This window comes from Microcebus murinus, chromosome 23 (assembly GCF_040939455.1).
Source record: "Microcebus murinus isolate Inina chromosome 23, M.murinus_Inina_mat1.0, whole genome shotgun sequence".
NCBI lineage: Eukaryota > Metazoa > Chordata > Mammalia > Primates > Cheirogaleidae > Microcebus > Microcebus murinus.
In genome coordinates this window covers 3,621,480-3,765,658 of record NC_134126.1, presented here as the reverse complement: position 1 = coordinate 3,765,658, position 144,179 = coordinate 3,621,480, and the positions used below count along the sequence as shown (strand labels likewise).

Genomic DNA, 144,179 nt, shown 5'->3' with positions numbered 1-144,179 from the left:
AAACCCCACATTCTAAAAGAGTGCTAAAAATATGGTAAGATTCTAGGCCGGGCGCTGTGGCTCACGCCTGTAATCCTAGCTCTTGGGAGGCCGAGGCGGGCGGATTGCTCAAAGGTCAGGAGTTCAAAACCAGCCTGAGCAAGAGCGAGACCCCGTCTCTACTATAAATAGAAAGAAATTAATTGGCCAACTGATATATATATAAAAAAAAAATTAGCCGGGCATGGTGGCACATGCCTGTAGTCCCAGCTACGTGGGAGGCTGAGGCAGGAGGATTGCTTGAGCCAGGAGTTTGAGGTTGCTGTGAGCTAGGCTGACGCCATGGCACTCACTCTAGCCTGGATAACAAAGCGAGACTCTGTCTCAAAAAAAAAAAAAAAAAAAAAAATATGGTAAGATTCTAAATAATATTTTCAAATGAATAATTAGTTATTTTCTATATCTTGATTCTAGGCAATTTTATTAGTTGATTCTATTTGCCTGAGTAATCCTTGTTAGAAATTTTAATTGGTACTATGTAAGGAATAGCAATTACTGGACATATTTACAAAAGTGAATTGAACAAAATGACATATTTATTTTAAATATTGTTTTGTTTTGTTTTCAAGTATTATTAATTATTCCTCATATTTAATTGTGTGCTCTCTTGGATTGTATCAAGAAATTTTGTGTTTTTAGCCCAACCCTGAAGAAATATAAAATTATACTTTCATAGTATAATGCTATTTTATTACTTCACCTTTATTTGCTTTTTGTTTATTGTTTCTGTTAAAGACAATTCTTTGTGTAATAGTATTCCTTATCTTGATAGATGTTTAATAACTTAATTATTTATGTAAATATATTTGGCTATCTTTAGATAGATGTTATGTAACTATATAGATACATAGGTATGCAAATCTTCCTTCTATAATATTAATATATTCTCAGTCTTGCAATGTATACAACTCTATGTCTCATTCAATTTATATTTTTTATGATTAGCAAGATTCAATTTTCTGCTAAGTGAATAAATAAATGGCACATTAAAAATTCTGACATACAGATAAAGAATGATATCACATCAAAGCTTTTCTTTGTTATTAATACATATTATTAACCCTATTCTAATATTCTGTAGTCCTATAGAATATTGGGAGTTATAATAGCTAATAATACTGGTCTAAAGATCTTAACTATATTTTGTGAAGTAAATTCAAAAAATAAAAAAAAAATCTTTATATAGCACACAACTGTTTTTCAACAACCAGGAGTTAACGTTTTATGTTTATTCACTTATTTTCTTTCCATGGATTAAAATGTTATTCATTGATATAAAACAGTCTCAGCTCCATTATCAAAGTTATAAATAATGCAGTGATTATAAACTATTTCATTATCTAAATTATTTTGTTTTGATATAAAGATCTGGTTAAATCATGAAAAGCACAATTTTTTTCTCTAATCACAGACTTGTAAACATTCATATTTCACAAAAGAATACTATTTGTCACGAAAGGAATTGGATGTATGAATTAAGATTGCTCATGGCAAAACTTTAACTTTTATTGACAGAACAACTAAATGCACTTGCACAATTGATGGCCAGTTAATAGTGCCATCTTTATGTATAAAGGACAACCTATACAATATGGGTTGAATAGATATAACACAAATAAATATACTTATTTTCCTCACAGACTAGGACTGGCACAGATTTTAATATTAAAATATATGTGTATATTATATCTGTAGAACACATCATTAAAATGGAAATCAGATTTTTATTGAGAGTAGAAAAACTTAACAGTTTCATAAAAATTCATTGTTGGATATATCTATGACATGTGTTTGCTGTATAATTTTAGCTACATAATTGGTTTTCTTGCAAAAGTAAAAGGCTCCAATTTTATTTCAGTATAGGCAAAAAGTACACATATATTATTGAGAATTGCATGTGAAAAATAAATGACAGAATTTTGATTAGAATGTTTAATTTACAATATTAGCTACTGCTAAAAATGAATAACATATTTAAATTCAAGCACTATAATATGATTTTATATTTGGAGGTAAATAATAAACACATCTGTCTTGGCAGTATCATTCTAGATAATTATAAATATTTTATAGTACTTTTTTGACAATTAACTATTTTTACTTTTTGATCTATTTTATTAAACTACCATAGTAATAAGTCTCATGTTACCATGGTCAGGAAAAAAAAGAAAACTATCTTTATACTTTTATGCTCATTGTTAGCCACAACTAGCATATAGCATGTGGTTAATCCTGCAATATATACTTTATACAAATTTCTGTCAATGAAATTCATGATATTATAAGGCAGGATTTATTTCCTCAATTTTATAGATTAAAAATACAAGCAAAAGATAAATTTAGAAAATAAATGGGTTTTTTTCTAGTAAATTCTGCTATCTGAGACTCAAAGTATTTACTGGAGATTGAAACATACTCCAATATCCTGATGCTCTTTCCTAGTACAAATAAGATCTTAATATTCTCTGTACTTCTGGCAAAGGTCTAAAATATAATTAAATTGCATCAGCAATATGCATTATCAGACCATTAGAAAAAGCTTTAAATCAGTAATTCTTATTTTTCTCTCTTTTTTTGATAATGTAATTTGTTTACTTCTCAGCAGGTAAAACATAGCCAAGCATCAAACTTCAAAATTTCTACAGGTTATACAGTGAAAGTGAGTCTTCCTTATGTCCCTGCTACTCACCACACTGTTTTTCCTTTCCCAGTGCCACCGACTGTTACCAGTTATTTCTACGTGTAACCAGAGATAGTTTATTTATATAAAACACACAATTACATAATTAAACACATAACATGATACATCAGACAATAATGCTCATTTGGTCTACTTCAAAATTTTAACTAATTTTATTCTGATGTATTTTAGTCTTATTGCATGGCCAAACACTAAGCTAAATAATGGAGATACTAAATATTTGGATCATCCTTTGTAGTATGCTGATTATGAACATATTCTGTGAAGTGGAAACCAGGTCTGTCATTGTTTTAGCATTCTAAGTCTCGGGTGCATGATCTGTAAAATCTGAAAAAGTCTCTCAAGATTTCTTACAGAATTGAAAGAGGCAACACATCTGAAAAACATTAATAATAATGTATCTAATTATCAATAAATAATACCTGTTATAAATATTAATAATGCTATTTTTTTCATTGTTTATAAAGTGTACTCTTGACCTTATCTTTGATAAAAATGTTTCTTGTACCTCATCATAAAGTATAAACCTATTTGTTCATTGAAGATTGAAAATAATTTTTAAATAGGTAAAGAATGCATTATTTGCCTTTAAGTAATTTTTTCTTTAACTACTATGTATTTTTCATTTTTATATTGATTTAGATAATGATTTTAGGTCTCCTTTCATCTATTTTAAATGAATGATATTATATTTCTAATATTACAACCTTTTAATGCAGCTCACCCGGTCATGGCTATTAGATTATTACCATAATTAGCCAGTATTACCCAACATTTTGTTAGAGACTCGTGCAGCCGGAGATGGCCAAATTCAATAGCGGTTGGTACAAACCAGGCAAAATGATTATTCATGCAGGGCTATATCCGTAAAAAGGTATCACTGGGTAACCTTTTTAGTTTAGGGGCTGAGAAAAGACATTCTACCCTCAGCATTTAGCAAAGTGACCAGAATATAGAAATGCTCAATAAATATTCCTTGAATATATGAATGCATAAACAAATGAGATGCATATAATTTCAGGTTCTGGAACATTGACCATGTCCTGCTCCATTTTTATGAGGAGAAAATCTCTAGGTTGCAAGTCAGAAGAAAGATTGCACACTAATAGTTATCTGGCATTTCTAGACTAAAAAATCTTTTAAATAAAACTTTGAGAATAGGTTGAAAGCATGGGGAAATTTTGCTTTAAAACAAAAATATTAAAAATATATACATCAATTTTTTTTTTCCTTTATGATCTCCCCCATGGGAAACTGGTCATTTGCTCAGGCAACTATAACCCAGGACAAGAAAAAAAAAAATTGATAAAATCTTTGGCCTCATTTCAATACTGGCTATTAATTAGCCTTATTCTTGGGACTATAGAAGGCAGTCAGGTCTGATAAGCCTGCGGAGCAAGTGGTTTCCTGGGTGAGACCTCAAAATCGCTCTGCTACTATTTCTCCAATTTCAAGTATGAACATTATATGGCTAGTCTAAACAAAGAACTAATTTTTTTGTTTTCCTTGTTTTTTATTAAATTATAAATGAATTAGAGGAATGATAAACACAGTGACAAATATGGTTGACAGCAAAGCATTCAAACACCAAAATAGATCCATCCCATTTAGTTGCATGGGATTAATGATCAAATTTTTAGTATAGAGAAGAATGAAAACAAACATGAATAATCAGAACGTAGAAAATTGAAAAATTAATATTATCCAATTCAGCTAAGGATGACTATGAAGCTGAGGAAAGGGCTGGGATTCCAGTTACAGGGAAAGAGAGTTTTTGTGTGTTTCTTTTTATTTGTTATATATATAATATATATTATATTTTGAAATAGAATATATATATAGAATATATATATACTTGGAAGTAGACCAGAAGATATATATAGTATATTTTATATATATACATATATAATTTCTTTTTAAGTGAGAAAGATTTTAGACTTTTAAAACCCCGCCGTAAAGCATGCGCGGTGGAGGAGGACAGGCCTGTCGGGCTGTGAGGGCGGGAGCTGCAGGCGGCCTACAGGGGAGGTCGAGTCTCTGGCTGGAGCGGGACTGGCGGCGGACGGACGGTGTGGGTTAGCGAAGCCTTTCTGAATATTTATTTATTCCACGCTTCAAATCACGAGCGCATAGCTTCACTGCACACACTCACCCGCCTGGCCTGGAGCTGCTCGCTCGGCAGTGCGGGGCGCGGCGGTGCGGGGGCGCGGCGGTGCAGCGGTGCGGGGCGGGCGGGTCGGCGCAGGGACAGCAGTGCGGGGCGCGGGGACGGCAGTGCGGGGCGCGGCGGTGCGGCGGGGCGCGGGGGGGCGGGGCGGCGGTGCGGGGCGGGCGGGTTGGCGCAGGGACGGCAGTGCGGGGCGCGGCGGTGCGGGGCGCGGTGGTGCGGCAGTGCGAGGCGCGGCGGTGCGGTGCGGGGCCGGCGGTGCGGGGCGGGCTGGGCGCGGCGGTGCGGGGCGGGCGGGGCGGGGCGCGGCGGTGCGGGGCGGGCGGGGCGCAGGGGCGCGGCGGTGCGGGGCGCGGGGGCGCGGGGGCACGGCGCCAGGACGGCGGGGCGGGGCGCGGGGGCGCGGCGGGGCTGAGCGCGTCTTCCCTGGCACAGCGCGACCCGCGCGAGGCCCTGCGAGCCGAGAGCGCATTTCAGGCGTTCTTACCACAAGCGCAGAAAAGGAGCTCTGTGAGGAGACGGACATGTTAATTTGCTTGACTATGGGAATCTTTCGCTATGCATATGGATATCAAAACATCATGTCGTATGTGTGAAATATAATAATAGAGAAGGATTTACCTTCAGCAGCAGGCGGCTAGGCAGGGAATTGAGGGGCTGAGAGTGCAGGCCCGCGCGCCCCGCAGGCAGAAGCGGAGGTCGAGACCTGGGGAGCAGCGCGGACAGGGGGCGGGCTGCGGGACGGCGCGGCGTGTGGCTGTTATGAGAGGGATGAGGATCGTCTAAAAGTGATAATATCGAATAGTTTTCAGTGTCCATAATATGCCGTGTTTCCTTAGCAAGACGAACAATTAAGAGAGCGGTTTAAAGGTTGTTGGGAAAAAACGATGAAAAAAAGGGATTTTAAAGCAAGTACAGTGACGTGCTTGGATGTGTGCATTCACAGACTCACAACAGTGAACTGATGGTAGTGTGGGAAGTGGGACACACAAGAATAGAAAACAAAACCTAATGGTAGATGATATTACAGAAATTTTGGCATAAAATTTGAGCCTTTATAATAGCATTAGCATTTGACATGGAAAGTAGAAGTGTTGAAAGAAAATATGAAATTAAAAACGATAACAGTGGTGGTGATTAGAAAGACGAAGTGAGAGCGCTGTGTAAACAGCGTGTGCTTTTTAAAAATCTCAGCATATTATGGGGGTACAAATATTTAGGTTACCTGTGTTGTCCTTACCCCCTTGCCCTGTTCCCCCCTAGTCAGAGCTTCAAGTGTGTCCATCCCCCAGATGGAGTGCATGGCACTCAGTATGCATGTGTGTACCCATCCCCTCCCCCTCCCATATCTGCCCCACGCCCAATAAAATGTTATTCCTATATGTCCACTTAGGTGCTGATCGGTAAAACTAATTTGCTGGTGAGTACATGTGGTGCTTGCTTTTCCATTCTTCAGATGCTGTACTTACTAGAATGGATGGCAGCTCTATCCAGGAAAATACAAGGGATGCTATATCACCATTGTTTTTTATAGCTGAATAGTACTCCATGGTATACATATACCACATTTTATTAATCCACTAATATAATGATGAGCACTTGGGTTGTTTCCACATCTTTGCAATTGTGAATTGTGCTGCTATAAACATTCGAGTGCAGGTGTCTTTTTACTTTGGGTATATGCCCAGTAATAGGATTGCTGAATCAAACGGTAGCTCTACTTGTATCTCCTTAAGGTATCTCCATATTGCTTTCCACAGAGGTTGAACCAGTTTGCAGTCCCACCAGCAGTGTAGGAGTGTTCCTATCTCTCCACTTCCATGCCAACAGTTATTGTTTTGGGACTTTTTGATAAAGGCCATTCTCTCTGGAGTTAAGTGATATCTCATTGAGGTTTTGATTTGCATTTCCCTGATGATTAGAGATATTGAGCATGTTTTCATATGTTTCTTGCCTAGTATTCTGTCTTCTTTTGAGAAGTTTCTGTTCATGTCCTTTGCACATTTTTTGATAGAGTTGTTTGATTTTCTCTTGCTGATTTTCGTGAGTTCTAAATAGATTCTAGTTATCAGCCCTTTATCAGATGTGTAGCTTGCAAAAATTGTCTCCCATTCTGTGGGTTGTATGTTTGCTCTCGTGACAGTTTCTTTGGCTGTGTAGAGAGCTTTTTAATTTGATCAGGTCCCATTTGTTTATTTTTGTAGTTGCTGTGATTGCCTTTGGGGTCTTCATAAATTCTTTGCCTAGGCCAATGTCTAGAAGAGTTTTTCCAACATTTTCCTCTAGAATTCTAATAGTTTCACACCTAAGGTTTAAGTCTGTTACCCAGCTTGAGTTGATTTTTGATGAGAGGTGAAAGGTGTGGACCCTTTTTTAGTGTTCTACATGTGGCTATCCAGTTTTCCAAGCACCATTCATTGAATGAGGATTCTTTTACTCTGTGTATGTTTTTGTCTGCTTTGTCAAAGATTAGATGGCTCTATGAGGATGGTTTTATATCTGGGTTCTCAGTTCTGTTCCACTGGTCAATGTCCCTGTTTTTGTAACAGTTCCAAGCAGTTTTAATTACTCTAGCCTTGTAGTGTAGTTTGAAGTCTGGTAAATCGACTCCCATTTTGTTTTTATTGCCTAAGGTTGCTTTTGGTACCCGGGGTCTTCTCTGGTTCCATACAAAGGGTAAAATTATTTTTCTATATCTGTGAAAAATGATGTTGGTATTTTAATAGGGATTGCTGAATCTGTAGATCACTTTGGGTAGTATAGACATTTTAACTATATTGATTCTGCCAACCACGAGCATGGCATGGTTTTGCACCTGTTATGTTCTCTGGAAATAGCAGACAGCATGTGCTTTTAACTGATATTCTGCCACATGCTGTTCTGGTGAGAGAGCAGACCACTCTAGTTTATCCCATGATAACAGAATGGGGAGGAGTTTGTCTTGGGGAACTGGTATGTACTCTAATTTGCTTTAGTAGACCCAGTTTGCTCAGTTATTTTTTTACAAAACAGCTATTATTATTTTTTAACTTAGAGATAAATACCTAATAGGTAGATTTGTGAAACAGGGCAGAAAGTAGTGAGAGGTTGACTATTCCATACAGTGTACTGTCTTCTGACTACTGGAGTCCTCCATTTAAATCCTTGGTCTCATTCTACCATACACTGTGTCACACATTTCCAAGACATAAGCCTCTCCTGGATTCTGGGGCCCAACTAGATTTTCCTTTGTGACCCAAGCTCTTAAAACACTCTTAGCTGAACTTTTTCCACTCTACTCTACAACTTTCACATCACTATCTGCTTCTGTCTTCACAAGTGTGGTGGGGAGACTTTTAGTTGCTTATCAAACATCTATTCTCCTCTTTTTATTGTGGCCCAGTTAGAAGACAGCATTTTCCATCTTCTTTTGCAGCTAGTTATGTCTACTTGACCAATTTCTGGCCAACAAGATTTACAAAGAAGTTTTATGTGAAGTTTATAGGGAGAGCACTTAAAAAGAATGGGGCTTATTCTCTTCTTTTTCTATCTTGCCATTTGTATATTTTTAAATTCATTTTTATTTAAAAATTATATGCCACAAATTATTTTCTTTATTTAAACCTTGTAGTACCTTTGAGTACATCCATTATCACCATTTTATGGATGAGGAAATAAAACAGAATAGGTAAGTACCCAACTTTATGCTTAATAAAGGTTTGAGATGTGGATATTTGGCTGGAGCCACCCTTAGGTAGAGCCACCAAATTGGATCATGAGTATAAAGGCCAAAGCTGAGGAAAAGCAGAGCAGTAAGAAAAAAGGGTCCCCATTCCAAGGTGATTTCACCATGCTTCGCAACAGCCACTGTCTAAAATCTGACAGTGAGAAATAGTCCTGCACCTTCTTCAAGTTACTCACGATTTATAATGAATGGTAACCCAAACAATCATGTTTATTATAATTTCATGACTTCTTAAGGACCTTCTTTAATAAAGAGGACAGATGCCTCTTATTCACTGATAGTAATTTAACCAGATCCAGGAATAAACAGAATATTAAACATATGTGCACAACTCACAATTTTGAAGTGAGATTTCCACCCTTTTTTTCACTTAAAGTAAACTTTTTCACAGATCTAAAACACATACAAAAACCACAGACATTGGCCTAGGCAAAGAATTTATGAAGAGGACCCCAAAGGCAATCACAGCAACTACAAAAATAAATAAGTGGGACCTGATCAAACTAAAAAGTTTCTGCACAGCCAAAGAAACAGTCGTAAGAGCAAACAGACAACCTGCAGAATGGGAGAAAATGTTCGCATGCTACACAGCTGATAAAGGGCTGCTAACTAGCATCTATATAGAACTCAGGAAAATCAGCAAGAGAAAAACAAACAACCCTATCAAAAAGTGGGCAAAGGACATGAACAGAAACTTTTCCAAAGAAGATAGACTAATGACCAACAAACATATGAAAAAATACTCAATATCTCTAATCATCAGGGAAATGCAAATCAAAACCACAATGAGATGCCACTTCTGCCCAGTGAGAATGGCCTTTTTCAAAAAGTCCCAAAACAATAAATGTTGGTGTAGATGTGGAGAGATAGGAACACTCATACACTGCTTGTGGGACTGCAAACTAGTTCAAGCTCTGTGGAAAGCAATATGGAGATACTTAAAGAGATACAAGTAGATCTACCATTAGATCCATTACTGGGCATCTACCCAAAAGAACAAAGGACATTCTATAAAAAAGACATCTGCACTAGAATGTTTATAGCAGCACAATTCACAATTGCAAAGATGTGGAAACAACCCAAGTCCCATCAATACATGAGTTGATTAATAAAATGTGGTATATGTATACCATGGATTTCTACTCAGCCACAAAAAAAAACAACAATGGTGATATACCACTTCTTGTATTATCCTGGATTGAGCTGGAACCCATTGTACTATGTGAAGTATTCCAAGAGTGAAACAACAAATAGCACCACATGCACTCACCATCAAATTCATATTCACTGATCAACGCTTAAGTGCACATATAGTAATACCATTCATTTAGTGCTGGGCACATGGGAGGGGGAGGGGGAGATGGGTATATACACACCTAATGGGTGCAGTGAACATTGTCTAGGGGATAGACATGCCTGAAGCTCTGATTCAGGTGGGGCAAGGGCAATATACATAGCCTAAACATTTGTACCCCCATAATATGCTGAAATAAAATAAAATATTTTTAAAAATTAGAAAAATCAAACTCAATAAATTTTCACAAAATAAAAATACACATGTGACCACAAGCTAAAACGAGAAATACAATATTTTATTAACCACCTAGAAACCTGTGATACCTACTTTTAATTACAACATCCTATGTTCTCCATGAAGATAGTAGTTATCCTGAAGTCTAACACCATATGGAATTATACCTACTTTTGAAGTTTATATAAATGGATTTATGTATTTGTTAGATTCAACCATGTAATTGTGTTCTTTATTTTAATTATTGTATGGGATTCTATAAAATACAATATAACTTTTGATAACTGGCATGTGAAAAGAAAATTATGAAACCATTTAGAACATAAGAAAATATCTTCACTGCCTTGGTATAGGGAAAGAATTCCTTTTACAAAAAGGCACTAAAGATAAATAAATGACATTACATGGAAAAGCATAGGGCCAGGCCCAGTGGCTCATGTCTGTAATCCTAGCACTTTGGGAGGCCTAGGCAGGAGGATTGCTTGAGCTTAGGAATTCAAAACCAGCATGAGCAAGAGCGAGAGCCCTTCTCACCTAAAAATAGAAAAATTAGCTAGGCAACATAGCATGTGCCTGTGGTCCCTGTTATTTGGGAGGCAGAGGCAGGAGGATCACTTGAGTCCAGGAGTTTGAGGCTGCATCTAGCTATGATGATCCCACTGCACTGTAGCTGGGTGAATTTGTCTCAAAAATAAATAAATAATTAAATAGTGTAAAAAGTTTGAGATTATCATTCATAACATGGTATGAATTGAGATTATATTAAGTATCACACACACATGTTTACACAAATTTACAAACACACTAACAATTAACTAGAGTCCATGTTCCTTTGTACTCTTGCCAACACTTATTTTTAGTATTTGTTCCTTCTCCTATTGATCATCATTCTATCATGTTTGTTTTAGCCTTTCAGAATGATATCTAATTTTATGTTATTTTGACCTTAATTCACATTTTGCTCAGAACTAATGATTAGTAGCCTGTTTTCATAAACTGACCATTTAAGCCATTTCCCCTGTCATTCTGCCATCTTTGTTATAACTTGAGTATTTATATGCATGTAGGTCTGTTTCTGAACTCTTTATTGTGTATCATATTATTCTATTTGCCCAGCCTTGCCAAAACAAATAAAAGAAAACAATAGCCAGAAAAATATTATCTTAATTACTGTAGATTTTCTATAAGCTTTGTTATATGGTAGTTTTATTCTCCAGGGTTTTTTTTTTTTTTCATATTTTCTTGGTTATTTTTGCAATTGCTCATTTTCATTTACATCTTATAATCTGTTTGACAGTTCTCCAATAACTACCGTAATTTTGGTGTGATTATACTCAAATTATTTACTTATTTGGAAAAAACTAGTGACTTTACAACATTGAGTCTTTTAACTATAACATGGTAAATTAGTCCATTTATTAAGGTTTTCTTTAATTTATTACAAACATATATACATTTTATTATTATGTAGGCTTTTATGGCATATCTTCCTGGTTAATTTGAAATGTTTAATTCTATTGGATATATTTTTAAAATTTTTCTTTTATAAAGGTGTTTTTATGATACATAGAAATGTAAGTGTTGTATGTTGAACTTGGAGGCAGCAAACATGTTTAAATCATGTGTTGATCCTAATAAATTATGTATGTAATATTTCAGGCTTCCAATAGAAAAATGCATATCATTTGCAGTAAAATTAGGTTTACTGTAATCCAATGTATCTGGCAGTTTTTATTCTTAGGTCTGTTATATATAATTTTGTATACTGGGATTTCACAAAAACATTCCATGATATTGCCCTCTAGGAGTGTTGTTCCTTCTAATCCCTATAAGCTACTATAATAATAACTGTTATATTTACAATTATGATATATAATTATAGTTATAATTATAATTACCATCACTATTTTACTATTTTGCATTATTTTGTAGGATACAACCCCCAATACAATATTAAAGAAAACTATTGGTATATTTATTGGTATTGGTATATTTATTTTAGTACCCTTAGCTGTGGGAAATATTTTAAAATATAGCCATTAAGCATAATGTTTTATTTTATTATTTTTTTCTGTAGAGTATTTTTGTAGATCTCTTTAATCAGGTTAACTATTTTCACATCTATTTCCAGTTTTCTAAGGAATTTTTGTTTCTTATTAAATATATGTAGGTAGTACATTTTATCAAATACTTTTTCTTCATATTTTGTTATTATTATATGATTTTTCTATCTTTTGCTCTGTTAATTTAGTGAATAACATTGATTAAATTTTGATTATTGTATCTACCATGCAATCCAGGAATATATCAAATATGGTTGTAATATATTATCCTTCTCATATGTTGCTTAATTTGCTTTATGTTATGGTCTGAATGTTATTGTCCTCCCAAAATTGATGTGTTATTATCATAACATCAAAGGTGATATTAGTAGTGGGGCCTCTCCAGAGTGATTAGATCCTAAATGTGGAACCCTCATGAACAAGATCAGTGCCCTCATAAAAGATGCAACACAGCCAGAAGGTATTGCCCACAAACCAGAACATTTGCTATAACTAGGCCCTGAATCTACAGGTGCCTTTATCTTCCCAGCCTCCAGAACTGTGAGAAATAAATTTGTTTTTTATGAAACACTAAATTTATGACATTTTTATATCAGCCCAAACATACCAAGGCATTTCACTTACTATATACTTAGAATGTTTGTATTAATGTTTGTGAAAGGTTGTTTTAAGAATTACTATTCTTCTTATTATTATTTTAATTTTGAGATCACAGTTATGTTGACTTAATAAAAGGTAATTTAGATTTCTTCTCTCTTTTTCTCTTCTACAGAAAATTAAGAATGAGATTAGGTATTTTCCCTAAATATCTCAAATAATTCAATGATGAAATTATCTGAGTCTGTACTTTTCTAAGTGGGAAATATTTTTATTGCATTTAATTTAATGTACAACTACTATGAGTGTATTTCTTGTGTTTCTTGTATCAGTTTTAATATATTTTGCAATCAATATTTTCAAATTAATATACATAACTTATTTATAATAGAATTTTGTTATTTTATTGGCTGGAAGATCTATAACAATATCACATTTCATTTTTTATGTTCAGAGTTATTTATGCTTAAATTTTTTCCTTATCTTTCCATGAACTTAACATTTCATAATCTTCACAAAAAATTATCTTTGATCCTCTAGTTTATAGTTTTTGTATTTCATTAATTTTCTTTTTTTTTTTTTTTTTTTGAGACAGAGTCTCGCTTTGTTGTCCAGGCTAGAGTGAGTGCCGTGGCGTCAGCCTAGCTCACAGCAACCTCAAACTCCTGGGCTCCAGTGATCCTTCTGCCTCAGCCTCCCGAGTAGCTGGGACTACAGGCATGCACCACTATGCCCGGCTAATTTTTTTTTTTATATATATATATCAGTTGGCCAATTAATTTCTTTCTATTTATAGTAGAGACGGGGTCTCGCTCTTTCTCAGGCTGGTTTTGAACTCCTGACCTTGAGCAATCCGCCCGCCTCGGCCTCCCAAGAGCTAGGATTACAGGCGTGAGCCACAGCGCCCGGCCTTCATTAATTTTTATTTTTGTAAAACCATCTCAATTCTTTCACATCTGAGGGATAAGTCTTGATTCCTCTTCTTACTACTTGGTATGAAAGCTTAGATCAGAGGTATTGGCTTTTTTTCCTATTCTATAACATTAATATGTTACAAGATTTTGATTTTTATCCAGCTATGCTTTTTGCTATATTTCCAAATGTTTAATTTGCTGTTCTTTAATTAAAATTTATCCTGAATTATTTTATCACCCCTCTGTTATTTTCAGGATATTACTGTTTTTCTATTTAAGATTTTGCTTACTTTCTTTTAAAATTAATTTCTAGTTTGATTTCACTGCTTAAAGAACTTACTCTACATAATCTCAGTTCTTTAAAATGTATTGAGGCTCATCCTATGACAGATAATTTGCTTAATTGTAGTAAATATTGTCTAATACATGAAAATCTTGTTCAGTCTATGATTGTTTGGTGTAGAGTTCTCTATATGTAATTTAGGTGAAATTACTAATGTTTTTCTAATCTCCAAAAACCTTTTGGTTACTTTCTGATTTGTTCTATCAGTATGCTTTTTTCTATATTTTCAGGGTTTTTTCAATATATACATGACTATCAAGATTTTTTATCTCATTTATCTTCCAGTTTATTAAATTTCTCTACAGGCATGTTGAATAGGCTATTATATCAATCTACTGGGTTTCTAACTAGTTATTGTATTTGATTATTTTGCATAACTTCCATATTTCTTTCTACGTTCTCACTTTTATTCTCTATTTTATTAAACAGTTTAATCACAATTTTTTAATCACTGAGTATAACTCAAATATCTAAATCTCATGTGGATCTACATTATCTGTTTTTCTATTTTTTATCAATTCATGCATATTTAAAAGTCTGATTATTTTTGATTAGATGTAGGATGAAACATGATTGCTATCATGTATAAAATCTGTAGAGATGACTTTAGGTAGAGATAATCTCAGGATTAGTTATTTTCTTCCAGGTCAGATTTTCCTCTGATTTTAGGAAACTATTAGGGTAGAGACAGGTTATACTTAATTGGATATCTAAGTGAATTAATACAAAATGTGGTTTTAGTTTTAGGGTTAGTTGGTCTATGTTTCTTTGTCCTTTAAGATCAAACTAATAATCTATGGTATTTACTAGACCCCTTGTTCCTAACTTGGTCCTGAACTCCTGTTTTATCTCTATGAACCTATAGAACTGTCAAAAACTTTGCCCAACTTTTTAGACTCTCCTCAGTCATTGTACATTCATAAATACTTAGAGGGTAAAATGTAACCAAATATTTTCTCATATCAATATATTTCCTTTCTCTTCAGGATTTCGCTCCCTGAATTACTTCTCATGCTGGTAGTTTTCTGACAATTTAAAACAACAGTGTTCTTAATATTTTTTAGTCTTTCTAATTTTAATAGTGCACAGGCTAGTGAGATGCAATGTTGTACATTTTACACAGTTTAAAGTCTTCTCTACTACTATGACCTTTATAAAGTCTAGGCCATTATGTTATAGGTATCTCTATTATCTCTATTACTGAAACGATAGACCTTTGTTTTTAAATTTACTCCAATTAATATTATTTATTTTAGGAGCAAAATGGCGGATTGGAGGTGCCCTCCGGGCTCTCTGCTCTCAGACTGGGACGGGAAGAAGGCGGACAGCCACACGCGAGGGCACCGCACGTCCCCAGGATCAGCTTCGCAACCCCGCAGAGAAGCAGGGAGGGACAAAACCGGTGGTGAGAAACGAAGGTGAAGCGGCGCCGCCCCCGACCTGGAGAGCCGTCGCCGGCCAGCGGGCCTGCCTCTCCTCACGGAGCCGCCTCCCTCACGGGCTCCGCGCGGCGGGGAGCGCCCGCGTGGCGGGAGTGGCAGCGCGGGGACGCCGCCGTAGTCTGGGGCCGGGACATCTGGACTCTCCTGGGCGCGCTGCAGAGCCGGTTTCAGGTGGCGGCGCGGAGCCCAGCGGCCGCTTCCCCGCACCGCGGCACAGGGCGGAACCGCATCCCACCTCGGGCGCCTCCGGGACCAGGAGGGGGCGCTGCATACCTGAAAGGAGGCGCTGCCCTTGGAAATGGCTGAGGTTTGGCTGGTGCCGAGTGGACAGACAGCGGGTCTCTGCACCCGCACAGCTGTGACTCAGCCAGCCGGGAAGCAGCGTGCTCCGCGGGCGGTTGGAGGCAGCCCGCCAAACCCGGCCCAGCTTTCCGCCCTGCTGGCGCCTTCTGCGCTGGCGCTGGGAGGGGGCCAGCACTCCGTAGCTTGGAAATGCTGCGGAGGGTTGCTCTGGAAGCCGTCTCACACCTCCCACCTGCCCTAGCCTGGCTGAACAGGTCAGGCCTCTGGAAGAGGGAAATAGGAGAGAATGTGCTCCTCCCACTCTGCCCTGGCCATCCCATGCGGCGGCTTGCACTCTGCGGTTAAAGGAGCGGAAGGGGGAGTGTGGTTGCTTGCGTGGCTGTCTCACCAGATTGTACTTGGCCGGTGTCCTGCCCCACCCAGCCACCTGCACTCTGTGCCTAAAGGGCAGTGGCTATCTTGGCAAGACAGAGTGGTGAAGGAGGCTGCTTTTCCAGGTGTGACCTGGAGAGACATTACCACCCACACTCTCCTGTGACTTGGGCCCAGGTGCTTCACGTCAAAGGGACTGACTCCACCCCTGGGCAGAGTTGAGATAGAGGCTGTTCAACCCAAAACCCATGTCACCAGACTGTTACCTCCACTTCACTTCCACCTCCCCATTGGCAGCTGAAAGGCAGTACTACCAGCTAACCAGGACAACCTTTCAAGCTGAGACCTGTGTTCACCTCTTTACTGTGGCCTCATAGCTGGTGCCTCCAGCCAAAGGGGAAGCTCTATTCCCGGGATTTGTGCAGGGGTGAGGGAGTCCACTGTCTGGGCTGAGATCTGCCAGGGTTAAAGACGGCTTTTGGCAGCGACCAGACCACTGGGGTTTCATGCAGAAGGGACTGACATCACCCATGCAGGGACCGAGCGGCAAGGCAGGTCTCTTTCTGGTCTGGGTCCCTCAGTGGCCTCAGGCAGGGCTTCTCCAGCAGCCCTGAGGTTTAGGCTACATAACAACTAGACAAACCCCGTCCTTGAGTAACCACTTCCTGGGCTGAGATGTCAGGTAGCCCTAGGAAGTGCCTTCCCGCATGGCCAGTGGGTTATCTTCACCTCTGACAGGGCAGACTCCACCCTTGGGGGAGGGGAAAAAACAAGAAAAGACATTTCCTAGTCTGGGCCTTGTGGCATTCTCATCCATGGCCTCCCCACCAGCCCACCAAAACAGATTCAGCCATGGAATGTCAGGAGAAAGGAGAAAAGTTGCTTTCCCTGTATGACTAGCTTGAATATGTGGGACCTTGGGATTAAGCAAAAGGGGTCAGAATGATGTCTACATATGCCTGGTTGGTTTTGATCATCTGATGCTATCAGATCACAAGGGCTTGCCCTTGGCACCCAGATTGTTGCCAATGTACGGGCCTGTGGTTTGGGAAGGCAAATCTTAACAATAGTCCTTAGCAATTATACCAATTGAGTCCCCCCACCAGGAGGTCCTCTGCAAGAGTGACAAAAGATGCCTGAATAACATATTAACAGCTCTCCCCTAGCTATAGTTCAAGCAACCTCTGAAGTATTCTCTCTTAGGATCACTGACAACTGATGTTCCTCTCACCGCACCTAAAGTAGTAACAGGATTCTAGGAACCTTTGGGAGTAGCAGGATGTTCCCTTAAGACTGAAATACCTGTATATCTTATATGGAGACTTAGAGCGCAATATGAAGGATTTGAAATACCTTGATAACTGACTCCTTCTCACAAACCACAAGTAACAAAAGAGAGAGTAAATTCAGAGCCTAACAGTGCCTCCCACCTCAACCTACTGATTGATAGCAGATTCAAACTCACAAGGGTGATCTAACCACTGGGTGTCTAAGCAAGGGGCCCAAACTCACTAAACTCTGTAAGTAGAAGGTGAAGACATCAGGTCAAAGGTAACGCAATAGGCTCAAACTCCTTTAAGACAATACAGGACCAAAGCACATCTCCCCAGCTCTGCCAAGGATCATTCCTTTGGAATCCCAGAATTTAGTTCATAATCCAGTCCCAGCACCTCCTGTCTTTGACAAAGCACCCAGATGAGAAAGAACCAGTGAAAGATCACAGGAAACATGAAGGATCAGAGAGAAAAGACACCTCCAAAAGAAAATACTCAATCTCCACCTGGTCCAACTGACACCAACTTACATGATATGATTAAACTGATGGAGGAAGAATTCCAAATATGGATTGTTAGCAAACTCAATGGAATTGAAGAGAAAACAGAATCCCAACATAGAGAAACCACAAGAACAATTCAGGAAATGAATGAAAAATTCTCCAAAGAAATTGTAATAATACAGAAAAACCAAACAAAAATCCTAGAAATGAAGGAAACATTCAAGGAATTCCATAATATAGTGGGAAGCCTCAAGAACAGGATGGGTCATGCAGAGGAAAGAATGTCAGAGCATGAAGATTATGCCTATGCACTAAACAAATCGGAGGAAGAAAGGGAACACAGAAACAAGAGGCAAGACCAACACTTACAAGAAGTGTGGGATTATGTAAAAACAAACAAACAAACAAAAAACCGAATCTCAGATTGATTAGGATTTCGGAAAGGAAAGGTGAAAATTCACAAGGGCTGTAAAACTTATTTCATGAAATACTGCAGGAAAATATGTTGGTCCTGGCCAGGAATGTTGATATCCAGATACAAGAAGCACACAGAACTCCTGGGAGAAACACCATGAAAATGCAATCATCTCATCACGTGATTATTAGGCTGACCAAAGTAAATCCGAAAAAAGCAATCATCTGTACAGCAAGATGAAAACAACAAATAACCTACAAAGGAAAACCTACCAGACTAACAGCAGACTTCTCAACTGAAACTTTACAAGGCAGGAGGGATTCCGTACCTATCCTTAATCTTCTAAAACAGAATAAAGCCCAACCTAGAATTCTTTATCTGACAAAATTAAGTTTCACCTATGTGGGAGAAATAAAGTCCTTCTCAGACAAGCAATCACTGAAGGAATTTGCAAATATCAAACCAGCCCTACAGGAAGTACTCAGGCCTTCCTTACACAACCAAAGAGGGCAATAGACTCTGCTCAAAGTAAAGTCTTTAAAGAGTTAAAGGCTACAGCTTGAACTGCATGATGGCTCAAGGAGGAAGAGAAAGCCACAAGACTTACCCAACTATACGAATGGAAATTCTCCTCCAATTTCAACCCTCTCAATAAATGTAAATGGCTTAAACTGTCCTCTGAAGAGACATAGACTGGCAGAGTGTATAAAAATACACAAGCCTGGTATCTTGATCTCTACAGGAAACACATTTAACCCACAAAGATGCCTTCCAGCTAAAGGTCAAAGAATGAAAAAATTTCATCCAGGCAAATGGAAGTCAAAAGAAAGAAGGGGTAGCTATACTATTTGCAGATAACATAAGCTTTAAAATAGCAAAAGTGAAATAAATAGATAAATAAAGATGGCCACTTTATAATGGTGAAAGGGAAGATCCAACAAGAAGATTTAACATTTCTTAACATTTATGCACCCAATGAAGGAGCACCCAATTACATAAAGCAAACCTAGTCTGATCTAAATAGCATGTTAAACAATACTGCCATAGTAGCAGGGGACTGCAGCACTCCACTGAATGAACTAGGTAGATCCTCCAAACAGAAATAAGCAAATAAGTAATGGGCTTAAACAAAGTTCTTGAACAAAAAGGTCTGATAGATCTCTACAGAACATTTCACCCAAATAAAGTTGAATTTACATTCTTCTCAGCAGCCCTTGGGACTTGCTCGAAAACTGATCACATACTAGGCCACAAATCAGATCTCAACAAATTCAAAAAAACAGAAATCATACCATGTGTTTTCTCTGAACATAGTGGTATAAAATTAGAGTTAAATTCCTATAGAAACACTAACCACTTCACAAACTCATGAAAACTAAACAATCTATTATTGAAAAATTATTGGGTCAAGGAGGAAATTCATAGGGAAATCAAGAGTTTCTTCGAACTAAATGATAATGGAGACACATGTTACCAAAACCCGTGGGACACAGCAAAAGCATACCTGAGAGGAAAACTAATAGCAATAAACATTCACATCCAAAAAACAGAAAGGTTAGATACTGACACCTAATGAATAAACTCAAGGAATTGTAAAAAAGAAGAGCAAACCAATTCAAATCTCAGTATAAGAAATGAATGAACTAAGATCAAAGCAGAACTAAATGAAATTGAGAACAAGAGAATTATATTAAAGATCAACAAAACCAGAAGCTGGTTTCTCAAAAACATAAACAAAATTGATAGCCCTCTTGCTAGATTGACAAGAACACAAAGGGAAAGGACTGTAATAAACTCAATAAGAAATGAAAAAGGAGAAGCCACAACAGATAACACATAAATACAAAACATTATTTTTGATTACTATAAAATCTACATGCCCAAAAACTACAAAAAGAAGAGAAATTGGATAAATTCCTGGCAACATACAACCTGCCTAAGTTCACCCAGGAGGTAACAAAATTTCTGAATACACCAATCTCAAGCTCAGAAATTGGAGCAGTAATTAATAACCTCCCGAAAGAGAAAAACCCTGGACCAGATGGCTACACTTCAGAGTTTTACCAAACATACAAAGATAAACTCATACCTATACTAAAGAAATTATTCCACAACATTGAGAAGTATGGTATTCCTCCTAACTCATTCTACGAAGCCAATATTACCTTGATACCAAAGCCATGAACCAATATCCCTCATGAATATAAATGCAAAAATCCTCAACAAAATTTTAGGAAATAGAATTCAGCAGAACATCAAAAAAAAAAAAAAAATACAGGCCAGGCACAGTGGCTCAAGCCTGTAATTCTAGCAATCTGGGAGGACGAGCTGGGAGGATTATTTGAGCTTAGGAGTTCAAGACCAGCCTGAACAAGAGCAAGACCCCATTTCTACCAAAAATAGAAAGAAATTAATCAGACAACTAAAAATATATAGAAAAAATTATCCGGGAATTGTGGTGCATGCCTGTAGTCCCAGCTACTTGGGAGGCTGAGGCAGGTGGATCACTTGAGTCCAGGAGTTTGAGGTTGCTGTGAGCTGGGCTAATGACACGCACTCTAGCCCGGGCAACAGTGTGAGACTCTGTCTAAAAAAAAAAAAAAAAAAAAAATTCACCATGTCCAAGTGGGCTTTATTCCAGGGATGCAAGGCTGGTTCAACATACGCATGCCTATAAATGCAATTCACCTCATAAATACAAAGAACAAAGACCATATGATACTCTCAATAGACGCAAAAAAAGCATTTGACAAAGTTCAAGACACCTTTATGATAAAAACTCTTAACAAAATAGGCATAGGTGGCTCATACCTTAAAATTATCAAATCCATTTATGACAAACCAACAGCCAATATCATACTGAATGGGAAAAATTGAAACCATTCCCACTTTGAATCGGAACTAGACAAGGATGCCCACTATCTCCTCTTCTATTCAACATAGTGCACGAAGTCCTAGCTATAGCAATCAGGCAAGACAGGAGTATTAAAGGCATCCAAGTTGGGCCAGATGAGATCAAACTCCCTCTTTTGGCCATAGATATGATATTATATGTAGAAAACCCCATGGATTCATCCAAGAGACTCCTAGATTTGACAATTGAATTTGGTAAAGTCTCAGGTTACAAAATCAATATACACATATCAAAGGTATGTGTATATACACATTTGTATAAGCCAATAACAGTCAAGCCAAAACTTAAATAAAAAATGCAGTACCTTTTACTATAGCCCAAAGAAAATTAAATATCTAGGAATATATTTAATGAAAGATATGAAAGTCTTATACAAAGAGAATTACAAAATGCTAAAAAATGAAATTATAGAAGATGTAAACAGATGGTAAAATCTACCTTGGTCATGGATTGGTGGAATTAATATTGTTAAAATATCAGTATTACCTAAAGTGATCTACAGAGTTAATAAAATCTCCATCAAAGTACCATCATCATTTTAAACAGATCTAGGGCAAATAATTCTTCACTTTGTATGGAACTAGAAAAAAACCTAATATAGCCAAAGCAATCTTAAGTAAAAATAACAAACTCAGGGGCATCAGTCTTCCTGACTTCAAGCTGTATGATAAAGCAATAATAGTTAAATCATCCTGGTACTGTAACAAGAAGAGAGGCATTGATCTTTGGAACAGGACTAAGATTCCAGAGATGAAACCATCTACATATGGTAATCTAATCTTTGATAAAGAGACAAAAATATACATTGGGGGAAAGAATCTCTTTTCAATAAATTGTGCTGGGAAAACTGGATAGCTACATGCAGAAGAATGAATCTGGACCCCTACCTCTCACCTCTCACAAAAATCCACTCAAGATGGAGAACAGACTTAAACTTAAGGCATGAAACCTTAAGAATCCTAGATAATGATGTTGGGAAGACCCATTCAGACATTGGCAAAGAATTCTTGAAGAAGACCCACAAAGCAATCACCGCAGCAACAAAAATAAGCAAATGGGATCTGATCAAATTAAAAGGCTTCTGCACAGCCAAGGAAACTATCATTAGAGCAAATAGACAACCTACAGAATGGGGGAAAATATTTGCTCTCTATACTTCCGATAAAGGTCTGATAACAAGAATCTATCTAGAACTCAAAAGAATTAACGAGAAAAAATCAAACAACCCCATCAAGAAATGGGCAATGGAAATGAACAGAAACTTTTCCAAAGAAGACAGAATAGTGGCCAGCAAACATATAAAAAATGCTCAACATCTCTAATCATCAGGGAAATGCAAATCAAAACCACAATGAGATACCACCTAACCCCAGTGAGAATGGCCTCTATCAAGAAATCCCAAAACAACAAATGTTGGCGAGCATGTGGAGAGACAGGAACACTCTTACACTGCTGGTGGGACTACAAATTAGTGCAACCTTTGTGGAAAAGAATTTGGAGATATCTCAAAAAGAGCTAAAAATAGAAATACCATTTGACCCAGCAATAGCACTATTATACGTCTACCTCAAAGAGCATAAGACATTGAATTATAAAGACACCTGCATCCAAATGTTTATGGCACCACAATTAACTATTGCAAGGATGTGGAAATGACCCTCATGCCCATCAATTCATGAGTGGATTATTAAAATTTGATATAAGTTTACAGTGGAATATTACTCAATTCTAAGAAATGACAGTGAGCTAGTACCACTTTATTATCCTAGATTGAGGTTAAGCCCATTATCCAAAGTGAGGTGACACAAGAGCGGAAGAATGGGCTCCACATGTACTCGCCATCAAATTGGTACTGACTGATTAACACTATGGTGCTCAAAGGGTGGTGGTGCTCACCAGGGATTCAGGTACTCACCAGGGTGTAGACCCATATCTGAGGGATGTGGTGAGCATTGTGGAGGGGAAGGGCATACCTCTAACCCTTGCGAGGGAGAGGCAAAGATATAAAATGCAATCAAAATGTTTGTACTCTCATATTTTCTTGAAATAAGTAAAAAAAATTATTTATTTTAATAAGAAATTTATATCCATTTTAATCTGTAGGCACATCATGTTATTTGCATGCCCAATGTTTTTTTTGTGCATTTCTATGCTTTTGTTTTCTATTTTGTTTTGTTCTTTTATATCATATGTTCAATAATCAATGTAATTTTTTATTCTAATAATTTGGGAGGTATTCATCTTGTTTATAGTTTTATTTTATTTACAATTAATTGCAATAAAGATTAAAAGCACACTTGAAATTCATTATCAATGCCAGAAAAGAACCATAAACAGATTGTCAAAACAAAATATTTCAAGTTTTCTTTAAAAAATTATTTTGTATTATTCTTCAGTCATTTGGGAATTGTATTTTTTTACATCATTTTTGTCTGCAATATGTTTAGTTTGAAGTACTCAAGTAAAACTCTGGTGATGGTCTCACTTGCAGAATGTGGATTTTAAGCAAACATCAGGTACGTACATAAATCTTTCTTGGTCACCAACATTCTGTAATTAGACATAAACTTGAGTTTACTCAGATTGGTAAAACTTGAGAAGCTGGGAAAGGAAACCACCTTAGGGAACATGAACATTTCTGGAGGGCTCAAAGATATAGGTCGCAGGGAAAGTGATTGAAAAGGAGAGTAGGAGAAGCCAGGAGAAGCTAGTAGGAGAGCTTGTCTATAATGCCAAGGCATTACGAAAGCCAAAAGAAGACCTTTCTTAGGAGGGAAATATGGATTAAGAACCAGAAGGACCTATTTACTTGGATGTAGTAGGTTACTGAGGACTTTAGCAATTGGAAATCATATTTTCTACATTTCAAATAGTAGATTTGAAATATAAATTATTGTCCTTTTATTTACATAATTTTCTAATAGCAGAGAAAATTGGCATTCACACATGTATTTTCAAAACATTTATGTTCTTTATTTCCTATGCCCTTCTAAAACTCTATTATTTATTGACAATATATAAATATTTTAATATTAAAATTATATTTGGTTTCATATATTTTTATTTAAAAATAGTATATGCCTTTTCTATTTTGTTTTGTTTCCACATTAATAAACATGTATTCATATAAACTACAATGTTTACTTTCTTTCAATGTTTATTGTATGTCCTTTCAAACTATAATTTTTCCATTCTATAATTCTTTAATATTGCCTATTTTTACAAAAAGTGGATTAAATATTTTTATTTCTGGAAATGTACATGGACACTGTGTTTCCTGATTATTGCATATATGGTCATATATTTCTGTTGTTTCACATATGAATGACAAATGGCTGAGTTTAAATGCAGTTTGCTACAAATCTTTTTTTCCAATCACTACACAATTATTTTCTGGTGTTTGATATTTGAAGGTAAGGTATGAACATTCTCATTTTTAAAGTTTTAATTTTTTTTCTTTGCAAGGATGCTTGAATGATTTTGTTCTGTCTGTTTTAATTTCAATACTTTTAATCTCTAATTAGTAGAATCAGTTTTGTCAGATATAAATGTGAAAATTACAGCAATTAATTTGATAGCTATTCTCTAGAGAGTCAGATGTGTTCTTTATTTTTACAGCATCTTTTGTAAATATATTTGAAATAATGATAGACTTAGCTTGAGAAATTCAAAAAGCAGTATTAAATTCTGAATATAAAGTTATCTCTTAACAAAAGACAGTGAGAATCCCATTGAATCTCTTTCTTCATGATGAATTCTTACCTTGAATGGGTTTCATCCTAAAAGTCAAGGTCAAATTCTAGTGCTAATCTTTGCTGTTGTTGCTGTTGTTACAAATTATTAGGGCCTGTGAGTACCTAAATCTTTCTTCAGTGAATTTCATGTAGGCCTTGGGTCTTATGCAAGTACATTAGATAAGTACCTTATCTTACTATTGTGAATTCTTAAAGCAGCAATCTCCTTTTCTTATGCTGTGATCCTAACTTCAGGTATTTTGCTAGCATTCGATATATTCTCTAATTCGATGTGTAAAATATTATAAAATGTAAGATATTTTAAAATAAAGTTAGAATGCTATGTGTGTATATGTACATGTGCGGTTTTATTTTTAAAACACCTTCGTATCCTTTATGTTGCTAAAGTAGTGATTGGATATATACATGGACTCTGATGTTTGTGGCAAATGCTAAGTTTGCCCCAGTGGTCTTCTGCTGGGATCCTTATTATCCCCATTGCCCTTAGTGTGGACCTGACTCACCGATCCACTTCTAACAAATAAAGTATGACAGAACCTAAGGGATGTGACTCTGAAATCAGGTTAGGAAAAGACAGCAGCTTCTGTCTTGGGTTTTCTCTCTTCTCTGCCTTGCATTGCCTGTCCAGGAGGACACACTTCCCTGTCATTAGGCAACCCCTGGAGATGCCCACGTGAGAGATATCTGGGCCTGCCAAAAGCACATGCATGAGCCAGGGTAAAGATTCAAACTATCAGTCAAATCTTCAGGTAAGGCCAAAGCCTTGCTGAGAATTTGCCTGCAACTTCATAAGAAAACTTTAGCCAAAGACATATGGGTAAGATGTGTCTGATTTCCTCTTCCACAAAAATGGTGAACAAAAGATGTTGGTTGTTTTGACCTTCTAAGTATTGGAATAATTTGTTTCATAACACTAGATAAAAAAATACATTATTTCCCTAATTATATTGTTCTTCTTTCCAACTTAATAATAGACATAGTCCCACATGTTGAGTTGAGAGACCTGTTAGAATATACAATTACTCATTTAATCATCAATAAAGAATCCTGCAGATAAATTGCAAGCTTTACCTCAACAGAATGCACAATTTCAGGAGTGAGTTCAACAGAAGAATAAAGGCAAAAATGATACTTTTTAAAGTCAAAGTAATTATCCAAATTAGCTATGTCAATATATGATGTAAGACATCGTCCCCATGACAACCTTGATTCTCATCACTTTAATGAAATTGCTTTGTTTCTTCTTGATTTTCTGTGGTTCTTCTTTACCATTTTAAATTCACTGTTATTTTTGGTTTTGTCATTGTTGTATTTTTCTTCCACTTTATAGAATTCAACAAGAACTAGGCTTTATTAACAAGAACTAAATTTGGGGTAGTTACAGTATTCTTAATTTCTCTTTATTGCTAGTTTTTAAAAACAATAAAATATTGTTACACATACATTTTAGGATGCAATTTCTTTGCTCATTGTCAATAATAAAAGTAAAAAGACATAATTTGTGAAGATTTTAGATGTCATGGGGGGGGGTTATTCCACACACAGTGACTAAACCAATCTCCTTGGAAGCTACTAACACTTCAAAGTCTTTAGGAAGAATATTCCATAATGCCAAAGTAACAAACAAACAAACAATCTATTTGTGACTTAGGATGATTCTGTGTTTCCAAATTTATTTTCTCAAGTATTCCTCCTTTCTATATTACCGTTGAGAGACATATTTTTCAAGTGTTTACTATGGCACTTTCAGGCAACTCAGAAGGCTGCCATGATAGCAGCTTTCAAAATGTCATAAAATGTTAAAGCAACATGTCAAGTAGGAAGCTCATGAAGTCAAAAGATCGGGATTCTAAAAACTGTCATACTATATGTGTTATAATATCAAGTGAAAATAATTCTTGCAGCTTTCTATATTGACTTAAAAATACTTACATAGGTTATTAATTCTCAATTACATTTAAACTAGAGCAAGTTTAACTCCACTAAACAAATCACATTTCTAACCACAAAATTTTATAAAGAAAGCAGATCTTCATTTATCTGTAATCTCAAACTTCTAAGGTCTGTTGTATTCTTTTAAAAATACTTAGGAAAGTTTTAGGTCACAAAACAAGTAGTCTTTACATTAATATCTTGGTAAAAATCATAGTATTCTGATGTGGGGCGCGGTGTCAACGCCATTACAAGATGGCGCCTGTTTCCGGCTTTGCCTAGAGCAGTAAACAAGTTCAGCGCACGCGCAATTGTCGGTTACCCTGTGGCGCAAGCATGCAAATGAAGGATCCTACTATGGACCAATGCTTTGGTGGCTCGACAGCTGAGCGGCCTATCCCAGCTTAGGGGTTGTGCTTCTGGGGTATATAGCAGCCTGCGTGCTGCCAGGCTGGGTCTTCCTCATCATGTAAGTCTAAAGGGAACCCCATTAAAGCACTGTCAGAAGAACTCCGGTTGCCGCGTCTTCCTTGCTGGCGAGGCGGGCACGACATTCTGACTTACCCAGTTGTAGATCATGTTGCACAACAGACTAATGTTTTCAAGTGCAACACTGAAACATAACACATGCCAGTACTAAATATCTCCAAGGATCTCTCTCTTCGTTGCTCACTAAAATTGTTTGGTTAACGGCATCCTCTTCCTGGCTGGCATGGGCCTCCTCGTTGTCAATGGTTTCTGTGTCAGAACTGCTGCTAGCAATGTCTTCAGGAATCCCCAAATTGGGGGCCCTGCCCCCAACGTCAAAGCCACAGCTGTTATGCCAGATGGTTAGTCCAAGGATATCAGCCTATCTGACTACAAAAGAAAACATGTTGTGCTCCTCTTTTACCCCCTTGACTTCACCTTTGTCTGCCCCAGGTAGATCATTGCTTTCAGTGGTAGGGCAGAAGAATTTAAGAAACTCAACTGTCAAGTGACTGGTGCTTTTGCGGATTCTCACTTCTGTCACCCCGCGTGGCTCAACACACCTAAGAAACAAGGAGGATGGGGCCCATCGACATTCCTGCGGTATCAGACCCCAAGTGCACCACCGCTCAGCATCTTAAGGGCTGATGAAGGCATCTTGTTCAGGGGCCTCTTTATTGCTGACGAAAAGGGTGCCCTTCGGCAGGTCACCGCGGAGGACGTCGCCTTGGTCCTTCTGTGGAGGAGACTCTGGCACCAGTCCAGGCCTTCCAGTTCACTGGCAAACGCGGAATCTGCCTGGCTGGCGGGAAGCCTGGCAGCCACCGTCCTGCCCGACACCCGAAGAGCAAAGAGCATTTCTCCAAGCAGAAGGAGCGCCCGCCGGCCACCTCAGCGCCGGGCTGCAGAGGGAGCCCTGAGAACAAAACCTCTTTTGTATTTTTTTTCCCAAGCGTAGAACACAGGACGCCAGGCTTTAGGTTCAGCTGAGACATGGTGTGTTTCAGGACAGGCCTTCCTGCAGGGGCTGTGGAGGCCAGACTTGGTCCCCGTGTGGGGACGGCGATGTGGGGTGTGGGACGGCGGTGTGGGGTGTGGGACGGCGGTGTGGGGTGTGGGGATGGCGGTGTGGGGTGTGGGACGGCGGTGTGGGGTGTGGGGATGGCGGTGTGGGGTGTGGGGTGTGGGGACGGCGGTGTGGGGTGTGGGCTGTGGGGACGGTGGTGTGGGGTGTGGGACGGCGGTGTGGGGTGTGGGGTGTGGGGACGGCGGTGTGGGGTGTGGGACGGCGGTGTGGGGTGTGGGACGGCGGTGTGGGGTGTGGGACGGCGGTGTGGGGTGTGGGACGGCGGTGTGGGGTGTGGGACGGCGGTGTGGGGTGTGGGACGGCGGTGTGGGGTGTGGGGTGTGGGGACGGCGGTGTGGGGTGTGGGGACGGCGGTGTGGGGTGTGGGGACGGCGGTGTGGGGTGTGGGGTGTGGGGACGGCGGTGTGGGGTGTGGGGTGTGGGGACGGCAGTGTGGGGTGTGGGGACGGCGGTGTGGGGTGTGGGGACGGCGGTGTGGGGTGTGGGGATGGCGGTGTGGGGTGTGGGCTGTGGGGACAGCGGTGTGGGGTGTGGGGACGGAGGTGTGGGGTGTGGGGACAGCGGTGTGGGGTGTGGGGACGGCAGTGTGGGGTGTGGGGTGTGGGGACAGCGGTGTGGGGTGTGGGACGGCGGTGTGGGCTGTGGGGACAGCGGTGTGGGGTGTGGGGACGGCGGTGTGGGGTGTGGGGTGTGGGGACGGCAGTGTGGGGTGTGGGGACGGCGGTGTGGGGTGTGGGGACGGCGGTGTGGGGTGTGGGGATGGCGGTGTGGGGTGTGGGCTGTGGGGACAGCGGTGTGGGGTGTGGGGACGGAGGTGTGGGGTGTGGGGACAGCGGTGTGGGGTGTGGGGACGGCAGTGTGGGGTGTGGGGTGTGGGGACAGCGGTGTGGGGTGTGGGACGGCGGTGTGGGCTGTGGGGACAGCGGTGTGGGGTGTGGGGACGGAGGTGTGGGGTGTGGGGACGGCGGTGTGGGGTGTGGGGACGGCAGTGTGGGGTGTGGGACGGCGGTGTGGGGTGTGGGGACGGCGGTGTGGGGTGTGGGGACGGAGGTGTGGGGTGTGGGGACAGCGGTGTGGGGTGTGGGGACGGAGGTGTGGGGTGTGGGGACGGCGGTGTGGGGTGTGGGGACAGCGGTGTGGGGTGTGGGGACGGAGGTGTGGGGTGTGGGGACGGCAGTGTGGGGTGTGGGGACGGCGGTGTGGGGTGTGGGGACGGCGGTGTGGGGTGTGGGGACGGCGGTGTGGGGTGTGGGGACGGCGGTGTGGGGTGTGGGGACGGCAGTGTGGGGTGTGGGGTGTGGGGACGGCGGTGTGGGGTGTGGGGACGGCGGTGTGGGGTGTGGGACGGCGGTGTGGGCTGTGGGGACAGCGGTGTGGGGTGTGGGGTGTGGGGACGGCGGTGTGGGGTGTGGGGACGGCGGTGTGGGGTGTGGGGACGGCAGTGTGGGGTGTGGGGTGTGGGGACGGCGGTGTGGGGTGTGGGGACGGCGGTGTGGGGTGTGGGGACGGCGGTGTGGGGTGTGGGACGGCGGTGTGGGGTGTGGGGTGTGGGGACGGCGGTGTGGGGTGTGGGGTGTGGGGACGGCGGTGTGGGGTGTGGGGTGTGGGGACAGCGGTGTGGGGTGTGGGACGGCGGTGTGGGGTGTGGGGACGGCGGTGTGGGGTGTGGGGTGTGGGGACAGCGGTGTGGGGTGTGGGACGGCGGTGTGGGCTGTGGGGACCGCGGTGTGGGGTGTGGGGACGGCGGTGTGGGGTGTGGGACGGCGGTGTGGGGTGTGGGACGGCGGTGTGGGGTGTGGGACGGCGGTGTGGGGTGTGGGACGGCGGTGTGGGGTGTGGGACGGGGGTGTGGGCTGTGGGGACGGCGGTGTGGGGTGTGGGATGGCGGTGTGGGGTGTGGGACGGGGGTGTGGGGTGTGGGACGGCGGTGTGGGGTGTGGGACGGCGGTGTGGGGTGTGGGGACGGCGGTGTGGGGTGTGGGACGGCGGTGTGGGGTGTGGGACGGGGGTGTGGGCTGTGGGGACAGCGGTGTGGGGTGTGGGACGGCGGTGTGGGGTGTGGGACGGGGGTGTGGGGTGTGGGACGGCGGTGTGGGGTGTGGGACGGCGGTGTGTCGTGGGCAGGCATCTGGTCTGTGTGACGTGCCAGCAGCAGGAACCAGCCCACTGGCCTTTTGTAGGTTCTCTCAAACTTGAACTGAGAAAATAAAATGTTTGGTTAATATTGACCTTTGAGAACTTACATAAAGTGACCAACACAGTCAGTTTTGGGTAGAAAGGTACAAAGAGTGAAAATTAATACAATTAGGTATTCCTCAACAGTATTTCCCACTTTTGTCAGTCAAGTATGGAATTTAAATTGTATTCAAAACTCTTTGAAAAATGTTCGAAACCACAAAAGTGAAGATATTATCAATGTAGGATCAGTCCATTGTTAAAACATTCTCATAACAGAGAAAAAATGTTTTCTCTTCTTTTTTTTTTCATCTCAGAATATTATGGGGACACAAACATTTTTAAGTTAGTTTTGGAAGAGGCTTGAGAAAGTGTCGGTATTCTGCAAGCAAGATAATTTCCCTCTTGATTTGGTATTGTGTTTAGAATAATGTTCCTACTAGTTTGCTAGAGATGCCATAACAACAAAATACCACAATTGGGTGGGTTCAACAAGAAAAGCTTATTGCCTCACAGTTTTGAAGGCCAGAAGTCCAAGACCAAGGTGTCAGCAGGGTCGGTCCCCTGTGTCGGGAGGGAGGGTCATTCCGGGCCTGCTCCCCGCAGTCTTCAGGTCCTGATTTCCGCCTTCGCCGCTCAGGCCGTCTCTGACGCGAGCCTGCGCCCGCGCTCCCGCCGCGTGAAGGCGCCGGTCCTGTCGGATTAGGGCCACCCTGCTGCAGTGTGGCCTCTTGTTAACTGCTGAAACCTGCATCGCCCCGACTTCCAGCTCTGAGGTGTTTGGCTGTCAGGACTTTTCCATATTACCCTTAGGGTTGCATAGCCCGAATAAATGGAAAATAATACATTTTCACAAACCCAAGTCATAAATGAGAGTTTTAGGTTGTCCATGGGCATAGGATGGTGAGGAACCACATAGAAGGACAATAAGGTGCTATGTCATTTTAATTTTATCTTTTAATGTTGGACAAGGAATATTTTTCTTGTTATTTAAGCATCAATCCTCTCCAATTTTTACTTTTTAGTATGAGTATTCCACATTAATTCTCCTTGAGCTAAATAATACTATAGTATTATTTTTGAGAATAGGAAAATAAATAAATGAATAAACATAAACTATGAAACAAAAGTAAAACTTAAATTCTACAAATTCTTATGGAGATCTTTTTGTACTACACTTTGGTGAACATTGAATCTTCATTACACTGAATCTTTTGTTTCCTGGAGACTTTAGTACGTTGTATGACCTTTTCCTTATTTTGGTCTAGATAGAGGTTAGGAGATATAAAATACTGACTTTGGAGTATCAGTGAGAGAGCAGAATATGGTGAAAATGTGGAGAAAACACATAGACTATGTCATGGACTAAATGTGTCTCCCAAAGTCCACATGTTGAAGCACTAACATGTAATGGTATTAGGAGGTTAAGCTTTGGGGAGGTAATTAGGGTTAGATAGAGTTATGAGGGCAGGGTCCCCATGATTGGATTAGTGTCCTCAGTAAGAAGACAAAGAGACCCAGAGCTTTCTCTCTGCACTATGTGAGGATCCAGTAAGAAGGCAATACACAGTCTACAAGCCACGAACAGGGACCTCTTCGAGCTTAACTACACTGGAACCCTCAGATTGTGAGAAATAAACGTCTGTTGTTTAAGCCACTCAGTCTAAGATATTTTGTCGTATCATCCTGTCAGCAAAGAGTCACAGGGTTCATAAATTTAGAGAGGAGAACTTTATTTCTCACAGAGGGGCGTGCCCTGCAGGCTGGGCCACCCAGCCCCTGGCAGGAACCAAACACAAGTGTTCCAAGGGAGGGCAGGTGGGACAGGGACTCCTGCCAAATGTGCTGACTGGGTACACATGTGATACAGGTACAGGAGGAGCTATGAATATTCATGAAGGAGGAGGAGCTATGAATATTCATGAAGGGGTGGCAGGCAAACACACGTCGCATATGTCCCATGTTCACTATGGAGTGGAGACTAAACATTTACATGCTTACAATTAGGCTACATACCCCACAAAGGGAAAGGGAGGGCTCAGAGGTATCCTGTGCTTAGCCTCTGTGCACTGGACAAGACTAGCCCATGGTCAGCGGCCTCTCATCAGAAAGGAACTGTGGTCAGGTCAGTCGTGTGAAAACCACAAAAAGGGCGGGCAGGCAACTGGTTAAAGTCAGCAGTGATTGGTTTTCCTTTGACTCTAAGGAAAGAAAGTCTAACGGCTGTTAGGGAGGGAGGGAGTGTAACAAGGGGTGTCTGATTTCTGAGCTTAAGGGATCATGGTGACTCTGGAGTCTTATGTTGGGGATAATGACATCAGAGCACAGTGTCAACCTGAAGAAACACACTGAGAACATCATCTCTAAATGTGTTGAGTTTACTCAGGAATGGGAATGAGGACTATAGTCTGGAATGCATGAAATAAGCCACTAGTGCAGTCAGTGACGAAAGGGTAAAGAGGAGACTTGATTAGCAAAAAGAGGAGATTTATATAAGCTGCTTAGAGTTATTGGTTCCAGAGGTTGAAAGCCAGAGTTGTCAGTTCATTGACATCATGGAGATGTCACCACTAAGCAAGAATTCTTCCTAGACCATCTTATCTGAATTACTGCAGCCCTAAAGACTGTCCACTGATAAACCTCATCAAAACAGGACATGTGTGAAGGATGCAAAATGGTTCTTAGAAAGTCCTTGGAAACAGATTTTACCTCAGATATGTAAACATGAGCCTTTTCTCCTTTGAGGCTTCCTGGCCCTATTTCGTCTGTGTCTGACAAAAGCGATTTCATCCCGGTATCTGCAGCTTTCACAGCAGCATAATAAACATTTCCTTCAAAGACACACACCTAGAATTGTTGAAATTATGGCCATTGTTTTATCTTGTTCATTTATCTATAGTAATGTCTCATTTTATGTCCTATGAATATGATTTCTTATGTAATTATTTTAAGTTTCAAAACAGATGAATTATGTTTCCAGTTATGATGAAAGAAGGCTGGATTAACAAATACAAACCTGACTAACCAAGTGCAAGTAACATTTGAACAATTACTTCTGAAATTAAAATAGTTATTAAATAATTGTCAGGGTTTGGGGTCAGTAATCTTGTCTGTTCTCGGTTCTTGGTGTGCCTTGGCCAAGGAATGACCAGACGCACCAAAAGCAAGGTAGCAGAAAAGAAGCTTTACTGAGGATAGAAAGATAGGATTACAGAGCAAGAGCAAGCTATAGGCCTACAGAGGGAGAGCAAGATACATTCACCGCAGACAAGCAATGGATCCCTTGTGACAAAAAAGCCTTCGTTGCTGTCTGGGTCTTGTTTTTATAGTGTCTGGTTTGGACCCTGTGTGAGCTCAGACATCACCGTGGAACACTCTGATGCCCAGCTGGGAGCTACAGGAGCTGAGGCTTACCATGGACCCAGATCTCCCATGAGGCCCTCCAAAAGCCTGTTGTTCTAGGTCGTTTTCCAGACTGTATGATACTGGTGCTGCTCGGTCCTTGGGCCAGAGAGCCCTCTGCATTCTTTGGCAGTTGGTGCGCTAAGTTCTGATCGGCAGATTCACAGGGTGTTCCCTCCTCCCCAGGTGTGGCAGAAGCCCACCTTGTCCTCAGGAGGGGTCAGAGGTCCCTAGCTGTCTACCTAACATAATTGTATAACTTCAAATGGGCCACACTGCATTTTATTAATCCATCAACAAATAAATGTCACAGCATCTTACAATGTATATATATAACCTGGTATATTATTTATAGACAAGTATATGGTTAGCATTTCATTTTAAGTACATCCATCATGTTTATAGAACTAGCTTTTGGTGTCAACAGATGAAATCTGTAATGAGTTATGATCAGAAAAAGGAATACAGATGTACTGTACATCAAGTTCTCCTTTCCTCATTAGTACAGCAGATGTTTGGATGACAGTTTGAAAGATGTTTTAGAGTTTATACTAGATGGCTTTTATAATTTATGGAAGTTTAGTTTAGAGCTTCCCATATTAATCTTTAGTTCACTTATCAAAAAAGCAAGATAAAATAATCTTAAACAAATTGCCTATTATATTATCAAAACATGACTCTCTGCACAAAGACCAAATATCCAAGTAGTATAAGTTATTAGATAAAAATGCATCTGAAAAAAAGACATTAAATTATATTTCGACATATAAATATATTATGAGTTTTGAAAATCTGTATGAAGACTCTTGTAACACTTCCCAGCAGACATAAAGAGGACCTATATATCTTTACAATATTTTCAGCTGTGAATTTTTAAAAAATTTTGTTTATTACCAAATAATACTTTTATATATTTATGGGGTACAATAGAATGTGTTGATAAATGTTTATAGTACAGAGTGATTGAATCAGGCTAATTAACAAATCTAACACATCACATACTTATTTTTTGTTATGAAAATGTTTAAAATATACACTTTTAACAATATAAAATATACAATGCATTATTATTTATTATAGTTGCCATTCTGTGCAATAGATCACTAAAGTTTGTTTCCCTTCTTAACAAAATGTTGTTAAGAAAGCAATATATATATATCTGTCAAGCATATTTCTGAATGGGAAGCTTAAATTATCCCCCAATCCACTTACACAATTAATATAATATATATAAAAGCCTGAGTAATTTACATTAGAGGAGAATTGAAAGTTTTTAGCATTATTCCAACCTCCCTGTGTAAGAAAACAAAATGTAATAGGAGCTTAGTGTGATTTGGATTACAGTAATAACATAATATGGAATAATGTGTTTTAAATTTCATTAACATGAAATATGAAGTTTTTGTTACTGCTACAAAAATGGGCATACATAATAACAGAAGTGAATAAACTACACAATCTCAATAATATATAAATGTAGTATGTGATATGATAGTATTTGATGAGAAAAACAATACTGCATCATATTGAATCTAAGTTAACTCCTGATGCAACAAGGAATTTTAAAAATCAATCATAAAATACTTGAAAAAAATTGGTGAACATTTATCTGGATTGGTTGGCTTAATATAAAAAATAAATCATTAGGAATATGGTACCAAGAAGATCTTACCATTTCCCTCAGCCTGACTTACCTTCTTCAGACAGGCCTCTTCATAACTCTAGGCCACTAACTTTCTTTCTTTACAACATTTTATTTAGAAAATGTATCACTGAAATGGTTTTCCCAACCTCTTCTTCTATGATTCTTAAAGTTTCATGCCTTAGGTTTAAATCTGTTATCCATCTTGAGTGGATTTTTGTAAGAGGTGAGAGGTAGGGATTCCTATTCATTTTTCTGCATGTAGCTATCCAGTTTTCCCAGCACCATTTATTGAAGAGAAATTCTTTTCCCCAATGTATATTTTTGCCTGCTTTATCAAAGAGTAGGTTACTGTATGCAGATGGTTTCATCTCTGGAATCTCAGTCCTATTCCAAATATTGATGATTCTGTTCTTGTGCCAGTTCCAGGCTGATTTAATTATTATTGCTTTGTAGTACAGTTTGAAGTCAAGAAGACTGATGATGCCTCCCAGCTTGTTCTTTTTATTTAAGATTGCTTTGGCTATACGAGGTTTTTTTCTGGTTCCATACAATATGAAGAATGATTTTTTCTAGATCTGTAAACCCTTTCAGACATTGGCCTAGGCAAAGAATTCTTGAAGAAGACCCACAAAGCAATCACCGCAGCAACAAAAATAAGCAAATGGGATCTGATCAAATTAAAAGGCTTCTGCACAGCCAAGGAAACTATCATTAGAGCAAATAGACAACCTACAGAATGGGGGAAAATATTTGCTCTCTATACTTCCGATAAAGGTCTGATAACAAGAATCTATCTAGAGCTCAAAAGAATTAACGAGAAAAAATCAAACAACCCCATCAAGAAATGGGCAATGGAAATGAACAGAAACTTTTCCAAAGAAGATAGAATAATGGCCAGCAAACATATAAAAAATGCTCAACATCTCTAATCATCAGGGAAATGCAAATCAAAACCACAATGAGATACCACCTAACCCCAGTGAGAATGGCCTCTATCAAGAAATCCCAAAACAACAAATGCTGGCGAGCATGTGGAGAGACAGGAACACTCTTACACTGCTGGTGGGACTACAAATTAGTGCAACCTTTGTGGAAAAGAATTTGGAGATATCTCAAAAAGAGCTAAAAATAGAAATACCATTTGACCCAGCAATAGCACTATTAGGCATCTACCTCAAAGAGCATAAGACATTGAATTATAAAGATATCTGCACCCAAATGTTTATGGCACCACAATTAACTATTGCAAGGATGTGGAAATGACCCTCATGCCCATCAATTCATGAGTAGATTATTAAAATTTGGTATATGTTTACAATGGAATATTACTCAATTCTAAGAAACGACAGTGAGCTAACACCACTTTATTATCCTGGATTGAGGTTAAGCCCATTATCCAAAGTGAGGTGACACAAGAGCGGAAGAATGGGCTCCACATGTACTCGCCATCAAATTGGTACTGACTGATTAACACTATGGTGCTCAAAGGGTGGTGGTGCTCACCAGGGATTTGGAGATTGGGGTGTAGACCCACATCTGAGGGATGTGGTGAGCATTGTGGAGGGGAAGGGCATACCTCTAACCCTTGCTAGGGAGAGGCAAAGACATAAAATGCAACCAAAATGTTTTAAAAAACCACATTTATTGGGTGCTGGGCAGGTGGGAGGGGTGGAGGGGACGGGTATATACACGCGTAATGAGTGTGACCCGCGCCGTCTGGGCGATGGACACGCTTGAAGCTCTGCCTCGAGGGGGGAGAGGAGGCAAGGGCAATGTATGTAACCTTAAAGTTTGTACCCCCATAATATGCTGAAAACCAAAATAATAATAATAATAACAACAACAACAGCAGTACTGTCTCATGACAGACTTAAAAATAAAATATAATAATAAAACTAAAAAAAGAAAATGTATCACTGTATATTCCTTCTCTGCTTCTTTAAGATGTAAATATTTTAAAAGACTCTTACCTTCTTTAATAAATTAGGAATACTATTTTTAAGGACCAGGGAGCCATCTCTTTGAGAAGGAATCATCTAGAAAGATAGGGCCCCTATCTCCCAGTCAGGATAGTAGAAACCTGACCTCAGCAAAGTTGTGGGATTCCTTGTTCCAAGAGGTAAATCTCCACTAGTAAGGATAAGAGAAAGTATAATTTTCTTTGGGTAAAGCCAATTAGCAAACACAGATTGACCAAGATCTCCTCCTCACCCCAGTTCTTAAAACCCTATCATCTTTTTCAACAGAATTAAATGTGTTTCAACAGAATTAAATGCAAAATGAGTTCTTGCTTTTATCCCCTATGGCAGTGTTTTTTGTTTGTTTGTTTGTTTGCTTGCTTGTTTTTGTTTTAATTTTCTTGTGTCAAAATGTTAAGGAGGTACACATGTGTTTGTTACATGGATACTTTGTATAATGCTTAAGTCAGGGCTTTTGGTGTGCCCTACCTTGTACCCAGTGAGGAAGGTAAAATCTGTCGCCCATGCTCCCACCCTCTCCCCTTCTTGTTTTCCAATGCCCTACATATCTCTTTGTTCCCGTGTATACCTGTCCTTTCGCTCCCACTTATTAGTAAGAACGTGTGGTGTGTGCTTTCCTATACCTCACATACTTCATTTAGCTTTATGGTCTCCAGTTCCATCCCAGTTGCTGCAAACAACATTATTTCATTCCCTTTTATGGTTGAGAAGTACTTCATGATATATTAATATATAGACATATGTATCACATTTTCTTTAAACACTCATGAATTTATGGGTGTTTAGGTTGACTCCACATCTTTGCAATCATGAATCATGCTGCGATAAACATTTGGATGCAAGTGTCTTTTTAATAACATGATTTTCTTTCCTTTGGGTTGATACTCAGTAGTAGGATTGTTAGGTAGATAGTAAAGAAAATCCTGCTCTCCTAGGGACAAAATCAGGCACCTTGCCTTGGTACTGCCTGGAGCAATTGCCACACTTGGGGGGCAGAGGAATGGCCTGCTAATCTGCAAAAGAATGCAGAGAGTTCCCCAGCCCACAGGCCAGACAGCCCAGGCCAGACTGGAAAGTGACCTAGAGTAACCTAAGGCTAATTATCATGCCATTAACCATCCACCAAAGTGGTTCAATGGTGATATTTGAACTATGAGGAGGGCCCAATCCAAATATTGTAAAACAGGACCGCAGAGCACAACCAGGGCCACTTGTTATGACAGAGGGCCCATTGTTATCTGTGCCCTTGCTCTATGCACCTATCTTGCTCTTCCTCATTAACCTTTCTTCACACTTTGCTTTCGGTGTGTCTGGTCATTCTTCAGTGAAGAGCACAGGAGAACCGAGAACAGACTGCTGACCTGACAGGACCGTTGGATCCAATGGCAGCTCTACATTTATTTCTTTGAGGAATGTCCATGCTGTTTTCCACAGAGTTTGTCCTGTTGTAGTTACACCAACAGTGATAATTGTTCCTTTCTGCATCCATGCCAGCATCTATTGTTTTTTGACATTATAATAATGGAACTTCTGCTGGGATGAGGCAGTATCTTATTGAAGTTTTAATTTTCTTTTCATTGATGATTAGTGATGCTGAGCATTTTTTTCAAATGTTTTTGGCCTTTTGTCTATATTCTTTTGAAAAAATTCTTTTCATGTCTTTTGCTCACTTTTTGATGGGGGTGTTTGTTTTGTTCTTCCTGATTTGTCTGAGTTCCTGAATATCAGTTATTTGTTGGATAAAGTTTGTGAATATTTTCTGCTATTCTGTAGGTTTTCTACTTTGTTGATTATTTCTTTTGGCGGGCAGAAGCTTTTTAATTTATTTAAGTCTTTGTTTCACGTTTCACTTTTCAAAGAATCAACTTTTTGTTTTATTGATTTTTCTTTTTTGTTTGTTTCCATTTGTTTAATTATGGGTTTTTAATTTATTTTTTTTAATTTAAGCATATTCCAGGTGTACAAATGTTTAGGTTACATATATTGCCTTTGTCCCACCCAAGTCAGAGCTTCAGGAGTGTCCAACCCCCAGGCTGTGGGCACCACACCTATTAGGTGTGAATATACCCATCCCCCTCCCCCTGCCACCTGCCCAACACTCAATGAATGTTACTACTATATGTGCACATCAGTGCTGATCAGTTAATAGCGATTTGATGGTGAGTACATGTGGTGCTTGTTTTTCCAATCTTGTGATACTTCACTTAGTAGAATGGGCTCTGTTTTGTGCTTTGTTGTTTCCTTTCTTCTGCTGACTTTGGGTTTGATTCCTTCTTCTCTTTCTAGTTCCTTGATCAGTGACATTAAATTATTAATTTGTGATTTTTCTGTCTTTTTTATTTAAGAATTTAAAGCTATGAACTTCCCCCTTAGGGCTTCTTTTCTTGTATCCCATAAATTTTGAAACCTTGTGTCTCCTTTGTCGTTCAGGTTGAGGAATCCTTTGAGTTTTATCATTATTTCATCATTGACTCAAGGATTGTTCAGCAGCAGGTTGTTTAATTTCCATAACTTTGTGTAGATTTGAGTGTTTCTCTTGGATTGATTTTTAGTCTTATTCCCCGGTGGTCTGAAAAGATATGATTTCAATTCCTTTGGGAGTAAGACATGATCAATCTTGGGAAATGCCCCATGTATTGATGAGAGGTATGTATATGTAGTGATACTTGGATAGAATATTCTATAAATGTCTGTTAGGTCAATTTGTTTTAGAGTCCAGCTTAAGTCCAGTGTTTCTTTATTAATGTTCTGTTCCATGATTTGTCCAGTTCTGTCAGTGGGATGTTGAATTTCCTGGCAATTAAGATGCTACTGTTTATTTGCTTAGTTCTCATAGTAGTTGCTTTATGAATATGGAAATTTCTGTTTTAGCTGCATGTATATTTAGGATTGTTATGTATTCTTGCTGAACATTCTTGTTACGTATTCTTGCTGAACCATTATATAAGAATCATCTTTGTCTTTTTTTTTAATCACTGTTGATTTGAAGTTTATCTGACATGAGTGTGACTACACTTACTTTCTTTTAGTTTCCATATGTGTGGAGTATTTTTTCCATATCTTTCCCTTGAGTCTACACAAGTTCTTGTGGTTTAGATGTGTTTCCTGGAGATAGCAAATCATTAGTTTGTGTTTTTAGTCCATTCAGCCAGTCTATGAAGCACTCAGATTGCTCACGTTCAGCGTTAGTATTGAGATATGGAATACTGTTCTGTTTATCATGTTTGCTGTTACCTTGTTATTGTGTTTTCTCTCTTGTGTTATTGTTTTATAAGAGTTGTGAGCTTTAACTTTTGGATGCTTTTACACTATTGGGCATCTAATTCACTGTTCCATGTATAATGCACTTTTGAGCATGTACTGTAGGGCAAGTCTAGTTGTAACAAATTCCGCTAGCGTTTGCTTGTCTGGAAAATTCTTTATTTCTCCATCATTTATGAAACTTAGTTATGCAGGATACAAGCTTCTTGGATGGCAGTTGTCCCATTTAAGAAAACTAAAAGCAGGACCCTAATCCCTCTGGCTTGTAACATCTATGCTGACAAGTCTGCTGTTAGCTTGATTAGTTTTCCTTTGTATGTTAGTTGTTGTTTTTGTCATGCATCTTGTTGAATTTTCTCCTTTATTTTGATTTTGACAAGGAAGATGACTGTCTTAGAGATGTTCTATTTGCTACATGTCTTTTCAGTGTTCAAAGACCATCTTCTATCTTGATATTAGAATATCTGGCATTACCAGGAAGTTCTCTTTAACAATTCCCTTGAATAAGTTTTTCATACTTTTTGCTTTTCCTTATCCTCTCCCTGGGATACACAAAATTTTTATATTGGATTTTTTCACATAGTCCCATATTTCTCTGGGTGTTTCTTCATTCTTTAATCCTTTTTCTGCATTTTTGACTAACTGGGTTTGTTCAGAAGCCTTGACTTTGAGCTGAAATTCTTTCTTCTTTTTGATCTAGCCTATTGTTGGAGCTTTCTACTGTATTTTGTAATTCCCTAAATGACTCTTTCATTTCGTTAGGTTCTGTTGTATCATTTTTGTGTTATCTATCTCTTTAGTAAAATGTTCGTATTTTTCATTCATGTCTTAAATTTTTTCTTGGTGTCTTTGTTTTAGTTTTCACCTTTCTCTTCAATCCAATTCATCTTATTATCTTATTTGCCATCCGTATTCTGCATTCCATTTCTGACATTTCAACAATTTGGTTTTGGATAGGGTTTGTTGCTGTGGATCTATTATGATCTTTTGGGGGTATCAAACTAGATTGCTTTTTTATGTTGCCAACATTCTTTTACTGGTTTCTTACTCTCTGAAACTTCTTCTCTCAGCTCAGGGCTGATAGGTTGGCAGCACACCCGCTCTCCTTTGCTGGGAACTCTCCTACTTGGTGAGAGAGGGACACAGGCATTTCTACCTGGATTTGTGTGCCCTACTCCAGAGGACTGAACCACCAGGAGATGGGGGGATGGACCAAAAGACTGACACAGCTGTTCTCCCATGTCACCCCATTCTCCTGTGGTTGGTTGTCGCAGTCTGAGTGTGTGCTGGAGGATATTCATACAGATTGGTGGGCCTGTCCCAGACCACTGTTGGCGCTTGAAGGAGGGTGGTGTGAACTTGGGCAGCTCCTGCGTGGGTCGCAGGACCTTGCCAGGAACCTGGACACATCACAGGACTGCAGCTGGCAGCAGGGACGTTCACGGTACCTTGGTGGTTGCCTGGAGACATTGTGAGATGGCAGCTAGTGGTTGAGCAGGTTGCAAGACTTGGTAGTTGCCTGAGTGCATGCAGCATGTTGCTCAGTGCTTTGGCATGTCATGGGACCTTGGCAGTGTGTGCGGTGCAGGATCTTGGAGGGTGCCCGGACAGGTGTGACGTTTTGGCCAGGCCTGGGCAGGTTGCAGGATCATGACCAGTTGTGGGGTGGCTGGTGGGGCTGCAGCAGCTGGACCACCCACGGCTGGCAGGACCAGGGAGATGCATGGCACCCTGCTGGCACGTTGCGGTCGCTGGGGATCTCCCTTTGCCCAGGTCCGACTGTGGCGGCTGCTGCAGTACTGCTTACATGGGCATTGATTAAACAAGTTAGGTGGAGAAAATTATTATAAAGAATATGGATTGGGTAGATAAGTCCACTACAAAAAAAATTAAAATCCTAAACAAATAAACTGTGCTCTAGTCCATATAGGTCCTAATTATGCACCAACCTTAAACATGTAACTGCAGAGTTTTTATGAGAAGTACTTTAAGTGTTCAACTACATTAGCAAATAAGACTCCATTCTTAGAAATAATAATAGTAATTCTTCAATATATTTCATTCAGAATATTTATCAAACAACATGCAATTATAAGTAGTCATGGTAGCTTATTAGAATCCTAATAAAAAATCATGGTATCTCTGTTGTTTCTTTACTAGCCACGAGGAATTCCTATGTGAATAAACACCTATGAATATACTTTGTTTATAAAGTGTTATGATTTTTTTTAATTCCTTAACTTTATGCATCTTACCCTTTGAAAACAAAGATAACATGTTTCATTAATAGTTCACATATAATGGAAGAAAATAAATTTTCTTCAACATATAAATATGATATTGAAATATTCATACAACTTAATTCATTCTGGAAAATGGTGAGTCAATGAATTCTTATCTGCCAAATTTGCTAGTCTACTATATATATATATATATATATATATATATATATATATATATATATGGCTAGAGAGAGTGTGTGTATATATAGTGTATATATATAGTGTGTATATGTAGTGTGTGTGTATATATATATACACTAGATATAGTGTGTGTATATATGTACATAAAACACACACAATTTTATGTATTAAATATACACACGATTTTATACATTAAATATATGTATATGGAAAGGGGAGAGAGGGAGAACACATCATTTAAGTTATTCTTAAATTCAAGCTATTTTAGTAATTTTTTAAAAAGACACTTGGTAAAATAAGACTTTTAAGAAAAAATATGTTTGATTATTCTTTTGAAAGAAGTAATTCATAAGAATTTGAGTAAAATTGAGAAAAGACAAAGAAGTATAGAGAAAAAGTATAATATATAATATGAGCAATTCACTGTATTACCTCTACTTTTAATTCTTATATGGCTACAGAGATAAAGATATTTACTGGTTTCTTAGTATAAAGCACTCTTATGCTTTTATTTTTATTCATATGATAAATATTTATCTTTTGATCATTAATAAATAGCAAAAAATTACATTTTGCACGTTAATTCAAAATAGGAATCTGCATGTACCCTGTATCTACATGTACCCTTTTGGCCAAAATGTCTTTAATTACCTTGCCATTGTCATATTCATTGGTTAAGTCCTTCATTTTCTTTGAAATAGGAGTTTAAGGCTTAACTTTCAATCTCAGATATTTAACTAGGTAGAGAAAATAATTTTTTTCCTTTTGTAAATATAGCATTTCAAATTTAAAACTAACAAAAGTAGTAATAAAAATTATCCAGAGCAATTTGCAGAGGTTGTTTCATTAGGCTATATATCTTCAGATGTCCACTATTTGAATTTATGTCTAGGTATTGTTTGGAAACTATAATTTAAATTACAAAATCTCTAGTATAAAGAACAGTAAAATCTATTCACAATATATGGCTATAACTACCCATTTAAAATAAAAGTGTGTTGAAGACATGTAGCAGCAGAAAAGTAAGACATTTTTAGAGTCAGTGAGAAATGTACCAATGAGGTAATAATAATTTTCACATTACTGTATTAATGCATTCTGTTTATATAAGCAATCTGCTTTTTTTAGAACAGGCACATAATCCAAAGTGTTTGTACTAGACACTAAAAATGTACAAGCATAGCTCATTTGATTCCACTTCACTTTACTGTGCTTCACAGATATTGTCTTTTTTTTTTTTTAATTGAAGGTTTGTAACAATCCTGTATCTAGCAAGTCTGTAAGCACAATGTTTCCAATAGCACAAGCTCACATCATACCTCTGAATTTCATTTTGGTAATTCTTGCAACATTTCAAACTTTTTCATTATTGTTATATCCGTTATGGTGGTCTGTGATCAATGCAATCTTTGATGTTACTATTGTTAATAGTTTTGGAGTACCATGAACTGCACCTATATAATACCGAGAACTTAATAAATGCTGTGTGTGTGATGACTGCTTCACTGAACAGCCGTCCTCTTCTCTGCTCTTCAAAAGTAAATGTTATTTACTGCAGGCATACCTCAGTTTGGTAAATTTGGTTCCAGACCACAAAAAAGTAAATACCATAATAAGATGACTCACAAAATTTTTCCCAGTGCATATAAAATTTATGTTTACACTGTACTGCGGTCTATTAAATGATAATTAGAATTATGTCTAAAATATGTATAATTTTAAAACACTTCATTGCTAAAAAATGCTAACAGTCTTACTGAGCCTTTAGCAAGTCATAATCTTTTTTGCTGATGGAAGATATTGCCTCAATGTTGGTGGCTGCTGACTGATCAGGGTGGTGCTCACCAAATATTCGGGTGGCTGTGGCAATTTTTTAAAGTGAGACAACAATGAACATAAGCTCTTTGTTTCTTTCATGAAATATTTCACTGTTGCATAGTAGCATAATAAAATGCTATGTGATCTCATTTTGCCATCAGTAAAACTTTTTGCAAAATTAGAGTCAGTCCTCTCAAACACTGATACTGATTTATCAATGAAATTTATGTAACATTACAAATATTTTCCTGTCATTTCAACAATGTTCGCAACATATTAACCAGGAGTAGATTCCATGTCAAGAAAGCACTTTCTTTGCTCTTCCATAAGAAGCAACTCATCATTCAATCAACTCCTCATTCATGATAAATCTGATTTATCATAAGATTGTAGCAATTCAGTCCCATCTTGAAGCTCCACTTCTAAATTTCAGTTTTCTTGCTATTTTCACCACATCTACAATTATTCCATCTACTAGCATCTTAATCTCATCCAAGCAATCAATGAGGGTTGGAATCAACTTTTTCCAAATTCCTGTTAATACTGATACTTTGATCTCCTCTAATGAATCACAAATGTTCTTAATGTCATCTAGAATGGTAGATCTTTCCTTAAAGATTTCAATTTACTTTACCTAGATTCAGGAGAGCAATCACTATCCCTGGCAGCTAGCTTTATGAAATGTATTTCTTAACTAATAAGACTTGAAAGTTGAAATTACTCCTTGATCCACGGACTTTATAATATATGTGCTAGCAGGCATAAATTATTAATCTCCTTGTACATTCCCATCATTGCTCCTAGGTGACCAGGCACATTGTAAATGAGCAGTAATATTTTGAAAGGCATCTTTTTCTCTGAGTAGTGGGTCTCAACAGTGAGATTAAAGTATTCAGGAAACCATGCTGTAAACATATGTGCTGTCATCCAGGCTTTGTTGTTCTATTTATAGAGAATACGAAGAATAGATTTAGGATAATTCCTAAGGGCCTTAAGATTTTCAGAATGGTAAATGAGCATTGCTTTCTTTCTTTTTTTATTTTTTTATTTTATTATTTTTATTTCGGCATATTATAGGGGTACAGATTTTAAGGTTTCAATAAATGCCCTTTCCTCCCCTCCCCCCACAAGTCTGAGTGTCCAGTATGACCATCCCCCAGATGGTGCACATCTCACTCATTATGCGTGTATATACCCGCCCCCCTCCCCATCCAGCATTGCTTTCAATTTAAAGTCATCGACGGTATTAGCCCTGAACAAGAAAGTCAGCCTGTCCTTTGAACCTTCAAAGCCAGATATTGTCTTCTCCTCTTTAGCTCTGAGAGTTGTAGATGGCATCTTCCAATAGAAGGCAATATTGTCTTAACTCAGCCTCAAATTAGCTAGCAATTTGTTTCTGTACAGGTGCCACTTTTGCTCCCAATCTTGCACTCATGTTTGTGTGTTAGGCTTCCTACATCACCACTTAGAGCCTGTTATTAGGTTATTGAGTATGGAATGTCTGATTTCCTTAAGTACTAAGTTTGACAGTTGATATCTTTCACATTTTATTTTGACACTTCTTATTCTTTATTGTGAAGGTACATCCTTATCCTTTCAAACACATGTTTTGACTTGTGATTATCTTTCAAAAAAATTTAGAGTAATTTTTGTGAAACCATAGATAAGTCAAAAATTCATCTTATTTTTAAATACAAGTTCCGTTGTGCAACAAATGCAGCAACGATGGCTCCAAATATCAATGAAATGTTTGGGAAGGATGTGGCTAATTAAGACAAGGTACACTGATGGTTTGATAAGTTCTATTCTGGTGATTTTAATCTTGAAAATGAGCCACGTGGGCGACCTGAGACCGAGGTGGATAATGATGAGCTGAAAGCTGTCGTGGAAGCCAATTCATCTCAATCCTGCGTGCGAATTAGCAGCAAGATCTGACGTCACTACTCAAATAATTTTGGACCATTTGGAACAAATGAGCAAGGTAAAGAAGTTGGATGGATGGGTACCGCATGAATCAAACAAGTGTCTGAAGAGAAATCATTATAAAGCTGCCTTTCTTTGCTGTCGCAACATAAAGGAGAACCATTCCTACACTGTATTGTTATGTGTCATAAAAATTGATTCTTTTTGACAATGACAAGCATTCAGCAATGAGTGGATAAAGATGAAGTGCTGAAACACAGTCCAAAAATGAATATTCATTTAAAAAAAGCTAATGGTGTCTGGCAGTCCAGCACTGGCATTATCATGACAGCTTCATGACACCTGGGCAACTGATTACAGAGGATGTCTACTGCAACCAGTTGGATGAAACGTTGATGATACTTGCAATTAAGCAGGCGAGATTGGTCAATAGAGACAGGACAATCCTCTTGCAAAACAACATGTCCCCCAAACAGTGCTGCTCAAACTACAACAACCGGACTTGGAAACTCCCTGTCATCCATCGTATTCACTAGACTTACTACCACTTCTTGCAGGTTTTGGACCACTTCTTGAAAGAAAAAATAATCAATTCGCAACCAGCTGTGGAAAACGCCTTTCATGATTTCATTACCACTCCCTCTCCAGGCTTCCTCACCGCGGGCATAAGCAAGCTACCGTGAAGATGGCAAAACTGTGTGGATAGTTTAGGCACACACTTTGATTAATTTTACTGCTTCTTGTTTGAGATATAATAAACTACACTTTTGCATTGAAATAAGACATTTCATATTTAATGACCTAATACCTTTCCTGACACCTTTCTGAATAAGACACAAAAGCTACAGGAGTGGGAGCACTAACAAAACCAGAAAGCTGTGTTGGCAGCTCTCATACCAGTCTTCCTTTTAAATGCTACTATCTAATGCCTTCTCTTCCTTTGCTTCCTTCTTCTTTCATCGGATAACGATTTCTTTGTGGTTTCTCCAATGTGCTTTTAGAACACGTTTCTCTATTAGAGTTTCATCAAAAATACTTTTAGTGTGATAACCTCCTGAATCTTTTACCTTAACATAAATAGAAAGGTTACAATAGACAAGAAAAGAATAATTAAAATCCCAGATAACTTCTCTATTTTAAAGGAGACATCGAAAATACATAGGGATAAGTCAAATTCAAAGCTAAATAACAAAGAAAATAAAATAGGCAGTGATAATTTTACAGCATATTAGTTGGCAAAGCTCCATATTACTGTTGAGTATAAAATAAACTACAGAGAATAATGAAAATTTTTAGAATGTATGGAAATAATTTTTTAACAAGAAGATTCAGTTAATATGTACTTGAATATTATCTCAAAGAATTAAAGATTATTTTACCCCTAGATTATATAAGGGATTCAAACAACTCAATGTAAAAAAAAATCTGACTAAAAATATGGGCAAAAGACCTGAGTAGACATTTCTCAAAAGAAGACATACATACAGCTAACAGATATATAAAAAATGCTCAATATTACTAAGCATCAGAGAAATGCAAATCAAAGCCACAATAAGCAATCACCTCACCCCAGTTAGAATGGCTATTATCACAAAGACAAAAAATAAAAAATACTGATAAGGACACAGAGATAAGGAAACTCTTATACACTTTTGGTGGGAATTATGGAAAACAGTTTGGAGGTTCCTTAAAAAATTAATAACAGAACTACCATAATGTTCACAGTCCAATTACTGGGTGTATTTCCAAAAGAAAGAATCAGTATTTGAAGAGACACCTGTACACCCACCTATGGTTGTTGCAACACTATTCACATTTGCCAATATATGGAACCAACCTGTGTCCACAGATAGATGAATGGATCAAGAAAATGTAGTGTGTGTTTATATGTACGTTTATACACACATATATGTATGCAAACTGTGGGATACTATTTAGCCATAAAATACAATGGAATCCTGTCATCTGCAGCAAAATGTGTGAACCTGTAAGACATGACATTACATGAAATATGTGAGTCACAGAAAGATGATTTCACAGAAATATGGAGTAGAATGGTGTTACCAGGGGTGGGGAGAGGAGAGAAGAGGATCACGTTGGTCAATTGGCACAAAGTTATAATTAAAATGAATAAACTTTGGTGTTCTATCATATAGTAGGAGTTGGGTGACTTTGAAAATAATAAGGTAGTATATATTTCAAGATAGCTAAAGAGATTTTGAATGTTACCACCACAAAAAAATGATAAAATTTAAAGTAATGAATATGGTAATTACCTTGATTTGATCATTATACCATATACACATGTATTGAAATATGACATAGTATTCCATAAATATGCCCAATTATGTATTAATTATAAATAAAAAATATAAATAAAAATATTTATATTTCTTTAAATCCACTGTATCTATGTATAAAATTTGGAAATACAAATTTCCATTTTAAGGAACTAAACTTATAATGAATATGAATATTATGTGTTATATTTCAGTTACTATTCCTACATGTATTCTAGGTTTAATGTAATACATAATATAATGCAAATGATTTTAAATATATTAATGAGTCTTCTGCTGGTAATAAAAGAATAGTCATTCTTCAAAACTCTGTCACACTAAAATAATAAGCTAATATAATAATTAAAATATTTCTTTACTTATAAATACATGCACATATACATACACAAAGGTGTATAAGTTACAGTGTAAAGAAGGGTTGGAGAGTCATAAACAGGAACAACTTCTATGTAAGGTAAGTGTAGAAAACATTGAAATTTAGGCATAACTGTGCTGGGCATACAGAAGCAAAATGGTTCATTGTTGAAACTAGGAAATCACTGAAGATTAGCTTGAAGAGTAGCCGCTGAATTGCACTTAAGAACATGGAAGCCTTTCTAAAATAATGTGCTATTTGTGAGAGGAATTAATTGTACTCTTTTGGATCACATAATAATCAGATGATATAATGAATTAATAGCATTTTTTCTGACAAAAGCTCTAAAAGCTATTTGAGCTCAATAGGTTGTGTTAAATAACACATCACAGTGCTTAACTATGTGAATGGCTCTATGCCTGGTGCTATTAAATGAAGCTCCGTTTAGAAAAATATCGGATATTTTGATGAGGGCAAAAGTGAACACATTTTAAAGAAGTCACCCTTATAGATATTTTAAAATCACATCAATAGCCAAATACATCTGACCTTTGAATGTCACAAAATGTCGTTCTAATCTTGAAGTATAGAGTGAGAATAAAGTTCCATTTACCATGGTTAGAAAATGATACATTATGTCCTTGTTTGTATGTTATTATCATAAAACCTAGTAAATCTATTTTATGTTAAATGAAATGGGCCACAAATATTCTTTAGTAAAATAATGTTTATTAAATATGTATTTTGAGTTATCTAATATTGATCCAAGGAAATATGCTATCCCTGTCATTTCTTGCTTAACTCTTAGAGGCACATATACTATATTAAAAGAGAAATCTCTCAATTTTTATATATGTATTAGCTATATATTTTATGCTGCACAACAGTTTATGTGGTGAGAATAATTACAAAGAAATGAAAACATGGATTTAGAGGAACTTAAAGTGCAGTTGAAAAAGAATGAAACAAGACAAAACATGCATTACATTATGTTAGAGGGTCAACAAGGATCTTAGACCTTCAAAGAATAGCTAACAATATGCAGGCTGAAATGACTGTAAAAGTTAATACCTGTAGACATTGCAAATTGTTAAATAGAACTAGGCAGAAAAGGTGAGCATGTTTTACATTGGGGCAAACAAGAGGAAACACAAGAAGTTCGATATGAGAATATCTTAAGAAAAGCAATGTGTATATAATATGATTCTATTAGAAGACAACAGTGAAAGCAAGGTGAACTTATTGAGCACTTACTATATCCCAAACACTGGATTATCCCTTGAAAGTTATTTATTATTATTACTAAAATCTAAGTGCATTTTTCAAGCCCATTACATAGGTTGCTGTCTGCACTGGGGTTTGAATTCAGATTTAGCACTAGCTTGTGAATCCGTGACCTGATGCTCTGCTCTCGCTATGGACTCAAACTTGTGTTTATATTTAAAATGAATGGCTACAATTACAAACAGATTTATATTGTCTGACAGAACCATTGCTTCATTTTCAGGATTTGAGGTTTTATGTGTTATTATTTATATAATTTTCCACCACATAATAATTTATATATTCATATGCATTTACCATTAGGGTCTGTGTGAAGACAGATATGAGTGAAATTAACCAAACATACTTTTTTTTTCTTTTTCTTTTTTTTATTTCGGCATATTAAATAAATGCCCATTTCCCCCCCTCCCCCCACAAGTCTGAGACTCCAGCATGACCATCTCCCAGATGGTACACATCTCACTCATTATATATGTATATACTCGCCCCCCTCCCCCCTCCCCCCTCCCACCTGCCCAATACCCTATTACTGTAGTGCCTATGTGACCACTTAGGTGCTGTTCAGTTAATACCAATTTGCTGGTGAGTATATGTCGTGCTTGTTTTTCCATTCTTGGGAAACTTCACTTAATAGTATGGGTTCCAGCTCTAACCAGGAAAATATAAGATGTGCTATATCACCATTGTTTCTTAGAGCTGAATAGTACTCCATGGTATACATATACCACATTTTATTAATCCATTCTTGGATTGATGGGCACTTGGGCTGTTTCCACAGCCTTGCAATTATGAATTGTGCTGCTATAAACATTCGAGTGCAGGTGTCTTTTTTGTAGAGTGTCATTGGATCTTTTGGGTAGATGCCCAGCAATGGGATTGCTGGATCAAATGGTAGATTCACTTGTATCACTTTACGGTATCTCCATATTGCTTTCCACAGAGGTTGAACTAATTTGCAGTCCCACCAGCAGTGTAGGAGTATAGAATTTTTTTATTTCCATCTTGATTTCTTCATTTATGAAGTAATCATTTAGTAGGAGGTTGTTTAATTTCCACATTTTTGTGTAGAAATGTGAGTTTCTGTTAGGGTTGATTTCTACTTTTATTCCACTGTGATCTGAGAAGGTACATGGTATGATTTCTATTTTTTTAAATTTCTTGAGATTTACTTTGTATCCTACGATATGGTCAATCTTAGAGAATGTCCCGTGAGCTGATGAGAAGAACATGTATTCAGTGGATTTTGGGTAGAATGTCCTGTAGATGTCAGTCAGACCCAGTTGTTCCAAGGTTTTGTTTAAGTCCATTATTTCTTTATTAATTTTCTGTTTGGAGGATCTGTCTTGTGCCGTCAGTGGGGTGTTGAAATCTCCGGTTATTATGGAGTTGTTATTAATCCCTTTGCTTAGATCCATTAAGGTTTGCTTTATGAAATTGGGTGCACCTAAGTTGGGTGCATATATATTTAAAATTGTTATCTCTTCTTGTTGAAGTGTGCCCTTCACCATTATATAATGACCCTCTTTGTCTTTCACTACTTTTGTTGGTTTAAATACTAAATCGTCTGAAATTAGAACTGCCACGCCAGCCTTCTTTTGGCTTCCACTTGCCTGGAATACTGATCTCCACCCTTTTACTTTTAGTCTATATGCATCCTTGCAGGTTAGATGTGTTTCCTGAAGACAGCATATACTTGGCCTGTATTTTCTTATCCATTCAGCCAGCCTATGTCTCTTGAGTGGAGAGTTTAAGCCATTCACATTTATTGAGAGAACTGATAGGTAAGGTAGATTACTGTTCATTCTGTTGGGTTGGATGTTGTTGCTTTTATTTCTCTCTTAAGCCATTGTATTATCTGGCCTTTAATCTTTGGGTTTTGGTTGTTTTTATATTCGTGAGTTTTTATTATGGTGCTCCGTGTGTAACACTGTTTTGAGTACTTCTTGTAGGTCTGGTCTTGTCTTGGTGAATTCTCTGAGACTTTGCTTGTCTGAGAATGTCTTTATTTCTCCTTCATATATGAAGCTTAGTTTTGCAGGGAAAAAGATTCTAGGGTGGGCATTGTTTTGTTTCAGAAGAGTGAGAATGGGGCCCCAGTCTCTCCTTGCTTGTAAAGTCTCATTAGAGAAGTCTGGTGTTATTCGAATTGGCTTTCCCTTGTATGTCACTTGCTTCTTTCATCTTACAGCTCTTAGAAGGGCCTCTTTAGTTGATATTTTGGTCGGTCTGATGACTGCATGTCGTGACGTCTTCCTGTTTGCATTGAATCTCCCAAGGGTCCTCTGAGCTTCTTGAACTTGTATATCGAGATTTCGAGCCAGGCCTGGGAAATTTTCCTCTATTATATCTTCAAATAGCTTGTCCAACCCTTGGGTGTTGTCCTCTTCCCCTCTGGTAACCCTATGACCCTCACATTAGGTTTCTTCACATAATCCCACATCTCTTGTAGGCTTTTCTCTTTTCTCTTGTTTCTCTGCTCTATCTCTGTGATGGTTTTATTTAGTTGGAGGGTGTTATCTTCAATCTCTGAGATTCTTTCTTCTGTTTGATCTACCCTATTCTTGAGACTTTCCACTGTGTTTTGTAGTTCCCTGAATTGATTCTTCATTTCCTGGAGTTCGGTTAAACTTTTCTTCATTGTGTCTATTTCTTTAGTGAACTTTTGTTCTAGGTCCTGGAGGCTTTTTGTAGTTTCTTTGTGTTGGTTATTGAGTTGTTGTTGCAGCTCAGTGAGTGTTCTTATGATCCACATACGAAATTCCTCTTCTGTCATTTTGGTTGCCTGATTTTCTTGGTGTCTGTTTCTAGGGGGCTGGTGCTCCTCTTTGGGGGTGTGTTTTCTGTTTGTTTCTTCATATTTCCTGAGTTTTTTCATTGACTTCTTCCCATGTCGATCAGTTGTTGTTTCTTTCCTTTAGGTTTTTGTTTGGGTATTCACACGCCTTGTTTAGTTTCTGAGCTGTTAGGTGGTGTCTGTGGGTGAGATTTGACCACTCCCTGTATAATGAGTCAGTGGGTGCCCTCCCTGTTAGTAGGTGGCGCTTGCTTGGAGGAACAGGCTATGCTGTCGTTTTTGTGTCCTGTTATCAGCTCTTGTTCTGGGCGGAGCTGGGTTGGGTAAGCCTGCCCTCAGGCACCACCAATGCCGTTAGCAGGGGTCAAATTCTGTTCTCTGCTTCCAGGAAAAGCTGTCAGGGCGGGGCTGGAATGGTCCTGCTCAGCCAGAAAGTCTGCTTGTGGGGTGGGGCTGTCTGAGACCAGCAGTCTGGAGCAGGCCTCGCTTCTTTCCACCCTCCCCAACTCCGCAGCTGCTCCTGGGCCTCTGCCAGCAGCCCAGACCACACGTCACCAGGCCTCCCGGGATTGTGATGCCAGCGGGGAGGTTCCCTGAGCAGAAACGCTGCCTGGGCTGGGCGCACGGCCTCCCTTTGATGGAAGGGTTGCCCTCTAGGATGCTGATCAGCCCCTAGAGGCACACACACCTCAGCAGGCTGCTCACAAATATCCCTTCTGTGCCCCGGGTAATGCTAGACCTTGGTGCACGGGATCTGGTCTGCAGGTCTGACCTCTGGGTCCCAGAGTTCAAACTGTATCCCCACCAGGGAGATGAGTTCCAGTTCTAATTCACCCACAGGGAGCCCAAGCTGTGTCTGTGTCTCTCAGCCTGTGTCTCTCAGTCGGCACCGTTCTGCTGGGAACACCGTGCCAGCAGCACCTGGGAGGGCCAGCGGGTAGGGAGCTCACAGTCTGAGTTCCCCTTACTCAGCTGTAGGGTCCCAAAAGGGAAGGTCCCGTTCCCTGGTGGTGCCTCCGGCTGGTGGCTGTATTGTCTCTCTGGGCAGCCGCGGGTAGGGTCGGCGGAGGGGAGAAGGAGGCAATATGGCGCCTGCCGCGCGGCTCGGGTCTGTGGACACGGAGGTGTCCCAAGGGAGTTGGCAGCCTGGTGCCGTGTCTGCTACAGGCTCACTGCTAGCTGGCGGCAGCCATCTCTGGGCTGGTGTCCGCAGGTCTCTCCACCCGCTGGGGAGCCCACCAGCAGTCCCAAATGCAGGGGAGGGGAAAGGTGATTTATCCCCCACCCTTGCCGCTGGTCTCCAGGCTGCTCCGGCGGTCTCAGCTTCCAGTTCTCCTCCGCAGCCTCCTCCCGTGGAATCTCCCGGGGTCTCAGGTACCCCTCTTCCGGCCCTCATCTGTTGTATGCTCGCTTCTTGCTTCTTTTTTCTAATTTCTGCTAGAATCTGTCTTTTCTGCAGAGACACTCTTTCTGGCGGTGTTTCTCGTCCGCCATCTTCATCCTCCCCCCTAACCAAACATACTTAAATAAAATGTAACAGTGGTTAAGTTATGTAATAGAAGTTTAAACAGGCTTCTCCCTGGGTGTAGTCCTCATGGAAAAGATATCATTATATCTTGGTGAAGAACAACGTGAACAGCCACAGACAGGAATGGACATAAGGCAGTAAAGCAGTAAGCTGAGCGAAGGCCCAGGTGTCCAGCAATGCTGCACCTCTTAGGGAATTCACGACTTTATTAAATATCTATCACCGTGTAATGAATTATCCCACTACTTAGCAACTTAAAATGGAAGGTGTTTCTTATATTATGATTTCTGTAGATCCGAAACTGAGAGTAGTTTAGTTGAAGGGCTCTGACCCCTGTCTGTCGACAGGGCCGAGGAGCCGCTTCCGGGTCACGTCTCCAGCCTCGCGCCAGGCCCAGTAGCCGCTTCCGGGTCGCTGCTGTGGACGCGGCGCCTCAGCTCCCAGCGGGTGTGGCGGAGTTTTCTGGTTCCCGCAATATGAGCTCTCCCTACGGCTGCAGCATGGTGCGCTGCTTCCCTGGGGGAAAGAGATCGGAGAAAGGGAAAGAGAGAATCTTAGGTGAAAGACAGGGATGCCTCATCTTGCCGTCATTTCTGACAGACGCCGGGGCTCGCGCTGGGTGTGGGGCCGTGCGGGAGTGAACCGCACAGCGTGTCAGCAGCGGGGAGCCGGGGCCTCGCGGGCACTGGCTGCTGCGCGCGGCAGAGGGTTTGATGCAGCCAGGAACGACCCGATTCCTAGCGCCGCCCTGCCAGCGCCTGGCAGCGTGTGAGGCCACCGCGGCCGTCAGAGCGGGCGTCCCCCGGCATCGAGTGGGCAGGGGCAGGAATGTGATGCCAGCCTGTGACACGGGAACTGCCCCCACGCGAGCTGCCGTCTCACCACACTGATACTGCGCGAGGGAAGCCCTGGTGAGCCAGCGTAGCCAGGCATGCAGGCGGCTCTGATAGAAATAATTCATGGCACGCTAGGTCTCTAGATATTATTTGCATGAACTATTCTGGGAGCTAAGGAAAGAAAAACTAAAAAAAAAAAAAAAGAAACAAAAATAACACTAAAATAAAGAAGTAAGATTAAATAATAAGAACAAATTAAATGTTTATTTCAGGTAATCTGATTGTCTATATGAGAAATCCAAAAAAAGCCTTCTGACAAACTAATAAACTGTTTTGAAAGTTAAAAGAAAAATTGCTTTCATATAAACTAGGAAATACCATTAACAAATAAGCTAATATCTTTTTCTACCATTTTGGTTTTCGTTTTTCCCTTTATCTATGAGTTAAGAATATTCTCAATAAAGCAGGAAGTAGGGTCTTACTGGTTTTAAATTTTGTTAGTACTTTTAGATTTATCACACCCAAGCAGAAATTGTTATTTGTATTTTTATATTTGTTTAGAAAGGATTGAGTTTTCCTCTATCATCTAATACAATTTTATAAACTTATATGATACTCTTTAAACAGTACTTTCTATGTTCACTATTCTCTCTCTAGCTATATCAAATATTTGTTTTAAAACATTAATTGGACATCTAAATTCTTTTTAAATAATCAGTTTTCTTTTTATTATCCTTTTTATGTTTCATAAACTTTTGCCTTTACTTTTATTTAACTTCCTTCTTCGAGTTAGATCTGTTGTCATTATTCTAAATTATTTAATTTGTAAATTTGTCTCTATCTGCACTTAAACTAGACTGTAGTGTTTTATATATGTCATTTGATCAAACTTATTACCTTTTTGGTTAAATCTTCCACATTGCTACTAATTTTTAGTTTATTTCCATTAACTAAAAGGGATACTAGATCTATTCAATATTACTGTACATTTTTCTATTTGCTATCAATATAGATATTATGTATATAAATATTTATATGTGTTTTGTGGTTAGATTGTTACAAATTTATATTTTTATATTTTCCTAGTCCAATGATTATTAATCATAATTTTCTTATTGTTATTTGCCTTAATGTTTATTTCTGATTTATATTAATATAGCTATACCAGATTTTGCTTTGTTAGTATTTTGTCTAAAATATATTCTCAATTCTTTTATTTTCAACTTTTATGGTCATTATGATTTAGTGGTCCTTTAATAAAGAATATATATGTGTGTATGTATTCCCAAAGAACATTCTTCTTTAAGAAACAAACATGGATATGTCATTTATATATCATGCACTTATACATAAAATTCTTCCTTGAACTTATAAAGTAAGTTTTTTTTATTTATTAATATATTTGCAAATTTATTTACTACCCTGTTTTCAACATTCTATTTGGATTTTCTCTGGTATTTCTTAAAAAAATTTTGGAGTGACTTTTCTAAAACTATTCCTGTTTTCCCATCTATTGTTATAGGAGTTAAATAATATATTAATATTATTTAAAGCTTATTTCTTCTTAGTAATTTAGAAAGTCTGCAATTAATCATCAATTTGAATAATTTTTAAAAGCTCACATGCTCCATTTTGGATCATTTCTTCCCATTTTCATGTTTATATTGTTATCCATTTTTTCCATTATTTTATTTTATATCACCTCTGGAATTATACGTTTTTAATCAAAATTGTTTTAAGTATTTAATGTTTATTTAAATTATCTACATTTTGTTTGCCAACTTTTCCTTTTTGCGTCACAGAGAACTCTCTACTCACATAAATTTTCTTCTTAAAATGTGACCTCTAGAATTTCTATTAGATACTGTCTTTTTGGACAAAATAGATCTTTAAAAAAACTCTAGTTACTCGCTCTTATCCTTGAAAGTTCCTTTTGTTGATTGTATAAATAGAGACTCACAGTTATTAATTCTTTTTTAGAAATTTTGACATTTGACATTTTTTGTTTTCATTTTTGTTGTCGAGAAGTCACCCAATTTTTGAATGTTCATTCCTTTTTAGCTAAAATGTCTTTTCCTAGCATTGTGATAATACATTGTGGTTTTTTTTGTTTGTTTATTTGCATATATGTGTGCTTGTGTGTATGTATCTGTGCATTCTACAGGTAGAAAAAATAAGCACAGAGTTTTTTAAATTTTTTATGTTTAAGATTATTGGGGGATCTCTTCTGAGGGATTATGACAGCATTCTATTTTTGGAAATTTATGTATTTAATTCTGAAAATACCGAGTCTTGCCACTCTCTGCGTCTACTTCCTCTGGAACACTAATTAGCCATTTGTTTAGGCACTCTTGTTCTAGCCTCCATACTTTCTTTCCCTCATGTTCTTCATATCTTTGTCTCTATATAAACTTTGGTTTCCAAGTCCAAACTCAGGTGACAAAAAACCTGTGGTAAAAGCTTTTCAAGATAGACTTTAATTTTTTACACAAAGTCCAAAAAACAAAGATGTCAAATTTTCTATTATTTTTAATTAATTCATTTCAAAATATTATCGGGTACAAATGTTTTTGGTTATATGGGTTACTTTCGTAATGCTTGAGTCAGGGTTACAAGTGTATCCATCACCAAATAGTGTACATTGTACATGTTAGGTAGGTTTTCACCCATCCCCTTCTCCCCATACCCCCTCTTTGATTTCCATTGAGATATACTTCCCTCTGTGCACATGTGTGCTAAGTGGTTAGTTCCAATTTAATAGTGTGCAAATGTGGTGTTTGTTTTTCCAATCTTTAGATGTTTCACTTAGGATGATGATGTCAAGTTCCATCCATATTTGCAAAATGCATTAAATTATCCTTCTTCATAGCTTAGAAGTAGCCCATGGTGTGTGTGTGTATATATATATATATATATATATATATATATATATATATATATATATATATATATATATATATATGACATTGTGTTACTCCACTCATGAATTGATGGGCATTTGGGTTGATTCTAACATCTTTACAATTGTGAATTGTGCTGTGATGCACATTCAAGTTCAAGTATATTTTTGATAAATTTGTTTTCTTTGGGGTAGATACCCAATACGGGGATTGCTAGATCAAATTGTAAGTCTACTTTTAGTGGTAGGTCTACTTTTAGTTCCCTGAGGAATCTGCATGCTGTTTTCCATATCCATTTCGGATTGGGTGTGCGTTTCTACATTGACTTCTCTCTCCTTCCCCCTATCTGTTTCACTAGGTTGTAGACCCATGTGGCTTAAAAGTGGGAAGGGGTGGTGGGATAATCAGGAATTTACCATTAAGGCAAAGGGACTCAGTGCCTACCCAATATCTATTCTTTTGTCTGTACGTAGAAATAAACACTGATGTGTATTTAGCTAGGCAAAATGCCTAGCTAAAATACTACTTATTTCATAATTCTATGTAGATAGAGTTATCAAAAGAAATATTCATTTTCATCCTTTGGTGTGATCCTTGGGATTGGCCCTTTTACATTCCACACACACTTTCTTCCTATTTGGAATGTAATGAAAATATGAGGGTTTCAAACAGTCCATTAGGTGTTGTGGATACACATTAACCATCACAAAACACTAGGCATTGTCTCTGGCATGAGGTTCAGATGGGTTTATTCAGTGCTCAGAAATTAGTAGAACGGGAATATGTAAGCCACTGTGAAATTGCAGAACTTAAAATCATAGGGAGCGGGGTAATTTCAACCAGTAAGTTTATAAAAGGATTTCAAGAAATATGCAATACAGTACTAAAGGTGTTTGTGTGTGTGTGTGTGTGTGAGGGAGAATTAAGTGGTTAAAAACAATTGAGGCATTTTGCTATATTAGAAGAGAATGTAACTGGATTGGTTTACAAGGTAGTTTCACCATTAAGCAGGCACACTTGCAGTGAATGAGCATTCTAGTGGTTCTACATGTTTGCGAACACTTTATATGAACCACTTCGATACAAGTGTCCACTATAGTTGACAGCCACAGATGGACACGCACAGAGACTTTAGCCGACAGCCATGATATGACTTTTCTAATTTTTCACTAATCAAAATAAAATTGTGAACATTTAAAAATAATGTAATGAAAACATATATGTATATGTTACCTATTCTGATTTACATGACAAGTAAGGCTGCCTATAAAGTAAAACAAGCTTTCAGTGCTTTCAAGCTTTCCTCATCACACAAGAGCAAAACGGACTCATGGTCAATGCACAGCACAAACTGTCGTGCAGACTGTGAGTGCCAGCTGTGGGCAAGGTTGCATGGCCAGTGAGTGCCATACCATAGAGAAGTGGTTAAAAATATTTTTTAATTTAGCTGTTCTGGAGCAGAGACAGGCATTTTTTTTTTTTTTTTTTTTTTTTTTTTTTGTAAAAGTCAGAGTGTATGTATTTTAGGCTATATGAGCCATACACTTTCTGCTGCGGCTACTCAACTTTGTGATTGTAGTATGAAAGCAGCCATAATCAACTAAAATATAGGTGAGAGCAGCTTCATTCCAATAAAGGCAGCAGGCCAGATTTGGACTTTGGGCCACAGTCGCTGATCCTTGTCAGAGAATGTTTAGCAATATCTCCTGTGGTTTTGTTTTCTTTTTTTTTATTATTACCTCATATTATGGGGGTACAAGTATTGTTAGGGTTACATATCATGCCCCTGCCCCCATCCCCACCCCACTATGCCAGAGCTTCAAGCATGTCCAGCCTCCAAGTGGTGCGCACCGCACCCACCACGTAAGTATATACCCTTCCTCTTCTCCCCCCTTCCACCTGCCCACCTCCCAATAACAGATTTTTTTTTTAGACATTTTGGTTACAGTATCTTTGCCTCTCCCTAAAAGGGGATAGAGGTAATCTCTTCCCCCCCCACAATGCTCACCAAATCCTTAAGATGTGGGTCTCCCCCCCAAATCCCTGTTGAACACTACCATTTTTTGAGCACCATAGTTTTAGTCTGTAAGTACCAATTTGAGGGCGAGTAGATGTGTAGCTCATTTTCCAGGTCTTGAGTCGTCTCCCTTTGTAGTATGGGCTTAAGCTTAATCAAGGATAGCATCAAGGGATGGTGCTAGTTCACTATTGTTTCTTAGGATTGAGTAATATTCCTTTGTGAGCATATACCACATTTTAGTTATCCAGTCATGAATGACAGGCACTTGTGTTGTTTCCATGTTTTTGCAATAGTGAATTGTGCTGCCATAAACATTCAGGTGCAGATGTCTTTATAATAGAGTGACTTGTGTTCTTTTGGGTAGATGCCCAACAATGCTATTGCTGGGTCGAATGGTATTTCTATTTCTAGTTGTTGGAGGTATCTCCAAATTCTTTTCCACAGAGGTTGCACTAATTTCCAGTCCTACCAGCAGTGTAAGAGTGTTCCTGTCTCTCCACATGCTTGCCAGCATTTGTTGTTTTGGGATTTCTTGATACAGGCCATTCTCACTGGGGTTAGGTGGTATCTCATTGTGGTTTTGATTTGCATTTCTCTAATGATTAGAGATGTTGAACATTTTTTATATGTTTGCAGGCCATTATTCTGTCTTCTTTGGAGAAGTTTCTGTTCATTTCCATTGCCCATTTCTTGATGAGATTGTTTGATTTGTCTTGTTTATTCTTGTAAGTTCTAGATAGATTCTTGTTATTAGACCTTTATCTGAAGTGTAGAGAGCGAATATTTTCTCTCATTCTGTGGGTTGTCTATTTGCTCTAATGGTCGTTTCCCTGGCAGTGCAGAAACTTTTTAATTCGATCAGATCCCATTTGTTTATTTTTGATGTGGCAGTGATTTCCTTGGGGGTCTTCCTCATGAATTCTTTGCCTAGACCAATATCTGATAGGGTTTTGGGGTTTTGCCAACATTTTCTTCCAGGATTCTTAAAGTTTCATGCCTTAGGTTTAGCTCTGTTATCCATCTTGAGGGGATTTTTGTGAGAGGTGAGAGGTTGGGATCCTGATTTGCTCTTCTGCATGCTGCTAACCAGTTTTCCCAGCACCATTTATTGAAGAGAGAATCTTTTCCCCATTGTATAGTTTTGTCTGCTTTATCAAATATTAGGTTACCATATACAGATTGTTTGATCTCTAGAATCTCAGATCTATTTCAGATATGGATGTTTCTGTTATTGTGCCAGTGCCAGGCAGATTTTACTATTATTGCTTTATAGTACAGCTTGAAGTCAGGAAGACTGATCCCTCCCAGTTTGTTCTTTTTACTTAAGATTGCTTTGGCTTTACATGGTTTTCTCTGATTCCATACAAAGTGAAGAATTATTTTTTTCTAGATCTGTAAAGAATGCTGGTGGTATTTTGATGGTGATTGCATTGATTCTGTAAATCAGACCATCTTAGGTATTATTGACATTTTAACAATATTGATTCTACCAAGCCATGAGCATGGTAGATTTTTCCATCTGTTTAAATCATCTGCAATTTCTTTTTTTAGTGTTTCGTAGTTCTCCTTGTATAAATCTTTCATATTTCTCCTAGGTATTTCTCTCCGTAAATACCTAGGAGTATACTCCTAGTTATTTAATTTTCTTTGGGGCTATAATAAAGGGTATTGCATTTTTGATTTGAGTTTCTGCTTGATGGTTCTTGGCATATATGAATGCTTCTGATTTTTGTATATTGATTATACCCTGAAACTTTACCCAATTCATTTATCAAATCTAGGAGTGTCTTGGATGAGTCCATGGGGTTTTCTACATATAATATCATATCATATCATCAGTGAAGAATGAGAGTTTGATCTCATCTGCCCTGACTTGGATGCCCTTAACACACCTCTCATGCCTGATTGCTATAGCTAAGACTTCTAACACTATGTTGAATAGGAAGGGAGAAAGTGGGCATCCATCCTTGTCTAGTTCTGGTTCGAAGGGGGAATGATTTGAATTTTCCCCATTTAGAATGATGTTAGCAGTTGGTTTGTCACAAATGGATTTGATAAATTTCAGGTATGGGCCGTCTATGCCTATTTTGTTAAGAGTTTTTATCATAAACGTATGTTGGACTTTATCAAATGCTTTTTCTGCATCTATTGACAGAATCATATGGTGTTTGTTCTTGACTTTATTTATAAAGTGGATTGCATGTATAGACTTGCCTATGTTGAACCAACTTTGCATGGCAGGAATAAATCCTACTTAGTCATGGTGAATTATTTTTTTCATGTGTTGCTGAATTCTATTTCCTAAAATTTTGTTTAGGATTTTTGCATCTATGTTCGTGAGGGATATTGGTCTGTAATTTTCTTTTTTTGTTGCATCCTTTCCTGGCTTTGGTATCAAGGTGCTATTGGCTTGGTAGAATGAGTTAGGAAGAATACCATCCTTCTCAATGGTGTGGAATAGTTTCTGTAGTATAGGTATGTGTTCATCTTTGAATGTTTGGTAGAACTCTGGAGTGTAGCCATCTGGCCCAGGACTTTTCAGTTTGGGGAGAGTTATAATTACTGCTTCAATTTCTGAGCTTCTGATTGATCTGTTCAAGAACTCAGTTTCCTCCTGGGTGCACTTAGCTAGGTTGTGTGATTCCAGGAATCTGTCCATTGGGTCTTCATTCTGCAGTTTTGGGGCATATAGATTTCTATAGTAGTCAAACATAATGTTTTGTATTTCTGTGGAGTCTGTTGTGATCTCTCCTTTTTCATTTCTTATTGAGGTTATTAGAGTCCTTTCCATTTGAGTTCGTGTCAGCCTAGCCAGAGGGCTGTGAATTTTGTTGATTTTTTCAAAAATCCAGCTTCTGGTTTTGTTGATCTTCCATACAATTCTCTTATTCTCCATTTAATTTAGTTGAGCTTTGATCTTAGATATTTCTTTTCTTCTGCTAGGATTGGAATTGGTTTGCTCTTCATTTTCCAAATCCTTGAGTCTATTTATTAGCTTGTCAGTATCTAATCTTTCTGTTTTTTTGGATGTGAGCATTTATTGCTATTAGTTCTCCTCTCAGATATACTTTTGCTGTATCCCACAGGTTTTGGTAAGATGTAGCTCTGTTGTCCTTTTGTTCAAAAATATTCTTGATTTCCCTCTCAATTTCTTCCTTGACCCAATAGTTATTCAATAGTAGATTGTTTAGTTTCCATGACTTAGTGATGTGGTGTGTATTTCTGTTAAAGTTGAACTCTAATTTTATACCACTATGGTCAGAGAAGACACAGGTATTATTTTTATTTTCTTGAATTTGTTTAGATCTGTTTTCCAGCCTAGTATGTGATGAATTTTTGAGAAGGATCCATGGGCTGCTGAGAAGAATGTAAATTCAACTTTATTTGGGTGAAATGTTCTGTATAGATCTATCAGATCTTTTTGGTCAATAGCTTTGTTTAGGTCCCTTATTTCTTTACTTAATTTCTGTTTGGAGGATCTATCCCATTCATTTAGTGGTGTATTGAAGTCCCCTGCTACTATGGCAGTATTGTTTAAGGTGATATTTAGTTCAGACTAGGTTTGCTTTATGTAATTGGGTGCTCCTGCATTGGAAGCATACATATTAAGAATTGTTAGATCTTCTTATTGGATCTTCCCTTTCACCATTATGAAGTGGCCTTCCTTATCCTTTATTACTTTGTTAATTTAAATCTAATTTTGTCTGTGAATTATATAGCAACCCCTGCTTTCTTTTGACTTCCGTTTGCCTGGATGATAGTTTTCCATCCCTTGATCTTCAGCCTGGAGGCATCTTTATGGTTTAGATGTATTTCCTGTAGATAGCAAATACTAGGCTTATGGAATTTTATCCACTCTGCCAGCCTATGTCTCTTCAGAGGACAGTTTAAACCATTTACATTTATTGAGAGGATTTAAATTGGAGGAAGATTTTCATTCATATTGATGGGTGAAGTACTGTTGCTTTGACTTAGAGCTTGAGTCATCATGAAGTTCGAGATCTATACTTTAATTCTTTGAGGATTTCATTTTGAGGAGTGTCTATTGCCCTGTTCACTGTGGAAGGCAGGTCTGAGAATTTCCTGTAGTGCTGGTCTGGTCTTTGCATAGTCCTTCAGTGATTGCTTGTCTAAGAAGTATTCTATTTCACCCTCATAGATGAAACTTAATTTTGCCGGACAAAGAACTCTATATTGGGCTTTGTTCTATTTTAGAAGATTAATGATAGGCACCCACTCCCTCCTGGCTGTAAGATTTCAGATGAGAAGTCTGCGGTTAGTCTTATAGGCTTTCCTTTATAAGTTGTTTGTTGTTTACGCCTTGCTGTATGGAGGATTGCTTCTTTCACATTTACTTTGGTCAGCTTAATAACCATATGACGAGGCAATTGCCTATTCGCATTGTGTCTCCCAAGAGTTCTGTGCACTTCTTGAATTTGGATATCCAGATTTCTACTAGGCCCAGCATATTTTCCTCCAGTATGCCATAAAATAAGTTTTCCAACCCTTGTGAATGTTCCTCTTCCCCTTCTGAAATCCCAATCATTCTTAGATTCAACTTTTTTACATAATCTCATACTTCCTGTAAGCTTTGTTCTTGTCTCTTGTTTCTGTGCACCCTTTCTTCCTCTGATTTGTTAGCATGTAGGTATAATCTTCAAGCTCTGAGATTCTTTCTTCAGCATGATCTATCCTGTTTTTGAGGCTTTCCACTGTTTTATGGAGTTCCTTGAATGTTTCCTTCCTTGCCAGAATTTCTGCTTGGTTTCTCTGAATTACTTCTATATCTTTAGAGAATTTTTCATTCATTTCCTGGATTGTTCTTGTGGTTTCTCTATGTTGCGAATCTATTTTCTCTTTGATTCCATTGAGCTTTCTAACAATCCATATTTGGAATTCTTTCTCTGTTAGTTTTATCATATCATGTAAGTTGGTGTCAGTTGGTGGAGAATTAGTATTTTCTTTTGGAGGTGACTTTTCTCTCTGATCTTTCATGGTCCCTGATGTTTTTGCTGGTTCTTCTTCATCTGGACACTTTGTTGAGGACCAGAGGTGCTGGAAGTCAATTATAAGCTGTGTTCTTGGGTTCCAAAGGAATGATCCTTGGAAGACCTGGGGAGGATGTGTTCTGGTCGTGTGTCATCTCTCCCAAGGGTTCTTTGAGTCCTCAGAAATAGCAGCCTCCTTTGCTTCTCTGCCTTGCTAAGACAGACTCTACTCTCTGGGCACAGAACACCAACCACTGAGTGCAGTGAGATACCACTCAGGTTCAAACTTGTGAGATAGCTGCCGAACAAAGCACCACTCTCAACTTTCCACCCTTATAAATTCAGCTTTCAAGGCCGCCGGCCAGGTTAGGGCATAGGGGAAGACTGAGTTCACTACCAGGGCCGCCCTCTGAAGTGTTTTCATGCTAAGTAGTGGCTTGGTGGAGCTGGGAAACAGCTGGTGGGTTTGGACCCTCTCCGACTTTCTACTGCTTCAGCGGAGAGCTGAGAGCTCAACAAGTTGCCTTCTCCAGAGGTCCAAACATATCCGCCAGTTTAGGGTAGAGGAGGTGCCAGAGAAAGGCTTCCAGCATGCCCCTCCCCCGCAGCGTCTCCTAGCTTTGGGGCAGTGTGGCAGTGCTAGGAAATGGATGCCTGGTTTGGACCCTTTCCCCTCCCGTTACTGATTCAGGGGGCTCTGAAGGCGGTTCAAAAAGGTGCCTTCTCCAGCAGCTCGAAGAGTTTGTCTGGTTTAGGGTAGTGGGGATGCCTGGCAAACTCCTCCAGCGTGGCCCTTCACAGCTTCTCCAAGCCACTGGCAGTGGGGGAGGTGGTGGTGCTGGGAAGCAGCTGCAGGGCTTGGACTTTCACCCCACCCACTACCGCTTCAGCGGCTATGGAAGCCCGAGAAGCTGCTCACTCCAGAAGCAGGAACAGTTAAGCTGGTTTGGGGCAGTGGGGTAGCCCGGAAAATACCTCCTGCATGGCTCTGCGCGGCATCTCCCAGCCATGGGGCAGGGCGATGGTGCTGGGAAGTGGCTGCAGAGCTTGGACCACCCACTACCACTTCAGTGGTGAGCTGGGAGCTGGAGATGCTGCCCTCTACCGAAGCAGGAACAGTTCAGCTGGCTTGGGGCAGTGGGGAAGCTGGGAGAATGCCTCCCATGGGGCTCTGTGTGGCGTCTCCAAGCCACGGGCGGGGCAGCGGGGCTGGGAAGTGGCTGCAGAGCTCGGACTTTCTCCCCACCCACTACCGCTTCAGTGGCGCTGGGAGCTCGATAAGCTGCCCTCTACGGAAGCAGGAAGAGTTCATCTGGTTAGGGGCAGTGGGGAAGCCCAGAGAACGCCTCCCGCGTGGCTCTGTGGCGTCTCCAAGCCGCGGGCGGCGGGCTGGGAGCGCCGGGTTCAGACCCTTCCTGCGCTCCCGCTGCTCCAGCCGCGCTGCGGAGAGTTCGCGACCTGCCTGCTCCAGCCCCCCGCAAACCGCTCGTCTGCCCACGCTGCCACCTCCCACTCACTTCAGGCAACTCCCTGCCTGCGTGCCGTGGGGACCAGTGGGGAAGGGATCGTCTCCCCGTGTGGGGAGAAGGATGCCTCCTCCGGCCAGCACGTGGGCGGCAGGCGCGGGTGTGCTCCCTCCCCACTAGACTTCCGACTCCCGGATTTTGTGGAGGAATTTCAGTTCACCTTTGATTGTTGTCCACATTTTCCATATCCCGGTGTCTCTTGGCAGTCCTGCGAAGCTGCTCCAGAGTAGGTGCAGATGGCTCCGTGTGATTGTCTGCCCTCTTCACCTCTCACCCCGAGAGCTGCAAGCTAAGAGGTCAGCCGTATTCCGCCATTTTCCCCTGCCCCTGAAGGTAAACTCTTTTCGGAGATAATTATAGATTCACATGCAATTGTAGGAAATGACGCAGACAGCTGCCATGCATCTTCCACCAGGTTCCCCCAATGGTGGCATGCAGAATTATAGCACAATGTCACACCCAGGATATCAGCCGTGATGTAGCAAAATTCAAAACATCCCCATCACCATGAGGGTCTCTTTCTCCTATGGTTTTAATGTGCATTTCCCTAATAATTAATGATGTTAAGCATCTTTTCGGGTATTATTAGTCATTTAAATTTCTTCTTTTGTGAAGTATATTTTAAAATCATTTTTCTACATTTTTGGGGGTAGTTTTCTATTGATAATTGAGTCATAGAGATTTTTATATATGAATTATGAGTCAATTGTCAAATAAAACATTTCAGATATTTTAATGTTAAAATTGTGAAATAAATTTTTAAATTTTAATGGTCAGTAATTTTGTGGATTATGAAAAAAATCATAATCATTATCTCACAACATGATAAAAATGTCTTCCTTTCTTTGTAGATTTAATGTTTTATCTTTTATATTTAAATCTATGATCCCTTCAAATTAAGTTTTATATATTCTTTAGGGGAAGGGACAAAATTTGTATCTATACATATGGATATCCAATTGTTGCAGCATCATTTATTATTTTTAAAGACTATTTTTTCACTACCAAATTACTTTGAATTATTTTTTTCTATTGATATATATGTCTATCTTTACACCAATACCACAATACTTTTTAAAAAATAATTATTGTGATAATAACACTTAACATGAAATTTATGCTCTTAACAAATTAAGTGCAATATAGTATTGTTAACTATACGTACAGTGTTTTACTGCCTATTCCTAGAACTTGTTCCTCTTTTGTAATGAAAACTTTATATGAATTGACTAGCAATTCCCTGTTTCTTTTCCCCTCACCTCCTGGAAACAGCTATTCTATTCTCCATTTCTAGATTTTTGTTTTAGATAGGTCATACAGGTGGAATCATGAAGTATTTGTTTTTCTGTGAATGGCTTCCTTCACTTAACATAGTGTTCTCCAAGTTAATCCTTGCTTTTACATATGATAGAAATTTTTTTAAGGCTGAATAATATTTCATTGTATGTATATAAGACATTCTCATTATCCATTAATTGATTTATGGATTTAAGTTATTTTCATATCTTGGCTATTATAAATAATTCTGCATTGGATATAGAAGTGCAGATTATCTCTTCAAGATCTTGAATTCAATTATTCTTTATATATACCCAGAAATAGGATTGCTGGATAATATGATAGTTCTATTTGTAAGTTTAAAAACCTGATGCAGAACAAAGTGACTATGTTCAACACTCCTGAACTGCACACTTAATATCACACTCAACAAGGAAAGCTGAAAGCTTTTTCTCTAAAATCAGGAAAAGGCAAAGATATCCACTCTTACTACTAACATTCAACATAATACTGGATGTACTAGCCAAAGCAATTAGAAAAGAAAAAGAGCTGGCCATGGTGGCTCACACCTGTAATCCCAGCACTCTGGGAGGCCAAAGCAGGAGGATCCTTTGAGCTCAGGAGTTGAGGTTGCAGTGAGTTATCATGATGGCACTGCACTCTACCGGGGGTAACAGAGTGAGACCTTGTCTCAGAAAGAAAAAAGAAAAAGAAAAAAATCCCATACAAATTGTAAAAGAGAAAATAAAATTACCTCTGATTGCAGATGGCATGATTTTATATATAGAGAATCCTAGATATTTCACAAAAAGACTGCCTATTAAAACTAATAAAGATTTAGCAAATTGGCATGATACAAAATCAACATACAAAAATTATTTTTATTTCTATATGCTAATAATACAAGGGAAATTAATAAAACAATCCCATTTACTGTAGACTCAAAAAGAAGAAAATAACGTAGGAATAAACTTAACCATAGAGGTGAAAAATTTGTACACTGAAAATTACAAAACATTGATGAGAGAAATATAAATAAAAATACATTCTGAGTTAATGGTTTCTAAGACTGAATATTGTTTAAATGTTCATACTTCCCAAAGCAACCTACAGATTCATTGTAATATCTACCAAAATCCCAATATCCTTTTTAGAGAAATAGAAAAAATAATCCCAGAATTCATATAGAATCACAAAGGACCCTAAACTGCCAAAACAAAAACAAAAAAACCTCAGAAAGAACAAAGCTGAAGGCATTTTACTCTCTGATTTCAAAATATATTTCAAAGCTATTGTAATTGAAACAGTATGGTACTGCATAAAAAAAGACATATAGACAAATGGAAAAGAATAGAGCCCAGAAATTAAACTCATGCACATAGAATCAACTGATGGTCAACAAGGGTATCAAGAATATACAATGAGGAAAGGATTGTCTCTTCAATGAATGGTTCTGGGAAACTGGACATTCATTAAAACAAATAAAATCAAATCTGTATCTTACATCATACATAAAAATTGAACTAAAAACTCATTAAAGACTTAAATGATTTCTTGAATATGATACACTTTCCTGATCACTGTGGTTTGATAGTCTAGCAATCAGCTTACATTTCTTCCATAATGTGCCAATTTTCACACATATGTCAAATTTTTCACATGTTATCAAATGTCACACATATAGTCTCAACAGACATTACAAATTAGATGAAATATTTTACTTGTGTTTTTTTAAAAGAGTTGATCATCTTTTAATAAATTAAAAGTGAAGACAGAATTTTTAAAAATTTACCCACATATTTGCTATTTGGGACATAAAGTTTTCTTAGCTAAAGCCATTTGATCAATTGTGAACTATCCAAATTGATAAAGCTCTCATATTCTATCTGTGAGATAAACAACAAGGATAATGGTAGGTAAATAGTGTTAATACACAATTACAATAGTCAATGAAAGCTAAACAAAGCTTTATTAATGTCCCAGTATAATTTACCTCATATGTGCTAATATAATTTGAATTTGATATTCATTAAATAAATATTTAGAAATGTATTTATAAATCTGCATTCCTCTGAGAAACATACTTGGGAATAAGCTAGGGTTTATTCAACAGACATAAGAGAAACAAATAAAAGTTGAGTCACTTGTTGTTTTCAGGAATGCCTGTACACTTATTACTTGAAAATTATTTTAGCGGCCAGGCGCCGTGGCTCATGCCTGTAATCCTAGCACTCTGGGAGGCCAAGGTGGGAGGATTGCTCAAGGTCAGGAGTTCAGGACCAGCCTGAGCAAGAGCGAGACCCCATCTCTACTAAAAATAGAAAGAAATTAACTGGCATACTAAAAATACACGGAAAAAAATTAGCTGGGCATGGTGGCACATGCCTGTAGTCCCAGCTGCTCAGGAGGCTGAGGTAGAAGGACCATTTGAGCCCAGGAGTCTGAGGTTGTTGTGAGCTAGGCTGATGCCATGGCACTCACTCTAGCCTGGGCAACAATGTGAGACTCTGTCTCAAAAAAAAAAAGAATAGAATAGAAAAGAAAATTATTTTAGCATCTACAACAAAAACTAAGTTCTATAGAGGAAGCCTGGAGTTGCAAAATAATATAAGGAACAATAATCTTCTCAGTAATTAATATGGCATTTTAAAGATGAACACATTATGGACTTAATGAATTTACTTTTTAAAATTAATTTTATCAAAAGAAAGAAAAGAATAGAATTGAAGTAGCTTGCCAAAAAAGAGAGTCAAAGAGAGAAAGCTCATGAATAAGAGTCTGTATTGGTAGAGATAAGCTCAAGTGCAGAGAGAAAAATAGGTCAGATTCCCTTGAACACTTGTTTCCCTTCCATTTCAAATTGACACTCTGAGATGCACTTTACCAAATCAACTGATGTGCTATAGTAGAGAAAGTAAAACACCACAGGAATGCTTTACTGATTATGTCAAGATTAAAAACAGCAGTGTTCAGAAGTGGTTTGTGGGTATGCTGATTTCCATACAGCAGTTTTGATATGGCACTATGGATAAAATGCAGAGAAGAATGCCATGGAGAAATGAACTCACAAATGGGAAAAAAAACTTGAAAGAATAAATACAAATTTTTCTGATAAAAATACCATTATTCATTGCTAAAATATAAACCATTATCTCCCAATAGTAATTTATTTCCATTCTAATTTTCATGTTTCCATTAAAAATTTTAGTTTAATATGTGAAATATATATTCTTAATACATGTATTATAATTATATTCATACCTCCATGGTTGTATAAAACAAAATTCAAAGTACTTGCATAAAGTTTAGGAAGTATTAAGAATGCAATATTTAAATGATGTTGAGGTAGGCAGAAGAGATTGAATTTAGCTTTCTGAATTTTATCTATTCAAACCAGAAAAGTTAAATCAGTAGCCCAGATGATTAATTTTATCATGATGATCACAGACATATTTTGCATAAAGTATATGCTATTAATTGTGGTTTTTTTATTTTACATAGTCAAATTATAATATTTTATTTAAAAAGTTTTAAAAATTTTTGGACTTAAAAATCTTCTGCTGAGTATTGATTTACATATTTGCCATAGTGAAGTTTTGAATAGTGTATCAGGAAAGTTTATTAATTATTTAGGATGGCTTCTTTGAGGGAGAAAAAATGGATCTTGACTCTTTTCAATATTTTATATATACAAAGCAGTACATGTAAAATTTGTAGCAATCGATGAATAAAGTAAGTGAAGATGTAAGAAGGGATGTCAAAAGAACAATATCATTTTTATGGCTGAATAATATTCCATTGTGTATATTTACCACATTTTCCGTATCCAGCCATCCATTGATGGACACTTAGGTTGATTTCAAATCTTGGCTATTGTGAATAGAGCTGCAATAAATATGGGAGTGAGATCCTATCATTTTCAGCAACATGGATGGAACTGGAGAACCTTATGTTATGTGAAATAAATCAAGCACAGAATGACAAATCTCACATGTTCTTACTCATATGTGGGAGTTAAATATTAAAGCAATTGATCTCATGGAGACAGAGGGTATAATGATGATTACCAGAGCCTGGGAAGGATAGTAGGGAGTAGGGAATAAAGTGGGGATGGTTAATGGGCACAAAAATATAATTAGAAAGTTAGATCAAATAAAAAATATCTGATAGCACAACAAACAGACTATAGTCAAGAGTAAGTTATGGGATACTTTAAAATAAATAAAAGAGTGGAATCAGAATGTTCTTTAGACAAATAAATGACAAATGGTTTAGGTAATAGATACCCCAATTACCTCAATTTGATTATTACACAATGTATGCCTGTACTAAAACATCACATACACCATATAAATATATATAATTATTGTGAACCCATAATAATTAAAAATAAAAAAATAGAGAGTACATGTACTATATATTTTTCTATTCTTTAGTTACTTCACTTAGGAAAATGGTATCTAGTTTGATACAAATTGCTGCAAAAGACATTAATTCATCATTTTTAAGGCTGAGTCGTACTCCATGGTGTACATATGCCACATTTTGTTAATCCACTCATGAATTGATGGGCACTTGGGTTGATTCCACATCTTTGCAATTGTGTGTTGTGCTTTAATAAACATTCGAGTGCAGATGTCTTTTTGATAAACTGACTTCTTTTCCTTTAGGTAGATACGCAGGAGTGGAATTGCTGGATCGAATGGTAGGACTACTTTTAGTTTTTTGAGGTATCTCCATACTGTTTTTTACAGAGGTGTACTAATATTAAGTCCCACTAATGGTGTATAAGAGTTCCTTTCTCTCTTCATCCATGCCAGCATGTATTGTGTTTGGAATTTTGTAATAAAAGCCATTCTAACAGTGGTAAGGTGATATCTCATTGTGGTTTTAATTTGCATTTCCCTGATGATTAGTGATGTTGACCATTTTTTTCATGTGTTTGTTGACCATAACACAGAGGGAAGTACAAGTCACTGGAAATCAAGGGGGGGGCGAGGAGAGGGGCAAAAACCTACCTAATGGACACTATCTGGGTGATGGCCACACTTACAGTCCTGACTCAAGCATTACAAAAGCTATCCATATAACAAAAACATTTGTATCATCTTAATATTTTGAAATAAAATTCTAAAAGCCAACAACAAAATTCAAAAAAAGTTTTAAAAGAACAGTATCAGATATGTGTATATGTTCAGATATTCTGACATACATTTACTACTATTATTATATAACTATGTTTAGAAATCAAAAATATTTGCTCATGTTTTCTAAGTAGTTTCTCAAAATTTAGAGAAATGTTCTCTGAAAAGGAGAGAGACTTTCTACTTCAGCCAATTACATACTTTCAAATTTTTCTTCATCTTAGCTACAAGGGATTCTCCTTGAATTTACTTCTATAAAAATCTCTCTCTTATGTGGCTCCAATATATTGCCTATCACTCAATAATTTATTTATATTCTCATTCAACAAATATATATTCAGTGCCTCAAACATGTTTGACCTCATGACAGAATGGCAAAAATAAGGCAGACAGAGACATTGAATTCAAAAATTAAATTTCACTTGCAGAAACAAAGTACTATAAGCTTAAGACCACAAAAAGTTACTTTCTTCAGCAAGATGAATGACATGACAGTAATTCTGCACTTACTCAGTGTGTGGTAGGTACTAAGCATGGTGATTTCAAAACACAACTTCATTTAGGTCAACAATCACTAGGGTAGTGATCTGGTATTGCTTTTATTCTATTTTAGTTTTTTATTTCAGCATATTATGGGGGTACAAATGTTTAGGTTACGTGTGTTGCCCTTGTTCCCCCCAAGTCAGAGCTTCAAGAGTGTCCATCCCCCAAATGGTGCACACCACACTTTTTATGTATGTCTATACCCACCCCCTTCCTCACTCCCACCTGCCTGACACCTGATGAATGTTATTCTTATATGTCCACTTAGGTGTTGATCAATTAAAACCAATTTGCTGTGAGTACATGTGGTGTTTATTTTTCCAATCTTGGGATACTTCACTTAGTAGAATGGATTCCAGCTCTATCCAGGATACTACAAAAGGTACTGTATCACCATTGTTTCTCATAGGTGAGTAGTACTCCACAGTATACATATACCATATTTTATTAATCCACTCATGTATTGATGGGCAATTGGGTTGTTTCCACATCTTTGTAATGGTCAATTGTGCTGCTATAAACATTCGAGTGCAGATATATGGCACTGCTTTTAAGTAGACAGATAATCTCTGACAAATTACAACTTATCTGAGAAGCATTCCTTATTGAAAATTATTCTCGCTTTAGGCTGCTGTGAATAAAAAATTTAAATAGTTACCTAAACTTTACAGTCTAAGGAAATTAAACATGGAAATTATATAAAATAATGTCATCTTATTACAATATGAATATGAATTTTGCCACCTTTTCCCTAAGAAATTTATCATAAATTCCTTAGACAGCGATACTGAATCACATAATAACTTCGTGGTTAGAAGTGCATGAATTAAATAAGATGCTCCAAGGCTAGTCCAGATTTGAAGATTTATGAGAATGATTATTCAGAGTCAGCTGAGTTCCTTTAGACTTTATTGTACCACTGAGCCAACAAGGACATGTACATGATCAATGATAGATGAGGTTGGAGCAAATGAAACTCTACTGTGCCCTCCTTTACACCATAAAATCCCCCAATATCTGTATTTCCACAGTCATGTAAAGTGAGGAATATGCTGGGTCAGAGGATCAGCAGCCCACTGACTTTATACTGATGTACACTGAGGTGGGTTCTCTCAGCCTTCTGGGATCTACCTTATTGCCATAAACAGAATCTGACTTTGTGCATGTTTTTATACTCTCTGTGTTTTCTGCTGTACCATTGGGCCTGCTCTAGGTTTCAGTGCAGCTAGTTCGATGCTGTCTGTCCCAGTACAAATAAGTGATATGGCTACTGGAGTAAAGGAGAGAGGAGCCAAGTAGAAGTAAGAGTGAAGAAGTAAGGAGGTTGCAATGGATTGCTGTCACTACAGGAGGAGGAGAGAAGGAAGATCTAGGGAAAAAGATCTATCAAAGGGAGACTCAAAAGGAAAATCAAAGAGAACATATAAAAGGTATGAAGTCTGAGGTAGCGAAGAGAAATAAAGGTATTTTACAAAGTCACTCACTAGATTATTTTATATATGTATGTATATGTGTGTATGCATTATACAGATATATTTTAATAAAATTAATAATTTGAGATGATTTAGCAAGTAAAATAGCATTTTCTCTATGTTATATATTCAGGTGAATAATTCCTACATGAAATACTTAAAGTTGTGTGTTTAAAGTCTTGGAACCATGTCAAAACTTTTACAAGATATAAAAACACACTTAATCCAAATTTAAATCACACTCAAGACAGAAGTACATCTGCCCCTAGTAAAAGTATGCATGACTTTTTCAAACCATGAAATCATGCTCTTGTTTGCACTTTTTGTGGAGGTTTGTGGAATAGCAGTTGCCCATATTTTATGAAGTTTTTCTTGAATTCTTGAGAATTTTCCAAGTGTATTTTATAAAGATTATTTAAAATGTATAATATTTAACACAAAAGCTTTCCCATTTCTTTGTAGACAATGCAAAAAATGCTGCCCATTTACTATTTTCTATGTAAGAGAAGAGTGGGTGAGAAGTTTATTTTATTCATCACTGTATATTTATACCAGCAGTAGGCTTGACAATAAATAAACATTGAATTGAAGTGAATTCAATTAAGTGATTATAAGTAGAAAAGCCAAAGAAATAAACAGTATAACTTGCTTTCATATTGAAGGGAGTAGATGCCCTAAACATGAGAGTTCCACCAAGCTGTTAGTATCAATTTAGGGGGACCCTTACTAACATTCATACATGATCACGGATACTGACACATTAAATAAGCTAATTAAATATTTGGTTATTGATATATTTATTCTCTAAATAGAAATAGATTAGTACATGAAATTTTAAAATATTAATATTTGATAACTATAGCTTTTACATAGCATATCGTGTGGAGAATACAAAAAAGCCAGCTATAACTAATGAAACATACACTTTCACTTATAATCCAAACATAAAAGGATGTAATTTATAAATTAACTAATATGAAAACTAAAAAGTTATGTACTTTTTCATTGTTAATTTAAATATAATAAATTATAATTTAAAGTGTTACTATATATTTTAGCCATTCCCATTAGAGATTCTAATTTTCCACTAGTTCTAAGAGAATGATAATAAACAAAATAATTTGAGAGAAGAAAATAAAGATGTACATGCTATACAGCCAAAAATTGCAAGGCAAAGTTCAGTGGATTATTAAAAACATTTAAAATTCTTTTATATTTTATTAATAAACCTACTAAAATGAGCTCTTCAAGATACACGATACATGTGAGCATTTTGATCAAATACTTTCTCCTGATGAGAGCTAAAGCTTACAAAGAGAGTTTTTTGCCTTAGAACTTCCGGAAGGTTGTTTTTCTTGGACTTGAGCCCCACGCAAGGAGCTTGTCCGGTGCCGGCCGCTGGCCCTGCGCCTGCGCGTCCCTGCGTGCTGGCCGGCCTGCGCCTGCGCGTCCCTGCGTGCTGGCCGGCCTGCGCCTGCGCGTCCCTGCGTGCTGGCCGGCCTGCGCCTGCGCGTCCCTGCGTGCTGGCCGGCCTGCGCCTGCTCCATGGAGCGTGCAGTCAGGAGCTAGCGGGGACACCACCCAGGGGATTCCTGTCTCACCCACACCGGGCTTGATTAGGTAAAATCAGTGCAAAGGCGTCTGTCTCCCTCCCGGAGCAGCAGGAAATGTAAAAACTTGCCCTTGTTTTTACCTTGTGTTTTGATGTAGAAAAATGCTGCCAACCCTGCAGTACATATAATTTTTTAAATCTGCAATACATATAATTTTTTAAATCTTGAAACTACTAGAGCAAAGTAAAGCCTTGTTTTGCATGAGGTTTTCACAAACGTAATATAAAAGTCATTTCAAAAATCAAAGTATCTAATTTTAACAGCCACTTCAAGCCTCTGATCTACTTAGTTACCCACTAGAAAATGTCTCTGCCATCTCTTCCATGGCTTCCTTCTAACAGAGTTGTTCTCTTTCCTAAAATGATACCATTCTATTTATTATAATTGACTATAATTAAAGTTAAATTTTAGAATTCCCACACTAATCTGCACATTAAAAACTAGTGTAATGCCTCTAGAGACTAAGGTTCTTTTTTTTCAGAGTATACAATTCAGTTGTTTTTAGTATATTCACAATATGATGCAAGTATTATCACTAATTCCAGAACATTTCCGTCGTTCCCAAAAGAAACCCCATACCGTCCAATTTTTTCTTCTCCTACTCCCTGGCAGCCACTAATCTACTTTGTGTCTCTATCGATTTGCCTATTCTAGACATTTCATAGAAATGGAATCACGTAATATGTAGTCTTTTGTGACTGGCTTCTTTCACTTAATGTTCTCAAAATTCATCCATTTTGTAGTATACATCGTATTTCATTCCTTTTTATGGCCAAAATATATTCCATTGTATAGGCGTACCACATTTTGTTGATCCTTAAATCTGCTGATGGACATTTAAGCTGTTTCCAATTTTTGGCTATTGTGAATAGTGCTGCTGTGCACATTCATGTACAAGTTTTTGGATGAATTTTATGTTTTCAATTCTCTTGGATGTGTATGTAAGAGAGGATTTGCTGGGTCATATGCTAACTCCGTCTTCAACAGGCCACCCTGAACGTACCCAATTTCATCTGATCTCAGAAGCTAAGCAGAGTCGGGCTTGGTTAGTACTTACATGGGAGACTAAGGTTCTCAAACATCAGTATTTGTGTCCCATATACTTACTGCTTCTACTGTTAAACACTTACTTTATTATGGGTTAAAAACCCTATCTTTTTATTAATATAAAACAATTTAGAACACTATTGCATAGTAATTAATGAGAAATAAGCCATTTTTAATGGTTAATCATTGTGTTCCTACTCTTAGCTTCAGGAAGCTCTGTTTCTGCACTTGCTATCTCTTTTTGAAGATTAGAAAATGTTAGGGTTGTGTTAAATACCTTTGCATGTTGATATAATCAACAAGATGAGACTGGAAAGAAATATAAAAGAAAACATCTGTAGATACTTTGTTAAAAGTAATGAGACTTTAGCAATATTGGTGGTATAAAATTCTGATATCTGATATCAGTATATCAGAATGCAAAAATCATTCTATCAGCAACAGATTGCTAGAAAATTAAAACTTATTTAACAATTACATTTTATAATAATGTATATTGTGTTGGCATCAAAATATGAATTAGTTAGAAATAAATTTATAAAATAGGATTATGGCTTTTAAGGAGAAAATAATATATTATTGGGAAAAGTTAAATGAATCTAAAGTAAATCAAACCATACAACCTATCCTTTAGTTAAAATATTGAGTGTTGTAAAGACTTCTATTCTCTCCCAAATTAGTCTATAGATTTTAATATATTTTCAATGTCAATTTTGTATAAATGAGAGTATGCATATGTACGTCAATATTCATGTGTATGAAAATTGGCAAGCAGATGTTACACCATATATCAATATAAACTGAAAAGTGCCAAGATTGGCCAAGATACTCATGAAGAAGAACATGGTGGGATGCCTTAATTGATCAGATGTACCCTCCAAACTTACCATGCGAGATATCTATTCTTGGATATTTAATGTAAAAATCTCTTCACATGTGCACCAGGAAACGTGTAAGATTGTTTATTAAAGAACTTTTCTTAAGGGTAAAACTTTATAAAAAAGCACAGAAGGCACTCACTAGTAGGTTAGGCATGTATATTATAGTACATTTATACAAAATGATACTCTAAACAGAGAATTGAATAAATTGCATGGATACATCTTATAAATATAATACTAAATGAAAGAAGCAAGTCACTAAGGAAGAAATCCAACAATGTGATGCATAGAAAAATTTAAAACATTTGCTATTTATCATACCTTGTTTAAAGATGCATACATGGAAGATAAAGCTATAAACAAAAGCAATTGACTTATTATTACCTTTATGATGGTTATTTAACAGGGCAAAGAATGCTTTTGTAAATGAGATGAAGGGGTTTCTTAAATAAATTGTTTATTTTTAACTGATTTGTGATTGCATGGGCATTCACTTTATTATTTTCCTTAATGTACATATTTATTATATATTTTTCTGGGTATATATTATATTTAACAATAAATTTTAAAAATAAATATAGAAATGATATCTGTTTTTCATTCTTATAGTAAGGCATTTTACAAGTATCTTATTACTTATGTTTATAAATTTATTTTCTGCACAAGACACTGAATCTCAGACATAGGAAAAGGGCAAAATCACATATACTAAACTTTGAAAACACTTGTCAGGATCTGTGAAGGGTTTGTGATCTTGCCATACATATAAACTACCTACCAAGTGTGTTTCAGGACCATGGATGCTGGAAGACAACACGAGTCTCTTGTCAGAGACAAAGGAATTTATTCCTCACGGCACAGCTGACAGGCTGAATTTCACATTTGCATTGATTTCTCTTATCCCCAACAACTGATGAGGAAGATGTGCAGGTAGGATTAGGTAGATAACCTGCACATAATGGGTTTATGTCACAGCTAAGGAATCCTGAGCTCAAAAATGCTCTATCATTTGCAGGAATTTCTAGCAAACCTGCCTAACCTTTGCCCCAGAGGAAGGCATTAACTATAAGAAATCTGTCCTTTGCTTTAGAGCAAGATACTGTTTCCATGTTCCAAGGTTGCTTGCTGTACAAACATCCTGGACATGATAGTCTAAAACAAAAGATAATAGACCTATGAAGAATTGTTTCCCAATATGCATTAAGTACTGAATACCTCCCTGGAAAAATAACAAAAGGCATTTGGAGGTGTCTATTTAACCCACTTCCTATGGCGCTCACGGCCCCGCCACCTTGCCCACAGCCAGCATTCGCAGTCCACACGGTGGTCTGCGCTGTGCACTGACAACGAGTTGGTTTTGCTCTTGTGTGATGAGGAAAGCTTGAAAGCACTGAAAGCTTGTTTTACTTCACAGGCAGCTTTACTTGTCATGTAAATCAGAATAGGTAACATATACATATATGTTTTCATTACATTATTTTTAAATGTTCACAATTTTATTTTGATAAATAAAAAATTAGAAAAGTCATATCATGGCTGTTGGCTAAAGTCACTATGTGTGTTCATCTGTGGCTATTGACTAGAGTCATTGCTGGTCCCAAAGTGGTTAAATAATGGGAAATTAGAAATTTAAATTATTAGTTGTAGTAGTCTTTTTAATATTTAATATGTATGTGAAATTCTCTAAAACATCAAAAATTTAAGAGTAGCTTCATCAATTTCACTTTAAAATAAAGTCCATATGCATAGTTTTTGTCTATAAATACAAAATGATTTGATCATTTGATTTTCTCTGTTGAGCCAAATAATCTATTAGATCAGGGATAGACAAAAGATGTAGACTTACATTATGCGTCCATTAATAATAGATTGTTATTTGAGTTCTCTGAAATTCTGGGTTAAGAAGAATTTTCATATTATATCTATGTTCAGTGTGAAAAAAGTGACCAATTAAAAATGTTTAAAATAAACAAAAAAAGAGGTGGAAAAAGGAGTTGCCATTTTTGTGCCATCATGTACGCAATGAATACTGACGTGGCCCAATTACAGGACAGAAGATGAACACAAAATAAAAAATAACAACACAGACGCACAAGGACATGACAATGACTCTAGTGTCCAATACACCAGTCGCTTTATTTTTATACCCCCCAGACCCAAGGTTACTTCCTTGTACATGAGCAACTGAGCATAGCAGCAATATCAGTCAATTCCGGAGTTGTATCACAAGGGAACAATGGTCCCATGTTCTCAGACCTCAAATGGTTACCAAAGTTAAGGTGCTGGACAGAGCTCAAAAGCCAAGGCCAAGATAGGCAACATAAAACAATGCAGCCATTTGAAGTGCTTCTTGATCTCGATCCCAGGCAGTGGTTCCTCCCTGGCCTCCACGGTTGTGCCTGTCTTAGGTCGCCCCCCCATGGGGAGTCTTACCCGTCATTGACTACCAACCATCAATCGGGGGCCAGTTCTTGGGAGAGTTCTTCTTGTTCTTGTTCTCATGGCCTCTAGACTCCCACCACGGGGGGCCCTCCATGTGGGAGTTGGGAGCATTTGCTTATGTGCAACAACTCAGGCCTCTTATCAAGTCACAAGGCAGCGACCGTGTCTGAAGAAAATGCTGACTACCGCTGCGTCAGGCAGCACACGTACAGGCTGTAGTGAATGGTTAGTATAAGGCATAACACCAGAATCAGCCCCCAACAGAATGGACTTTAATAATCTGACACCCTAGATTCACGCACCTATTGGATTTATGGAATACTTCACTTAATGTAAACTACAGCATGCACACATCATTTCTAACTTTATATTTTCTTTTCTTTCTATGTTTTTAATTACTCTTACCAAGAGATAGTGCTAAAGAATAGACAAAGATTGAGCTATGTCATTGGCATACAAAAAAAGTTCTTTGATGAAAATGAAATAAGTTCAATGTAATAACATTAGAAGTAAGATAGGCAAAAGAGAATCTGAGAAAACTGAGAATATGAAGTGAATTCTTCAGTTGATGGAAGCAAAAGAAACAGATGACTCAGAATGAGCTGAATTGAAAAGAGGGATCCTGGTTTGGGTGCATGATTAAAGCCTTACTTAATGCTTAATTTAATTGCAGTGAATTTATTTCTCATCTCCATAAAGCCGTGGGTGATTTGTATCTCTCATTGCACTCTTGCACTCTTTCTTATATTGTACCTGCCCATACCCTACTCTGTTCTTGAAGTAGCTGTGAAAGAGTATGTTCAGTTATAGCCCATTAAGTATGGTTACTTGGCAAAAACCATATGTCCAAACAGAGAATTTGGACTCGCACACACTATTAGTATAAGGTGAACAATAGAACTTATAAACTCAACATGTTGTGGAAGGTGAATGACTCACAGCATGCATTTGCAAAGCAACTAATAACACCATATGATATACTTTCTTAATACGCAGCTGTGTGCTTATTGAGACAATAAAAACTTGCCACAGTACAGTTGCTACATCCTAGAAAAGAGGGAGATATAATTCTAGATTGAGACTCAGAGTGGTATTCCTAGTGGCTCTTACCAGCTAGAAACAGACTATGGTAGTATCTTAGCCTTTGTGGGGCTATATTTTTGGCAATTAATTGCAATTTTGACCTAGAAACTCAGACGCAAAAATAAAAAGAGATATGTCAATAGTCTCATCATATACCCCACCATCCATAAGTGTTTTTTTAAAATTTATCCAAATATTTGTATATATTTTTGGGTACATACGTGATATTTTGTCTCATATATATACTGTATAATGAATAAGTCAGGGTTTTTTGAGTACCCACCACCTGAAGAATTTATTATTTCTATTTGTTGGGATCATTTCAAGTCCTTTCTTCTAGCTATTTTGAAATGTACGATACATTTTTGTTAATTATAGCAAATCTAATCTGCTTTCCAACATTAAAATTATTTATTCTATCTAACTGCATGTTTGTGCTCATTAACCAAACTTTAAGGCCAGGCACGGTGGCTCACGCCTGTAATCCTAGCTCTCTGGGAGGCAGAGGTGGTCAGATGGCTCGAGGTCAGGAGTTCAAAAGCAGCCTTAGCAAGAGCGAGACCCCGTCTCTACTATAAATAGAAAGAAATTAATTGGCCAACTAATATACATAGAAAAAATTAGCTGGGCATGGTGGTGCATGCCTGTAGTCCCAGCTACTCGGGAGGCTGAGGCAGGAGGATTGCTTGGCCCAGGAGTGTGAGGTTGCTGTGAGTTAGGCTGACGCCACAGCACTCACTGTAGCCTGGGCAACAAAGTGAGACTCTGTCTCAAAAAAAAAAAAAAGAAAAGAAAAGAAAAAGAAAAAGAAATGAAAGAAAAAAAAATTAACCAAATTTTATTCCCGTACTCACTCACACAGCCTTCACAGCATCCCACCCATCATTCTGCACCCGCCTCCAGGAGGTCAGCTGTGTTCGTTCCCACCTGGGAACGGGAACACATGGTGTTTGTCTTTCTGGGCATCATTTCACTGAGTTGTTGGGTTTCAGAGGACCAGCCAGGCTCACCACAACCACCACATCAAGTGACTGCAGTGCCACCTGGCAGGACACACGATGAGTGCAGCTTATGTTTTGTCCTGTATCTTTAATACAAGGTTAAGACAGGTAAGTTGATAAGTTTCCTAATATTTTGACCTTTACCAGCTTAGTAATGATACTGTCAATATTCTGTCTCATTGATTACACGTAAGCTATGTCAATATGGATTAAATGTAATGTTTATCCCTTAGAAAAGTGCTACGAAATAATATCTAGATTGGGTTGGAAATAACACCAGAAGAAAAATGAAAAACTGAAGGTTGTGAAGTTTGAGAATAATCAAAGAAAATTAAATTTAGTCTTTTATGATACATCTAGGATGAATTATTTTGAAATGATACTAAATTATTTCCTGAAGAGGGATTAAATGAATGGTCCCATTGTGGTACTTGTGATCATTATTTTATATTAGTGGAAAAATATTTGAAAATATGTTTTGAATGAAGACTTTATGGTATAAGTGTTTCCAGCAAACCAGATGTGTGATGTACAATAAGCTAAGAATAACTGCTTTACCCATGGCATATTAAATAGATGATATCCAACTCATTATCTCTGTTGTTTGAACATGCTTAAGAAATGTCTTTTTTTTTCTTTTTTTTCTCCCTCTCTCTCTCTTTTTTTTTTTTTTTTTTGTGGTATTTTGTGACTCTGATTCCACAGGATGTAAGTGATTGGCTACATGTAGATCTCTGACCAAAAACAAGAATCCATGTGCAGACCAGCAAATTAGGAAGTGACCCAGTGTGAAAACACACATAAACAACAAAGAAATTTGAAAAACAAGGACTAAAATGATCTGTAAATAAGGATAAGGAATTATCCCCATTAGTGAGATTTTATGTCTTTGAGATTTCAACAAAGAATACAGTGAAATTTTAAGTTTGTAATAAGAATGGAAATGACAGAAACAAAGAAAGAATTTACAAAGAGTGCTTTAGCTGGGTTAAAAATGAACACTTGAACAGTGGTTTTCAACACTGTGTTATTAGAATAACCTAGAAAACTTTTAAAAAATGTCAGTGCCAGGTTCCCTTCCCAGAGGTAATGATTGCTCTTAGATGACACCTAAATAGCAAATTATTTTAAAAAACTCTCTAGGTGATTCTAACATGCAGTCCACATTGAAACGTGTATTAAATTCAAGAAATTTTTAAGCAAAAATCCCTAGATTGCTAGGCTTACATTAAGTTCCCATTTCCTGAGGCCTGCTGTGCTAGGGCATGTTTCAGCTATCTTTAACAGGAGACTTCCCAAACCGGACATACAAAGTGCATCTTTCTCTCATGCAGAGGGCGATTGGGAGATAGTCCATACTATCAAAAGTAACTTTGTTGTTATCAAGGACTTTTTTCTCAATGATGGGATCCTTCTACCAAGGGAGAAAAAGAAAAATGCTGGAAAGGAAACCAGCACTCTGATTCACCCAGTGGTGCTATTTTCCTTCTCTTGATTTCATGAGATCCCCTTTTCAAATGCATTTAGAAAATTTTCTGTTAAACAAAATTAAACACATTTCTTTGTTCAATACATTTCAGTCTTTAACATATAGAAAACCAGTCTGAATTTCCAAGGGAATTAGACTATTCCATGTTTTACAATTGTATTTGAAAAAAAGATTTTAAAAACAAAAATATCTATCAGTGCCTTTCAAATACAGTCTAAATATGCATAATATTAGTTTGGAAATACTATAATATACATTTTCATTATAACTATAAATATATAGAAAAAATCCCCTTTTATTTCTATTAGATTTAAATATTTCAGGATATCAAAATAAACTTTAAAGTCTATAATTATTTGGGCTACTTTTTATATTTAGTTATAATTTTGCAGGAACCAATTAAGCTTGCTCTATTTTCAAATAACCCAAGGGAAGCATGTTGCTCTTAAGCATGTGTGATACTGTATGTTCATCCCTGATGCTGCTGTTTAAACAGGAGGTTCTGGTTAATAAATTAAATAGGAGATATTAAGATATCCTGTTATAAGAAATTAATTCTTTGTTATGCCTCAAAGGTGACATATCTTTCCGCATGGAGAAGGACTTAAAATATCTCTTCTTTTATAAGATTTTGGTTTATGGTGCTTATTGCAATGAAAACATACTCTAGCATTCTGACAAAAATGCAGGGCTAATATATGCTGTGGGAATCTAATGACTTGGACATTTGTAATCAAGTAAAGTCAGAAACTAGTATTTCATTCTAATAATATTTTTTAAAAGCTGACTTTCTTAGGTGGTATGCTAACTACATATATTATAAACTCTTAAAGGAAAACAAATCCTGTATTGAATAAAGACTCAGCACATAAAGATATTGTGAGCCATGACCAAGAAAAAAAGAATTCATAAACTGACATTTTGATGCTAAGAACTCCCAAATCAGAATTACATAGGTTTTCTGTGATTTTGATTTTGTGCACCTAAGGGAAAAAATCTATAGAAAGACAAAATTATTGTAATAGTTTAAAGATTAACGAATATCACCTGTCCCTTACTTTTTAAGAATTAAGATTGCAATCATAGCTCTTATTTTTAGTGGTTGTTCAAAATGTGCACAGTGTAGATTCAGTTATTTTCTACAAAATTTTCTTGCTTTCATATGGGTCTAAGGTAGAATCCCATAAGATGTAGTACACAAAATGTCCTAGCTTAATTGCTCATTATTTCACTCATTCAATCAAGTTTGTCTTTCTAACATTCGTGCAGTAAAAAGAAAAAGAAATATTATATAATTTATGACGTTTATCCTATCTATGTGTTCTTTACATTTCATTGTGAAAGCCTTACTATAAATACAAGCTAAATCAGCAAAATTTTCTAAAATTCTCATATTTTATGGTATATTTTTCTCATATAAATTTTTCATGATCAAATCAAATCAAAATGTTTGTCATATATAGCTGTAACTAGTTAACTAAATATTCACTATTTAACACATATTATGAATTAGACATTCGTTATTTATTTTGAAAACTATCAGTATAGTTAAAAATATAGATTTTTTGGTTACCATCACTGTATTTATTATCACAGCCTATAATTTCATCAAAACAGTTTATTTTTTTTTTATTTCAAAATATTAAGGGGGTACACATGTTTTTAGTTACATGGATTGCTTTTGCAATGCTTGAGTCATGGCTCTAAGTGTGCCTATCATCCAGATACCGTTCATTGTAACTTTTAGGGAAGTCTTTCCTTTTTTCCCCCTCCCCCGTCATCCCTGCTTGTTTTCCACCTAGTTTTACTTCTCTCTGTGCATATGTGTGCTCATCAGTTAGTTCCAGTTTAATGGTGAGTACATGTAGTGTTTATTTTTCCATTTTTTAGATACTTCACTTGGGAGGATGGTCTCCAGTTCCATCAAACTTGTTGCAAAAGGCATTAGTTCATCCTTTTTATGGCTGAGTAGTACTCTATGGTATATCTATACCACACTTTGTTAATCTACTTATGAATTGATGGGCACTTGGGTTGATTTCACACCTTTGAAATTGTGAATTGTGCTGTAATAAACATTCAAGTGTACGTGTCTTTTTGATAAAATGACTTCTTTTCCTTTGGGTAGATACCCAGTGGTCGAATTGCTGGATGGAATTGTAGGTCTACTTTTAATTCTTTGAGATATCTCCATACTGTTTTCCAGAGAGGTTGTACTAATTTATAAACCCACCAACAGTGTGTAAGTGTTTCTTTCTGTCTGCATCCATGCCAGCATCTATTGTTTTCGGACTTTTTAATAAAAGCCATTCTATCTGGGGTTAAGTGATATCTCATTGTGATTTTAATTTGCATTTCCCTGATGATTAGTGACATTGAACATTTTTTCATATGTTTATTGGTCATTTATCTTCTTTTGCAAAGCTTCTGTTCATGTATTTTGACCACGTTTAAATGGGGTTGTTTGTTTTACTTGATGATTTGCTTGAATTCTTTGGAGATCCTGGATATTAGCCCATTATCGTATTTCACAGATCTAGAAAAAAATAATTCTATGCTTGTTTAGAACCAGAAAAGAGCCTGAATAACCCAAGCAATGTTAAGCAAGAAGTATAAATCTGGAGGCATCACATGACCAGACTTCAAACCATACTACAACTCTATATTAACTAAAACAGCATGACATGAGCACAAAAATAGGGGCATAGACCACTGGAACAGAACAGAGAACACAGATATAAAACCATCCACATATAGCCAACTAATCCTTCACAAAGCAGACAATAACATACACTGAGAAAAAGAAGCCTGATTACATAATGGTACTGGAAAAATTAGATAGCTACATGCAGAAAAATAAAACAGGATCCATATCTTTCACCACTCACAAAAGTGAATTTGAGATGGATAAAAGACTTAATTGTAAGGCATGAAACCATAAGAAAATGTAGGAAAAACTATTCTAGATGTTGGCTTGAGCAATGAATTTATAACTAAGACCCCAGTGGCAATTATAGCAACAAAAATAAGTAAATGAGATTGATTAAGTTAAAGAACTTCTGCACAGCTAAAGAAATAATCAATAGAACAAATAGACAACCTATAGAATGGGAGAAAATATTTGCAAAGTATAGATATGAAAAAGATAGGTTTTTTGATGATTGAAAACCTCAGAGAAATTTTTATCTATTTGCCTCTGATTAAAATATAAAATCTATTAATCCATTTATAATTTTACATTTTTAAAGAAAAACACTATTTTAATTTAAACAATGATTTGAATGTTTCCCTTCCCTAGTATAATGAAAGCGTTATGACAAGGGAGTGTACATTTTCTTCAAAATCAATATCCCAGGCCCATCATGCCACACACAGCAAAATACACTAATTACATATATATTAATAAAGTAAAATCACAAAGAAAAAACAAACTCAGTTATAGAAAGATCTATGTCGTATAGAACTTAATTTACTAAGACTTTATTAAATTGAAATATTTCATTATTTTATGTCACTTTATAATTTCTGGGAGATTTATACACAAATTTTGTTATGTAATCTTTTAACAACCTGTTGACTTAAGACTAAATATTATTTGCATTTTAACACATCAAATATGAAACTTAGAGATAGTAATGTTTCCCCCAAGGTACATATTTGGTTTTCATTTAAATAAAATTTATTAAATGTTAGTAGCAAATTGTGACCTAACCCAGAATCCTGGAGTCCTTTGCACTATGCTAGAGTTAGCACTCATGCAAATGTGGCATAAAGGAGGGGGAAAGAATAATAACTCAGTTTGAGTCATATATTAGCAATTCACACATTGGAAAGTATGAATTAGATTATCTGCTCAAAACATTTATAAATTATAGAATATTTAACCTTGAAAATCATTATTAACTATTAGGTAGAATTTACATAAATAAACATAATCAGCTTATGAAATTCCCCTCTATTACTAGTTTGTTAAACATTCTTATATGAGTGTCGATTTTAACAAATGCTGCTTCTCCATCTAGTGAAATGATTATTTCATTTTTCTAAATTTTATTTTATTAATGGGATGAATAACACTATTCTGTTTTTATATGCTAAATTAAACTTTATTCCCTAGAATAAATCATTAATTTATTTCTTAATATTTTAATATATTGCCAGACTCAGTTTCTTAATACTGTTTAGAATTTTGCATCTGTATTGATGAAAATCTTTGGCCAATGAACTTTCCTTTCTTTTAATATCTTTGTCAGGTTTTGGTATCGAGGTAAAGCTGTGACGTTGTCAGAGGAGAATTCTCTGTGGATCACTTCCATTTCTGCCCATCTGGTGAGCGAGGTCTTGACTGTCTCTTTGTTCCAGACATCCATGTATACGTGCTTGTATAACGGACAGCCTTGGATATAGAAACACTGTCTTCTTCTGGGACAAAGGGCAGGCTTGTTACTGTCTAATACAAAAGATAATGTCTCACTCTGAAGCAAACAACAGGTGGTCTTGGAAAAGATCAGCAGACAGAAAGGAAAATGGAACAAAGAAACATTTAATTAGCTGAAAACTAATGAAGGAGAAACACAAGAGAATTAAACATATAATAAAATGGTAGATTTAGTCAAACATACTAATTATATTAAATATTTAGTTTAAAAGTCACATAGTCTAGATCATCAGTTGACAAAACATTTTTGATCCACTGCCAGATAGCAACTATTTTAGACATTTTTGGCAATATGACTGACTTCTATTGCAACTGCTCATATCAGCTGTTGAGTCATAAAAGCAGCCACAGAAAATATGTAACTGAATGAAGAGGGTTGAGGTTTAATATATTTGAATTTGTGAAATTGGTGGTGTGTAAGATTTAGCCAGTTGGCAGTAGTTTCACAACTCTTTCTTTGTCTAGAGTTTAATAAACAATTTAGTAAAAACTCCTTCATTTTTTTTTTTTTATGTTATTACTGATGTGTGATATACTTGATTTATTTCAAGTACTTTTTTTTTTTTTATTTTGGCATATTATGGGGGTACAGATTTTAAGGTTTCAATAAATGCCCATTCCCCCCCCCAAAAAGTCTGAGTCTCCATCATGACCATCCCCCAGATGGTGCACATCTCACTCACTATGTATGTATATACCCGCCCCCCTCCCCCCTCTCACCTGCCCAATACCCTATTACTGTAGCACCTATGTGTCTACTTAGGTGCTACTCAGTTAATACCAGTTTGCTGGAGAATATATCTGGTGCTTGTTTTTCCATTCTTGGGATACTTCACTTAGTAGTATGGGTTCCAGCTCTAACCAGGAAAATATAAGGTGTGCTATATCACCATTGTTTCTTAGAGCTGAATAGTACTCCATGGTGTACATATACCACATTTTATTAATCCATTCTTTGATTGATGGGCACTTGGGCTGTTTCCACAGCCTTGCAATTATGAATTGTGCTGCTATAAACATTCGAGTGCAGGTGTCTTTTTTGTAGAGTGTCACTGGATCATTTGGGTAGATGCCCAGCAATGGGATTGCTGGATCAAATGGTAGATTCACTTGGATCGCTTTAAGGTATCTCCATATTGCTTTCCACAGAGGTTGAACTAGTTTGCAGTCCCACCAGCAGTGTAGGAGTGTTCCTCTCTCTCCGCAACCACGCCAGCATTTATTGTTTGGAGATTTTTTGATAAAGGCCATTCTCACTGGGGTTAAGTGATATCTCATTGTGGTTTTGATTTGCATTTCCCTGATGATTAGAGATGTTGAGCATTTCTTCATATGTTTGTTGGCCATTCTTCTGTCTTCTTTAGAAAAATTTCTGTTCAAGTCCTTTGCCCACTTTTTAATGGGGTTATTTGATTTTTTCTTCCTAATTTTCGTGAGTTCTAAGTATATTCTAGTTATCAGTCCCTTATCGGATGCATAGGATGCAAAAATTTTCTCCCATTCTGTAGGCTGTCTGTTTACTTTCATGACTATTTCTTTGGCTGTGCAGAAGCTTTGTAGTTTGATCATGTCCCATTTATTTATTTTTGTTGCTGCTGTGATTGCCTTTGGGGACTTCTTCATAAACTCTTTGCCCAGGCCGATGTCTAGGAGAGTGTTTCCAACTTTTTCCTCTAGAGTTCTAATAGTTTCATATCTTAGGTTTAAGCCTGTTATCCAGCGTGAGTTGGTTTTTGTGAGAGGTGAAAGGTGTGGGTCCTGTTTTAGCCTTCTACAGGTGGCTATCCAGTTTTCCCAGCACCATTTATTGAAGAGGGATTCTTTTCCCCAGCGTATGTTTTTGTCTGCTTTGTCAAAGATGAGATGGCTATATGAGGATGGTTTTATATCAGGATTCTCACATCTGTTCCACTGGTCAATATTCCTGTTTTTGTGCCAATACCATATTGTTTTAATTACTACAGCTTTGTAGTATAGTTTGATATCTGGCATATTAATGCCTCCCATTTTGTTTTTGTTGCCTAGAATTGCTCTTGATATTCGGGGTCTTCTTTGGTTCCATACGAAGCGCAAAATTATTTTTTCTATATCTGTGAAGAATGCTGATGGGATTTTAATAGGTATTGCATTGAATCTGTAGATCAGTTTGGGTAGTATAGACATTTTGATGATATTGAGTCTGCCGATCCACGAGCATGGTATGGATTTCCATCTGTTTACATCCTCTGCTATTTCCTTCCTCAGTGTTTCATAGTTCTCCCTGTAGAGGTCTTTTACCTCTTTGGTTAAATATATTCCTAGGTACTTTAATTTCTTTGTTGCTATTGTGAAGGGAATTGAGTCTTTGATTTGGTTCTCAATTAGATTGTTGTTGGCGTATATGAATGCCTCTGATTTCTGTGTATTGATTTTGTATCCTGAGACTTTACTAAATTCATTGATCAGTTCCAGGAGTTTCTTATTTGAATCCTTGGGGTTTTCTAGATACAATATCATATCATCAGCAAACAGTGAAAGTTTGATCTCTTCTGCCCCTATTTGGATACCTTTGATTCCATTTTCTTGTCTGATTGCTGTAGCCAAGACTTCCAGCACTATGATGAACAGAAGTGGAGATAGCGGGCAGCCTTGTCTGGTTCCAGTTCTAAGTGGGAATGATTTCAATCTTTCCCCATTCAGTATGATGTTGGCTATGGGTCTGTCATATATGGCTTGTATCATTTTTAGGTATGTCCCTTCTATGCCTATTTTCTTAAGTGTTCGTATCATGAAAGGGTGTTGAATTTTGTCAAAAGCTTTTTCTGCATCTATTGAAAGGATCATGTGGTCTTTGTTTTTGCTTCTGTTTATGTGGTGAATTGCATTTATAGATTTACGTATGTTGAACCATCCCTGCATCCCTGGGATGAAGCCCACTTGGTCGTGGTGGATTATTTTTTTGATAAGTGTCTGTATTCGGTTAGCTAATATTTTGTTGAAAATTTTTGCATCTATATTCATTAGGGATATTGGTCTGTAGTTTTCTTTTTTTGTTGCATCCTTTCCTGGTTTTGGTATCAGAGTAATATTCGCTTCATAAAAGGTGTCGGGGAGGTTTCCGTTCTTCTCGATGTTGTGGAATAGTTTCTGCAAGATAGGTACTAGTTCTTCTTTGTAAGTATGGTAAAATTCAGGTGTGAAGCCATCTGGACCGGGACTTTTCTTTTTAGGGAGATTTTTAATTGCTGTTTCTATTTCAGCTGTTGAGATTGGTCTGTTCAGGGAATCTATTTCTTCCTGGTTGAGCCTAGGGAGGCTGTGTGTTTCTAGAAATTTGTCCATTTCCTCCACATTTTCCAGTTTGTGTGCATAAAGATTTTTGTAGTATTCATAAATTGTATCTTGTATCTCTTTGGGATCAGTTGTGATATCTCCTTTTTTATTCCTGATGGAGCTTATTAGAGATTTCTCTTTTCTGCTTTTCGTTAGCTTAGCCAACGGCGTGTCAATCTTGTTTATTTTTTCAAAGAACCAACTTTTTGTTTTATTAATCTCCTGAATAGCTTTCCTGTTTTCAATTTCGTTTAGTTCTGATTTGATCTTGTTGATTTCACTTCTTCTGCTGGGTTTGGGGTTGGTCTGTTCTTCTTTTTCCAGCTCTTTGAGTCGTTTCATTAGATTGTCTATTTGTGATCTTCTTGCCTTTTGGTTATAGGCATTTATGGAGATAAACTTTCCTCTCAGAACTGCTTTAGCTGTGTCCCAGAGGAGTTGATAACTTGTCTCTCCATTGTCGTTTTCTTCATAGAAGTTTTTTATTTCCATCTTGATTTCTTCATTTACGAAGTAATCATTTAGTAGGAGGTTGTTTAATTTCCACGTTTTTGTGTAGAAATGTGAGTTTCTGTTAGGGTTGATTTCTAGTTTTATTCCACTGTGATCTGAGAAGGTACATGGTATGATTTCTATTTTTTTAAATTTCTTGAGATTTTCTTTGTGTCCTAGGATATGGTCAATCTTAGAGAATGTCCCGTGAGCTGATGAGAAGAACGTATATTCAGTGGATTTTGGGTAGAATGTTCTGTAGATGTCTGTCAGACCCAATTGTTCTAGAGTTTTGTTTAAGTCCATTATTTCTTTATTAATTTTCTGTTTGGAGGATCTGTCTCGTGCCGTCAGTGGGGTGTTGAAATCCCCGGTGATTATGGAGTTGCTATTAATCCATTTGCTTAGCTCCAGTAAGGTTTGCTTTATGAATCTGGGTGCACCTAAGTTGGGTGCATATATATTTAAAATTGTTATCTCTTCTTGTTGGACTGTGCCCTTCACCATTATATAATGACCCTCTTTGTCTTTTACTACTTTTGTTGGCTTAAAAACTAAATCATCTGAAATTAGAACTGCCACACCAGCCTTCTTTTGGCTTCTGTTTGCTTGGAATATTGATCTCCACCCTTTTATTTTTAGTCTATGTGCATCCTTGCAGGTTAAATGTGTTTCCTGAAGACAGCATATACTTGGCCTGTATTTTCTTATCCATTCAGCCAGCCTATGTCTCTTGAGTGGAGAGTTTAAGCCATTCACATTTATTGAGAGAACTGATAGGTAAGGTAGATTACTGATCATTCTGTTGGGTTGGATGTTGTTGCTATGATTTGTGTCTTGAGCCATTGTAATATCTGGCCTTTAATATCTTTGGGTTTTGGTTGTTTTTATATCCGTGGATTATTATTATGATGTTCCGTGCGTAACACTGTTTTAAGTACTTCTTGTAGGGCTGGTCTTGTCTTGGTGAATTCTCTGAGCCTTTGCTTGTCTGCGAATGTTTTTATTTCTCCTTCATATACGAAGCTTAGTTTTGCAGGGAATAATATTCTAGGCTGGGCATTGTTTTGTTTCAAAAGAGTGAGAATGGGGCCCCAGTCTCTCCTTGCTTGTAAAGTCTCATTAGAGAAGTCTGATGTTATTCGAATTGGCTTTCCCTTGTATGTCACTTGCTTCTTTTGTCTTACAGCTCTTAGAAGGGCCTCTTTAGTTGATACTTTGGTCAGTCTGATGACTGCATGACGTGACGTCTTCCTGTTTGCATTGAATCTCCCAGGGGTCCTCTGGGCTTCTTGAACTTGTATATCGAGATTTTGAGCAAGACCTGGGAAATTTTCCTCTATTATATCTTCAAAAAGCTTGTCCAGCCCTTGAGTGTTGTCTTCCTCCCCTTCGGCTAAACCTATGACCCTCACGTTAGGTTTTTTCACATAATCCCACAGCTCTTGTAGACTTTGGTCTTTTCTCTTGTTTCTCTGCTGTATTTCTGTGACTGATTTATTTAATTGGAAGGTGTTATCTTCAAGCTCTGAGATTCTTTCTTCTGCTTGATCTACCCTGTTCTTGAGACTTTCCACAGTATTTTGTAGTTCTCTGAGTTGATTCTTCATCTCCAGGACTTCGGTTAAAGTTTTCTTCACTGTGTCAATCTCTTTGTTGTACCTTTGTTCCATTTCTTGGAGGTTTTTTGTGTTTTCTTGGTGTTGGTTATTGAGTTGTTGTTGCAGCTGGGTGAGTGTTCTTATGATCCACATACGAAATTCCTCTTCTGTCATACTGGTTGCCTGATTTGGGTCGGTGTCCGTTTCTAGGGGGCTGGTGCTCCTCCTTGGGGGTGTGTTTTCCGTTTGGTTCTTCTTATTTCCTGAGTTCTTTCGCTGATTTCTTCCCATGTCGATCAGTTGTTGTTTCTTTCCTTAGGTTATTGTTTGGGTATTCACACACCTTGTTTAGTTTCTGAGGCGTTAGGTGGTGCCTGTGGGTGAAATTGGACCACTCCCTGTATATTGAGTCAGTGGATGCCGTGGAAAGGCTGTGCAAGAAGCCGTCCCTGTCAGTAGGTGGCGTTTGCTTGGAGGAACAGGCTATGGTGTTGATTTTGAGTCCTGTTATCAGCTCTCGTTCTGGGCGGAGCTGGGTTGGATAAGCCTGCCCTCAGGCCGTTAGCAGGGGTCAAAGATCTGTTCTCAGCTTCCAGGGATAGCTGTCAGGGCGGGGCTGGAATGGTCCCGCTCAGCCAGAAATTCTGGGTGTGGGGGTGGGGCTGTCTGAGACCCGCAGTCTGCAGCAGGCCTCGCTTCTTTCCACACTCTCCAACTCTGCAGCTACTCCTGGGCCTCTGCCAGCAGGCCAGACCACAAGCCTGCTGTAATGCCGGCGGGGAGGTTCCCTGCACAGGAACGCCACCTGGGTTGGGCGCATGGCCTCCTCCTGGGAGGAGGGTTGCCCTCCAGGTCGCCGATCCACCCCTGGAGGCACAGAGCCCTCAGTAGGCTGTTCACGTATAACCCTTCTGTGCCCCGGGCAATGCTAGCCCTCGGTGCAGGGGATCTGGTCTGCAGGTCCGACCTCTGGGTCCCAGAGTTCAAACTGTATTCCCACCAGGGAGAGGATTTCCGGTCCTAATTCACCCACAGGGAGCCCAAGCTGGGTCTATGTCTCTCAGCCTCTGAGTCGGCACCGTTTTCCTGGGAACACGGTGCCAGCAGCACCTGGGAGGGCGGGCGGGGTCCCAAACGGGAAGGTCCCGTTCCCTGGAGGTGCCTCCGGCTGGTGGCTGTATTGTCTCTCTGGGCAGCCTCGGGTAGGGTCGGCGGAGGGGAGGAGGAGGCAATATGGCGCCTGCCGCGCGGCTCGGGTCTGTGCACACGGAGGTGCCTGGAGGAAGTTGGGAACCTGGTGCCACGTCTGCTACAGGCTCACCGCTGGCAGGCGGCGGCAGTCTCTGGGCTGGTGTCCGCAGGTCTCTCCACCCGCTGGGGAGCCCACCAGCAGACCCGAATGCAGGGGAGGGGAAACGGCAGATCCACCTACCCTTGCCGCTGGTCTCCGGGCTGCTCCGGTGGTCTCAGCCTCCAGTTCTCCTCCGCAGCCTCCTCCCGTGGAGTCTCCCGGGGTCTCAGGTACCCCTCCTTCCGGCCCTTGTCCGCTGTATGCTCGTCTTCTTGCTTCTTTCCTCTAGTTTCTGCTAGAATCGGTCTTTTCTGCAGAGACCCTCTGTCTGGCGGTGTTATTCGTCCGCCATCTTGCTCCGCCCTCTTCATTTTTAATAAGTACTTTAAATATATGCATAAGAAAGCTTGAAATTTATAGGATGAAAGTATACACTATGGAGGTATTATCTATACAATATATTCTTTTGGTATACTAGTAACAAGTAAAATATACTTACAGATAAATTCAGAACCAGAAGTACAGGAATATCTCGTAGACATTGGTGTCAGATAGTATGAAAAAATAGTGAATTTCTATAAACCTTAATGTATAATCTGAAAATATAGTAATCATATTGATAGGACAAAAACAGGAGAAAGAGACACATATGCAAAGTGAGAGACTAATCATTGTTCTCTATATTAGCAGTTATTTTATTTTGCTACCTTAAAGATATGTATGTTCCATTGTCTGGTAGCCCTTGGTTTTTCTATTGAGAAGCCAATTGTGAATCTTGTTTCTGTTTCCTTTAAAGAAATATGTTCCTCCTCCTCTCATCTGGATGCTCTTAAGATTCATCCTTTATCTTTTGTGTTTAGTAGTTTATAATTTGCCCTAATATGGCCTTATTTATAGTCATCATGATTTTACTTTATAGACCTTAACACTGTGGCATTATACCTTTCTGTAAACATTGCTTATACTCTATTCTCTATCTTTCTACTATCATTTTGGAAATCAGTTGTAATATGTTAGATGTTATTACCATGCTCCAGATATATTTTTGCTATTTTTTTCATTTTTGTAATAATTTTTCCTCATGTGTTTTAAACTAAATATTTTCTGCTGTGCTATTTTCCAGTCACTTATTCTTGATACAACTATATCTCAACTGTTCTATCCATCTATTAAGTTCTTACTTTCAGTTGTTGTTATTTTGGCCTCTGAATTTTTCATATAAGAACATTTTATATTGTCCAATTATCTTATTATATTATCCAGCTTGTCATTAATTTATTAAATTTATTAGTCAGAAAAATCGGGCTTTCTTGAATGTAGATTTGGGATTTAAATACTGTTCTTTTAAAGATTCATCTATGTCTATATTATAGCCTTTCACAGTTCTAACTGGAAACATTAGTTTTTTAATCAGTGACCCTCCTTTTTGCTGATCTGCCCATTCTCTTTACACTGGCTGAAGCTCTGTTCAGCTCCTCAGCCTCTCATTTTTTTTTTCTCGTATTTTCAGCCCTAACTTTTAGAATGGGAAATAGTAGATCTAAACACTTTGCTTCCCTTTTCTTCAAATTCTAGACACCTTAGTTCCTCGCTGCATTGTCTAGCACTCTGATGCCTTCACATGCATTTTAATTTCCAGTTCTGTCTATTTGTCTAGATTTTCTCAGTTAGATTGTGTCTCTAGCAACATTATCTATGAATGGCTAAAAGCAGAAATATTACTCAGGTTTTCGGTAATTGTCTTTATTGAGACAGAAAAAAACTAAAAATGTAATAGGTTGGTTTTTATAAACAATTCTGTCTTGAACAATAGGTACATTTGTACCTATTGGTAATTGTGTTAGTTATGGTATCTTTCCGCTAGAATTATGGAGCAGAGAACATGGGGGAATAGAGTAGAAACGAATACAGAGCCATGCTATTTCCAGCAATTTTGTGAACTAGAAACTCTTAAACATGTTCTACCACAAGACACCACGTAATACTGTGCACAATATAACAAACATTGTCTTAAATGCATAACTGTGTTTCAGGAACATAAGAAAAATTTCCTAGAGTCTGGAAACAAAGAGAGAACTGGAAACAGGGCATGAGCTGAAACTGCACTATGCCTGCTGTCTACCTCTGCAGCAGAGAACCTGTGTTTTGAACAATGCATGATAATATTACCAAATGAAATGCATATTAGACAATGTTGAAAATAAATGATAAAATTACACAAAACAAATACATGTGGTGGAATTAAAATAGAAATTAGAATGGAACATTTAATAAATGCATATATTTGAAGAGAAAGGCTGAAAATTAATGAGCTAAATTCAGGCACAGGAAGTAATAAAAATACAAGCAGAACAAATCTAAAGGAAATGGGAACAGAAAAATTAAAAATTCAAAGACAAAATTAATAAGCGAACATAAAATGTGAGCATCAACCTAGCTAAAAGTTGGTCCTTTGAAATGAATAGAAAATCCTCTGCCAAATTTGGACAAGAAAAAAAGAGAGAAAAAATTAAATGATAGTCTGCAACACAGCAGAATATAAACAAATTTAAACAATGGATATTGCATCTTAATAGTTAAATTTGCCAATTGGAAAATTTCATCAAAATCTAGTAGTTAATATAAATGATTCAAAAACAATAGAAATCCTGAATAAAATACAATAATCTCAATATATTAAACATCTTTATATACTACCTGAAAGAAGAAGAGTTTTTAACAGCACAATAAGTTTCAACAACAAAGGAAATTATTAATGCATTTTATTACATTTATATTAAAGCCTTCTTGTTATAAAAAGATGCACTGAGGGATGTTACAAGCAAGTTTCAATCTTGAAAAAGTCATTGTTCATTTATAAAACTGATAATGAATTAAAGCTTAGATTTCAAATCTATAGGAAGAGTACAAACTAAGGTCACAGTATATCAGTGAACTCTAGCTGGGTAACAGAAACCCTTCAGTAAAGAAGCATGTAATTATCAGCAAAAGAAAATGAGAAATATCCCTGGATGATTTATGCTGTCACACCTTGGCTCTCAAGCAATGATATGTGTGCTGAGTTGAAAGCTATTGCACACCTTTCCACTTACCCTCCTTGAAGCTCTGTGTGTTAACCTAGCACTGTGGCTCCACAGCCAACCTGTGGGGAAGCTGGATTTTAATGTTAGTACAGATAACACATGAAAACAGAATTACATATGTAGTGTCAATAATCTGAGTTTCACTCTCACTATATATGATTAATTAAAATATGAAATAAAGCTAGCAAAAAATCTTGTTAGTGCATATTCCCCCATAAATATTAATAACAAGTGGCATTTTTAATGCTTCATGTCCCCACCATGAATTCTTGTTTTAAAAATTCCAGTGCTGCTAACATAGATGTTTAACAATACTCCATTCAATATTCAGTGGACTATACATTGTTATTAACTAAGCAAAGGTTTTATGAATGCTGAATATTGCGATAAAACCGATTAAATTTATAGATAAATTCTTAAATTTAAAGATGTCACAATCTCTGTGCTAATTCTTTTGACTATGATTTAATGAAAAGAAAAAACAGTAAGTTTTAGAAATTAACTAATACTGACTTCTATCAATATTTAACATGATTTTTCATTAATGGAAAGCTATAGTCAAAGATATGACAAATGGCAAGCTTATATATGTAAGGATTGCATAGAGATAAAATGCATAATTATGTAATTGTGAAAATTTTGTGATAACTGATCCATGATCCATTAGTCACTGCAGCAAATTATAGCAGTGAGAAAGCAGTGAAAATTGAGAGCCACCCAGAAAAAAAGAATAATAAATTAAGAAGTGAACAATATAAGATAAAGTAATTGATGTGGAAAATACTATCAGAGATCAAAATTTCAGAAAATACTATTTCAAAATGACAGAGTAGATTGAGCATATAACCTGAATCTGAAATTTGAGCATTTACACTTGTCCAGAAATATTTAACCAAAGATAGAGAAGGACATATAAAGTGTACAAATGAAAATATCATCTTTTAAATATAAAAGCAAATCTGATGGCTATCAATGAAAGAAAATTAGATTGTTAAAAGAAAGTTTTATCTGCATAATGTGTACAGTCACTGAAGATAAAGTAGCAAATGTTGTAATACTTTAGATTAAAAAAACAACAAATAACTATATTCCCAAGTTTATACTAACTACATACACCAATTGTGTACATGTGTGTTTGCACAGGTGTTGAGACCAAAATAGATACAATACCCTTGCACATGAAGTTATTAAAGAACTGCTATGTTTCATTACTTGTCTAAATAAAATACTCAAAAATAATTTTTTGAAAATTGTAAATGGTCATAAAAAACTCTTAGGATTCTAAAATTTTATGGTGAATATCTAAAAATTGATATTTGATATATTAAAGAATTCAAAAATGGGTAATAAATTTTTCAAGAAGTTCATTAAATAATACAAGCCAGATCAAAACTAAATACATATTATAGAAAATACAAGTATACAAGGTAGGTTCATAAACTCCTACAAAATGTTAGCATATGAAATACCATAAATTTAGAAAGTTATTAATATGTTAATTTTAAAATCTGAGATTTATTGACAAATAAAAATAATTTCAATACATGAATACCTCCATAAGCCAAATATAAAAACAACAGTGGTATGAACACCAGACACTGGCTCCCTCCATACATGAAGCCAGCCGACACCCAGCACTGCAGGTCTGCACACAGCCCAGCTCCAGACCTCACTCCCCAGGTGCTCCATGAGCACCACATCCTGCACACGGTCGCTGGTGCAGCCATAGACAGTGATGCTATTGCTGCCCCAGATCCTAGAGGCTCAGTCTTCCATGCACGTCCGTGCTTTAGACCCTAGCTCCATGGCCACTACACAGGCGCCACGCATAAAATACTGGTGCTGTCACCACTGAGAGCATGCCCGCAAGACAGACCTAGTGTCAACAGGGATACCCTTGGCCATGATTTTCCTGATGTGTAATAAAATAAATCAGAAGGATCCAAGTAGTCTTCACCAGCGAAGACCCTAACAGCCCTCACTGCAGCTATAGTCACTCACAGCCTTAGTTGGTGGGGATCACTTCAGTATTCACCAATGTCAACTATAGCTGACAAAACTGTACAGAGACTACATCACTGCACCCTCATGAGAGTTAGACCTGACACAACCCAACCAGCCAGCATGCTACCACTCACTCACAAGAGAAAGCCTTTCGCCACCAAAACCAGTCCAAAAAGTCATGAAGAAGTTTCTGTTCCATCAAATATGCAGACGTCAACACAAGGCAACAAGAAACAAACAAAAAAAGAAGGAAACATAACACCACCAAAATAACACAATTTTTTTGTCACTGATCTCAGGGGAATGGAGATTTACAAATTGTCTGATAAAGAATTCAAAATAATTGTTTTAAGGAAGTTCAACAAAGTACAAAAGAACACAGAGAATTTAATGATTTCAGGAAACATGAGAAATAATTCTCATTTTTCATATTGCAGTGTTTGTGGAAGACCAGTCACGAAGAATTTGTTTTTCCCTTATGCATCTCAAAAGAAGGAAAGTTTATTTTATATACAAAATCCACACAATTTATGAACAAAATTAGAAGTTCAACAGAGGCTGAAATCATTAAAAAAAGAACCAGAAATTCTGGAGCTGTAGATTACAATAAATAAAATGAAACATGCAATAGGGAGAGTTAACAGTAAACTTGATAAAGCAAAAGAAAAATATCTATGAACTTTAAGACATGTTATTGGAAAGTATACAGTCAGAGAAGAAAAATGATAAAAAAAATACATGAAGAAAGTCTACAGAATTTACAATATAACATTCTGAAAGCTAACATTTGCAATATAGCATTTCAGAAGGACAAGAGAAAGAAGAGACAAAACTTATTGAAAGAAATAATGGCTGAACTATATTTGACACAATCAATTTATTAGTAAATAGTTTTAGTTATTTGGGAGTTCTACAAGATACACAAGTTCTACAAGGTCCCAGTATCTAATGAAAACTCAAATAGACTTATGCTAGTCTTAATGCATTTGCGTAAAGATTTTATTGTTTTGGAGAGTAATTATATCTCACAAGTGCTTTAATCCCATGAGATGAGGCCACATGGAGGTATCAAGAAATTCAATATTTTTAATATCTTATGATTATTTTCAATAGTACTTGATTTTTGCTACTTTACTTTTTATTTCTTATCTCTTCTACAATTTTTAAGTTGTGCTTTGGATAACGTCAAAATAAATATAGGCTCATGCTAAATTTCTATTTCTATTAAAAGTCCCTCAAATTAATATCTGAAAATTATGTTATTGCTTGAAAATTATTAAGCTATGTTATTTGACAGCATTTAGGTAAAAGGCAAACTGTTGTAAACATTTATTAACTAAAGTTAAATAGTATATGATTAAATCTAAAAGAATAAATACATTCACGTAAAAATGTTGCACTTAAAGACAATTTGATCATATTGATTATATATGGTTAACAAAAACTGAACACAAGCTCATTTTAATTCTCATTTTTCATATTGCAGTGTTTGTGGAAGACCAGTCACGAAGAATTTGTTTTTCCCTTATGCATCTCAAAAGAAGGAAAGTTTATTTTATATACAAAATCCACACAATTTATGACAAGCATATTTGTTGACCACTAATTTTCTCTATAGCATAATCCTTGGTGCTGTGTGAAATACACTTAAAAACATGAGCCATAGTCACTTTGCAAGGCTACTGTTCTAATTAGAAAGGCAAGAATAACATGAAAGAAAAAGCAGAAAATTCATAAACATAGAACAATACCTGGATATTCTATATGCTAGAGAAGATTCATTTCAGCTTGTGTCTGTCATACTCAAGGCCCTCTTTATCTGTGATCTGTAGAATAGTGACACATAAGTGGGGCTACATTCAGTCCCAATACCAGTCACGACTGACTCTACAACTAGGTGCAGGGCATGTGCTGTGTTAACACTGACACTTTTCATTCTTATAAATTAAGTCTTGTAGGTTCTGGCCTTCATTCATTGTTCATTAATTTCTCTCTCTCATTTTTTAAAAAAATCAATATTAGTAATTACTCTTTTTGTCTGTGTGCCAGGAAACAAAACAAAAAGTTGCTGCCCCTGTTGAGATGATTTAGTAGTGGTAGTGAAGAAATGGGGAATGGAGGTAGTGGACAGGCCATGTTAAACAAACAGAAAAAGAAGTGGGCAGTTGAAAAATTAAGATAATTTGCTTATATCATTTGTGGTTATATTCCCCATTATGTTATGAGATTTTTAAATGTTGTACCTAAAGTCTATAAATTGATTATATCCATTACATTCAAAATGCCATCACTGAAAATATTTTCATATATCAAAGTAATCATAAAACAGGAGATTTATAATATACAGTATCTTTTAATTAAAAAGTAAAAATATCATTTATAGAATTGGAATTAATAAAATATGCAATATATTAGAATGGATTTAACCAAATAGATATAAGAATTTAAGAAACTAAATATAAAGCCTCACAAATAATAGACACATATAAACATATACAAATGATATAAACCATATCATAAATGAGTTTTCCCATAATCCTTCTAATTCAACAGACCCCATAACGATTCTATATTTAAGCAGAACCCTATCAATGTTTGTTGTGAGTGTACAATTTTCTCCACCCCTTTCTACCTCAAAATTGTATTCTTCTTGTTTAAAACATTGCCACACTAGGAAGAATTTTTTCCTCTTGGGGCCATGGTGTGTTATTACAAAAATAGAATAAAAACCTCAAAAATAAAATGACGCTTTCTAATTTAATGAAAAATTGTTATTTTTTATTGTGTGCTGTGTGTGAGTGATATGTAACTCAGGTGTCACTGGAATCAAATTTTCCACTGCACACCACATGAGGTGTTTGTGATGATGATACCCTTACTGAGTCTGTTTTTGAGAGCTGAGCCTTCCGGCATTCCCAGGCATGTCCCGTGTCGGGAGTGGACTCGGGCGTCCCGCGTGGGGCCTGCGCGGCGTTCCCTACGTGCGCAGCGGCCCCAGCGTGTGCATTTCCTGCGGTCAGATGCCAGGGCCCTCCTGGCCGCCCGGGCTCTGGCGGTGGGGGGACACAGTCTGCGGCCGGCGGGGGGAGGGGCCGGCGGGGGGGAGGGGACGGCGGGGGACGGCACGGGGGAGGGGGAGCTGCCGGAGGGGAGGAGGGGACTGGGGGAGGGGCCGGAGGGGGGGGGGTGAGGATGGCAGGGGGGAGGGGAGGGGATGGGGGGAAGGGGATGTGGGGGGGAGGGGATGCGGGGGGGCGGGACGGCGGGGGAGAGGGAATGGGGGGCGGGATGGCGGGGGGATGTGGGGGGACGGGACGGCAGTGGGGAGCTGCCGGAGGGGGGGAGGGGACTGGGGGGAGGGGACTGGGGGGAGGGGCCGGCGCGGGGGAGGGCCGGCGGGCGGGCGTTGCGTGCTGACTGAGGGCGAAAGGACGCCGGCTCGCTTCGCAGCGGGGCCCTTCCCGCCTGGCCGCCCGCTCTACTCGGGTGCGGCTTCTGAGACCAGGGCTGTGATCATTACATAGCTTATTTCCGTTTCATTCTCGAGAGACAGTGTGCAGAGAGACGAGCGCGGGCCTCGCGGGAGGGGGCGGCGTTCTGCGCGTGCGCGAGGCCGTCCGTCTGGTGGAGCGGAGGCGCGGGCGCGGGGGCGGGCGCGGGGGGCGGGCACGGGGGGCGGGCACGGGGGGCGGGCGCGGGGGCGGGCGCGGGGGGCGGGCGCGGGGGCGGGGGCGGGCACGGGGGGCGGGCGCGGGGGCGGGCGCGGGGGGCGGGCGCGGGGGCGGGGGCGGGCGCGGGGGGCGTGCGCGGGGGCGTGCGCGGGGGCGGCCCCGGGTCCCGACCCGAGCGACAGGCGCCTCTCCAGGCCCCGAACCACCGTGAGTGAAGTACAGCCCACGTGACAGTCAGTGTATTAAATAACGTATAACTGGTTTTCATGGGGGTGAAAATCCAAATTACATGATAGAAAAACATTCAAAATCCAGGTGAAATGTATATGAGAATGTTTTATAATAATTTAAGAAAAGGTTTTTGATCAAATAATTAATGTTTAATAGCTTGAAAACACCTAAGTTACAACTCAAAATTGTGCAAATGCGTCACAGATAAACACCACTAGTGTTGTATGTACAGATTTGAAATAGGTTTTTTTGAGGAAAACTGAAATTGAATAATTGAATATAAACAATCCCCCCAATTCTTTGATTGCAACTTTGATTTTCACAGATAGTTTGCAGACTTTTCTTTGCGTGCTGACCAATGTTCAGTAGAGAACTCTTGGAGTGAAAGGGCAGAACACCTGCAGTGTGTAGCGAGGCGCTGGGCCGCGGCGGCTCATGCTTGTAATCCTGGCTCTCTCGGACCGCTTAGGTCAGGACGTGGAGGGCAGCCTGAGCAAAAGCCAGACCCCTTCTCTACTAAAAATAGAAAGAAATTAGCCAGGATGGTGGTGTGCACCTGTAGTCCCAGCCACTCGGGAGGCTGAGGCAGGAGGATCGCTTGAGCCCAGGAGTTTGAGGTTGCGGGGAGCTAGGCTGACAACAGGGCACTCTAGCCAGAGCAATAGAGTGAGATGCTGTCTCAGAAATCAAAACAAAACAAAAAGGCTGTCATCTAGTAGCAGGATTGAGCTACACACACACGATGAATCAGTTCTCTATTAAATTACCAAAGCAGGCGACAGGAGATGAGCCTCCAGGATCACCTGTATTTGCGGGTCCTTACCAAACTTATGTCAAATGCCTTAAATACTTAAATGTTAAACACATACACACAAAGGAACTGAAATAAACATAAGTTATTATTTATATGTTCAAGGAATAAGAAAGGATTTTGTGAGTATAATGTACCAGGCACATAGGTGAAAAAGCAGATACTATTAATAAATCAGCATATGCCTTCTTTATTAAATGAAATATTGATAGGGTATAATGAAAATTCAAATGATTTTAAATATTGTGGTCCTTTTCTTTATTTTTATATTGTATATGACTAGCATACATTTCTCTTGCAATAGTGAAAATAAAATAGGCATTGCTTTCTGTATGTTTATTTTTAAGTGCCATGTCAAAATTATTTGTCCAGCTAAGTGTTTTTTTCAATCTTTCAGAGAACAAATAATTCTCAGGTTGCATATACAAAGCATAAATTTAAACATGAAAAATGATCATGACATTCTAAAAGTGGCAATTGCAGAGGAAAGAAAAATAAAAGCAATACAAATTACCAGAGCCAATCTTTTAGAATCTACCCAGCGCAGATTGGAATGGCACTTGTTCTTTGAAAGATTGTCCCTGTTTCTTTCCACTCCAGCCATATGGGGAGCATATGGTTATGTATCTTTTCAAATCTTTTCTTAAATGTCACCTTATCAGGAAACCCTTCTCTTTCCACCCTATTCTACACAACACATCTCTTCTTCAGTCTTTATGCCGTGAAAAAGCTTTATTTCCATGATAACAAATCATATTCTGGCATATTAATCTATTTGCTTATTGTCATTATGCTCTGCTGGATTTTAAATGCTAGCAGGGACTGTGCGCTTTATTAGCTGTTTTATTCCTCATGGGTACAAGGGTTCAGTAGATGTGAGAGGAGCTTAACTAATATTTTTGAATGATTAAATGAATGTGAAAATTGTATACGAACTGATCACATTTTAGTTTGGGAGATAATGTCATATGAATCTTTCAAAATATCGTCCAAGGCTTTTCTTGCCTTACTGCGAAGGGAAAGGTCGTCCAGTCTTTGATAGTAAGAGTACAGATGCAAGGTGACCGAACACTAGCAGTTATATTTTCAATAATTTGGCAGAGTATAGTCTAAAATGAGACTGAACAAGAACAAAGAAGCAAAGATATGAGATAAAAAGATAAATTGCAAGTGAGAATTGACTTTCATTACAATCATACTTAAATCTCAGTTGTATGTGTCCTTGCCATGGTTTATTTACATAGACTATAAATTCTCCTTTTGCCTACATTTATTACATTTGAGTTTCTGCCACTTTCAACTAAGAGTCTTAACTGATTCTATTAGAATTCTATAACATGCTATAATAATGCAAAACTAAGGCTTTAAACAATCTTTAGAATTGAAAAGTGAAAATTAAATTAAGATTAAGTAAAATTTGTAACTCATAAAACCTTCTAGATTGAAGAAATTAAGCACATTGATTTTGTAAGAGAGAAAATTTTCATAGAGTCTGAAATTTGATTCTAATATCAACTTGTATCTCCTCAATATTAGTGAAAGAGTATAATCTCAAAGCAATCTTGGCTAAAATATTTGTAAAGGTGTTGGAGACTAAGACCCTCCACATTCCAATGACTTGTCCTGACTTGTCCAACACACTGAAAATAGCCTAAGACGAAAATAGCACCCAGCCCCCCAGCTATAGTTCCGAGAAGAATGCATTCCATGACATGCTTGCTCCAGGGCATGCTACCTGCAATTGTTCCCGACCCCCTGCCAGGTTGGGGTTGAGTGATCCAACACAAACAGCTTTCGGTGCCATTGAGATGCTGACTGGGGCTGATTAGCCCACACCCAAGCCTCATCATCCCCCCACTCTATTTTTCTGTTTCTACTTCCTTGTTTTCTGTATATAAAACCTCCTAAAAATCCAAGTAAAGTAGACCTTGACAACCCTTTGCTTGGTCTTGCTCCTTTCTCTCGGCCATCTCTTTCAGTCATGGTCCCCCTCGCCCCCGCGAGTAACAGAAGGTCCCGCGGGCCGGGACATAAAGGTTCTCACTTTTTCTGAAATAGATTCATGGGAAGAACTAAGAAAATGTACCTATTGCTATTTATTGCTACATAATGTACCTATTGCTATATATTTCTTCAAATACATTGACAGAGTAAAGAAACTATAGAAAATTGTTTAGTGAAAATTGTTTCTTCATTAATCAGCACTAAGAAATTATGTAGAATCATTAAATCATTAAACATCCCAATTGTTAGAGATAAATGCAGGGATTTCCTGATTACATATATAATGTAAATGCAATTTACTCATCAAGACACTTTTCATAATTAAACTAATATTTCTAATCATGGGTATTTGATTTACCTTTTACTATGGTTTAGATGTGTTCCATCCAAAAATTCAGTTGTTGCCAAGGAGATGATATTTAAGAGGTGAGGCCTTTAAGAGGTGATTATGCCATGAGGGCTCCTCCCTCCTGAATAGAATTAAGGACCTGATAAAAGGGGATCTTGCTCTTTCAATTTCCACCATGTGGGAACACAGGAAACCCCCCCCCCCCAGGATGCAGCCCTTCCCAGACAACTGGACCTACTGGTGTCTTGATCTTGGACTGCCCAGACTCCAGAACTGTAAGAAATAAATTTATGTTCTTTAGAAATCACCCAGTCTCAGTTATTCTTTTATAGCTCCACAAGTGGATAAGACACCTTTGTAGCTTAGACCTTCACATAGATCTAGTGTTGCACACCATAGGCATCTGGGAAATATGTCTTAAGAATATGTTTTGCTGACTAATCATCATTAAAAGCTAAAATTTTTCTGAACTCAATTTTAGAATAGTTTTTTCATTTACAGAAAAATTTCAAAGATAGTACACATTGATGCCGTATAATCCACGCCATTTCCTCTATTATTAACATCTTACATTAGCATGGTTCACTTGTTACAATTAATGAACCAATACTGATACACTATCATTTGCTAAAGTCCATACCTTATTTATATTTCCCAGTCATATATAATACTATGTTCATTGCAGGATTCCATCCTGAATAAGACATTTCATTCAATTGTATCTCCTAAGCTCCACTTTTCCTTGTTTTTGATGAGCATGAATTTTGAGAAGTACTGGTCAGATATTTTGTAAAATGCCCTTCTATTAGGATGTTTCTCATGATTAGACGTTTTGGGTTTTTGGAGAAAGATCACAGAGTTTAAGTGACATTTTCATCTCATCATATCAAGGGTACACTGTCTAAACATGACTCATCAGTTCTGATGTTAACGTTGATTACAAAGCTGTTTTTGTACCTACACCGTAAAGTCCTTATTTTGCCCGCTCTATATGATGCACTTTTGGAAGGAAATCACTATATGTGATCTACATGTAAGGAATGAGGAGTTATTGCCCACTTCTCTGAAGGTGTAATATTTACATAAGTTAGAGTTTTTTTAATAAGAGACTTGTCTGTTCATTCCAGTTATTTATCTGATCATTTATTTACATTAGTATTGATATAAAAGGATTTTTTTATACTTTGGGTTATAGCCCAATATGAATTTATTTATTTGCTGCTCAAACTCTTCCCCGTTTAAACATTGGAAGCTCTTTCACTTGGTGTCTGTGTCATTTCAATGAACCTCCATAATAATTTGTGTATGCATGATTTTGCTTATTTTCTTTATCACTCTTCACTTTCTAGTATTAGAAGCACCCAAGTACATCTTATATGTTTTACCTATTTACTTCCTCAAACTATTTCTCCAAAGAATACTGATTTCTTTGACTGGAGAATGGTGTTATAAACCATACATAGGCACTAGTGTCCTTGTTAGTTCTGGAGTATTGTCATTAGGCCTTCTCAGCTGACACAGAAAGAATGCATTTGTTTAATACTAGCCTGTGTATACACAAACTTCCATAAATATTTCTGTTTGTAAGCACCTGTATCTATGTTAAATTAAACATGACTTCATACTGGTATCTCCAACTTTAATCCATCGACTTGTGGACCATTCTAGCTTCCTTCCCTTGTTCCTCTGTAGGCCCCTCTCCAACAGTGAGAAACTTGGCTCCAATCTTCTGCCATCCATCACTGAAATGTTCAATTACAGTATCAATGTGTAATAGTCCCCCATAACACTATGGGGAATTACCAACTAGAGTACAGTTCTTATGTACAGTTTTTTTTTTTTTTTTTTGCTTTTAATCTTGCAATTACATTTCATTTGGTTCCACAGTTACTTAGGTCAGCAACTTTTCTTCCTAGCCCCAGGTGTGAAAATTGTTCAAACATTTGTAATGCAATTATGTTGTTTTTGTCACACTCTGCATTCCATCATGGGATCCTCTATGTTCTAAATGTTTTGTTTTCTTTTTTTTTCAAATTTGCACACAGTAAGGTTCATTCTTTGTGCTGTAATGTTCAATGGGTTTTGACAAATTCATATAGTATCCATAATCTTGACAAATCCAAATCATGTATCCACCATTACAGTATCATATAGATTAACTTTCCCACACTAAAAAATCCTGCACCTCTACTACTCAACTCCCCTCCTCACAAATCTCTGATGATCATGGATTTTAACTATATCTATATTTTTTTCTTTTTCAGAATATCATATAATTTGGATTATATAACAAATAGCTTTTTCAGTCTTGACTCTTTCACAGGGCAACACACATTTAAAATTTGTAACTTTTCATGGCTTGATAGTTTATATCTTTTTATCTGACTAATGTTCCACTGGAGAGATGGATGTATCACAGTTCATTTATCCATTCAGCTACTGAAGGATTCCTCCAGTGCTTTCTGCTTTTGGCAATTATGAATAAAGTTGTTATAAATACTGTGTGCAGGATTTTGTGTGCACGTATGATTTCAAAACTGTTGAGTAAATTTGTAGGAACACAATTATTAGATCAAATGATAAATCTATGTTTAGTTTTAAAAAACTGTCAACCTGTTTATAAAAGTGGTTTTACCATTTTGAATTCCAACCAGCAATGATTGAGAGTCCTTTCTCTGGATGCCCTCCAGCAATTCGTCTTGTCAGTTTTGTAAATTTTTGCTATTTAAATAAGTGTATAGTGGTATCTCAAAGTGGTTTTAATTTGTATTTCCCTAGTGAACCCTGATGAGCATTTTTATGTGCTTATTTGACATCATATATATTTTTTGGTAAGATGTCTGTTCAAATCTTTTGTTGATGTAAAATACTTTGCTTTCTTATCGTTGCAATTTAGGAACTCTTTGTATAAACACTACAAACAAGTCCTTTATTCAATATATGTTTTGCAAATATTTTCTCTCTATCTTTTGCTGACTTTCTATTTTCTTAGTAGTGTCATCACAAAGCATATTTGTTTCATTTTAATAAAGTATAAATGATCAATTTTCTTTTTATGGTATATACTATTGGTGTTATAGCTAGAAATTCATAACCAAATCAAAGGTCATGTAACTTGTCTACTGTATTTTATGCCAGAATTTTTATGATTTTATGTTTTATATACAGAAGCATGATTCATTTTGAGTTGTTTTTAGGTCAAGAGTAAGTTCATTTATGTACATAAAATGTATATATTTATAAACATACAATTGTCTCACATTCCATTTATTGAAAATACTATCATTTCTCCCTTGTCAACAACCAGTACACATATTTTAATGGATTTTTTTCTTAGCTATTGATTCTGTCTCGATATTTTGATTGTACCATGCTTATTTGCTTACTGTCATTTTATATTAAGTCTTGAAATCAAATAACATTAGTCCTACAACTTTGTTCTTTTTCAGTATTGTGTTGGTTATTCTGGGCTTTTTGTCTTTTCATATAAATTTTAGAATCAGTTTTCCAATACCTACAAATTAGCTTTCTGGACTTTTGATTGGAAATGCATTGAATTCATAAAGTTGGGAATAAATGACATCTCAATAATATTGAGTCTTCCAATACATTTACATTCAATATATTTCCAGTTATTTATATTTTCTTTGATTTTTTTAATCCCAGAGGGTAGTTTTCCACATGCAGGTTTTGTCTTTACTTTATTAGATTTATAGCTAAATTTTTCTTTTTTGTGTGCTATTGTAAATGTTATTTCTAAAATTTCACATTTGAATTGCTCATTGCTCATATATAGAAAAGCAATGACCTTTTTGCATTCTTTGTACATTAACTTTGTATCCTATGACCTTGTTATAGTCATTTAATAGCTCCAGATTTTTTTGTTGTTAATCCTATAGAATTTTCTACATATATGATCGTGCCATATACTAATAGAGTTTTATTTATTTCTTTCCAATATGTATAAAATTTTCCCTTAATTATTGAACTGCCTACAACTTCTAGTCAATGTTGACTAGGAAGGCTGAGAGAAAATAGGCTTGCATTTTTTCTGATCTTAGAGGGAAAATGTTGTTACTAGCCATAGAGTATAATGTTGGCTGCAAATTTTTATAGCTACTAGTTATTAAATTAAGAGGATCTGTTTATTGTTAGATTATTAAGATTTTTTAACATGAATGTTGGATTTAGACAAATCCAACATATTCTTTTTGTGCATAAACTGATATGATCATATAAGATTTATTCTTTAATTGGTTGGTATAATGGGTTACATTAATTGTCCTTTGAAATGTTGAAACCTCCTTGAATATATGGCAGAAATCCCACTTGGTTGTAGAATATAATTCATTTTATATATTGTTGGATTTTATTTGCTAACATTTTGTTGAGAATTTTGTGTCTTTGTTACTGAGAGATACTGGTCTGTAGTTTTTTTTTTCTTTCGATGTTGTTATTTGGTTTTGGTATTTATGTAATGCTGGCCTTATATTTGTTTGAAAGTATGTTTCCTGCTTAAAATTTTGCACAAAATTGTGGAGAATTACTATAATTTCTTCTTAATATTTGATAGAATTTATCAGTAAACTATCTGAGCTTGTGCTTTATTTTCTGAGATATTAATTACTTATTAAATTAATAGATATAGGGCTACTTAGATTATTTATCCTGATATATATTTTGGTAGATAGCAACTGTCAAGAAATTGGTCCATGTCATCTATGTTATCAAATTTGTGGGAATAGAATTGTTTATACTATACCTTTATTATCTTTAAAATATTCATGGGATTAAAGTTGGGGAATGTTCTCTTTTCTGTATATTAGAGGATTTTGTGTAGAATTGATGTATCTTCTATTTAATATTTTGTGAAATTCACCAGTAAAGCATTCAGGACCTTGAGTTTCTTTCTGCAAATGCTTTAACTAAAAAATGATTTACTTCCTTTAATAAATATAGGACTAAACTACTTAGATCATTTTTTCTTCTACAAGTAACTTTGATATTTTCTGCTTTTCAAAAACTTTGTCTACTTCATCAAACTTACTTAATGTATTGACCAAGTAATTCTAAATATCTCCTCATTGTATTTATTAAGACCTTTAGGTTCTCTGGTGAAACCTCATCTAAAATTCTTGATATCGGTAATTTGTGACCAATCTTTCTTAGTAATTCTCTTTCACCAGTCTGATTAGATGTTTATTACTGATTACTTTATAGAAGTGGTGTTTGGTTTTATTGATTTTCTCCATTATATTGTTTTATTTTCTCATTTTTATTTTTCCATTATATTTATTATTTTCCTCTCTTTCTCGTGTTTATTTCTCTTTTGTCCCATAGATATTTCAGTGAAAACTTACATTATAAATTTGAGACTTTCAATTTCTCTAACATAAGATATCATGTTTCTTTCTGATCATAGCTTTAGTTGCATTCAATGAGTTTGGGCACATTTTGTTTTAGATTTCATTTAGTTCAAAATACTTTGTAACTTACATTTAATTTCTTCTTTGAATCATGGGCTATTTAGTAGTATAGTATGTAATTTTCAAATATTTTAATATATTCTAAACTTTGTTTTGCTCTTAATTTGAATTTAATATTTATTTCAGTCAGACATCATTTTCTGTATAATTTTAATCACTTAAAATTTGATGAAACTTGTTTTTTATACAAAGTATAGTATATCTAGATGTATGCTCCATATACACTTAAAAATAAAATAATGTATATTTGTACAGTTTTTATAAATATACACTGAGTATTTCTTAATGAGGAAAATATTATCTTCTATTTTATTAATTATTTTTTGTCTACCTTGCACCATCAATTACTGAAAGGAGATGGATGAAATAACTATAAGTGGCAGCTGTATTTACTTTACTGATTGTGTAACTTATTTTTTAAAATGTTCAAATATATGATTTTTATGTTTTTCATGAATTGACCCTTGAATATTTTATAATGTATGTTTTTTATTTCTGGAACTAACACTAATAATTAAATTTACTTTTTTATATTGATACAAACCATTGAAACTTGCTTTTTTTTTTTTTTTTTTTTTTTTTGAGACAGAGTCTCACTTTGTTGCCCAGGCTAGAGTGAGTGCCGTGGCATCAGCCTAGCTCACAGCAACCTCAAACTCCTGGGCTCAGGCAATCCTCCTGCCTCAGCCTCCCAAGTAGCTGGGACTACAGGCATGCGCCACCATGCCTGGCTAATTTTTTCTATATGTATTAGTTGGCCAATTAATTTATTTCTATTTATAGTAGAGACGGGGTCTCGCTCTTGCTCAGGCTGGTTTCGAACTCCTGACCTCAAGCAATCTGCCCGCCTTGGCCTCTCAGAGTGCTACGATTACAGGCGTGAGCCACTGCACCAGTCACAACTTGCTTTTGATTATAGTATATCTTTGACATTGTTTTGCTAATAGCCTATATCTTCCTATTTAAAGTAGGTTTGTTTAGGTAGATAGCATATGTTTTTCCTGCTTTTATTTGTTTATTATCCATCTTTCCAACTAGAAGGCAAACTGAATGGAAGCAGGAAGTTTTTCTCTTTTTTCCACTAGAATAATACTTTACAAATGGTAAGCAACAAAGTATTTGCTAGATAAATGTATTTCAATAGCTTGTTCATAAGTTAAACTAACCAAAAATTTAAAGCATTTATTGCACTATCTAGAACATTAGAAGTATTGAATAATATAAACACTACAGTTTAATAAAATGGAATCTGACAAAAACAGCTATTATTCATTCATTTGACCAAAATTATTTTGTATCTGATATTTGGTAGGGAATATGGAAAGTAAACTTTGTGGTTTTTCTAAGATAAATTTCCCAATATAGTTTTATTTTATTTCCCTAACCCTTCTATTCAGACTGGCATTTTTTTTTTTTTTTTTTTTTTTTTTTTAAGATAGAGTCTCACTCTGTTGGCCAGGGTAGAGTGCCATGGTGTCAGCCTTGCTCACAGCAACCTCGAACTCCTGGGATCAAGCAATCCTCCTCTCTCAGCCTCCTGAGTAGCTGGGACTATGAGCACATGCCACCATGCCTTGCTAATTTTTGCTATTTTTAGCAGAGACTAGATCTTACTCTTGCTCAGGCTGATCTGGAACTCCTGAGTTCAAGCAATCCTCCCACCTCAGCCTCCCAGAGTACTAGGATTACAGATGTGAGCCACTGCACCTGGCTTCAGATTGGCTTTGTGACTTAATAAAATGTGTTGGAAATTACATTGTTCTAGTTCTAAGACCTAAAGAGATCTGTAAGGTTCTTTCTTCTTACTGGAATCCTGCCTCGACCATGTGAATAAGCACAGGTAGCATGCTGAAGGGTAAGAGGCAAGTGGAGAAGAGGTATAAAACACCAGCTTTCTCTCTGCCAACACTAAAACACTTGAGAGAATTTGCCCTGCGTTAAGTCCTGTGCCCCACTGACAGTTGACCACACCACAGATTCATGCTGTAAGCTCTGATGTGATCAGAATAGCCCAGATGACCTGTATACTTTGAGCTAAATAAACGGTTGTGGTTTTTTTTTGTTTGTTTTGTTTTTTGAGACAGAGTCTCACTTTGTTGCACCTGCTAGAGTGAGTGCTGTGGTGTCAGCCTAGCTCACAGCAACCTCAAACTCCTGGGCTCAAGCAAGCCTCCTGCCTCAGCCTCCCGAGTAGCTGGGACTACAGGCACGCGCCACTATGCCTGACTAATTTTTTTCTATATATATTAGTTGGCCAATTAATTTCTTTCTGTATGTAGTAGAGATGGGTGTTGCTCTTGCTCAGGTTGGTTTCCAACGCCTGAGCTCAAACAATCCCGCCTCGGCCTCCCAGAGAGCTAGGATTACAGGTGTGAGCCACCAAGCCCAGCCATGGTTGTGATTTTAAGCCACTGAGTTTTGAGGTTGCTGCTGTGGAGAAACAGCTAGCTGTATACAAAATATAAATCTTCCAGGGTGTCATATAGTAACGTGGCAGTGCTAGGTATTGGGCTGGAGAATGGGTCCTCTAGCCCTTTGTTTATAATTTTTTAAGACTCAACATTAGGAGAAGTAGCAGCCTCTCTTCTGTTGGAATAGGGAATTAAGTTCAATAAAATTACAACATAATCGACCTTGGCTTGTAGCCAAACCCACCACCTCAGCATGTTAGGAGTGGACCAGACCTGTCCTTGGTAGTTAGTTGCTTGTGTGCAGTGCATTTACAGAATGTGTATGAACAGAAGCTATAGATCCAATTCAATATCAATGTTATTACTAATATCATAATATGATTAATTTTAGGGCATTTGTATGTTATTTTATTAACATATAGTAATTTTATTATGGAAATCTGTGGGAATTTTTAGTGATGTAAGCAATATTAATAATTGTATTTTGTTTTAGATTTCAGAAGTGTTGAAATAGATGAGAAAAGTATATATAGACATTCAAGAGATCTCAAAATGAAAAATTTCAGCAAAGTCTTAGGCCATTAATTTTCTCACTGTATAACAAAAACTGTCTTATGGTTTAATTTATTTTAGCAAAAATCCTAAAAAATTTATAATTTATAATAAAAAGGAAGAGAACCAATCATGGAAAGGAAAACCTAGGATCAAGGAAAGAGAAGGGGGCTATCGGGGTAGAGGCAGAGAGATGTTGAACCTACAATAAGTTCTTGAGTTAGAAAAAATGGAATCATGAAATACATACAACCTTGGTAACTGAGTTTGGGGGAGTTTGGAGATGTCATCTTTACAGAGGAAATAGGTATAAATGTAATACAAGATATGCTAAAGGCAGCTTGATAAGAAAATATCTATTAGTATTCAGAAGAATTTCAAGTGAGTCTATAAAATAAGTGTTCTTATTATTAAAGCAGTTAAGCTTCTAAGGATCTATTATTTTTCCTTTTAACCTTTTCCCATACTTGAAACTAATTCTGTGTAGCTTTATTGAAGTACAGTTGCTGTACAAAACTTGTACATATTTAATTTATATATCTTGATTAGTTTGGATATATGCATATATATGTGGTACCATCATTGTAACCAAGGTCCTAAATATATCCTTAACTTCCAAAAATTTCCTTGTGTTTTTCTATGGCATTTTTGTTTGGTTGCTAAGAACATTTAATATGATATCTATATTCTCAATATATTTTAAAGTTCATAATACCTTATCAACCATAGGCACTGTAGTACAGCAGACCTTTAGAATTTATTCATTTTGCATGTAAAAAAAATATGCATTGTAAAGCAATTCCCCATTTCCCTTTACCCACAGTTCCTGGCAACCATCATTCTATTCTCTGCTTCTATGAGTTTGATTCCTTTAAATACCTCATAAAACTGGAATTATGCAGTGTTTATTTTGTGACTGATTTATTTCACTTATTGTGATATCCTGTGGGTTTATCCACGTTGTTGCAAATGGAAGGATTACCCACTTTCTTAAAGCTAAATAACATTATGTTTTATCCATTCATCTGTTGATGGACATTGGGTTGTTTCCATATCTTGACTATTGTGGATAATGCTGCAATGAACGTAAGGGTGCAGGTATCTCTTCAAGATCCTGGTTTCAGTTCTTTTGGGTATATACTAAGAAGCAGGATTGCTGGGTCATAGAGTAGTGCCACATTTAATTTTTTCAGGAAACTCCATATGGTTTTCCATAGGGTCTCACCATTTCTCATCTCCACCAGCAGTATATGAGGGCTCCAGTTTCCCTACATCCTCACAGCACTTGTTATTCATTCATTCATTTTAAAATATTACTCACCTTAACACGTATGAGGTGATTGATATTTCATCTTATTATGGTTTTCATCTGCATTGCTCTGATAATTAGTTATGTTGAGCCCCATTTCATGTACTTAGTGGCCATTTGTATGCCTTCTTTGGAAAAATATTCATTCAAGCCCTCTGCTGATTTTCAAAATTGAATTATTTGTTTGAAAGGAAGAAATGTTATTTTGAAAATAACTTTGTAATTTTACTTAGATGATGTATCTTTGAAAGAACTTATAGAATCCTGCTCTTTCAATTGCTTTGTAATAATAAAATTGCTCTTCATTGTGGATGATGCACAATGTATATCAGGAAATACATTATTTTATAAAGAAACTGGTATATGTCAATAACAGAAGCAGGGTTTCCTGAGAAGCAAAACATATGTCTCTGAAAATTGTTTTTACATAGAGAATAGAAAAGGTCTTAAAGATCATGATGTACTGGATATAGTAATTTCATAACTCCAAATGACATGTTAGCATTAAAAATGCATTCTTTAACCTGAAAATGAACAATTTTCATTTTATCTCATTGTCATGACTAGATTTTTTGTAAATTAGAGGATGTCATGCAGTAACTGCTGAATTTGCAAATGTTAATAAAATGTGTAAATTTGCAGAAAGCATTTACATCAAGCTGAATAAATGTGTCATACATTTCCTCTGTAATGTAGAACAGGTTTTTCCTCCATTGACAGTTCATTACTCTGCTGAACATTTTATTTCATTAACATTACATACTGGCATTTTTCTTTCTTACCATAAATTTTGTAGATCAAATAAAATATGAATGATTCAAAATAAGACTAAGTTCAAATCAGTGCCTTGCACACTATCTGGCATCTGTAGACATTCAATAAATTTTGAATATTTAATGAATCAACAGAATTAAAATTGCATTTTTGGTCACATTATAGTAACTATATATCTTTATGTTTGCATTCTAGAAATTGTTGGCCTAATTAGAAATGTGATATTTCAGCTCTTCACAATATAAGTTGTATAAAAGCAAAGGTAAATAAGCAAAATAAATTTGGTTTTGCATATTTTACACCTAAAATATAATGCCATTATATTTTGCATGCCATTTCATATTTTTCATTCCGATAAGAAATTTTTTTAGTCAAATCATTTTCTAAAAATGATTTGCTCAGTTATTTTGAGGGGCAGAATTGGGATTTGAACTAATATTTTATTTTTCTAATACTTCTTGCTCTTTATAAAACAAGTTGTTCTTATAGGAATTATAAGAAACACTTATCCAACTCATTTTGCTTATAGTGTGAAGAAATACATTTAGGTAAAATATGGGTTAAAATTGAGAAATTTTAGGAAATGCTAAGAATATGATGATCTTTTAATTTAATTTTAAATTAATTATGGATTTCTATAAAGCTTATTATATTCATTATTATAAACATGTTTTGTTGTTTGAGCTTTTTAAAAATGCAAATTTTCTCAGATAATCTCCTTAGGCTTCCCTTTATAGAAGGCTTCCTATGTTTAAGAAAAGAGAATTATGTGAATAATATTTTGTCATGGTATTAAGAGAGAGAATATTTCAAGTCTCGAGCTGGCTTTTAGGAGTGACTTAGCTGGCATACCTTCATCTCTGGTATGATTTCCTTGATCTAACTGTTGTTAAATATCACGCTTGGCTCTGAAGCTGATACATGTACCAGTTCGACTGGCACCATAGGCCACTGCTCAAACACTGCTCCTGGGAAAACTTGAACAGCCTCACTTGCTTCACCTCTCATTGGCCACAGCCTGTGTGGTCTTAGCTATTCCCTCCATCACCATTAAACTGGCCACTCTAAGATCTGTGCTCTAATATTCACCATGGTGCATACTGTGGCAAGAACATTGGTTTTCTTTAAGAGATGATTGAAATCAGTTCTGTCAAGAAGGAAAAGGGTACATGGTCTGGCTTCCATATTATCCCAACACCTAGCAGAGAATCTGACACTGAAAATATTTGCTGAAAAACAAATTGTATGTGGATCTGATCTTAGAATCTAAGAGCATCATAGTGCCAAATAAAATAAATATAAGAAATTGCAAGGTGCTGTTTAGTTCAATTTGGCAAAGAACAAAAAGAGACATGGGTTTTAGGGATAAAAATTAAAATACTTTTCTTTGGCATATTCTCTATATATCATAGATAATTTAGACTACAGAATGATAGAGAATTCCAACTCCAATGTGATAAAGGAATATTAGAATCTAAATATGAGTTTTAAAAATAGACACATTACTATGCCACTGCCCTGAATCAGTACCAAATGATCTCATTTATTTTGTATTGTTGCTTTCTATTTTCTATAGTACTGTATAGTGTGCATGTGTCTAGGTGTGTGTGTATCCATGGTATAACATAATATAGTTTACTTTTGAACACTCCTTAATAAAATGTTTATATTACATCTTTTTCAATGATATATAAGATAAACTAATTAATTCCATAAATTTCAAACATGGAAATATATACTGTAAACTTTGGCAAAGAGTATTTTATGAATGAGTATGTTGTTCTGTTGTTTCAACTTCATTATTTATTTGACAAAATGTATATACTCTTAGGAAACACAAAGACAATTTCAATAATTAATGTATGTGAAGTGCCTTTATAAAAACTACAAGTGACATTGCTATCATTATGATTACTAAAATATAAGAAAATAAAACCAAGTTTTATTACTGTCTACTTCAACATGCCCAAATAAAACACTAGAATTCAACCTTTTTCTGGAATATCAGCCACAGTCCATTTATTTACAATTTGATTATTCAGATTGCATTATAACCTGTTTGTAATGTATAAGAACACACATATATACACATATATGTGTACATGCATCTCTCTCTCTATATATATATATATACACATAGATGACTGTATATATGAACTCAAAAATCTCATTTTTATCTGACTTATTTATTAAACTATTTAACTACTTTAGAAATATATAGCTTATAATTTGACTTCCACAACTCAAAATTTGATTGCAAATTATAAACTTATAACAAAATTAATTTTATTTAAAATTATTGAAGTCTGAAGTACTAGTTTCTGTCTTACTTCATTCTTCAGTTAAGCCTAGTTATTCCAATAAAATGATTCTGTTTCAGGATCTTAATCACTTTTAATGATAGTATTAAAATTAACAAATGAAAGTTTTAAAACAATTATAACTATAATAACAACAGATTTACAATACATAAAAGATGTAAATTTTAACATCAATCATATAACAGGAGAGGAGAAGTTAAAATGCAGAGTTTTTGTGTGCATTCGAAGTTAAATTTTTAATCAGCTTAAAATAGAGTGTTATAATTATGTTTTATGTAAGCATGTAAGCCTTGTACTACAAAGTACAAAATAATTTTTTAAAACTAATATATAGATCAAAGATAAAGAAAACAGAACCACAACATAAGACTACAAAAAAAAAAAAAGTCACTGAAATGCAAAGAGAGACATCAAGGGAAAAGGGAAAAAAAGAAGTACAAAAAACAAAATAGCTATAGTAAATCTTTACATATCAATGACTGCTTTAATTGTAAATGATTAAATTCTCCAATCAAATGACATAGAGAGCCTGAATGGATAAAGAGATAAGATCTAACTATATGCTTTCTGTAAAAGCAAAACAAAACCAAATGAAAACCTCACTGTAGTATCAAAGAAACACATAGGCTGAAAGTGAAGATATTCCATGAAATTGCTAATGAAATTATAGCAGGAGTAGCTATGCTTATTTCAGACAAAACAGACTTTAAATAAAAAACTGTCACGAGAGAAAAAAGGCCAATACATAATGATAATGGAGTCAATCCACCAAGAGGATATAATAATTGTCAATATATATGTACCCAACATTGGATCAGCTAAATATATAAAACAAAATTAACAGAAATAAAGTACACCAATACAATAATAGTAGGGGAATTCCATGCCCTGCTTTCAACAATGGGATACATCATCCAGACAGGAAATTAATAAACAATAGACTTTGTACAACACTATTGATCAAGTGTACCTAACAGACATATAGATAACATTCCATCCAACAGCATCAGAATACACACTATTGTTAAGCACACACAGGACATTTTCCAGGATAGATTATATGTTAAGTCACAAAACAAGTTTTAACAGATTTTATAATGTAAGAATGAAGTCACATTTTGTATCATGTCTGACTAAAACAGGATGAAACCAGAAATCAATAACAGGAGGAAAATTGAAAAATTCACAAATATGTGGTAATCATTTATTGCTGAGCAACAAATGGACTACAAATTAAATCAAAGGGAAATCAAAAAATATTTTGAGACAAATGAAAATCAAAACAAAATATGTTCAAATTTATGGGGTGCAGCAAAAACAGTTCTAAGAGAGAAGTTGATAGTAGTATATGCCTACGTGAAGAAATAAAAATCTCAAATAAGAAACCTAACTTTACAACTCAAGGAACTAGAAAAAGAAGAATAAAATAAGCCCAAAGTCAGAAAAAGTAAGGAAACAATAAAGATCACAGCAGAAATAAATGAAATAGATCATAGAAAAATAATTTTACAAATCAATACAACTAAGGTTTGTTTTTTGAAAAGATAAACAAAATGAAGATAACTGTAGGTAGAATAAGAAAAAAGAGAAAACTCAAATAAAATCAGAGATGAAAGCAGAAATATTTGTCTGTTACCAGAGAAATATAAAGGATCATAAAAGACTAGTATGAACAATTATACGATAACACATTGGATAACTCAGGAGAAATGATTAAATTCCTAGACACATGCAACTTTCCAGGACTCAATCATGAAGAAATTTAAAATCCAAATGGACCAATGACAAATAAGTAGAATGAATCAGTAATGAAAACCACCCAGTAGAGAAAATTTCAGGTCCAGATGGCTTCCCTGGTGAATCACCCAAACGTTTAAACAAGAATTAATGCTAATCCTTCTCAAGTTCTCTCAAAAAACTGAAGAGAAGAGAATACTTCCAAACTCCATCACTGTCTTTATACTAAATAAGGCAAGGAAAGTACAAGAAGAGAAGATTACAGGATTCATATCCTTGATGAACGTAGATGCAAAAACCCTGAACAAATTACTAGCAAACAGAATACAATAGCATGTTTAATAAATATTACATTATCACCAATCATGATTTATTCCTGGGATGCAAGAGTGGTTCGACATTTGCAAATCAAAAAATGTAATATACCACATTAATGTAATAAAGGACAAAAATCATATAATCATCTTTTAGATGCAGAAAAAAACATGACATATTTCAACATACTTTCATGATAAAAAAACTCTTATAAATTAGATAAAGACGTAACACACCTCAACACAATGAAGGTTTGTATGATAAATCTACATGTAGTGTCATCCTCAATGAGAAAAAGCTGAAAGCTTTTCTTCTAAGATTAGGAGCAAAATAAGTATGTTCACTCTCATCATTTCTATTCAATAGAATACTAGAAGTTCTAGCCAGAATAATTAGGCAAGAAAAAGAAGTAAATAGCATACAAATAGGAAAAGAAGGAATAAAATCTTTGTTTGCGGATGACATGGTCTTATACATTAAAAACTCTAACAACCAAAAAAAGTTAGAAACAAAGAATCAATTCGGTAATGTTGCAGGGTGCAAATTTAACAGATAAAAAATCTATAGCACTTCTGTATACTAATAACAAACTATATGAATAGCAATCAAGAAAACAATCCTATTCATAATAGTATAAAGAAATACTTAGGAATGCATTTAACTGAGGAGGTGAGAGATCTGTACATAAAAAAAAAAAAAAAAAAGAATCCCTATATACGGCTATCCAATTTGGCCAGCATCATTTATTGAAAATGATATCCTTTCCCCGTGCAAATTTTTGTTTGCTTTGTTTTGAAGGTCAGTTGGTTATAGGTATATGGCTTTATTTCTGGGTTTTGTATTCTTTTCCATTGATATGTGTGTACTTTTATACTGGTATTATGCTGTTTGGTCTAATAGAACCTTATAATATAATTTGAAATCAAGTAATGAGATGTCTCCAGACTTGGTTTTTTTTTTTTTTTTTTTTTTTTTTTTTTTTTTTTTGCTTAGCATTGCTTTGGCTATTCAGGTTCTTTTTTATTCCATATGAATTTTATAATTTTTTCTAATTCTGTGAAAAACATCACTGGCATATTGATAAAGATTGCATTGAAACTATAGATTATCTGGGGCAGTATGATTATTTTAACAATATTAATTCAACATATTCATTAATGGGAACTTTTATCATTTTTGTCATCTACAATATTTTATCAGTGTTTTGTAATTTTACTTATAGAATTCTTTCAACGCCTATATTCCTATGTATTTTCATAATAAAATCCCCAACCTTCCATAGAAGAAACATACCTCAAAATTTTTATATAAAAGCCATATATCAGAAACCCACACACAGACAACATCATACTAAATGGGGAAATGTGAAAGCATTCTCAATTAGAACTGGAAGAAGACAAGGATGCCCACTTTTACAACTTCTATTCAACATAGTACTGAAATTCCTACCCAGAGTAATCTGGCAAGATAAAAAAATAAAAGGTATCAAATATGAAAATAGGAAGTCAAATTATCTGTGTTCACTGAAGATATGATTTTAAACCTTGAAAGCCATAAAGATTCCTCCAAAAGACTCTTAGATTTGATAACTAGATTCAATAAAGTCTCTGGTTAAAAAATCAACATATACAAATCAGCAGCATCTGTATAACAATAATGACCAAGCTGAGAACCAACTGAGAACTCAATCACATTTACAATAGTTGCAAAACAAATAAAATACCTAGCAATATATTTAACTGAGGAAGGAAAATTCTCCCTGATATTGGTCTTGGCAATAATTTTTTATATGACCCCCAAAATTACATCCAACAAAATCAAAAATTGACAAATGAAATTGCATTAAAATAAAATGCTTCTGTACAGTGAAAGAAACAACCAACAGGATGAAGAAACAATATATATAGCATAGAAAGAAATATTTGCAAACTACACATCTAATAAAAGATTAACATCAAAAATATATAAGGAACTGAAACAACTTAATAGCGAGAAAAAAACCCGAGTAAAAAGTAGGCAAATGACCTGATCAGACATTTCTCAGAAAAAGACCTAAAAATGGCCAATAGGTATGTGGGGAAATAGTCAACATAACTAATCATCAGAGAAATATAAATTAAAACCACAAGGAAATATCACCTCTCACTTCGTAGAATGACAATTTTCAAAATGGCAATAGATAGCAACTGTTGGTGGAGATGAAAAGAGAACTCTCTTACACTGTTTGTGGGGGCATAAATCAGTACAGCTGTTATGGTAAAATGGTTGGAGGGTACCAACAAAATTAAATACAGAACTATAATATTATCTGTAATCTCACTTCCGGGTATATATCTAAAGGAAATAAAATAAGTATAGCAGAGATATCTATACTGCCATGTCCACTGCATTATTCACAAAACCCAAGATATGGAATCAACCTAAGTGTCCATCATTATATGAATGTGTAAAGAAAATGAAGATTATATACAAATATATATATAATATATAAATATATATAATATAAATATATAATGAAGATATATTATGCATATTATGAAGATTATATATATAAAAAATGAAGATAGATATGTTTATCTTCATTCACAGACACACTCGGTGCCATATTTTTCAGCCTTTAATAAGGAAGAAATCATGTAATTTGTGACAATGTTGATGAACCTGTAGGCATTATGCTAAGTAAAATGAATTAAGCACAGAAAGGCAAATGCTAAATGATGTCACTTACATATGTAATCTAAAAACATTAAACTCATATAAGCAGAGACTACAATGGAGCTTGGCAGGGGCTGTCCAGGGACTTGGGTTGGGAGGAATGTGCAGATGTTGGTAAAAGTGTACAAAGTTATAGTTAGGAGAAATAAAAATTACATAAATTACACACAATGGGTGGGAACATGAAAGAGATTTCTGGGACGCTCACATATGCTCACATATATGAGAATGCTTACATAGGTGTATTCCACTTGTGAGAATTCATCAAGCTGAATACTACAGTATTCAATACTACACTGTTCTGTATATAGTAAGTTGGAAAAAAAGAAAGTGAAGAAAATCACCATTCACTTTTAGGATATGATTTGAATGTTGGATGCATAATATTTGCTCTCAAATTCGGTACAATGTAGTATCTAGATCCAAGCCATATCTAGCTAGAAGAAAGACTAAAAAATATGCTCAAGTTTTTGAAAGCTACATACTAAGCTAAAATCAAAGGGCAAAGGATAAACTAGAAATTAAAGGAGAACTAGGAGTTTCTGTCACCATGAGTTGGGACTTATTTCCAGAAATTATGTTAAAATGATAGCTCGGTAGCCTTTCTCTAGCATTAAACAAGTATTATTAATTGATGTGAAATTTAATAAACAATGAAGGAGTAATTTTTTTCAATAGAAAAATATCTCAATAAAGCATTACTAAATTACATGGATCTTAATTAAAATAAATAATCATGAAAATCCCCCACATCACTTTACCTATAAATGAATTACTTTTTAAATTTATACAAAAATGCTTATATTTTCAATGTTTTGTGTATATATAACTCATCTGGAAAATTGTTTTATGTAGATCATTTAGTGTCAACACCATTATACAGCACAGCTAACAACTGATTTTTTTTTTCTTTTCTTTTTCTTTTTTTTTTTTGAGACAGAGTCTCGGTTTGTTGCCCAGGCTAGAGTGAGTGCCGTGGCGTCAGCCTAGCTCACAGCAACCTCAAACTCCTGGGCTCAAGCGATCCTTCTGTCTCAGCCTCCCAAGTAGCTGGGACTACAGGCATGCGCCACCATGCCCGGCTAATTTTTTCTATATATATTAGTTGGCCAATTAGTTTCTTTCTATTTATAGTAGAGACGGGGTCTCGCTCTTGCTCAGGCTGGTTTCGAACTCCTGACCTCGAGCAATCCGCCCGCCTCAGCCTCCCAGAGAGCTAGGATTACAGGCGTGAGCCACCGCGCCCGGCCTAACAACTGATTTGATTGCATGATGCTTTTATATAACTTGAATGCCAACTCATGATTTATGTCAAGTTTTTGTACATTCCTTTATTAGTTTTTGTTACCAGACTCTCAAAGTATTTTATTAAAAACTGCTACTTTGGGGCTTTGCCTTCTTTTCACATCATCATTTTTTTTTAATCAGCCAATGAATCTCATATACCTTGGATCATTGAAATATTAGTCTATTAAATATCAGCTATAGTGGTAAACCTTTTAATTGCAAATTCATAGTTTTAAAAACTTAGTGAATGACTTAAAATGTTTTTGTGTGTGTGTGACCGTGGCATATTCCAATCAAAAAGAAAAACAAATCTATGGATAATGCTGAAAAACTTATTTTAAGGCTAGGACTACATCACATCTTTATCATTTGAATGGATGTAACTATGTAGGAAACTGTGTAGGCAATTATCTGGGTTTTACTCATTTTATATTATGCAAAACTAAAATCTGTAATAATTCCACAATCATTTCTTGTAAATTAACTTTGTTATTTGGTCAAGTAAGAAGTGAACAAAGGGAGAAAACAAAGAAACAACGACAACAACAAAAACAAGGCTATACGTGATACAAGAGAAGTAGCAAGGCAAATGGCCACCCAAGAGTACCAAGACTATCTGGTCCGCAAGGAAGGAGCATCCACTGAAGGGAGCTGCAGCGGCCGTCCCGGGGTCAGATGGGCTGAGACCCCCAGTCAGCAGAGCGGGAGCCCCTTGCTTGTTCCCACGATTAGCAGGCCGTGGCTTGCTGAGCGGCTGAAGGGACTGTTTCTCCAGGCAAACGCCCAGGGACCTGTGGCCTCGGTGCCAGCCAAGGCTGCCTGGCAACCAGCACGCGGGCTGGGCGCTGCAAGATGCTCTAGAATTCAAGGTCTCGCACTCCAGCCGAGATTGTTATCCGAAAACGGTGTCCAACATCAAAGACACCTCTTGTAGAAGGCCGTGCTTTTTGCTTTGACTGGAAAAGCAGGTGTTGTTGGCTGTGGGAAGTCACGTTCCAAAAAGTAGCTGGGAAAGTAGCTGGCATGAGAAAATAGCTGCGGGACGCTCGCCCAGTTAAACTGTGTATAATAAATTGACCAGCACTTTTTCAGTGCTGCAGTCCGAAACCGTCTCTTGTCTCTGTGTCATTTTTTCTTCCGGGGCTACAGCCAACTCTGTTTGTCTGCGTCTTAAGTATATGTTCTGTGTATGTCATCCCCCGCTCTGAAATTGGGCCACGACAATCCACTCTTCTGACCAATTGTCAATAAGTAAAATGTGGGCTTTCAGGCTCCCAAAAAGCAAACCCTAAAATTAAACAAACCAAAACATTTTCAGGTACTTATAAGATGTTCCTTCATTAAAAACATACACATACACACACACACCACAAAAACACAAACACTAACAATTATGGCAGTTCTTAAATGGCTAAACTATATCTCAAAGTCAGGTCTGATCTATAGACCATCAGATTGCAAACTTTGCATTAGAGTTTTACATGTATATTAATGTATTTCAAGCTAATATGTCAACAAAGGTAGAATACTGATTTTTATTATCATTTCTTAATTTTGTTAAATGCTGAGCCTTCATATTTGAGGAACTTTTTTTAGAAAACTCTTAGTAGGACATTTTTTTTAAAAAAAAACAACTTTTTTATTTCTTTAGTAAGAGGGTGGATAAATGTTGATCAGTGCCAGTTTGATGGCGAGTACATGTGGAGCCTGTTCTTCCATTCTTGTGATACCTCACTTCGGAGGATGGGCTCAAGCTCTATCCAGGAAAATGTAAGAGGTAACTGATCAACACTAAGGTGCTCACATGGTAGTAATATTCTTTGGGGGTAGGGCGGTTGGGGGTGGTAAACTCACAACTAATGGACGCGGTTAGCATTGTAGGGGGGTAAGGGTACGTCTCAAATCATGGTTGGAATGTGGCAAAGTCATAACATGTAACCAAACCGTTTGTACCCCCATAATTTGCTAAAATAAAAAAAAGAGGTGGGTAAATGGCAGCAGAATAGTATTGTTAAATAGAGGAAATAAAAAAGAATACAGACATCACATTGATGAATTTTTACAGAAAGAAAAATTGGATATTTTTATAAACAAAATACAATGTTACAAGTATCCCATTTATATTCAATTAGGTTTTCGAGGTTTAAGAACATTTAAAATCTTAGACTTAATCTTAGATATGACAATTGCTTAGTCATTTCAAATTTCTTAGTAAGTGCTTGGGCAGGTATTTTTTTTCCTAACAGTACTTTTCCCAAAGACATGTAATATATTTACATATGTAAAATATGTAAGCCAGATAGAAAAAATAATCACTTCATATACATATTTCTTTCCAGAATTCTACATGTGTTAAAATACATACTCAAGCAGTAATCTTATTAGAATTTTTTCCTTTTCTCTGAATGTGCTGTTAAAATGTTGAAACCTAAGGTAACCTTAAAAAGACACAATCAATAAAAGTTCAAGTGTGACATCTTCTTAGGAAATGAGTAACTTTATCCTAACTCTAAATTCCATCGTGATACTGATAGACTTGATCCAATTTCCAGTTTGGCAACACATTTTTGAATCATTATATTATCATTGAGCTAATTTTAGCATTAATTAGCTCTTTAAAAGATTACTGTGTTATTTTCATTCATTTCTTTTTCTTCACACACACAAAATGTAGCCTCTGTAAATGTAAGAAGAACAAATCATGGAGAAAGGTGAAAGGACTGAAAGGAGGAGAGAATGAGGGCTGTAGGGTAGGAAAGGGGTTAAGCATGGGACGCCACCAAACAAAACGTGTGGCTGCAGTAACAGGACAGAGGTAGAATTAAAAACAGAGACTCAGAAAATAGAGCAGATAGAGCAAAGCAGATATTAAATGGAAGCCCAAGAGGTTTCCTAGGGAACAAAGAACACGTAAGTAATTAGCATAGCAGGACAAGCAGTATTCCCTAACAGGCACGCCGTGAAGATTCCAGCAATTATTAAAACTCAGCGAGGTAGGAGTTCCAGAATCTACGAGAGAAATCTACACGTTATGTAGGTTACACGTTGTGTAAACATCAGGTCCCAAAGCACTGTGGTTCACTAACAGATTCCAGGCTGGTAATTCTTACTAATTGCAATAAAAACTAAAAAGAACCAATACTTTGTTTTGACAGAGTGTTTTCCATATTATTTGACAGATGGATTTCATACATAATTTCATGTAATATGAAACTGGTGCAAGGAAGATATTGTACCTATTTAAGAACTGAAACTTGTGCACAGATTTTAAGAATCACACGCCATGCTAGTAAGTTAGCAAAGCTGAGAACGCAGCCCCTGTTTAATAGGATAGTCGATAAATTTTCTCTGATTACTGTAACAAATTACCACAGATTCAGTGACTTCAAACTATGCAAATTTATTATCTTCCAGTTTTGGATGTTCAAAGGCAGAAATGTGTGTCACCAGGCTAAAATCAAGCTGTCAGCAGGGCTCCGTGTATCTTGAAAAGCTCTAGAAGCCGGTCCCTTCCTTGCCTTCCCCATTGCCAGAAGCTGCCCGTTTCCTAGGCCGGCGGCTGCATTCCTCGCCGCCGTCTGTCCGTCTGCCGCCGGCGGCCCCGCGCTCACGGTCCCTGTTTCCGCCTCCGCGGGGGCGCCCGTGCCTCCAGCGACAGCGGCTCGGCAGACAGGCGCGGCGCCAGGCCTTAAGGAAGGAGCGCGCGCCGGGGAGGAGAGAGGCCGCGGGCTCTGTCCCTGAGGGCCGCAGCGCCCCGCGGCGCTCCCAGTGGCCTGCCCCCCCCGCGGCGCTCCCAGTGGCCTGCCCCCCCCCCCGCGCTCCCAGTGGCCTGCCCCCCAACCCCGCGCTCCCAGTGGCCTGCCCCCCCCCGCGGGGCTCCCAGTGGCCTGCCCCCCCGCGCGCTCCCAGTGGCCTGCCCCCCCCGCGGGGCTCCCAGTGGCCTGCCCCCCCCCCTGCGCTCCCAGTGGCCTGCCCCCCGACCCCGCGCTCCCAGTGGCCTGCCCCCCCCGCGGGGCTCCCAGTGGCCTGCCCCCCCCCCCACCGCGCTCCCAGTGGCCTGCCCCCCCCCGCGGGGCTCCCAGTGGCCTGCCCCCCCCCTCCCAGTGGCCTGCCCCCCGACCCCGCGCTCCCAGTGGCCTGCCCCCCGACCCCGCGCTCCCAGTGGCCTGCCCCCCCCCCGCGGGGCTCCCAGTGGCCTGCCCCCCCCCCCGCGCTCCCAGTGGCCTGCCCCCCCCCCGCGGCGCTCCCAGTGGCCTGCCCCCCCCCCCGCGGCGCTCCCAGTGGCCTGCCCCCCGACCCCGCGCTCCCAGTGGCCTGCCCCCCCGCGGGGCTCCCAGTGGCCTGCCCCCCCACCCCCGCGCTCCCAGTGGCCTGCCCCCCCCCCCCCGCTCCCAGTGGCCTGCCCCCCGACCCCGCCGCTCCCAGTGGCCTGCCCCCCCCGCGGGGCTCCCAGTGGCCTGCCCCCCCCCCCGCTCCCAGTGGCCTGCCCCCCACCCCGCGCTCCCAGTGGCCTGCCCCCCCCCGCGCTCCCAGTGGCCTGCCCCCCCCCGCGGGGCTCCCAGTGGCCTGCCCCCCCCCCCGCGCTCCCAGTGGCCTGCCCCCCCCCCCCGCGGGGCTCCCAGTGGCCTGCCCCCCCACCCCGCGCTCCCAGTGGCCTGCCCCCCCCCCCCAGTGGCCTGCCCCCCGACCCCGCGCTCCCAGTGGCCTGCCCCCGACCCCGCGCTCCCAGTGGCCTGCCCCCCCCCGCGGGGCTCCCAGTGGCCTGCCCCCCGACCCCGCGCTCCCAGTGGCCTGCCCCCCCCCTGAGGCGCTCCCAGTGGCCTGCCCCCCGACCCCACGCTCCCAGTGGCCTGCCCCCCCGCGGGGCTCCCAGTGGCCTGCCCCCCACCCCGCGCTCCCAGTGGCCTGCCCCCCCCCGCGGGGCTCCCAGTGGCCTGCCCCCCACCCCGCGCTCCCAGTGGCCTGCCCCCCCCCGCGGCGCTCCCAGTGGCCTGCCCCCCCGCGGGGCTCCCAGTGGCCTGCCCCCCCCCCCGCGGCGCTCCCAGTGGCCTGCCCCCCCGCGGGGCTCCCAGGGCCTGCCCCCCCCCGCGGCGCTCCCAGTGGCCTGCCCCCCCCCCCCGCGGCGCTCCCAGTGGCCTGCCCCCCCCAACCCCGCGCTCCCAGTGGCCTGCCCCCCCCCGCGGCGCTCCCAGTGGCCTGCCCCCCCCTGCGGAGTTCCCAGTGGCCTGCCCCCCCCCGCAGCGCTCCCAGTGGCCTGCCCCCCCCCGGGGCTCCCAGTGGCCTGCCCCCCCCCGCGCGCTCCCAGTGGCCTGCCCCCCCCCGCGCGCTCCCAGTGGCCTGCCCCCCCCCCCCGCGCTCCCAGTGGCCTGCCCCCCACCCCGCGGCGCTCCCAGTGGCCTGCCCCCCCCTCCCAGTGGCCTGCCCCCCACCCCGCGGCGCTCCCAGTGGCCTGCCCCCCCTGGAGTTCCCAGTGGCCTGCCCCCCCCCCCCCGCGGCGCTCCCAGTGGCCTGCCCCCCCCTGTGGCGCTCCCAGTGGCCTGCCCCCCCCCCGCGGCGCTCCCAGTGGCCTAAACCCCCCCCCCGTGCTCCCCAGTGGCCTAACACCCCCCCCCTCAGCGGCGCGGCTTCTTCCCGCCCGCTGTCTGCCTGAGACACTGTGAATCTCAGAAATAACTGCCAGAATGTCTAATCCAGAAATGAGGGCTAAAAATAAGTATGAGCACTTGGTTAGAAAAAAAGAACTTTTTTGCTCTAATAACGTAAAATAACAGATATGACATATAAATAGAAGTTGATCAGAAAAATTAAGTCAGTTTTCACATGCAAGTATTCAAGTTTCATATTTTTAGAAAATTTTTAAAAATGATAATGAGAAGAAATGAGTGGGAACATTTTAAAAAGCTAAGCCTTGAATAGCTAAGAGGGCATTGTGCTGAATACAAACATGTTGTAATTGCTAATCTACTCAGATTTCTCTTTAGCAAGTTTCAGCATGAAGTTTGTGAAAATGATAGCATGATTAAGAATATATTTTGAAATAATTGAGAGAAAACAGAAAACCTTGTAAGCATAAAATACATGAGAAAATGACATTAAGCCTGTGAAATTATAGAATCCTAGCCTTAGAATTAGAAATCCAAAGATTCTAAAACCTTTTACAAATGACAAATTTAAGTAAAAAAGAAGATTTTCCCGCCATCTTGTCCAAGAATTGTCCTAAGTTGGGAGTTGTTTATTGGTAGTTAGTAGACTATCTAGAATTAAAAATAAAGTGTCTCCCTCTGTTGATCGAACCTACAATATAGGAAATAAAACTATAGGGTGGCAGGAATGAAGAGGGCATGAGCAGGATGGGGTGAGGCGGGAGATGAGCATCCAATAGAGATGACACCCGAGAAGTCAGGCAGTGGCCAGGCAAGCACAGTCACTCAGGTAGATTAGATTTTTTTTTTTCATTATTGTATTTATTTATTTATTTGCAGCTCACAGATCTAGGAGTAACAAATGTGCATTAGATGGGGTAACAAAGTAGGGTTAGCTACTAAAAAACTGGAACAGAGAGAGCCACAGAAGAACCACAGTCAAGCTAAGTGACAGAATACTCCTCTTTCATTTCTACATTTTATTTATTTATTTATTTTAATCCTTGATTAAGGCAGATTTATTAATAAAGCACTAGTAAAATCAAGAATAGTTTGCAATTATCTTTTACTTCTCTTACATTACAGTATGTGTTTTTCTTTTAATTAAAAATTTTTTTTAAAATTTATTTATCTTTATTTTAGCGTATTATGGGGGTGCAAGCGTTAAGGTTACATATATTCCCCATGCCCCCTCCCCCCTTGAGTAAGACCTTCAAGTGTGTCCATCCCCTAAACGTTGCACATCTCACTTCGTTTGGTTGTATACACCCATCCCCTACTCCCCCCTCCCACCCTCCCGACACCCGATAAGTGTTACTCCTATATGTCCGCTTAGGTGTTGATCTGTTAATACCAATTTGCTGGTGGGTACATGTGGTGCTGGTTTTTCCAGTCTTGAGATACTTCACTTAGTAGAATGGGTTCCAGCTGTATCCAGGAATATACAAGAGGTGCTAGATGGCCATTGTTTCTTAAAGCTGACTAGTACTCCATGGTATACATATACCACATTTTATTAATCCACTCATGAATTGGTGGGCACTTGGGTTGTTTCCACAGCTTTGTGATTGTGAATTTGAAAAATCAAATACAACAATATATTGTCAAAAAAACATGCTTAAAACAAAATAATAAAGGAAGTCAAGTTAGAAAAAGGAAATATAATAAGCAAATATGAACCATAATAAAGCCCATTTATCTATGTAGTAGCAGATAAATAAAACTTGGGAGTGAAAAAATTATAATGAAAAAGATAAATTTTATATATCAGTAAAGCAAAATAAATCAGTACGTTTTTTGTAATTGTATGTCATTTACTCAAAATAGAAGAAACAACAGAATGATAGTGAAACTATCCTATGTAGAAACTGAAATGTATTATTTACTTTTTAATGATTTTAGTCTACTTCTTTTTATTAATTACATGTAAGCACAGTCATTTAGTTACATATATAAAAGCAGAATTAATCTGCAATAAATACTGCAATGTTAACAGTTTGTGTAATCATTAAAGATCAGTTAATCAAGTCTGATTTTGGTATTCAGTATAATATCATCACTAAAACCACTATTTATCAATTGCTGTCCAGGTGAAAAATACTGAAACACGTGATATTGAAATTTTGATAACTTTCATAGAGTTATTTGCAATATTAAAATAGCACTTATTCACTAAACTATCTTAATATGTAGTTTTAAAAATAAGTGTTTATTGGAAGGGCTTTGATTTGAATAGTGGGTTTCAGGTGAACTACAGATCAGTAACAATATGAAAAGCATAAAATATATTGTTTTAAATTGCCTGCGGTAGACACAATCTAGAGTAACCCACTTAAGTTACATTGAATGGCAAAAGTCACAGGCTATCACTACCTTTATTATGTTTTGTAATAGAAGACTCTGTTTTATCAAATTAGAGAGGGAGATTCTCCTGCTGGCCTTGAGGAAGGGAACAGCAAGGTTTTGAATGTATATGGGATGTGAGTGTGTGTGGAGTGTGAGTGTGTGTGGAGTGTGAGTGTGTGTGGAGTGTGAGTGTTGTGGGATGTGAGTGTGTGTGGAGTGTGTGTGTGGAGCGTGAGTGTGTGTGGAGCGTGAGTGTGTGTGGAGTGTGAGTGTGTGTGGAGTGTGAGTGTTGTGGGATGTGTGTGTAGAGTGTGAGTGTGTGTGGAATGTGAGTGTGTGTGGAGTGTAAGTGTGTGTGGAATGTGAGTGTGTGCAGAGTGTGTGGAGTGTGAGTGTGTGTGGAATGTGAGTGTGTGAAGTGTGAGTGTGTGTGGAATGTGAGTGTGTGGAGTGTGTGTGGAGTGTGAGTGTGTGTGGAATGTGAGTGTGTGGAGTGTGAGAGTGTGTGGAGTGTGAGTGTGTGTGGAATGTGAGTGTGTGGAGTGTGTGTGGAGTGTGTGTGGAGTGTGAGAGTGTGTGGAGTGTGAGTGTGTGTGGAATGTGAGTGTGTGGAGTGTGTGTGGAGTGTGAGTGTGTGTGGAATGTGAGTGTATGGAGTGTGAGAGTGTGTGGAGTGTGAGAGTGTGTGTAATGTGAGTGTGTGGAGTGTGAGTGTGTGTGAGAGTGTGTGGAGTGTGAGAGTGTGTGGAGTGTGAGTGTGTGTGTAATATGAGTGTGTGGAGTGTGAGTGTGTGTGGAGTGTGAGTGTGTGGAATGTGAATGTGTGTGGAATGTGAGTGTGTGTGGAGGGTGTGTGGAGTGTGGGTGTGTGTGGAATGGAGTGTGTGTGTAATGTGTGTGTGGAGTGTGAGTGTGTGTGGAGTGTGTGGAGTGTGTGTGTGGAATATGTGTGTGGAGTGTGAGTGTGTGTGGAGTGTGTGTGTGGAATGTGTGTGTGGAGTGTGAGTGTGTGTGGAGTGTGTGTGGAGTGTGAGTGTGTGTGGAATGTGTGTGGAGTGTGAGTGTGTGTGGAATGTGAGTGTGTGGAGTGTGAGTGTGTTCGGAGTGTGAGTGTGAGAATGTGTGGAGTGTGAGAGTGTGTGGAGTGTGAGTGTGTGTGGAATGTGAGTGTGTGGAGAGTGTGTGGAGTGTGTGTGTGGAATGTGTATGTGTGGAGTGTGAGTGTGTGTGGAGTGTGAGTGTGTAGAGTGTGTGTGGATTGTGTGTGGAGAGTGAGTGTGTGTGGAATGTGAGTGTGTGTGGAGTGTGTGTGGAATGTGTGTGTGGAGTGTGTGTGTGGAATGTGTGTGTGGAATGTGAGTGTGTGTGGATTGTGTGTGGAGTGTGAGTGTGTGTGGAGAGTGTGTGTGGAATGTGATTGTGTGTGGAATGTGAGTGTGTGTGGAGTGTGTGTGGAATATGAATGTGTGTGGAATGTGTGTGTGGAGTGTCAGTGTGTGGAATGTGAGTGTGTGTGGAGTGTGAGTGTGTGTGGAATGTGTGTGGAGTGTGAGAGTGTGTGGAGTGTGTGTGTGGAATGTAAGTGTGTGGAGTGTGTGTGGAGTGTGAGTGTGTGTGGAGAGTGTGTGTGGAGTGTGAGTGTGTGTGGAGTTTGAGTGGAGTGTGAGTGTGTGTGGAATGTGAGTGTGTGGAGTGTGAGTGTGTGTGGAGTGTGAGTGTGTGGAGTGTGAGTGTGTGTGGAGTGTGAGTGGAGTGTGAGTGTGTGTGGATTGTGAGTGTGTGTGGAGTGTGAGAGTGTGTGGAATGTGTGTGGAGTGTGAGAGTGTGTGGAGTGTGTGTGTGGAATGTAAGTGTGTGGAGTGTGTGTGGAGTGTGAGTGTGTGTGGAGAGTGTGTGTGGAGTGTGAGTGTGTGTGGAGTTTGAGTGGAGTGTGAGTATGTGTGGAATGTGAGTGTGTGGAGTGTGAGTGTGTGGAGTGTGAGTGTGTGTGGAGTGTGAGTGGAGTGTGAGTGTGTGTGGATTGTGAGTGTGTGTGGAGTGTGAGTGGAGTGTGAGTGTGTGTGGATTGTGAGTGTGTGTGGAGTGTGAGAGTGTGTGGAGTGTGAGTGTGTGTGGAATGTGTGTGGAGTGTGAGAGTGTGTGGAGTGTGAGTGTGTGTGGGATGTGAGTGTGTGGAGTGTGAGTGAGTGTGGAGTGTGAGTGTGTGTGGAGTGTGAGTGGAGTGTGAGTGTGTGGAGTGTGAGTGAGTGTGGAGTGTGAGTGTGTGTGGAGTGTGAGTGTGTGTGGAGTGTCAGTGTGTGTGGAGTGTGAGTGTGTGTGGAATGTGAGTGTGTGGAGTGTGAGTGTGTGTGGAATGTGAGTGTGTGGAGTGTGAGTGTGTGTGGAGTGTGAGTGGAGTGTGAGTGTGTGGAGTGTGAGTGTGTGTGGAGTGTGAGTGTGTGTGGAGTGTGAGTGTGTGTGGAGTGTGAGTGTGTGTGGTCTGACTATAAAGCGCTGGCACCTCTTCCACTCTAAGGGTAGCCCTCAGCCAACATCCAGCAACAAAATGGGGATGTAATTCCTATAATCACAAGGAGTTGAATTGTGTAAACAACTCGTGGGAGCTTAGCAGAGGATCTATCCACGGTCAAGAAGGCCGAAACCACAAACTTGCTGACATTTTTTTTTGCAACCTTGTAAGACTTTGAGCAGTACATCACCTAAGCTGTGCCCTGACTCAGAACAGAAACTGTAAGATAATAAGTGGGTGGTGTTCTTATATACTGCATTTGTACATTTTTTAAAAATGTTTTGCAGCTATGTAAGACTACTACAGAGCCCTAAATGGTGAAGGATGAAACAATGTAGGCTAAGAAGTAATTGCCATGATTCCTGGAGATAGTTGAAAAACAGACCTCATATATGAAGCATGACTCCAAGTTAGGATATGTTATGGCACTATCCTGAAAAGGCTAAATGTCATGGACAGCCACCGTAGCTATGACTAAATTTTCTGCGCCCTGTAAGCATAATGTGAACTTGAGCACTTCTGTTGGGCATGTTAGAGTGAATGCCTTGGGAGTGGGGATTCTGGATGGATAGGGGAAAAGATGACTCAATTAATTATTTTTATTGATTTTTATTGATTGTTTTTGTTATTAAAAGCCTAAGAAATCATAAAATGCGGTTACCAGACAAATAAGGTGCGCAGAGAATATAATACAAAAATCAACACAGCTACACTCCTGCCTGCTAATAGAAAACATAAAAATAGTGATGCAGATATGATAAGGTTTAAGTGTAACACCATCAGCTCTGGCAGATGAAATAGACAAAAATGCAATTTAAATACTTGAACAACATAATCAAATGAGCATGTAGTGACAGCAGGGAATTGTCTTTACCTTATTTCTATGAGCTTTTAAAAAACATTATTAGATCCTTTCTTACATCATTTTTAGTTTTATAGAAAAATAAAGCAGAAAATAAACAAATAATCCCACTTTCTTCCACTCCAGTTTCCACTATTATTGACATATTCCATTAATGTGGTTATATGTTATAGGTGATATTGAGAATTGAATTAATTCAAAATTGATACAAAATTGATCAAAATTGATCAATTGCTAACAAAAGTCCATAATTTATATTAGGATACACTCTATGTACTTTATATTCTATCAGATTTGACCTATATATAATGTCACGTTTTTGCCATTACACTGTCCTAAAGAATGAAACTAGTCTCCTAAAAATCCGCTGTATTCTACTGATTGATTCCTCCCTCCATCCTCTCAGAACCCTGGCCACCACTAATATTTTTGTTGTCTCCAAGTTTTGCCTTTTCCACATATCATATACCTGTAATCATACAATATGTACATTTTTTTGGATTGGCTTATTTCCATTAGCATTATGCATTTAAGTTTTCTTCAGGTCTTTTGGGAGCTTGATAGCACATTTTTAAATTCCTGAATAACATTTTGTTGAAGGTATGTACCACAGCTTGTTTATCAATTCATCCAATGAAGGGCATTTTGTTTGCTTCCAAGTTTTAGGAATATGAGAAAAGCTTCTAAACACATTTGTGTGCAGGATTTGTATGGATGTTAATTTACAACTTATTTGGATAAGTTCCTAGGATTGCTGGATCATATGGTAAGACTGTATTTAGCTCTATAAAAAACATCCCACCTCTTCCAAACTAGCTATACCATTCTGTACCAACAATGAATGAGAGTTACTGTTGTTCCACACGCTCTCCAGCATTTGCTATTATCAGTATTTTTGTTTTTTTATTATTTTAGCCATTCTAAAAGATATGTAGTGGTTTCTCATTGTTTAAACTGCAATTGCCTATTGACATAGGACGTCAAGCATCTTTATATATGTTAATTGCCATCTGTGTACCTTCATTGGTGAGATACCTATTCAAATCATTTGCCCAACTTTTAAATAGGTTATTTATTTTCTAATATTGAGTGTGAGGAATTATTTATGTATTTTGTATGCAAGTCTTTCATGAGATTTTATATATATACACATATATATGTATATATATATATATATATATATATATATATATATATATAGCAAATATTCACTTCCACCTGGTGGCATGCCCTTACAGTGTCTTTCAGAGAGAGGTTTTTAATTTTAATAAAACCCAATTTATCAATATTTTTTTTGTAATGGAACATTCATTTGTTATCACATCTAAAAACTCACCACCAAATCCAAGGTTATCTAGGTTCTATATGTTATGTGCAGATATTTTGTGCTTTTGCATTTTACATAAGATTTATGATCCTTTTCAAGTTAATTTTTTTGTGAAAGGTCTAAGTTCTGTGTCTAGATTCATTTTCTTGTAGGTGGATGTCCAATCGTCCCAACAAAATATGTTAGAGGTCTATCCTTCCTTCATTGAATTGCCTTGTGCCTTCATCATAAATAACTTGATTATATTTGCATGGGCCTACTTCTGCACTATCTATTATAAATTCAGTTTTCAAGTGTCCATAAAAAAACTTATGAACACATTATATAAGGGTAAAAGCAGGTAAATCTCCCAATCAGAGTAGTATAATCATATTAAAAATAATAAGGAATAAAAATAAAAACAAAAAAATACTAATCACACTTGAAAGTAAAATTGTATCAAGAAAATAAAGGGAAAATCCTAATAATATATCATTCGAAGTCATAGGCTTCCTACTTTATTTTATTTTATTTTTTATTTTTATTTATTTACTTTTTTTTAAATTTCAGCATATTATAGGAGTACAAATGTTAAGGTTACATATATTGCCCATGCCGCCCCTCCACCCACGAGTCAGAGCTTCAAGCGTGACCATCCCCCAAAGTTGTACATCTCACTCATTATGTTTGTATATACCCATCCCCTCCTCCCCCTCCTACCTGCTCGACACCCGATAAATGTTGTTCCTATATGGTCACTTAGGTGTTGATCTGTTAATACCACTTTGTTGGTGAGTAAATGTGGTGTTTGTTTTTCCATTCTTGAGATACTTCACTTAGTAGAATGGGTTCCAACTCTACCCAGGAAAATAAAAGAGGTTCTATATCACCATTGTTTCATAAAGCTGAATAATACTCCATGGTATATGTATAACACATTTTATTAATCCACTCATGTATTGATGGGCACTTGGGTTCCACAACTTTGCAATTGCGAATTGTACCACTATAAACATTCGAGTGCAGGTGTCTTTTTTGTAGAATGTTATTTGATCTTTTGGGTAGATGCCCACTAGTGGGATTTCTGGATCAAATGGTAGATCTACTTGAATCGCTTTAAGGTATCTCCATATTGCTTTCCATAGAGGTTGAACTAGGTTGCAGTCCCACCAGCAGGGTAAGAGTGTTCCTATCTCTCTGCATCCACGCCAATATTTATTGTTTGGGTACTTTTTGATAAAGGCCATACACTGGGGAAAAGAATCCTTATTCAATTAATGGTGCTTGGAAAACTGGATAGCCACATTTAGAAGACTGAAACAGGACCCACACCTTTCACCTCTCACAAAAATCAACTCACGCTGGGTAACAGACTTGAACCTTAGGTGTGAAACTATTAGAATTCTAAAGGAAAACGTTGGAAATAGTCTTCTAGACATTGGCCTGGGCAAAGAATTTATGAAGAAGACCCCCAAAGGCAATCATAGCAGCAACAAAAATAAATAAATGGGACCTGACCAAATTAAAAAGCTTCTGCACAGCCAAAGAAACTGTCATGAGAGCAAACAGACAACCCACAGAATGGGAGAAAATTTTCGCATGCTACCATGATAAATGGCTGATAACTAGAATTTATTTAGAACTCAGGAAAATCAGCAAGGAAAAATCAAACAACCCTATCAAAAAATGAGCAAAGGACATGAACAGAAAAATTTCAAAAGAAGACAGAAGAATGGCCAACAAACATATGAAACAATGCTCAACATCTCTAATCATCAGGGAAATGAAAATCAAAACTGCAAGGAGATATCACTTATCTCCAGTAAGAATGGCCTTTATCAAAAAGTCCCCAAATAATAGGCTTCTTATTTTATTATTAAATAATAAAAATATTTAAAATTCTAATGATTCTTAAGGAATATTGGTAAATTCAACAGAAAAAAAAAAGAATAGAACATAATTAAATTTGAAAAAAAAATCTGATTTCTATTTGGAACTGTGTTAAACCGATATATTTATTTGGAGAGAATTTACATTGATATTATTCAGTGTCATTTATTTTCTTTCCAGAAATATATTTCATTTCAAATCCTGTCTGTTAAGTTTAAAGTTTTGAGAATATTTTTTTTAAATTATTATTTAGGTTTTGAAAATATAATTTCAATATCATCATTATACTCTTTAGTTTTGTGATATTTTTCTATGGAACATTTTAAAATATAATCTATTCAGAATTGTTTGTAATAGGCAGGAAAATTATTGAATTGTATATTTGCGTGATTATTTTCCATTTGATTTTTTAGGAGAATTTCTTACAGACCATCAGATCTTCTTAGGGTAATTTAGTTCTGTCTCCTTATTTTCAGGCTCTTGAAATTGCCCATCTACAAAAAGCATGTAATTTTTCTTGACTAAGATTAAAGAGAGTTTAGTAATTTTCAACTATGCTAATGGCTCTCCATTATAACATGGATAATTGAAGACGGGCTTTTGACTAGGCAGCAAGCTGCTTATCCTTTATGGTTTATAGTCAACCTACTTCTGAAATGGATGTGATCTAATTTACTATGTACAAGACAAAATAAAACTATTAGAAAAACTATTTGAAACCATAGCTGGGAAGGGAAAATTAATTAGTTAAAAGTTTTAAAAGAACTGAGAGTTTGATTAGATATCATAACATGCAATTTTAGTGTTTGACTAATTATGTAAATGACATAATGAAAAGTCATGTTTTTAAATAAATTAATCTCCTATTATATTTTATGAGATATAAAATGTATACAGAATACTAACATATGTCTCAAATGGGATTTGTTGCATTGTTTATTCTCCCTTGATTTATGTTTTGACCACCAAATTAAACATAAGTGATTCAGAGATATTATCATGGTCTTCAAGATGGTAGATCTCTTGATCTTGTTATTTTAAAAGCTCAGCAATAATAAAAGTAGTAGATGTGGAAACACCGCTAATACTTTCTTACAGCACTAATAATAGTAAGGGAAAATATGGGAACATTTGAAGAAGCTATAGAGAATGTTCAGTGACAATGGTCATTTTCTTTTTCATAGATCAAATGGCTATCAATTAAAAATATTGTAACAACTTTGTAACCTAAAAATGTGTTTTCTCTTTCAAATGCAAGCAATAATAAATATGTGTGAAGTTCAAAGAAAATAATTTTAAACTTTTCTATAATGTTAAACAAAAAAGAAAAGAAAATCGTGCTCTTGGGAACATTGTGGGAAAGAATTAAAGAAGGCATTAGAGAGCTTATAGCTTATAGCTCTCTAATGCCTTCTTTAATTCTTATTAAAGAATATATATATAAAGAATATATATATATGCATACACACATATACACACATATATATCCTTATTTTAATTAACCAGTGTATGTGTGTATATACATATGTGTGTGTATGTATGTTCATTTCAGCATAGTACAGCAGTACGAATGTTTAGTTTACATATATTGCCTTTGCCCCACCCGAGTCAGAACTTCAAGCGTGTCCATCCCCCAGAGAGTGCACACCATGTCTGTTAGGTGTGAATATCCCCATCCCCTCCTCTCTCCTCCCACAGCCTGACAGCTGATGGATGTTACTACTATACATGCACTT

At 37.6% G+C, this 144,179-nt stretch overlaps 1 pseudogene; it reads left to right on the top strand.

Moving 5' to 3' along the window:
- The first annotated feature begins 27,701 nt into the window (after nucleotides 1-27,701).
- Nucleotides 27,702-28,447, top strand: LOC105882829 (peroxiredoxin-1 pseudogene; annotated as a pseudogene).
- The last annotated feature ends 115,732 nt before the right edge of the window (nucleotides 28,448-144,179 follow it).